The sequence below is a fragment of the Rhipicephalus microplus genome, chromosome 3 (assembly GCF_043290135.1).
Source record: "Rhipicephalus microplus isolate Deutch F79 chromosome 3, USDA_Rmic, whole genome shotgun sequence".
NCBI lineage: Eukaryota > Metazoa > Arthropoda > Arachnida > Ixodida > Ixodidae > Rhipicephalus > Rhipicephalus microplus.
In genome coordinates, this window is record NC_134702.1 from 161,174,117 (window position 1) to 161,318,295 (window position 144,179).

A 144,179-nucleotide genomic window follows, 5' to 3' on the forward strand; every position below is an offset into this window, starting at 1 on the left:
GGGATTCGACAAGGCACAATATGTCATCATCGGCATGAAGACCCAGCGCTTGCCGAAGCTCTTAGTGCAGATAAGGCAGGCGTCAAAAAAAAAAAAAACTGTGCTACGATTTACTGCTAAGCTATCAGTATTATCGCTATCACATATTATACTGTGTTGGGAGAGGCAGCGTAGCGAAAATGGGAGAAATTCTTGACCTAATGTAGCCGAAGTCTCGAAGAGCGAATACGTGTGTATGCCCAAGTGTAGCAATTTCGATTTCTTATTTTATTTGCGCGCGCCATTTGACATTCCGCGTCAATAATGCTTTTAAACGCGAAGTGATTCTTAGCGAACTTCGGTGACTTTGAGCGTATCTATCTATCTATCTATCTATCTATCTATCTATCTATCTATCTATCTATCTATCTATCTATCTATCTATCTATCTATCTATCTATCTATCTATCTATCTATCTATCTATCTATCTATCTATCTATCTATCTATCTATCTATCTATCTATCTATCTATCTATCTATCTATCTATCTATCTATCTATCTATCTATCTATCTATCTATCTATCTATCTATCTATCTATCTATCTATCTATCTATCTATCTATCTATCTATCTATCTATCTATCTATCTATCTATCCACTTAAGACTTTTAGCTCTCCTGGCCGTTTCGAGGAAGGTATCGATACCAAACTTGGTATGTCATAACATGACTGTATCTAGAACATATTTGACTAGTCATAACATGAAAATCATGATGTGTATGTCAATAATCTCATGATTTACATTTCATGGTTCTGCAGCTCTTGCGGTGGTTTTGTTCACATGGCATGTTACAAAACTGGTATGGTATGACATTATTGCATGACGAATGCAAGCGACCAACCCTAACATGAAAATCATGACATGAGTGTCATGTAACAACATGACTAAATGCCACGCTCATAATGCGCTGATGACCGCTCGCTAGCTTCACTTACAAAAAATTTAGTATTACGGGACGAGAATGAATAACGAAGGTATGATACTGGTGAAAACATGATAATCATGACATGCGTGTTATGTAACAACATGACTACATGCCACACTCATGATGCGCTCTCGGCCGTTTCGCTAGGTTTACATAAGCCCAATTCAGTATTACGTGACGCCAATGGATGACGAAGGCATGTGACTGGTGCAAACATGATTATTATGAATTGCGTGTCTTGCAAGAACATGACTACGTGCCACAGTCAAGGCACAGAATACTTAGAAGTGTGACAGCTTGGGCTAGTTGGTATAGCATGACGATAGTTATAGTGCGAGAACAAAACGACGACACAGAGACAAGAAGGACCAGAAAGACACGAGCGCTAACTTCCAACTGAGTTTATTGCGCAGAGCACGAAAATATATAGAGGAGACAGTAACCATGTGATAAAAACCATATGGCACAACGAACATGAGTAAGAGGAAAACAGAGGCAAAAAACACAAAAACAAAATCACAGAAAAACGGCAAAGAAAAAATCTATAAGAAAATGAAACAGAAAGGTAAAGATTATATAACTGCCTACGCGCACCGAAACCTTCAAGGAATCCGAGATCCTTCTCGGACAAAGCCACGGAGGGCTTGCTAATACAAGGCACTTGTTTGCGTGCCATCTTTATGCCCCCCTTCCCATTCACCCAACGTAGGGTAGCAAACTGAGCATGTGCCTAGTTGACCTTCGACCTTCCCTCTTGTTCATTCCCTTCTCTGGAAAGCGCACACCAGCGGCGGCCGAGTGCGAGGGAGGTGCCGGCTCCGGTACATGACACCACTGATCGTCTGCGCAGCGAACCGAAAGGCGCGCACACCGGCGGCGAACCGCGCGCTGCGGCGGCGGAGTATCATTGCGCATGCGCAGACCAGTGCCCGGCGAAATTGGCTCAGCGAGGCAAGTGTAGGTAACGCTACAATAAAGCTCCTCAGAGTAATTCTGTACAGGTCACTTCGACCGTCAACTTGCCGCAGATGCATGATTGCCACCAGCCGGCTTTCGGCCGCAAAGACGTTTCTCGTCGAGCCTTGCGGAAGATGCGATAAGGAGGCCGGCGTCAGTCGATATATTTGTTCACGCAGCTTCCCTTCGATTTTTCCACCTGTCCACTCGAAGAGCAAATCAAAGAGGAACATTTTTTTTGTCTCTCTAGTTATCACCTCTTGACACGGTTGCACAGCACGTGAGCAACACCTCATAGCAAAAAAACTTTTTTTTTTCCGCCTTAGGGGTGGATAGCGAAACACGCACTGCTGTAAGTTGTAGGCATACAGAACAGTATAAATTAGACCCATACTTTTATATAAAGTTAGATCTGTTAGGAGTCAGCGAATGCGTAGAAAAATGGCACCATGTTGCGCCTCCGAAAGCTTCGCAAACTTTTTGATTTTCGTTTCTACAGACAATTAGGTTCGCCTGTTATGCATTCACAAGCAAAAAAAAAAACAAAAAACAAACATGACGCATCATTGTATTTGCAGTTTTTCGGATTTACGGATATATTTATGAGAGTTACCTAATTAGAGGATCACAATATACACTTATGCTCGCGAAATAAATAGACAGAAATACGTCTACATAAAACACAATACATAGACAGCGTTTTTACGAAAACTGCCCCTTAAGAACAACAATATATAGTTTATTCACATTTAGAGTCATCTCATAACTATCAACACGTCAATATGTATGCATATCTGATAATACTAGCCCTTTCCTTTAATTGTCTTGGGTACAAGCTGAGCTCCTTGATTGTTTGTTTCAGTGCATGTTCAGGGCTTCAATCTGTCAAACGTTTCTGTCTCTTAGGAGCCCTTTCCTCAACCGGCGTTGTCATGTCTCTTGCGGTATGTCGCCAATAATTGCACAAAAATGCAGCCTTGGCCACACCTCAGAGAACAGAATACTTTGAAGCCAGTGTGAACGTTTCAGTTTCACTGTTCACTAGATGTACGGCTTTAATTTTGTACAAGCAGCTGTTGGAAAACGTGCACGACCAAAACAATACTGCGTGCTCCCATTTATGCATTTATGGAACACTAGAGTAAATGGTGACGTGTACGCTCAATTTAGTCTTATATTACACGACAAAAGCAGCAGCTACAGCAAACACCCTTGCCTTATCACAGATGAATATTACTCGCGGCTGAACGACATAGTTAAGATTGGGATGATGGATGTAATCCCGGTGGTTCAGATGATCACGACGACATATTGAAGGACTGGACTGCTTGCTGACTTCATGGCAAACTTCGGTTTATTTACACACTGACACCCATTTACAAACAAATGCCGGGGTGGCCACTAAACCAACCGCACAGTAAGCACTGGCCTGTATTAATATCAACGTCAGCGTTACTTGCCGAGACCTTCTTATACTCCACACATACACACCAACTTCTCGATGCAGTATTAACCTTGTATGAGAGTCTGCGCTAAGCACGACCTCTGTTTCCGCTTCCCGAACTCGTTCTCCCGCACAAAACCCTCTTCTTTTCATTTCTCTTCATTAGATACCTCCCGTCTCATCTGAGACAGCCTTGTGGAACGAACCCCTACTCGATGCTCCACCAATGCAGCAAACAACTGCCCTTTCCTCAGAGATGGGTCTCCGCCTCTGCATTCCCACACTTTGCTATCCTCCGAGCATCGGCTAAGAAGAACTCCGTCATTTCAACGACGTACAGCTTAAATGATACTTTTGTGTGACAACAAGCCTGTCTGGACGGCCATTAGGCGGTCTGGCGTTAGTAGACACGGTTCTGCTGCATATCCACAAGTATTCTTACACCATGGCGCCAGATTATCTTGTTGGGCGCCGTGTTGCGACGGCGACCACTTATTTCTCAGTCTGGCTCACTGTGAGAGCACTACCGCCGTGCGGGTGATTCGCCAGCACCAGGTGCGGTGAACAAAGGCTCACGGGGTTCGACGACAAAGACGCGTTCCGAGGAGAACGGCTTAGTCCGCGTCTGGGCAGCCTCTTTTATTAATTACCTTTTTGTCGGGTGCTGTCTAACGACTGGCCATCTTTCGCGTGCCCCAAACATAACTGACATCTTTACGCTCACTTTTAATAGTTTTTAAGCACACGATTTTTTCGCAATGGTAAAAACCTATAATTAAATATAGAGAAGTATCAACAATGCGTTTTTTACTTCGGAGTGCATTCAAGAAACGGAAAGCAGGCTGCAATCGAAGCGACTATTTTCGAATTGGTATAGTACAGTATACCTAATGGGTTTAGTACACTACCTAGATATATTTATGTTACACTAACTAGTACACTACCTAGAAGTATTCATGGCACACTACTGACTTTTGAAAAAGAAAATGCTTATACGCAATAGTGACACGAAAAGGTACGCTTCTTGCACTGAAAATTTACGGACTGTGCAACACTTCTACATGAGAACAATGTATGAACAAAACTGGATAGCTGCTTGAGGCGTTGGGGAACCAGTCAAAGTTATGACAAATTTCACTCGTCGAGCGGGAGCAAGTTTTTTTTTTTTGGTCAAGATTCTGCATTCCACTGGCCGATTCGGAGCAAGTTCGCGTGTTCCCAGGCAGATTAAGAGCAACTAACTCTGTGACGGAGCGTTGCGCGTGCTCTGTCTTGCAGAGACGAATTTCGCCGGAACTCTGAGAATGCGCTGCTGTCATTTCCGGCGCACTAGGGTAGCGCTGCTGCCTGCTGCTGCCTCGAGCGTTTTCTTTTCTTTTTCGAGGTGGTGCTCTCTGCACGGGTTTACATTTCTAAATTGGCATTGTTTGATGCTGTTGGACGTGCTGCTGCTGGTTTGCTTCTTGCTTTGAGCGACAGCGAGGGCACTACTAGCAGCAGCAAGGACGAGCCACACGTGCCTTCTCGCCGTGTGCATGGCCGAAGTCTCGACGGAAGACAATCGGCTATGTCGAGGAAGATTTCAGGACTGGTTACTGACGTATGTGTAAACAATTTCCGGCGCGATCTCAGACGCGGCATTCACGTGTTCCACTCGCAGATCTGGCTTGGCGCAATCCGAATGCTCGCTCCAAGATTTCGGCGGTCGCTCCGGATCTACCAGTGGAATTCGCCATTACATATATGTCACCATCCCTCTAGGTAACCACAGCCGCCGCTTGCGGTATGTACTAGCACTGATCTGCTGTTTTCGTCACAGTTATCTTCAACTCTGTTAGCCAGAGCCATGACAATTGATGAGCAAAATGCTGAAGACGAACTCTTCATATTCCTCGTTATTTATTTGTAGTTATCCCTTGTTAAGAAAGCATCAGAATGTTCTTCCAAGCGGGTAGATTTAGGTAAAATTTTTCACAGAAAAATTGAAAAACTGGCGACCAAAAAAAAAAAGGCCTGTCAAAAAGATCCAGTGTCTCCCATGCAGTTGACCGCATGCTTGAATGTGTTCGAACGACTACTCTGGGAACAAATTCTATAAAAACTTAGAGATGAGATTTAAGATGTGCTGAATGATAACAGCAGTAAGTGATAGGAAGAGATCAATGTCTCAGAGAACGAGCGAGAGTGGCTGATACGTTTGTCGAAAGGGTACATCAATGGTTCATGTCATGCAGATGGCAAGAAGTGGACAGTGAGCTAGGACGTAGAAATAAATACCAAGCGTTAGGACGTGCTGTTGAGGCTTGCAAAACATAGCTGAGATTGTGGGAAAAATTTGCAGAAAGAAAGTGCGATCCGCTCGTTCAGGACCTGGTAAACCATATATCATTAGAAGATGTTTAGGCTTTTATTTAAAGAAAAACGTTCTGGTGGTTATGATAACAATGACGCAGAAAGAAACTTTGATAGCGGTACTGAAAAGACTAAAGCTTTAGGCACTGAGCTTGAACAACAAATTGCGTGTGCTCCTAAGCCATTTATATAATTGTACAACTTTGCCTCTTGAGATGACACTCACAGACAGTCTTTGGCTGGAATGGCGCCAGTTTCAGACCCCGTAACTGTAAATGCATCCGAAACAGTACTCTTGCGAATATTCCCAGTGACATTAGACGGTCACTCGCAAACTTTGAAAGCCAAGTACCCGAAGCATCGTCATCGTCACGTGTGCCTCCTGCAAAGGTAAACGTTCGTAAATTAAAAAGAAAACATGTTACGTTTACAGCAAGGCAACTTTATAGACCTATTTTTTATTTATTTCTGAACAATATAAGTTTGAGAGGTACTGAGGGGGTTCAAAATACATTTAAAGTTACAGGCATGAATAATACAGCAATGTAATTCGCATGAATTGCGTAGAGCAACGAAAGACCACACACACAAAAACATCCAATAGTGAATTCATAGTAATCCGGATGTTTTATAGCTAGACAGACTACTTGCGAAAAGACATTCATGCGAAGCTATTGCCGGCACACTCTGCTAGCGTAAACTCATCTCGAGTAACGGCATGGACATCATAACCAACACCACTGTACTGGGAAGACAAAGACAGTATATGTAAAATATAACAGTCTAAGTATTACATCACTTGTAGAAATAGAACACTGAATAAATTATTGAGAAAGAAACATTCACTTGTGTCTACCTGCAAAACTTGAGGAAGTAACACTGTTTGGAGCACTGCAAGCTTAATTGTAACATCAGAATGTACTTCCAAGCGGGCGGAATAAGGTACAGTTTTTTACAAAGAAAGCCGAAAACGGCGGTCAAAAAAGAGGCCTGTCAGGAAGATTCAGTAACTCCAACGTTGTTTATCGTATGCTTATATGTATTTAAACGACTACACTTGCAACAAATGAAAATAAAGATTTTCAGATGACATTTCAGACGTGCTGAAAAATAGCAACAGTAAGAGATAAAAAGAGAGTGATGCATCAGAAAACGAGCAAGAATGTCTGTTACGTCTGTCGATGGTAAACAAATGAAAGTGTGCATAAACTGTTAATGTCATGAAGAGGTGAAGAAGCGAAGAATCAGCTAGGACATAAAAGCCAATACCAAGCATTAGGGTGTGCCATTTATACTTGGTAAATATAGCTGGCATGGTGAACACAAAAATTCACAAAAATAAAGTGGAATCGGCTCGTTTAGGACCGAGAAAATCATATAACACTGGGAGAAGTTTAAGGTCTTTACTTGAAAAAAAAAAGAAAAAAAACTCTTGGCGGCTATGATAAAATGACGCAAAAAAAAAACTTTGCTATCTGTACCGACGAGACTAAAGCCCTAAGCACTGAGCTCGAAGCAAATTTTGCATGGGCTCCTAAGCAATTTTTATTATCGCACAGCTTCGGCACTTCAATTGACACCCACAGAAACAGCCTTTTTCTGGTGCAGATGACTGAGGCGCAAAAAACATTTCGTGAAACAGGAGGAGCAGGAGAGAAGAAATAACAGCGCCAGCTTCTGCTCCTCCTGTTTCACGAAATGTTTTTTTTTTCGCTTCAGTCATCTGCACCAAGAATGCAGCAACTTGCCCAGAACTAATCCTTTTGGAAAGCGTTTGGCTGGAATGGCGCTAGTTTCACAGGCCATAACTGTAACTGAAGCCGAAACAGTACTAATGCAAGTATTCCCTGTGATATTCGATAGTCAGTCGCAAGCTTTCAAAGTTGAGTAGCTGTAACACCAGCTTCGTCGCACGTGCCTTTTGCAAAGAGATACGTTTGAAAACAAAAACACTTCATGCTTACAGCAACGACAAAATTTACACATTGATTTTTTTCTGAATAATATATATTTTCACGTGGACTTATTGGATAGGTGCGGGGGGTTTAAAATAGATTCAAAATTGCAATCATGAATAATACAGCAAAGTAATTGACATGGATTGCATACAGCAACGATACAAGATAACACCCAATAGTGAATTCATAGTCATTCTCATGTTTTGCCACTAGACATACTATATGTGAGAAGACATTCTTATGAAGCTGTTGCCGGCCAACTCTGCCAGCGTAAACCATCTCGAGTAACGTCATGAACACCACTGTACTGGGAAGACAACTACACTTCATGTAAAAAATAACAGTCTAAGTATTACATCACTTGTAGAAGTAGAACGTAGCATGAATTAATGAAAATAAAACATTCAGGTGTGCCCACCTGGACAATTTGAGGAATCATCATTGCTTGTTGAACAGGAAGCTTAATTCTAAAAAGTTTCTAGTGTGACGTGCATTGAGTTAAACGGGTGAAACGCAACCCCTTCTCTCAGGACTGAGGCAAATATAAAAAATGCGTTTTTTACCATTGTAACTTTGAGGGCGGGTGCAGGGGAAAGGTATCATTTAGGCAGTTGTCTCCACATGGCAAAAGTTAAACTCAACTTCTCTTAACGATAAATGGGCATCATTTGAACAAACTACATGTCACAGGAACACAAGCATTGCAAAGCAAACAAAAAGTTGTCAGTTGCTACGTGCAAACACAAAGCGAAACACGAAGAGTTCCAGCCACCCAGAGTCCTTCACTGCGCAGAATCGTCTCTGGAATAAAACCAGTGAGGCGGCAAATCGTTTGACTAAGATCACTCGTTAGAGAATTCCTCTCCTCGTGCAAAACCGGCACAATGTAGACCTTGCTTTTGGCTGAACACGTAGGGTGGTGGATGGTGAACTTCAGTGTGCCACGAAAAGGACGCGAAACACCTCTGTTCTTCATACCAACGCACACTTGAGCACAAAACGAGAGCACAGAACAACCACCCTTAGTTGCGCATCGTGCGTACAGCCTCACCTGATATCCCGCTATCTGAGACACGGGACTGAACACTTCTTCGTCGTGTCCGCGCTCGAAGGCTCGGCTGGCCAGAAGGGCAAGGCTGTTAGGCGTCCAAGTGATTGAACGAGAATCGGCTGCAGTCGAATCATGCAAATGTCCCTCGTGAACACCTTGGTGACGCCTGCTTCGTGGCTCATGCAAATTTGAATTATACATGGCAGATAGACTGCCTGTACTTGGTTGACAAAATGTGCTTTCACCCCTGGGTGGTGCTTGTTCACCTCGATGATCGGGGACGCGCGGAGGTCCTTGCTTGTATTTCCTTTCAGGTGGTGCTTGGGAACGAAAATCGCGGTGACAAGGACACCGGCAACAATTTGGATTTACGCTTTTTATAGTGTTTGTGCCGAGAAGAGCTTCTGACCGTTCACACATGTCGTCATCATTTGAGGCCACTTGATATACAGATGACTGGGACTGTGCAGCAAATGAACTTGCCGGGCCACTTTCGGTGGAGGGGCACGTACCTGGTGACCTAATGCTTGGCGAAGGCACACCGACTCTGGTAGATAATGCTTCAATGGCTGCCTCAAGTGAAGCGATGCGTCGCTCCAACACAAACAAGCACAGCAATACCAGGGCTACAGGACCTTCCATTCTGGGGAAGAGTGCCGTCATAGACTCAGGAGCTTGACCGCCGGGACTTGCGTATTGCTGCTCGTTAACGTCAGCTTCCCTCTCCAGTGATCCGGGAGCATCGCTGCCGCTTTCCTCAGATACCGCAGAAGGGGGGAACGGAACGGCGTAAACGGCAACCTGCTGAAATTGAAAGGCACCAGCTTTTACCGCTTGAAGGTCTCTTTCTCCGCGATGCTGCGAGGACAGTGTAGCACGAAGGTTTGCAGTGGAGGTATCCACGACATAGTTGATAGGGCCTTCTTCAGAGCAGCTGACACCCGAATCTATCGATGGGACTGTGCTCTCCCCCATCGCGGCCTTCACTGCAATAACTGCTCAACGCTGTAGCTAGGCCTCGGTCGCGTCAAAAGGAGTCGCTGAAACCTGCCTTCATCGGCAAGCGTGGCGACGGTCTGAGACTCGACTTCCTGAACTGGCGATATGCGTTCCAGCCACTGCGTTCAACGAGATGCGGAGTCCGCAGGAGATAAGCGTGCGGCGACTGCGAAACCCACTTAGGCCGCTGAAGCAGGACTCAGATTCTCCTTCGGCCTCTGCAGTGCTCAATACGCTACCGCGATGCACACCGGTTTATCTCAAACCGAATCCCTGTGCCTGTGCGAGCTTTATCAAACGTTTGTTGGGAAACTGCCACACGTTATCACCGGTCCGGAAAAGTATTTCAGAGCGTCGCATTATCGGGGGCGGTAGATTTTCATAGCGGCGTTGCTTCTCTGATTGCCTTGCACTCACGCTAGCAAAGGGAGTCTTCGAGCTATTGTTGGCTGTATTTAATTTAAACACTGCACTACTGTTACGGGAAGAAAGAAAGTTATATAGCGTGCGCCTTACAAAGTGTAGCCCACAAGCGCATATCGTTTTCTCTAAATGCGCGATGTCGTGTAACCGTGTAGGGCAGTGTTTTAATCTTGATATGACGGTATTACTTGGCTATATAAGAAATGAAGCGTGACGAGCATTTTTCTGCACGGACTTGTTTATCTGCCTCATCGCCTAAACACTGGGAAGTTTCCAGTTTGGCGGGCGCTGATTTTCTTCCGAATATTGATCAGTTTAGCCGTACGCAGGATTTTTCAGAAAACTTTCCCGAAAGTCCTTGAAAATAACATCAATAAAATATTTGCTCGCTGCTTTCAGAAGTACTTTTTCTGTGGCTGCTGACACTTGTCTGAATATATATATATATATATATATATATATATATATATATATATATATATATATATATATATATATATATATATATATATATATATATATTTATATATAGGGCGTGAAGGTTAGAGCATCGAGAAGGGCGCGCCGACTGTGTTATCGCGTATCCTGTAAAGCCATGTGGCCTTCGTCGGAGTAATGTGACATTACTCGGACGAAGGCTGGTCCACCTGCTGAAAACTTTAGGTAAAGACGAATCTAATATATATAAATATATATATAAATATATATATATATATATATATATATATATATATATATATATATATATATATATATATATATATATATATATATATATATATATATATATATATATATATATATATAACTATGAGATCTAATAATAATGAGATCCTGCTCACGGCTGGTTATATTTTCATCCACATTTCTTTTTTCTCATTTACATTCCATTGCTTCTATTAACTTCCCCTGTACATTCCTTGGCAATACTGTCTGTTAGATCTCATTAATATTGTGTTAAAACACGGGAAAACGAGCCCTTAGGTATACACTTCTATCCCTTATATATATATATTGTTAAGACGTTTATTGGCGGACACTTGTTGATGATCCACGACAGCGACAGTCAATGCGGGGACCGACTCTCTGCACGAGCTGCTGTTCTTCTTACGAAAAGGGCGACCCACTAGAAGGCACTGGAAAGGACGATCCACTGTTCGAAGGCTTTGCCACAAATACCCCGGGTACGAAAAGGAAGCCGCCTGGCGCCCTAACAGGTGGTTAGAATGAGCGGGTCATGGTAGGCCTTGAGGCGCTCCACGTTAACAATGTCGCGTTCTCTACGGCGCAAGTCTGAAAATGGTTCGATTGGTTCAATCAAGTAGTTTACAGGGGAAGTGCATTTTACGACACGGTAGGGGCCTTCGTATTTTGGCAATAGTTTTGGAGATAGGCCAGTTGCAGTGGTAGGGATCGAGAGCCAGACGAGTGCTCCAGGAAAAAACGTGGGCGCAGTAGTGCTGGCGTCAGTGCGAATTCTGTTTTGTCGCTCTTCATCGTGCGCAGTAAAGGTCTTTGCAAGCTCTCGACACTCTTCAGCAAGCTTGGCTGTAGCAGAAATAGGCGTCCACTCAGACGGATCTGGTTTGTACGGAAGTATCGTGTCGATGGTGTACGACGGGTGCCTTCCATATAATAAAAAGAAAGTTGAAAAGCCAGTGGTGCTCTGAGGGACGGTATTATATGCCTAGGTGACGAAGGGTAGAATGGAATCCCATTTTTTGTGATCGGCGGCGACGTACTTGGAGAACATGTCGCCGAGCGTACGGTTGAAGCGTTCGGTGAGGCCATTCGTTTGTGGGTGGTAAGCAGCAGTTTTTCGGTGAACAACGTTGTACTCCTTAAGAATGGCTTCAACGACTTCAGACAGGAAGACGCGGCCTCGGTCACTGAGCAGTTCCTGGGGTGGACCGTGTCGCAAAATGAATCGGGGGAGCAGGAGGGAGGCCACATCGCTCGCTGTAACCGCGGGGAGAGCGGCCGTTTCGGCGTATCGCGTGAGGTGGTTCACAGCGACAATGGCCCAGTGGTTACCAGCCGACGTCAGTGGAAGTGGCCCATACATATCGATGCCAACGCGCCAAAATGGCCTGGCAGGGCAAGGTAGAGATTGCAGACCTACCGGTGACAGGTGGATTGAAGCTTTTCGGCGCTGACAATGTATGCAGGAACAAACAAATTACTGTACGTAGTGGTACATGCTGCGCCAAAAGTACCGTTGGCGAATGCGGTGGTAAGTCTTCGATACCCAGGAGTGCGCACAATGCGGATAGGTATGAAAGAACTCGCATATGTCAGAGCGCATACTGCGAGGTATGACTAGTAGCCACTGGCGGCCGTCACCGTTGTAATTGCGCCTGTGAAGGAGGTCGTTGCGAACGGCGAAATGGTGGGCTTGACGACGCAACGTGGGTGGATGGAGTAGATGGATCAGCCAGCAAGTCTATCAGTGAGGCGATCCATTGATCCTTGCGCTGTTCAGTAGCAATAGTATGAATTCTAATGGAAGAAATGGCAAGGTAAAACGCTGAGTTGTGGGCATTGCGTCAGGCAAGGGAGAGCGTGACAGGGCGTCGGCGTCAGCATGTTGCCTTCCATTGCGGTACAGCCCGCAGATGTCGTAGTCTTGCAGGCGGAGTGCCCACCGGGCGAGACGGCCTGAGGGTTCTTTCAATGACGACTACCAGCATAGTGCGTGATGGTCGGTGACATCAAATGGGCGACCATACAAATGAGGTCGGAATTTTGTAAGGTCCCAGACGATTGCAAAACATTCCTTCTCGGTGACGGTGTAATTAGTCTCGGACTTAGTAAGCGTACGGCTTGCATACGCCACGACATATTCCGGGAACCCTGGTTTGTGCTGCGCAAGGACAGCGCCAAGGCCGACACCACTGGCATCCGTGTGTACCTCTGTAGGGGCCGTAAGGTCGTAGTGGCGGAGTATGGGAGGTGACTTCAACAAACGACAGAGCGTTGTGAAAGCGTCGTCGCACTGTGATGACCACGAATGGAGAGGCCCATTACTTCTGAGGAGCTTCGTCAGCGGCGATATGATAGTCGCAAAGTTTCGAATGAAGCGCCGAAAGTAGGAACACAGCCCTACAAAACTGCGCAGTTCCTTGACGGATGTCGGCTTGGGGAACTCAGCCACGGCCCGAAGTTTAGCTGGATCAGGAAGAATTCCGTCCTTGGACACGACGTAGCCAAGTATTGTCAGTTGCCGAGCTGCAAATTGGCACTTCTTTAGGTTCAGTTGCAGACTGGTGTCACTCAGACGCGTTAAAACATGCCGTAGGCGTTGAAGATGCGTCGAGATGTCCGGAGCGAAAACGACGACGTCATCGAGATAGCACAAACACGTGTGCCATTTCAGGTCACGCAAAACAGTATCCATCATGCGCTCAAAGGTGGTGGGCGCATTGCACAGCCCAAACGGCACGACGTTGAATTCGTACAAGGCATCGGGGGTGACAAAAGCGGTCTTCAGTCGAGCGTCCTCAGCCATAGGTACTTGCCAGTACCTATGCCAGTACCTGAGCGCAAATCGAGGGATGAAAAGAATTCTGCTCCTTGCAGGCTGTCAATCGCGTCATCTACCCGCGGTAGTAGGTACACGTCCTTACGAGTGATCTTGTTGAGGCGTCGGTAGTCCGCACAGAACCGCCCTTCTTCGTGACGAGAACGACAGCAGACGCCAAGGGGCTGCTAGAGGGTCGAATAACATCACGGCGAAGCATGTCGTCGACATGCTCGTTGATTACATGGCGTTCTGTGGGAGATACGCGATATGGGCGTTGCCGCAGTGGTGGCTGTGTGCCTGTGTCGATGCGATGCCAAACGGTGGATGTGCGGCTGAGAGAAGGTTGGGCGACATCAAAAGAAGACCGGAATTCTTCCAACAGGCCCAGAAGCTGGGAACGCCGGCCTGGCGTAAGGTTGTCGGGAATGGAGGGACCGAATACATCATCGGATGATGAAGCAGATGTCGAAACTGCACTGAGCGTACGGGAATTTGAGCATTGCATGTCATCAGGTTGATCCATAACTTGTTCGTCTTTGATGTGTTCCACGCTACCGAGACATTCCCCTCGCAGCAATGTAACGCTGTACGGGGATGAGTTCACAACAAAAATGGTGGTACTGCCGTGAGTGAGTTGCACGGTCACGAAAGGAACCAGCAAGCCTTTTCTGAGGAAAACACGATGAGATGGCGAGAGGAGAGCAGCGGTGTCGGAAAGACTTGCGCAGTAGACCGGCACCGCCATGGACGAGTTTGCAGGCACTTGCGTGTCGTCCCTGACGAGTAACTTGCTTGCAGCAGATGGAGTGTCGGCCGGCATCAAAGAAGATAATTGTGTGAGTTCTATTTCAGCTGGTGCGCAATGAATGACGGCGTCATGGCGGGAGCGAAAATCCCATCCTAGGATGACGTCGTGGGAGCATGAAGGAATTATGATGAATTCGACCACATACATCACGTCCTGAATCTTAAGGCGGGCTGTGCACATCGCCGTAGGGTGAATGCTTTGGGTGCTGGCTGTACGGAGGGAGAGCGTGGAGAGTGGCGTGGTCACTTTGCGCAGTAATCGGCTAAGTTTTGCGTCCATGACTGATACGACAGCTCCAGTATCTACAAGGGCAGATGCACGAACGCCATCCACAATTACGTCTATCACGTTCGATGGGCTTTCCTGAGGGCTTCCGCAGTTCGACAGCGTCGCAGCTCTTGCCTCGTGGACTGCGACGACTAGTTTTCCTGGTCGCCCTCGAGTGGACGTGGCCGTATAGGCGACAGTGAGCGACGTCGCGGAGATGGTGAACGGCGGGTAGACGGAGCGGGGCGGGACGACGGAGACATAGGCGGCGGTTGGTCACAAGAGCGGTTTGATTGGCTTGGAAAGTTCGAGGCGACCTGTGGTTGCTGGACACGATTGCAATAGCTTGCTACGTGGCCGACGCGACCACAAGCAAAGCAGATGGGGCGATTGTCAGCAGTGCGCCATCTGTTCGCGGGTCCCATCCATGTCGTAGAACGCGATGGGCGAGCCGGCTGCTGATATGAGTGCATGGTGAGCGGCACTCGGGGCACGTGGGTGACGTCGACGTATGTAGGCGACACAGTTTCTCCGAATGCCTGGGGCCTCGCGGTGGTTTCGGTGTAACTTAGAGGGCAAGCCACCGATATCGGTGGGGGTGGCCTGGCTACAACTTGGGCGTAGCTGAGTGGCGCAGATACAGGAGGCGGCTGGTGGTATTCAGGAACGACCTCCGCGATTTCCTGCTGAACGGCTCGGTGGAGCGGAGGTAGAAGTGTACTTGATGGCTGCTGAGCATGTTGCGGCGGAGCAAAAGCTAGTAAAGAGACCTGGCGGGCAACTTCCTCACGCACGAATGACTTGATTTCGGCGAGCAAGGTTGTGTGGTCAGGAACTGCTGACAAAGCCGAGGGACCAGCATCACGTAGCGGCGGTCGACGGGTCATCAAGCGCTGCCGCCGAAGCTCGTCGTAACTTTGGCATAATGTAATGACTTCTGCCACAGTGTGAGGGTTCTTGGCCAGGAGCATGGTGAAGGCATCGTCGGCGATGCCTTTCAGAACATGCGTGATTTTGTCAGCCTCTGACATGTACAGGTCGACCTTCTTGCACAAGTCAAGGATGTCCTCGATGTAACTTGTGAAGGACTCGCCGGTCTGCTGTGCTCGTTCACGTAAACACTGTTCGGCTTGTAGTTTACGAACGGCAGGACGGCCGAACACGTCGACGACAGCGGTCTTAAAAGCGGACCAAGTTGGGAAATCAGATGCGTGGTTGTTGTACCACATTCCGGCCACACCCGCGAGGTAGAAAAACAGGTTACCGAGTTTAGCTACCTCGTCCCAATGATTGGGGACGCTCACGCGTTCGTACATGACGAGCCAGTTCTCGACGTCGGTGCCATCCGCGCCGGTGAAGACAGGAAGGTCGCGGATGCGCGGGACACCGGGACATGGCGTCGGCTTAGGAGGGAGCGTTTGCTGAGCGGCGTCCTTGTGCATGGTAAAAGGCATGGTACGGGATCGAAGCTCCAAGGGCATCGAATGCGAACCGAAGATGTTTGAAGGGCACAGCACTCTCAGCACTCTCCATCAAACTATTAAGACGTTTATTGGCCGACACTCGTTGATGATTCACGACAGGAATAGTCAATGCGGGGACCAACTTTCTGCACGAGCTGCTCTTCTTCTTATGAAAAGGGCGACCCACTAGAAGGCACTGGACAGGACGACCCACTGTTCGAAGGCTTTGCCACATTATATATATATATATATATATATATATATATATATATATATATATATATCAGATTTTTCGAACGTTATTCAAGCTGGACCCGACGTATTGTATGCAAGAAAGAGACGGCGAAACTTTCCCGGAAGCATCTTTACTTAACGTTTTCAGCTGGTGGACCAGCCTTCGTCAGAGTAATGTCACATTACTCCGACGAAAGCCACATGGCCCTACAGGATACGCGATAACGAAGTCGGCACCCATCTCGATGCTCTGAACTTCCCAACCTTTGTCTTTCATCTTATCTCTCGTCATGCCAGATGATATTTTGCTATCTCTATCTCCGTTCTCTCCCTGTCATGACAGTGGTATTGCAGGCGCTGTACTCTAGGTACTGCTTTTGTTTTTGGGCTGCGGAGCCAAACAAGCAGCCCTGTCAGCCCTAGAATACACGAAAAAATAAAGACAAGTTTAGGCGAAATGGAAGTTTGAAGTGAAAGGCCACCCATTATTCAAGCATTTTTATTGTAGTGCCAGAAACACACACCGATCGAATCTCTGAAGCAAAATTCATTGGGGCCAAGCGAAGTATGTAGAGAAAGCCGTCGTTTGTGCCCACGGAAGGATTGCATCAAGAAACGTACATGTACCCATCGTAAGCGGCGATTGAAGTTGCATCATAAACGATGCCACAGGGTACTATCGGCAGTTGCTACAATAAATGTTGCAAGAAAACTAGTAATGTCCGGCTGCCTTAGCACATTTAATAGAATAATTTGAAATGTGAACTAAACGCACACGACGCATTATTGTGTTTGGAATCTCGGTCGCATTCTACATTTTTAATGGTTGTTGCGCAGCGGAAATATCTCCCAACTTAGGGCACAATCAAGAAAGAATGTACACAATTTTCATGAGTCGCAATGGTTTGCAACGAAAATTGACAGCACCAAAATATCACCATAAACGTCGCAATATATAAGCAAGTGTACATGCACATTACGGTCACCTAACTGTTTGGGCTGATGTCAAGAAGGATTCCATCACTGCAGCGAACAAATTTGGATGTAGATTACGAGGATGCACCTGTTTCTTTCACTGAAAAAAAATTTAACCTGCCGGGTTTTCGTTTATCCCACATGATATGATATTAAAATAGATAAATAGATAGATAAATAAATAGATAGGTCCTTAGAAATTTTGACCAGCTGGGGTTCATTAATCCTCACCCAAATCTGAGCACACGTGCCTACAGCTGTTCCGCTTCCATCGGAGATGCAGCCGCCACAACCGGCATTCGAGCCCGTGACCTGCGGGTCAGCAGCCGAGTACTTTAGGATTTATGAATTTATAAATGAAAGAATAAATTTATGAACAAAAATAGTTTTCAAACCTCCCTTTCGTAGGACGATTGAAAACCTGATTCGAGTAGTGTGGCAATCAGGTGTCAAAAGAAGGGCCAGGGGTACAACATGCTTGCACAGAGGAAGGCTATGGCAAGCGCAAAACATGCGCCTCATGATTATTAAAGCGCAATCAAAAAGGTGTTTCCTTTCGACCAATGCACTGAAAGTTGCACGATGTATAATGCAGCAAGTAAAAACATAGCTCGTGTCTAAGTCAAAACGGCATTTTATCATTAGAGTAACGTTTGACGCAACGCTCCCAATACTTTGCGTAGTGGTCATGGTGAAGCACACTGTTCAACAAGTCTTGTTGCACGGATGACAACCACATGGACAGGCGTTGTTATTTTAAATGTCGTCAGTACGTTCCGTACGTCCCTAAAACCCTCAAGTCACTATTCGAGAAGTTTCTGAAAAGATGAATACATTGCTTTAGTATGCTTTATTCCTTTTAATGAATGACGTTAACATTTAGAATCAACGCAGAATATTGGGTATGTTGGTTTCGTTTTGGTAAGTTTTCATTGCGCAATTTGTTCACCCGGTTCCTGAAGTCCTCTGCTGTGCATCGTATTGGTGCACAAGATTGCGTCGTTCACCATATATAAGCGGTTATCTATGTGGATTGATGGTTTAACGTCTCAAATGTCAGGTTTAATGCCTCAAAACTACCATATGATTATGAGAGACGCTGTAGTGGAGGGCTCCTGAAATTTTGACCACCTAGGGTTCTTTAACCCTCACCCAAATCTGAGCACACAGACCTACAGCCGTTCTGCTTCCGTTAAAGACGCAGCCGCCGCAGCCGGGATTTGATCTCGCGACCTGCGAGTCAGCAGCCGAGTACCTTAGCCATTAGACCACCGCGGCGTGGCGTATATCTACGTACAGACTGGGCATCGAAAAGGTAATCGCAGTTTTTTTTAGCCAAGTGTGAATTTCCATAGCACAGCCTTTTCATATAATGGGCTTGGCTGTAGAGCAATTGATCTCACAATGCTGAACATTGCTGATTTTAAAATAAATATATTGGTGAAAGTTGGTTGGTTGTCTGTATACGTTTGCCGCTATTTTCAGCTACACAGCGGTGCTGTGAAATTCTCTAAAAATATACATTTCATCCAGTACAATTGTGAGAAGAAAAATATTACATGAACTTTGTTGAAATCTTCAATAAAAGTCAGAAGTACCACTTTGCCATTGTGCCGGATAAGGAAAACGTTGTGTATAAAACGTTTTTAATAGTAGGGTAGTGGCTCCCACAATGGAATAAAAACGAGACTTCATTTCAAACTTGAACATATTCACGTAATTTGCACCAATATTTGTGCCTATGTAAGGGCCTTTCACTTTTACGCAATGTACACATACTGTCGAGCTCAGTAAATATGGGCGCACACACTGTCGCGCTCATATTTCTTGAGCTCGACGAAGAGACGTAATACTGTGTCTGAGGAGTTATGAAGCGATTTGTGAAACGACGAGTCAGCGTAGGCATCTAGTACTATAAGAATGCCGTCGGCATGGGGAATATTTGTGTTAAGAAAGGCAACATCTTATAAGAGCAGCAAATAATCACTAGGCACGTTTAGATTGATGACTTCGGCCAGAAAATGAGAAGCATCATTAAAATGAGATAAAAAAGTGGGAACAAGCATAGTAATCTGGAGATTGGCATAACTTCAAAGCAGTTAGGTGACAGTACCAATGCCTGACAAAGTAGGGCGATCGCGGCTATTTTGCGTATGTATTTTAGGTAATAAGTACAACGTTATTAGAACAGGGCAGAAAGGTCTAGTGGATGCTTTGAAGTTTGTCACCCAATAATAAGCATCGGATGTGTCAGTAACGATCACATTACGCATATCGGTCGCATTGTCGCCGAGTCACTCGTAAAATGTTTCCTCATTCAGTTGGCTCTGAACCACACAAGTGGAGCCAGTGGTGCTCATTATCACTGCTGTACCTCCTTTATCGGCAAGATTGATTACAATCTCTGAGCGCTCTTGTAAGCTGTTAACTGCATTTCGTTTTTTAAGGGTCAAGTATCTTTGACGGAAGTGTGGTTCCTTAAGTTCAGTAATATCTCACACTGAATTGCAGAAATGTACATATTGTTACGGGGTCTCCCAGAATCAATATCCACGACGATTCTACGAAGCGGGCGTGCCTTGGCTGCCTTTACGATCGCTGATCACGACGAGGATTCGTCAGTACCTTCCCCAAGCGTGCCTCGTTAGACCGCGCAGCGTCCAACAGCGTCGCATCGAGCCGTCACGAACCGCACTGTCGTTCTGACGACTCCACATGACCTAGGCACTTTTTTCTGCAATGACGACAAGGATGTAGAAAAATGGCTTCAGCTATACGAACGGGTCATTGCACTATATAACTGGGACCCGACGCTTATGTTGGCCAATTATTATTATAATTTACCTTGAGGGCACGGCCAAAGTCTGTTTTCCAACCATGAGGAAGAAATTTCGAGTTGAGATATTTGCAAACACAAACTCATGGACCTCTTTGGCAGGCCCATCGGACTTCATCGTTCAGCGCAGAAAGAACTCGCGTGCCGACTGCAGTCCTGAAGCAAGTCATACGTGACATACATTCAGGATGTGCTCACCCTCTGAAGCATGGTAGACGACAAAATGGCGGAATCCGAAAAGGTCACGCACACCCTCAAAGGAATCGTGGATGATGCCTTCACTCTCCTTGTGTTCCGCAACTCTTCGACAGTGGATGACGCCATTAACGAATGCCGACGCTTTGAAGAAGCGAAAAGTCGTCGTATTACTCCCAAGTTTTCGCGTCTTCTCCACACGGCTGCCACGTCTACCTGCGAAGACCCCCGTCTCCCTTCAGCCGCTGCTACTACCGACAATATTGTGCGCATCGTCCACCCTGAAATCGAGGCCACTTCTTCTATTGTTGATCGTGCCCGTGCCACTGACGATTATCGTGCAACAATTTCTTTAATACAGACCGTTGGCCGCCAGGAACTGGCCAACGCTGGGCTACAGACGCCCTGCCCAGTTAACAGACCTGACCAACTACCTAGTGTACCCGATATACCCCGCACCTCCACCAAAATGTTACGGCGAAAAGGCGTCGGAGTAATATGTTTACTATCGAGAGAACAAGCAGGCATACAAGATGGAACCTAGCCTGCACGAGAGCTCGCACTACACTTCGTCCTCTTTCATATTATGTTCATTTGTGGCGCGCAGTAGCAATATTGAGGAGTATATTGCGAGATGTTCTCAGCGTTAGGTATTCACGAGAACACATGTTGCTATTCGACGGCGAGCGTTGATAGAAATATTTGCTCAATTTCACACTTCGTAGATATTTATCAATGTTTTTACCAAGTCAAGCTCATTACAACCACCAATAGCGGGGCTGTAACTTAAGCTTAGAAATTCAAAATTCAGGTAAGGAAAACAGTTATTTTATGCCTTAATAACTATTTTCTGTCTTTCCGCAGGCATCTTAGGATAGCTAGACATAATTTGGGAGAGTAACTAAAAAATATTCTAAGTAACGTTTTCATCAGTGAAGTTAGGTGGTTGTGTCTAACGGAAGTAACAAGTATTTTATGTGAAGGACCCACAGCTGCTCAACAGTTTCCAAAATGGCTGGTAGGAATAATAGTGAAATAATGTTTTTCACCAAAGTTTCATGGTGAAATCGAAACCAAAGAACAAGTGCATGACAGACACCTTCTTCTAAGACGTCCAGAATAAACGGGGCTTTTCTGTTCTGCACTTCTAACAACCCACCGGCAGCGTGCTCCTATTTCTCGGGCTGCTCCGCCCAGCTCGTCAGAGACTTGCGGTAGCGTTCTTTTTTTTTTCAGGTAGAATGGTTTTGATCCGGCTAGTGCCCAGAAACTTTAGAGACAAATTTTACATGGAAGCTCTGTAAAAGGTTTCGGGCAACGGGACGACGCAGAAAGAGACGATGTCCGTTTCCCGCCATCTTTGTGAGGACTCAATGGATTGCGATTCAAGCTATGACATCATATATGGGTTTACTACATTGCAACCTCGCGCTCCCTCTTTCTATCCTCTTTACAATAGCTTTTCCTTTATGCCGCCTTCGTGTACCTTGCTATCATTCAAATGGTTTTACCAGCCTTACGCCATACATCATAATGCTATGCTTTACCCCCTTCCTTCTTTCCGTGCTTCTCATGCTCACGTCCCTGCTCCTCACCATCCCTTTGATCTCCGGCCCGATTGCTACACATGTTTCTGTCACAGATTGCTTTGTGAGTGTGACGCCAAGTGATGGGATAAGATGGCAGCATGAAATAACAGCATAGTCACATCCCGCAACCCCTCCCTCATTATTTTCTATACTCATCTCTGTACGCTAAGATATAAATTACGGCGCTGCACATGGCGTTGCCTGGCTTACGCCAAGCTATGTGACGTGACGGCGACAGCAAACGATGACAGAATTGATTGAGAGCGTACGACATACCTTGTTCACAAAGCGATCAGCAGTAAAACCTCATCATAAATTGAGAGGTCGGCTATTCATCAACACAGGGGGCGCTGATTGTTTTATTTTTTTAGCACTGCAACCCCCAATACCAAATTTAGTTACTCGCGTGTAGATACTCGTGCACGTGCGCGCTTATAACAGCGGAAATGTAGCGTTGCAGTTGCTGACCGCATGAAGGTCACATTGCTCACTGCACTGCTCCAGATAGCAAAAAGAGCGCGCTTGTGAAGCGCAGCGAGGTAACAATTGTTGCACTTGTTCGCGCTTGTCCTGTCTGTGGCTGTGAGCGTGTTTCATCCTCCGTTTTTTGTCTGGAGAAGCGCGTTAACTGTCGAGTTGTGAACGTTGTTAGTTCGCTCTCGTCCTGTGTGTGTTCTTTTTGTGCACTAATCCTGCGTGAGCAGCATTCTGCAAGTTTCTATCTGCTGGGCATTTTTCGCGTGACATTTGCAATTCGTTGCCATTGCATTCATCGATTCGCCGTTGTTGTGAAACTGTTGCGAAACTGCGACATTTTCTGCTGAGTTGGTGTATTCATTATGCACCACCTCTAGGGTTACCAGCAAATCAATAAAGAAGGCTGGCACGGGCGCCCGTCAATCAGTGACTACAGTTCTATTCTGCTGGCCCGAATATCCAGGTTTTGACCCAACCGTGGAGGTTGCATTGAAGAGGAGGTAAAATGGCTGCAAGCCACATGCTGTTTAATGCCAGTTCTTGTAAAAGAATACCAGATTTTCCGAATTTACAGAGCCCATTTTTACGCGCCTCTCTTATCTACATCGTTGTTTTGAGACGTAGAACCCGATATATTAATAATACGTTGGGATGGGGAACAGTAACGTAGTGAGCCTGGAAAATCACTTTTCAACATTGAGGTATCTTTCAGGAAAATTTATCGTTTTTCATAGTTGCGGCCTCCGGAAGCACTTGAGTGGTCTACGTGCTTTTCGCAGCACTCCCTCTTGCTGACTAATGCACTCGGAAAGGTTATTCCATTTTACGCGGAAGCTTAGCTGTAGTGGCTGATGCTTATCACCCACCGCTAGCTACGACAACACTGCTTTGCGCGTGTGATTTGTATATCTGTCGTTCTCCTTAGTGTGAGTCGTTAGGCGTGCATTGGATCACTAAAATTTTAACTGAATGTTCTGGGGCCGATCCGGGACATGTGGATGTCCCGACAAGAGTGGCGCGAAACTCGGGATGGCGCATGAGTCAAATCAGTGCCGCAAAATACAGCATAGTAGGTGACCTAACTGCTACTCTCCGGAAATAGTCAGCACCTAACCTAGTTTTGCACGCCCTTCAGAAACTGAGCCATGTCACCTAGTTTTTCACCATCTTTGTGATCAACCTACCTGAATAAGTTCAAATTTCATCAGGTGACAGCATGCACTTACGTTACACAAATTTTCGTAATCTATGACGTCGTGATGACGCCATACGGTAGCGTCATCGCGTGATGATTTTTGGCACCACACGCGTTCTTCCCGGCGTCGCTGTATAGCGACGCCATTGACGTGGCGCGCCGATGTTTACTTCCAAATTTGATAGACATTTTAGTATTTCACCTGTTTGCATTCTTTCCAAAGTTTTTCTCACTTTTTCCATTATTACTGATGGGATGCTATCTAGAATTCTGCTAGATATAATATTAAGGTCGTGGTTGTGCCGGCTACTGCACAGCTTTTCGTGAAACTTCTCTCCTATTTTAACTATCCAATCTATATTGGTAGAGGCTTTGCTATCCTTGTCTTTTAGTGCCTACATCTGGTGCTGCCTACCTAAAATTCTTTCTCCACTGCTATGACGCTTCCTCCGTTCTTCACAGCATGTTCCTTTTTCTCCATGTTATAACTGCTTACATCGGATACCTTACGTTTAATATTACAATTAGTAAGCTCTGCCAGGTCCCTTTTGTCTGTTGTAATTGAGGGTTTTATGCTTTCGCGCTTCTTAATGAGGTTCTTCGTCTCCTGAGACAGCTTACCTGTATCCTGTTTAAGTACCATACCTCCAACTTCGTCTTCATACTCCGTAAGGATAATCATCCGATTATCATTCATTGCATCAGCGCTAAGGCTGGACCAGGCAACATCAAATCTGCTGAAAGACGGAGGGCAGATTGTGCTGAAAAAAGTAGCCACCCTGTTTATGAAGTGTCCCCTGACGGGAGGAGTTCCAGAATCCTGGTAGAATGCTAACATAATTTTAATACATAAGAAAAGAGATGACAAAGACTTGAAGATTTACAGACCGATCTGCTTGCTCTCCATCGTATATAAGCAATTTACAAAGATAATCGCTAACAGCATTAAGACAACAATAGAATTCATTCAACCAAAGGAACAAGGAGGATTTCGAACAGGCCACTCAACAAGCGACCTCATTTATACTATCAACCAGGTAATAGAAAAATGCTCAGAATACAAACAACCACTATACATAGTTTCCATAGATTAAGAGAAGGTGTTTGATTTAGTAGCAATATCAGCAGTCATGCAGAAACTGCGGAATCAGAGCGTCGATGAAAGATCTAACACATCCTGAAAGAAATCTATAGAGGATAACGGCCACCGTAGTGCTCCATGAAGAAAGCAACAGACTAAAAATCAAGAAGGGTGTAAAGCAGGGAGGTACAGAGTCATCACCAATGCTATATACCACGTGCTTACAGCAGGTTTTCAGAGGCCTGGAGTGGGAAAAGTTAGAGATAAGAGGTAATGGAGGGAGAGCGCCTTAGTAACCTACGTTTTGCCGATGACATTGCATTGCTGAGAAACTCAGGGGACGAATTGCAACTCATCGTTACGCAGTTAGACAAAGAGGATTGGAAAGTAGACCTTAAAATTACACTGAAAAAAAAACGAAAGCAATGATGATGATGTTGATGATGATGATAATGGTATATTTTAGTGGCGCAAGGGCAACTCAGGCCAAAGAGCACCAAACAAAAGTTCTTTGTTTGGTTTGATTATATAAAAAGTCTAATCAGGGTGGCAAGAGTAAAATAGTTGGCCATAGAGCTTAAACGTAAGTGTAGTGAGTACTAATAATTATGTGTGCTGAGTTTAAAATTGGCTAAATATATGGGTTTTACAAATTCACGTAGAGTCGGCCACAGTCCTTGTCGAAAACGAAAGTAATGTACAACAACCTCGGAAGAAAACAGCACTTCAAGATAGTTAATAGTCCACTTGAATTTGTAAAAGACTACGTCTACTTAGGACAGGTAATAATCGCAGAGCAGAACCACGAGATTGAAGTAACTAGAAGAATAAGAATGGGGTGAAGCCCATTTGGCAAGCACTCTCAAGTCATGACTGGTAGATTTCCACTATCTCTCAAGAGGAAGATATATGTCACAAACGTCTGCAATCCTCCTTTCGCCGGCACGCCCCATCGTCCAAGGAAGGGCGCTTTTGTGTTGGGAAGATGACACCCGGCGACTGGTGACGCAGCGGCGGTGCCGCCGCGTCTTCCCTACACCTGTACTAAAAAGAGAAACATGCGTCGAGGAAAAATATATGACCTCGAGAGGGGACGGATCGTCCTTAGAGAGTTTCGACTGCTTGGAATGTGGCAGTTGACGTGCAGCCAGCAATAAGTGCGGTCGTCGGTGTCGCGAGTCTCGCGTAGGCGGCGATCATGAAGTGATCCGCGCAACGTATTGCGACGGCTGCAATACCGGGAACCCTCGTCGCCTACTAAGCTGGCGAGATCTTCAGTGACACCTCGTCAACTCGCCTACGTGAACCAAGAGCTGGCCTGGTCCATATGGAACTTTTTAATTGCGAAGCATTTCTTAGTGAACTTCACTGACTTGAAGCGTATTTATCTATCTAGCCACCTATGTTTAGGTGCTCTCATGGTCACCCCTTTAACTTGGTGTGAACCAAAATTAGCATGGAAGGGTAAGATGGTTTGACAATTATGACGCGTTGGTCAAGGCATCAGTAATATCACAATCCCGCCGCGTACGTCGTCAAACACTTCCCGCCAGATATTCACACATACACACGGACGGGTATGTGCCGCTGGTATGTGGTAAGTGTCCCAGCTGATTGACACTTGGTATCTATCCAAGAACGACAAGAACACACATGGGCAATTTTAACACGTGAGTGTAAAGCAATACCTGACCTCGGCACCATCGACCCAAAGAAGACATAGTGTAAGGTCAGGGTTGCAACTCGAATCCAAACAAACATTTCTGCGTGGCAATGAACCATTCTACCACAGAGCTACGCCAGGTCTCGGAACTAATTTTCAAATAGGCGCTAATCTTCGTAAAACGTCAATGGTGGTTGCAGTGCTGCCTACTTAATTTTATAAAGAATACATGTGTACTCCTTTGATACACCTGTCACGCCAGGTTAACGTGAATTGAGGTAAGGTACCTTGCGCTGAAAATTATGTAGCAGATTACAGGACCAGGATCTTCGAGAGCATCAGCGCTTCATGTCAGGTTCTGGTGTTGGTAATACGCATGTTCCAATTGGCGTCGTCGCACAAGTGAAAAGAGCTGGTTCAATCAGCATTTGCAACTTTTCAACATATATCTATTCATGCAACATTTTTACGTGTATTTAGTGTCACTTCATGGCATGTCACTCAAAAAAAAGTACAACATGGTCACCGTTTCTTCGCACGCTTCGCGTCACGTCGATTTCCAAGTACGTGGGATCTGCCAATTTTTTATTGTGACTTTTCTTAACTGTTATTTCATTATTACCAGCTTTTATTAATTGTGATTATGTGTGCTGCACTACACGAAGATTTTCGGAAGCGTGAGAATTACCTTTGCTTCGTAATTATTTCGGTATCTCCTACAATTTTGATCATGTTGTCATTTTGTAACATTCCGCATATTTTTCTTTTGTCTGTACCACTTGTAGTGTTCTTTTAGAGCATAGTTTACTTTGTTGTTCTTTTCATCGCGTGTTAGTGTTTTTCCTCTGTTATTATTTTTTAATCTCCTTGCCATTGTTGAAAGAAGAAAAATCCGAAGTGTGCGAACGCTTCCACTACGGCTCCTGCTTTTTTCAAAGTTTTTGTGACGCCACTTTGTGATTTCAACGTCATATTAGTGCAACAACTTCCAGAAGACACAAGGACTCTGCCGACACAATTTGGGCGCAGTGAGTGCTTGCTTCTTGCATTTTATTTCGCCTCCGCCATCGTCGCTCGCCCACCGACAGCTAGCCCTGTCGAGTGTCTAGTTGTTGTTGTTCTCCTATCGTTAGTGGCGCATACCCACTGTGGGGGATTGGCCAAGAATCGAGTGGCTTTAAAATTTACTGTTCAGATTTAGAATGATGGAGGTATAACAGAAAGATTACCGATAGCCTATAGGCAAGTGTGGTGCTTAATGTAATGCATAGAAATATTTACATCAACAAATTTATTCTTAGAATAGAGCATTAGTCTGATTTTATACGTATATAATTAGGTGAACATGTTAAGATAATGAAACTGGTTAATTAGTCAACCTATTAGTTTCATCAATATAGTCCCGGACGGCCGCGCATACTGTGCCATTACAGAAACCAGAAATGGAAGCTCCAAAAGACAGAATGACAGGCAGAGATAAGTCCATACCAATGCCACGCAAAGGTATTTCTAATAGGGTTTTTCGTAATGTATTAAACCGCCTGCAGGTCAAAAAGAAATGGTCTATTGTTTCCAGTTCATCACAGAATGCACACAGTGGCGAAGGTGCCTGAGCAGACCAGTGTTTATAGAAATTTAGATTTGGTACCCGGCAACGCAGCCTTGTGATAGCTACTTCTTGTTTTCGAGTGCGGCAAAAGTCTCTTCGCCAGGGATATAATAAATGGCGATATTCTGTAGAGTTTGTTAGTGCTGGACCTTTAAAGACTTGCATAAGCGTACGTCTGCGGAATCGAGCAGCAGTCACATAAGCGGATGATGGACAGAGCGGTAGAATTGGTTCGCTGATTGACGACTTAGCTAAGGAATCTGCTATTTCATTAAGAAACAAACCTTTATGTCCAGGCACCCAAACTAGTCGCACTTTTCTTAAATGCGCAGGTACTAATGCACGGAACGCCTTTGTTACGTGATTATCAGCACCAACAGAAAGTGCCGCACAAAGAGATAGGGAATCTGTTATTATGACAGCTGATGTAATTGCTGTATCTAACTTGCGTAAGGCGAGCACTACTGCCAGAAACTCAGCCACAAAAACGGGTATAAAATCGGGTAGTCGAAGGGAATAAATCCAATTTAAAATAGGGCTGAAAATACCAACCCCTGACTTTTCGTCGTATTGCGATGCGTCTGTAGCAATAATAACGTTGGTTGTAATACGGCGCAGGTGATCTTGGAGTAAACCATCCAAAATATTATGGGGAAGTAATTTGGGATTATTAGGAAAAAATGTCGTCGAATTGAATTTCTACCGGGGCTGAATTATAACGACTCGGCATGACGTCGCATATACGTACGTTTAGAGGCTCCAGTAAATTTTGCACAAATATAATTTGTGGCGTGTGAAATCGCGGCCATCTGGCAGCAAAAAATGATTCCGGGGTGGAAATAAAGGCTGTTTCTGAATGTCGTAATGGTGATTCATAAATTCTTAAGAATGTCTGAACAGTCAGAAGGCGAATTCGACAAGAAAGCGGAGGGACCCTCGATTCGAGATATAACACATTGTTGGCGACTGTTTTGGGAAGGCCAAGGCATAAGCGTAAAGCTTCTCTTTCCAGAAGAATTAGAGGCCGCAACTTGTAAGCTGGAACTCCAGAGAAAAGCACACAACCAAATTCCAAAATGGGACGAACATACATGCGATATATCATTAATAATGTGTCTCTTCTCATACCTATGCGGTAGTTACTTAGCCTACGTAATATGCCAATGGCCCGCACACCTTTTCCGGCGATATATTCGATATGAGATCGCCAGTTGAGCGATGTGTGATAAATTACTCCAAGGTATTTAACAGATTCCACCTGTGGTATATCCTCATGATGGTAAGACAGAGAGATGTTCACAGGGTATTGCAGCGGGAAAACAAGGAGGGCACATTTACTTGGATTAAGTAAAAAGCTGTTGCCATCGAGCCAGCTCTCCAATATATTAAGGTAAGTCTGCAGCCGTTCATATAAGGTCTGAATGTTATCTGCCATTGCAAAAAATGCGATATCGTCTGCATAAACATAAGTTGTTATATCCTGTTTACGTGGGATGGTGCTCATTAGTAAATTAAATAGCACCGGGGAAAGCACCGAGCCTTGCGGTACTCCCCTCGTTTGGGTATGAGTAGATGATGAAAACCCATCTTTAAAACAATAAAATTTCCTGTCTGCGAGAAAATTGTGAACCCACGCTACTATGTATGATGGAAAATCAAGGTATTCTAATCAATCTATCAAAATACAGTGCTCCACGGTATCATATGCTTTAGCGATGTCTAAGGTAACTAAAGCAGCATATTTTTTATGTAGCCGAGCTAATTGAAGCCTACTTTCTAAGTCAACGTGGGCATCCCAAACTGAACAACCAGCCCTGAACCCAATTTGACAGGGACTTAGAATAGACCTCATGGTAATAAGTTCATTAATTCGTATATTGATGATTCTCTCAACCAATTTCACTAAGTTTGATGTCAGTGCGATCGGCCTTATGTTATCCAACGTGTATGCATCATTTTCATTTTTTAGCAACAATACAATTTTGGCAAGTTTCCATTCTGGAGGTATCCATGCATTCCCCAAAGAGTAATTCACTAGTTCTAGCAAAAGATCAGGCGATTCCTGGAGTAAACATTTCAACATAGAGTTCGTAATCCCATCTGGTCCGGGAGCCGTCCTCGGTAAGCATAATACTGTCCGATTCAATTCAGCTAAAGAAACTTCTGGAAATTCATGCAAGTTTACCAGAACGGACTGAATAGCCGAAAAATTCGCCGTGAAGCGGCGTTCTAAACCTTGCGCTATGTCTTCTAGAGAAGTGTTTATTTCTACCGGCGTCAAGACACATGACTGCAACGTTAAAGGTGCTGGTAGTACTTTTCTTGTCCGAAGATAAGCGAACAAAGCACGCTTATTCTTTGATTTAGAAAGGTAATCAAAATGTCTACTCTTGTATTCTTCTTTCGCGCGGTTCACTGTACGCTTAAATACGCCAGCAAGGAATTGATAGTCTTTCCAGTTTGTTGGGCTCTGATTAAGAAGAAGTTTTTTCCAAGCGGCTTTCCGTCTTCTATAATCGCGCGTACACTCATCGTTCCACCAACGAGAGGAGGATCGTTTATTGGATGGAATAGAAAATTCAGAATTTTTTCTAGATCCCTCCAGCATTGAACCTATCGTAGATGCAATCTCCTTAGTACTGGCATTTCCAAGCTTGGAAATGGCAGAACGGAGGCAGGCTTGAAATTTGCTTTGGTTGATGTATGTGCGTTTTGGCTGATCTAAAGTTATTGTTGGACAAGTAATGTCAAAAACTACAGGAAGATGGTCACTGTTAGTTGCCGAATCCAGAACAGCCCATGACAAAATCTTGATTGCATTGGAGCAAAACGTTAAATCCAATACTAAGCTAGTTTGTCCTCGGACAAATGTTACATGACCTTTATTCAGACAGGAGAGGTTGTGATCAATAGTCCATTCCCACAGTCGCCTACCACAAGAATCTGTCCTTATACCCCAAGACAAATGGTGTGAATTAAAGTCTCCTGTGAGTACAATTTCCTTTCTACATGCTACCAAAACGCTGTCAAGATAACGCGTGCTTTGCACACCGGAGGGGAAGTAGCAATTTACGATTGAAAAAGGGTGGTATCCGGGGAGACACATGTCTAATGCTAATAATTCGCAGTCGAAGTCTAACATTCTGAAAGAAATTTTCGCTTTATGGCATAATTTACTTGATACAAGGATCATTAAACCACCACCACGTGATGGGCGATCTAATCGAAAAGAACGAAAACCTGCAAGATGGAAATTTTTATCTGGTGTAAGCCAAGTTTCTTGGAGAATTATAATATCAAGATTAAAATTATTGCAAAAGTAATGTAAGTCGGTTGAGGCTGAGAATATAGAACGGCAGTTCCACTGCAGTACCCTCAACTGACCTATGGTGTTGAGCGCACCGCAGAGGCGCATGTCGCACCCTTGTTAGCATCTTCACGCGAAATAGCTGATTCATTCCGTTTAAATTTGGACTTGAGATCGGTGAAGATAGGGGATCTGGTACGTTTATTAGTTCGTATATCGAGTTCCATATCTGTATCAGTACGAGGCAGACCGCCTCGTGTCGCCGAGCAAAAAATGAAGGCTCCAAACGTGTGGCGTCATATAGCGCTTTGAAACGCAACGAGCACAAACGCCGCAACAGAGAAAATGTGAAGAACAAGATTATTCGAGCAAGCCGAATGCCTCACCGACCAAAGAACGACATCCGCATTATGATTATGCCCAGAGGGGGTCTTAACATCGCTAGGGTTGGCCCAACGACAATCGCTGCAGCCATTTCGACTTCGGCAGGTATCAGCCCATCGGAACAGCAAGCAGACACGCTCTGCCCCAACATTAAACAGAATATCTTAGTAGCAAGCACGCCGAAGAGAGAAAATGCTAATCGCTACGTGCGCGTTAAAGAAATCCGCATCGCTGACAAGACCAATGAAGTTATTGCCTACGAAGCGGCACCACATTCTACAAGCAAAGGTGTCATTCGAGGGATTCCCGTGCAAGACGGTTCGGCGGACATTGATGCAAAGATTGTCAACGACCGCAATCCACCAGCTTTGGCTGCCAAGCACATCGGAAGTACCACTGCAGTGATCGTGGCCTTCGATGAACATCGTGTGCCCAATTTTGTGCGATACGGATCGGTGCTACTTCAATGTACACTATACCGTAGACAGATAGATATTTGCTGCGCCTGCGGTCGGCTCGGCCATCGAGCGGACGTGTGCCCGAACCCTGGAGACGTTATCTGCAGAGGCTGCAGCATGCCGAACCCCGAAAAAAAACACCACTGCACACCAACATGCAAGCTTTGCGGAGGAGCCCACCTCACTGCCGACAGGGAATGTAAAGAACGCTACCACATCCCATATGTAGTGCGCCGACGACGATGGGAGCGAGCACACTCGACGCAACACAACAGTTACGAAACAATGAATGAGTTCCACGCAACCACTGACGACGACCACGCCTTGAAGCCTTCTACAGATGGTCGATCCGATGGAGGCCGATCCCGGTCCCAATCCCGGAGTCGTCCAAGGAACCGCATCATGCGTGTATCGAGGTCCCGGAGCCACCCTCCCGCAGCGCGCGAAGTGGGACCCCAACCAGATCTATATCGCGAGGCTACTCCAGGTCTCGTTCTGGTTCACGTCATGGTTCCCGTTCAGGTTCCCGGCCCGGGTCACGCTCCGGCTCCCACTCTGGTTGCGGGTCTCATGCCGGTTCCAGGCCTCACCCCAGTCTCACCGGGGTCTCGCGTCAACGATCGCCTAGTCCATCGTCACCACCATCGCCAGGCAACGCCAACAAGAATAAGCGGGAACCTCTCACTTGGGCGGACACCGTCCGGAGAAAAGGAAACGCTACATCACAGGTAAGGTCGGGTTCACTCCCAGAGCATGATACACACACCACATCTGAGATAGCGATCTTAAAGCATGAAAATGCGATGATGAAAGGAACAATACGCAAACTCACAGTCGCAATTGCCGAACTAAAAACTGACAGAAACGCACGCGCTGCTACGCCCACAACCGACCACGACGACAATGCAGTCACTCCGTTGCAGCCGCAACCCGTAGGCCCCGGTACAGACGACGGCGAGAGCGCAACCAAGAAACGCGCGGTCGCCCACGACCAGCCAGCTTTAAAGGAAGAGTTAGACGACATTAAGAGCATGCTATCGGCGATTAAGGAAAGCCTTCGCTTTCTTAGCGAAAGCATGGCTCTCATGCAGTCTACTCTCGCGGTACACGGTAATCGTTTGGGCCAAGTGGAGCAATATCTTGATCACGTCGTCGCCCCTGCCGTTGCCGCGGGTAAGCCATTGTCGCAACGTACAGCCGTGCCCACTCCACCGCACCACGCGGCCCTTATGCACCCGCCGGGTGCTCAGGCCGACTCCTTAATGCTTCAAGATGGCCAGGCCAATTGACGAGTTGCGAATCTGGCAATGGAACTGCAGGAGCTTCACCCACAAGAAAGCTTTCCTGCAGCAATACCTCCGTAGCCACGAAGCTAAACCTAACATCATGCTATTACAAGAGACTGTAGTACCAACCGCCACGTTTTCCGGATACCAGTGGTTGCCCGGCCCCTCGGGAGGACGCGGTATCGCCACCCTGGTCGCTAACAAGATTACCTGCACAGCTCACAGTCTCAATGTGCCCGAAATTGAGCACGTTATGGTCAAAATTCTCCCTGGCAACATATCAAAACAAAGCGTACACATGCTGAATATATACAGTAGTCCCAGCCACCATAGACAAAGATTCACACGCTTGTTCCAGAAAGCTGTCCCTCTCGAGGGGCCTAACCCGCTAGTGATTGCAGGCGATTTTAACGCTGCGCATAGCGCCTGGGGCTACACGTACGACACACCAAAAGGTAACGAGCTTTGGAAAAGTGCGAATGACATGGGCCTTATTCTCATTACGGACAAGGCCTTTCCCACTCGCACTGGTACGTCCACCCAAAGAGATGCTACGCCAAATCTATGCTTCGTCAAGAATATCTCTGACGCCAGCTGGTCCAACCTCGCGGTAGATCTCGGTAGCGACCACTTCGTATTGGCTGTACACCTCCCCACAGTAACCAGGAAGACCATGTCGTACACGTGGGTCGACTGAGACCTCCTTCGTAAGACCCGCGCAGAACGACCTCCTCCCAATACCCCACCGAGCCTCGAGACGTGGACGGCCCAGCTCAAAGCTGATATAAACAAGGCAACCAAAACTATCAGCACAGACCTTTCAACCGAAAAGATGGACAGTCGTCTCGCCCACCTACTAGAGGCCAAACAGTCTCTATTGGCCCGGTGGAAGAGCCAGCGCCTTAATCGGAAGCTACGCAAACGCATATCTCAGCTGAACAAGACCATGATGGATCACTGCCGCATCCTTTCAAAACAGCAGTGGGACGAAATTTGTAATTCGATTGATGGTCAAGTTCGAAATGGCAAAACGTGGAACTTAAACACCTCCTCAATGAAACCAACACCCGTACAAATCAGCGTCATTCGATCGTGAAGATACTTCATCAGGCTAAACGGACAGTGTCACCGGAAGATGTTGTCAAGAACCTCGTGCAAAAATATCTCCCACTTTCCACGGGCCCTGTGACCCCTCTCCCTGATTACTCTGGCAGTGACAACACTAATTTAGACGCTGACTTCTCTATTGAAGATGTGCGCCGAGCTCTCCATGAGCTCAATGGCCACTCAGCCCCTGGTCCCGATGGCATCACCAAGATCCTACGCAACCTGGACGATTCCTCCGTCACTTACCTCACTGACACTATCAACGAGATATGGAAAAAGGGTGAGATACCCGATGCTTGGAAACTAGCTCACACGGTTCTCATACCCAAACCAGAAAAGGCGCCGAGCCTAGATAACCTACGCCCCATATCCCTCACGTCGTGCGTGGGCAAAGTGGCTGAGCACGTCGTCCTCAACAGGGTTGGTCGATACCTCGAAGATAATGACTGCATCCCGCACCAAATGATTGGCTTCCGACCAGGATTATCTACTCAAGACGCCATGTTACTCCTAAAGCATCAAATTCCAGATGGCGGAAACACTCGGAACATTCGTGCAATACTCGGTCTCGATTTAGAAAAGACCTTCGATACAATAATGCACTCGTCAATCTTGAAAGCGATCGCAGCCCTCGGCCTAGGTCATCGATTTTACTACTTTATCCGCTCTTTTCTCACTCGACGCAGAGCCGTCCTCCGCGTAGGAGACCTCGTGTCGGAAGAAGTGGAGCTCGGACAGCGGGGCACTCCTCAGGGATCCGTCCTCTCACCCACGCTCTTCAACCTCGTGATGATCGGGCTTTCCGAACGACCTTCAAAAAGAGACGGGCTAAATCACACTATCTATGCGGATGATGTAACCATATGGTGCTCCACAGGGTCAAATGGCTTCATTTAGTCCTCCCTGCAAGAGGCTATCGACACCACCGAGTCTTACCTCGACCACACCGGTCTCAGGTGCTCACCTGCGAAGTCGGAGCTGTTGATATATTTGCCCAAACGCCGGGGTGCCAAGCCCAAAGGGTGGAAACCTCCGGCGGAACGCAATATCACCCTCCACACCAGAGATGGTCGTACAGTACCCAGGGGAGACACCACCAAGGTCTTCGGCATCATTATCGAGTCCCGCTGAACCAACACCCAAACAGTACACAAGCTCAGGACTAAGACTTAGAATGCCATACGACTCATACGTAGAGTAGCCAACAGGCACCATGGCCTCAAAGAAGACAACCTGATGCGTCTCGTACACGCGTTTGTTTTCTGCCATTTTACCTACCTTGCCGCTATACACAAGTGGCTACGTGCTGAGTGCGATAAACTCAATGCGCTTATTCGCAAGGTAGTCAAACGAGCCCTTGGCCTCCCTATCACCACTCCAACGAACAAACTCCTCGAGCTTGGCGTACATAACACGCTAGAAGAGATCGCCGAAGCTCAGGAACGCGTCCAATTGACCCGACTCACTACCACCAAGGCGGGCCGCCATATTCTGCGCGAGCTCGGCTTCTTCTCCTCGAGGGCCAGGGACCCCCCAGAGTTGACTCTAATTCCCCGTGAAATCCACGACATTATCACGATCGCTCCCATACCACGAAATGTACACCCCGAATACAACAGAGGCAGGCGCCTTGCGCGGACGACCGCCATTCTCAAGCGCATAGACATGGAAGCGGACAACGTCTCGCTCGTGGACGCCACTGCCTATCGCAACAATCAAGCCTTCGCCGCGGTCGCGGTATCATCCGCGCAGCAGACTCTTAACTCAGTCACAATCCTCACCCGAAACCCCGAAGTAGCGGAGCAAGTAGCTATAGCTATAGCTATGCTCGACAGCAAACGGGAATTCATCTACAGCGACTCCAGGCCGGCCATTAAAGCCTTCGAACGGGGAGTCATCTCCGACCAGGCGTTACGTATCCTGCGCAATGCGGACCCGAGTGCCCTGAAGCACCACACTGTCATCTGGTTCCCCGCCCATCTCGGCTAGGTGCCGGGTGCCCTATCCAACCTCAACGAGATCGCCCATGATGCAGCGCACGCACTTACCGACCGCACTGCCACAGGGCAACCTTATCTTGCTGGGTTAGATACCAATCGGGATGCACCAATTACGTACAATGAAATTACACAGCACATTTACCTGGAACGCCGCATTTTTCTACCCCCCACATCCGAAACTTAACCGACCGCAGGCATTAACCCTACGCCTATTACAGACACACACGTACCCAAACCTTGCCACGCTTCATGTTTATTATCCCGATGCATACCCCAGCGACACATGCCCATCATGTGGACGCACAGCGACACTCGCACACATGCTCTGGGAGTGTAGAACAACTTCTCCCGACTCTACCTCAAGCAAGTGGGAGAGGTCCCTCAAGAGCTCACTTCTCGCCGACCAGCAATGGGCCGTCCGTCCAGCAGGCCCACGAAGCGGCCGCCAGGTACTCCCTGTCGGTCCCTACGTGGGAGACGCCCGCTACGCGCTAAGCGCGTCCTGCAGGACTGAAATAAAGTTTTTTCCTCCATTCCATTCCTTGCCATTGCCATGTTCTAATTAAATGCTTGTTTGTGTTTAATCAAATATTTGTGTCCGCTTTATGAGTGCGTCGGTCAGGCTCATCACCCCACGTGCAACCGCGCGCGGGTCGGCGATCCTGCTGATAAATTTGAAATTTATCACTTCGAAGCCTTTGAGGCGTTGCAGGCCGAAGCGTAAAAGGGAAGCCTGCGAGTCGGCCGCACGTCAATGTTGAATCAGCGGGGCCTTACCTGAAGTGTGTAACATTATCTGGCGTCCACGACAAGACTGGTCGACCGGGTGTTGATGTTTGGGAGACTGAGGCAACTCTGAGTGTTCTGTATGTAGTCATTCTATTATTGTTTTGTTGGTAGAGAACTGTTTGTAACAATGAACGGCACGGAGTTTGATAAGCTGATTGAACGGGGCAAAGCCTTTAGTTTTGTAGGCAATGAGTTGTTCAATTTCGTCGAAAAAAATAGAAGGAAAGGGGAACGCAATGCTGAACGAAAGTGGAACATGCAAATTACTCAAGTCGAGATGAAACGAGAGAAAGAGCAGTCCAGACTCAGAAGACAAGAATCGAAAACGCGCTTGAAATTAGGTCAGTTCTCTACACAGTCGGACCCCTGCTAAGGCTCTATAATTTCCAATAGTGCTACCGTCCATACCCTGAACAAGTTGGTGAAGTCGTACCATGAGTACGTTGACAAACTGCGCCTGAAGATTCAAAGCAGGCGGCGCGAGTTTGAGGCTGTAGATGCTATATGCACGAATGGTGCAAAGAGCACGTAGGCTTCTAACCAGCAAGAGCCGGACAAAATGATAGGAAGGACGTGGGGTGCAAACAACCAGTTCATGTCAGAACTAAGTGTGTTAGCTGCTGAAAGCTCCTTGACGGCCACAGAGGCCACTGAATGTTGCAATAATGGCGGCGAGGGGCTCTGTCAGCAGGGTCCTGTTAATACAGAAAGGCCATCTGTAATTGACCTGGCACAGTCACCGTGTATGTTCACCGCCATGGCAGCAAACTGTGATGTTCACAGTACAACTGGCCCGGCAGACGAGAACCACTGTGCAGACAGCGGGACAGAGGCGTGTGCTGACGCAAACTGTGAGCTGGGCAATGTTGGGGCAAGTAGTTCTTCCAGGTGCGAGCGGCGTAGCCCTGAGGAAGACGCTTGCATTGCTCAGCATTCAGCCAAGTTTTTCGTAAGTCAAGGTGTCCGCAAGTTAGAGAAAGACCGCGGCTGTATAGACAGCACAGCAGATGAGACAGACGAGACACGTTCTGCTTTGCAAATGATGCAAGCGGACTTCTCCAAAGCGATCACGGGACAACGGGCAAAGAGAAAAAGACTCCAAAAATGCAGAAGGAAAACGAAGAATCCAAAGCAACCCGGAAAATCGCGAATCGCCAAACTGCAATCAACGCAACGAAAGCTTCGTTTGTGTTTTGTGGCATTCGCCAGTCGAGTGGGTCCCCAAGCTCTTAACCAACCAATGGATTGAAGGGTGAGGCAGGCATTTGTTCGTGGAGCTCGGAAAAGCCAACTGCCTTCGCTCCATTGTCCTGCTCGAAGCGCGGGGCGCATCGTGAAGCAACGCCTTTGTGCCGAGTGCCACGACGTGGTTCGGAAACCAGTTTCCGTAGAACGCGGTGTCGACGATGGCTTGCAAACACGGGGCAAACTCGCGGGAAACAGGCGTCCTGGTAGCGGCCGTCAACTGTTTTGTCTGCCCTGGTTGCTTCAAACGGCTCCTCCAAGAGCGCGGCCACCTCGACCGCGGATAAAAGTTGCGTACATCGAAACGCCAACGTAACTTTAAGGCAAATGACTCATTTTTTGAAACAAGGTTCATTTATGTTTTTCAATTTCGGAGCATTTTATACATGAGGGGACTAATGGTTTAGTAAATTCATTTGGTTTTCTTGTGTAGTCTGTGTGTTTGTAGACAATGTTTTGTTGTTTCAACTTATTACCCGTTCAGTTGGCAAGCCTTGTTTTAGAGATCTAGTTAATTTAATTTGTTGGAATTTTTTTAAGAGACTGGTTGGTCATATAATCAAAGTCTAATGCGGTAAGCTTGTGTGATAAACATGCCGCTATGTTCTTGAAAGCTTTCTTTTTTATTGTTATTATTTTGATGTCAAGCGTTTTAGAGTGTAGAAAGTTCAGGGACTGTGTACAGGCGATCATGCGGATTTCTTTCTCATTCATCTTTTTTGAAAACTGCGTGTCAATAGGTGACTTTTGTATACCGCTTACAACGTGTATTTTTCAACATGTGCCATCACAGAATGCTTACGGGCCTTACCTCTGAAGTGTGCAGTATTTTGGTCATTTTCTTTTCGTATGTGTGTGGCCATCGCCTAGTGCGTGCAATATGACTTTCGGCCTAGAGCGACGGTGGAATGCGTCATGTATTTACTGCTATGTCATCTACGTCAGTCAAACAGTGCGCGACACGGAAAAAGCAGCGGTGGACGACCAGAATAGCGAGAGCTCTCGAACAGTGCGCGTTTGCAATTTTTTCGAATATTACGCAGCAATATTCTTAAGGAGGGGGCTGTATCACAAACGTCTGCAATCCTCCGTTCACCTGCACGCCCCATCATCCAAGGAAGGGCGCTTTTGTGTTGAGAAGATGACATCCGGCGACAGGCGACGCAGCGGTGGCGCCTCCGTGTCTTCTCACACCTTTACCGAAAAGAGAAACATGTGTCGAGGAAAACGAAATGACCTTGAGAGGGGACGGGACGTCCAAAAAATGTTTCAACTGCTTGGAATTCGGCACTCGACGTGCAGTCAGCAAGAAGCGCGATCGTCGGTGTCACGAGTCTCGCGTAGGCGGCGAGCATGGAGTGACCCGCGTAACGTATTGAGACGGCTGCAATACCGGGCACCCTCATCGTTTACTAAGCTAGCGAGATCTTCAGCGACACCCCGTCAACTCCCCTACGTGTACCAAGGGCTGGCCTGGTCTGTAACGAACTGTTTATTGTGACTTATTTAAAACTGTGATTTTATAATAACCAGCTTTTAATTAATTATAGTTGTGTGCGCTGCGCCACATGTAGACAATCGCAAAACGCGAGAATGACCTTTGCTTCGTAAATATTTCTGTATCTCCTTCAATTTTGATCATGTTGTCATTTTAATCATTTTCCGCATATATTTGTTGTGTCTGTACCCTTGAAGTGTTCTTTTAGAGCGTAGTTTGCTTTCTTGTTCTTTTCATCGCGTATTAGTGTTTTTACTCTGTTATTATTTTTGTAGTCTACTTGCCATTGCCTTCTTCTAATTAAATTCTTGTTTGTGTTTAATCAAATCTGTGTCTGCTCTATGAGTGCGTTGGTCAGGCTCATACATCACCACATGTGCAACCCCGGACGGGTCAGCCGACCTGCCAATAAATTTGAAATTTACCACCTCGAGGCCTCTCAGGCGTCGCAAGCCCAAGCGTAAAGGGGAAGCCTGCGAGTCTGTCGCACGTCGATGTTGAATCGGCGGGGCCTCACCCGAAGTGTGTGACAATATATAGTATCTGCATCATGCCCGTACTTAGCTATTGCGTAGAATCACGGAGCCTTACAAAGACAGTTCAGCTTAAATTGGGGACGACGCAGCGAGCGATGCAACGGAATATGATAGGTGTAATCTTAAGAGACAAGAAGAGAGCACAGTTGATCAGGAAACAAACCGGCCTTAATGATATCAGTGTTGAAATCAAGAAGAAGAAATGAACATGCGTAGGCATGTAGTGCGTAGGCGGGTAACCACTGGTCATTAGGGGTAACTAATTGGATTTACAGGCAACGCAAGCGGGTGAGGGGGAGACAGAAGGTTAGGTGGGCAGATGACATTAAGAAGTTTGCGGGTATAAATTGGCAGCAGCAAGCACAGGACCGGGTTAAGTGGCGGAACATGGGAGAAGCCTTTGTACTGCAGTGGACGTATACTCAGGATGATAATGATGATGAAGTATTGAGCCTGCAACAAACACCGCTAAGTTGCAAAGGCAGTGTTGCTACTCTAGCCTAGATAAGCAGCTGGCGTGACAGCAGTGTACCGGTGAGCATTGCATACTAATGACCGACGGAACGAATTTCGCAATAAGTGCGTGGGTTACGCTTTTAAATTTGTGGTTGGCAGGGTAGTCTTTTATGGTTTGGTATTGCACTTTCTCTCAATGTTGATCATGCTTTCGATGTGGCATTGCCCTGAGTCCCAAAGGCTGCATCTGATCGCCAGCTCGCAATACGTGGTGCAATGCGGGTACCCTGAAGCGTCTCGTCTGTTCCCTTCCTGCTCTTCCACTAGTGCACTGAATGGTGCCCTTCACGTACTACGAGAGCCTAAAGAGACGCTCTTCTCAATACGCTCCCGCGGTTGCTGGCGCGCCCTCACCGTCCAGTGTTAAACACTTTTCTGGACTATGTGGTCATAGCCCGAGTTTTGGACCACAGATTAATATCAACCCTCTACGGGCCTTTTCAGATATTATTGACATCCTGCTCTTCTAGTCACATGCGTTTTCGTCACATATTTTTCGTCCCAACGATGCTGTGTGGTGGTTAAGGTATGTGTCACTTATTCATCTCAACCATTTGTGCATACTGAAAGTCAAGCGCACACACGCGATTACATATATGATACGGACACAGGAAGCAGCGCAGTCCGCATTGCTTCATTTGTGCATCTTTATTGGTCTAGAGAACATAGTGGTGCGCCAAGTGGAGTGATATTACAGAGACAAAAATACTTATGACGGCTCTACTACAGTGAAACTTGTGGAAATACGTGGCGTGGGCACCCAGCTATTCCCACTTGTCGAAATACCCTCACTTCGCTTACCAAGGCGTCGATGACGACAATGTTCGAGGTAATAATGTACGGTGTTCGCGGCACGATTACATTCTTCTTACAGAGATTAGCAAACTCGGTATGCGACATGTGCCCCACTTCTTACTGTGATTTGTCGACTTCCTGTTAGCTCGCTTCAGTTAGGCATCGTCTGGAGTGAGCTGTTTGAGGCTTTCTTCCCCATCAGGTCTAGTGACTCCTCGCCATCGATGCGTAGGGGAAGGGGCATGTACTCGCTCGAAGAGGGGACAAAGTTTGCACCTTTTCTTGCTTGACCACTGTGATATGTCTGCTAATTGCAATATTTTAGTATTTGTTCGTTCATATAACGCAGTTTGGCGCATCACTAGCCTCGGTGTGGCTCGCATCGGGGGCTTCCTCTGAGCGACACACGGGGTGGATGAGCGACAAGCGGAGCTCCCAAAGGGCTCTCCACTTAATCAACATCATGCACCGCGCCGGCTGTGACGTGTTCATCTGAGCCAATGGTTCCGAGCTTTCATTCATGGCTGTTTTCAACTTTCCAGCATTTCATGTTCGTGCAATTGCTGCAAATTCAGCTGAGGTATTCAGTGAGTGGTGGGCCCTATCGCTGCGTCATCCACTCTATTTGGAGGGAGTGCATACGCCACTGTGCACCATGGACTTTAAAAGGCCATTCGCGTGGATAGTGGGCTATTATGCCACTTACGTAGTAGGCTAATAATGTAAGTACTTGGACACCTCATGAAAATTTATGTTACTAAAACGATCGTGAGTGCACACACTTTCATTGGGACTTTGCGCGGATTCTGAGCGGCTGAGATGGAATTTCAATTCAAGTCGACATGGGTGCATCAATCACGGCATTGGTCCATTCTATTTTGACTGCATAATTAAACGGACAATGTATCCTTTTGATGGTAATCATCAGGCTCACGTCAACTTTTATAAAAATAGCAATATTCACTGCTGCTTTCCCCAAAAACAGTACTGCTCGTGGCCCCACGTTAGGATGAAGGTTCACATTTTTTTTCGACGCGTCTACGCCTTCACTGCGTGCACTTGGTATATCCTGAACGATGTCATGTCCCGCAAGCATGCAACAGCACTGCTCTGTTTGCATCGCAGGCCGAACCATCGGCAAGCAAAACCATGTTGTTTTCTTGCTGGTTGGTTGACGTGTATCTAGCGTCAATCTAATCTTAAGCATCATCTGCGGTATTCAACAAAAAGAGAGGCAGTGTACAAATGAACTTTACGTTTATGTGTGCAGTGTCAAGAGACTGTATCACGACAAGTCTACTATAGCAGCCCTTTTTCTGCAAAAAGCATTGATAAACCCTGCACCCCACAAGATTGAGTTCGTGATCAATGATAAAGACGCTGAGACGGCATCGTGCACCTTTTTAATTTTCGAGGAACACAAAGAAAGGTTCCGCAACGACACTGTCTTGAAAACCAGGCACCATTTTCTCCTGCATCGGGAGGAAAAAAAAGTCGTCAGTACCTATGTGGAGCAGCCGGAGATGTTCCACGCCATACTCATAGAACATTTTCAACAGAAAAGCCGTACACATAATCATCCCGGAAGCGTGTGTTCTACAACCCATAACATTGGGCTGTTTTCCCATTCGTAGCTCCCTTGCCCAAGCATCTGGCCACCACGACATTTGGCAGGCACTACATCTAGTATAAAAATTCCTGAAAGCAAGAATCCATAAGCTAATTCAGGCGTTTATTAATTAGAGTGTAAAATTTCAACTGCGCCAAACTTTTTCTACCTCGATGTAGAAGTCGTGGTCAAAAGCAACAGGGGTGGTATCGCCACAGTATATTTTGTTGAAAAACTTTATAGCCTAAAAAATGCTTTACACAACCGCATTTCAAATAAAGTTTATTCGTTCGTTATTATTATTTTTGACCGTTTCTTCCTGTCTTTCGGTGCGTTGTAAGATGCATTCGTAGCAATGTTATTTAAGACACAAGGGGAAGAGATGAATGAAAATGCATTAAGACATACAGGCTGTGTTAATAGTCATCGGTTCGTCGAAAAGGCTAGAAAGTATCCAAACAGCTGGAATTTCGTCTTCATTATTGGTGTCTGACGACAATTCGTTTTGTAAATTTTTAAAGGCTTTCAAAATAAGTACGCCAAACATGATCAAGTCTGTTTCAAAGATGGTCACCTGTCGAAACCTCTCCCAGCATGCATAATGAATTGACTTCATTTGGTCTTAAAGTATACCCATAGCAAGTACGTTTCAAGATTTATTTGATCTCAAGTCACGTTCAGATGGTCACCGGTGGTTTGAACAGCTTAATCAACAAAGCCCAAACAGCGCTCCATGATTGCTGCTCACAAGTCTTATGAAAAATGCTTTCGCATATGTTGTCGCAATTTATTCTGCGGAAGAACGCAAAGGAGCCCCTAGAACTCTCTTGTTTTTCTTACCTACATTTCTTCATCCAGTATGTCCGTAGAGGAATAATAATTTGGGTTTTCTAGGTAGGACAATTCAGAATGAAAGCTGTATTGCGAGTGGTAACTTCCTTGTTTAGGTATAACCCCTTTACTCCTTCTCAGATGTTTCCAGTTATCTGAAATGTACAATCAACCTGCATTATTGACGAGACTTTACGTTGCAAAACAATAATTTTATTGTGATCATTACCATTGTAGAGGGCTCAGAAAACTCCACCCACTCTTGTTTTTTTATCACAAAAAAACATATACAAGGGTCTCTAACATCTTGATTCCACCTAAATTCAGCCGCATTGGGAGGGATACGGCTCCTCACCTTACTGGCCAGCAGTTGTGCTCATCGGTGTGCGCACGTAAGTGTGAGGCAGTGACCTTGAAGGGGTGTTGTGAATTCTGCACTATATATAGGTATATAAGTGTGTGGTAGAAGGAGGGGGAGGGCTTGGCAATTAACCCAAGTAAAATAGCGCACAAACACACAAATTCAGTGAGAAGATGGCACGGGCGATAAGTTTCATCTGACGTATATTTTTTCGGAAAGAGAACATACAATCATGAAAACAACTAGTCTCCTTTCTCACTATATAGCAATACTGTGATAGTGAGGCCTGGGCTAATCCTCCTGTTTCCCTACATTGTTTCTTCCGTCTACACCCTAGAACTTCTCCTTCTCACCCTCACTTCCTAGTTATAGCCCTTGCGAGACATACGGAATGAAAGATAAATCCCAACTAAGCGCATAATTATACCATCTGGTATCTACAAACTCTATGAATCAGTCGAAATTGGCTACTGTAACCTTCGTGTGGGACCTTATGTATACCTGATCCTTGCCGTTGCTTCAAATGCAGCGCTTCGGACATGGTTCGCAAAGCTGCAGAGGGCCCACCACAAGTGCCAAATGTGCATCTAAAGAACACTTGTGAGATAACTGTGCCCCTGAAGCCGTTTGTGCGAACTGTGAAAGGGACTACACCAACTACTCAGAACCAAGCCACTTGTGAAAAACAAAAACAAATAGTAGAACTGAAAATCAAATTGAACTTGCCTTTCTAAGAGGCATGCAAACGTTTTTTTTTTCTGCACAACCCATCTTATCCCTGTATCACCAATTTGAAGCGACGGCGCTCCACGTCAAACCTTTCCGGGCCCGCAACTGTCACACAGAGTGTCACTGTGGTCGCGCCATCAGTGCCTCCGGCTGGAGCAGCCTGTAGTGCTCCGCCACCTGACAAACAGGGCCGGCAGACTCCCGCGTCTGCCGGACCCTAGGCCCCTGCAAGAGCCATCAGGCCCTAAACAACTGTGAACGGGCCTGCTGAGCAGGCGCCCTTCGCCCCTTACAAGGAGTGATGTGTACAAGTCCCACTCCTACAGTGTTTTAGACGCCGAAGCAAAGGCGCAGGTATTACAAGTGTGCTAAAAAAACTAGTAATTACAGGGCCCGCAAAAGCCCCTGTAACCAAAGGCAACACTTTTTGTACATACACTACAGCACAACTTTCAAATGACACAAATACTACAGTGGAACATCAGAGGATGGCTGAGATACCTCCATTATATGCAGAAACTTTTACACAAACACTCACGAAAATTGATGTGTGTGAAAGACATACATCAAAACACGCCAACTTCCTACACAGTTGCACTATTTTTCGAAAGGACCGGGATGATGCTGTCATGCCTTCCATTGGTGTTGACCATTGGAGTTGATAAAGCAACAACCTGCACACATTAACCGCTCCGGACACCCCTTCAGGGAATAGCCGTCTGAGCCGCACTCTTCAACAAACTCGTCCCGATTTACTCTATTCACATAACTCTACACAAACAACTCAGTATAAACATCAACTCCAGTCATTAATAGATGAACTTCCAGAACCGTATCGTCTCCTTGGAGACTTGAACGCACATATCAGTTGACGGGGTGACTTTCGCTCTGATGCGCGAGCCTGCCTACTATAGCAGTTCTTTTTGAACTACGCTGCATGTTTACCGAATCGCAAAGAGCCAACATCTCATAGTCTCGTTAGCAATACCTACTCACCCATAGATCTCAGCATTACATCTTCCTCACTTTCAGCGCTACTTGAATGGAAGGTCACAAATGTTCCTTACGGAAGTTACCATTTCTCGGTTATTCTGAGATCACCGAAACATAATGAAGGTCCCCCACCTGTTTACAGATGGAAGATAGAAAAAGCTGATTTGAAACAGCTTGGAAAAGATGCCCACTCAAGTTGGTTTTATATGTGTGGCCTAAGCATAGATGCAGCTGCAGACTACTTTACAGCTCTTCTTTTCGATGGTGCTATCAAATCGATTCCCCAATCTGGACGGTTCACCAAATGGCGCGTTGAATGCCGAGTGTCAAAATGCACGTAAATGGAAGAACAAGGCGTGAAGGTTCCTTCGGAACTTACCAACCGACGAAAATCCAAATAACTTCAAAACCATTAGGTCTCAACGAATAAAAGTGTGCTGACAGGCCATACGGGAGAGCTGGTAAAGGTTTTTAACAGGCATTACCACTTATACAGATGAAGTGAACGTTTGGAGCATTTTTCGCTAAGGTAGCAGGGCGACAAACACATTCACACCCACGTGTAGACGCACAGGGCGACAGCTTGAAAGAGGACGCGAACGCCATCGCCGCACAGCTTGAAAAGGCCTCCAGCTTGTCGCACACTCTTCGCGACTACTAAAAATCCTTCATCTTGATCAAGAGGCTCAGCGACTACATGCAAGCGCTCGCCACCTAGCAACCGCGCCTGGAAACTTCACTATAGGACTAACTTTGAAAAGAGGTATGTTCTCACTTTGTGCTCGCTGACAATTGGCCGCATAAATACTTCTTCGCGCCTTGCTGCATGCGTGGTCAAGAAAAAGAAGAAAGCGATGTCTAAGGATAATTAAAGAGTGTCGTAATGCGTGGCATTGCGGTGGAACGATTGCCACAGATTGTTATATTACTTCCCGAAAGATGCAGAGGACGCGCGACGGAGAACGGCGCATAGCAGAAACTCACTCATCAGAAAGAAGGCGACGGACACTAGAGTAGTTTGTTCTAATCAGTTCGCTCACGACGACATGGTTCTCCTCGGTGAGTACAGCATTATTTAGAGTTAGTGAATTCTTATCAATATCCGGGCTTCCCTATGCACGGATTATATACTTTTGTTGATATGAAGAAGCGCTTTAGGAAATCTGTTCCGTTACATGTGTTAATATTTTTCGCATATGCTTCGTTTTTCTGGAAGTCGCAGTGCTACCCAGTCTCAACATAAGCTGCTGTGATCCTTACACTCTAATAATTCTTTTTATTTTCAATGTGTGTATATACACAGGTTGTTACAGTTAAAAAACACCAAGCAATAAAAAATTAGGAATGAGTGCTACGGGTTTCCAGCTAGCGCATTGTTCTTAGCTGTACGTAGCACGTCAGAATGTTCTCTTGATCCACCAAGCACGCTAATAAAGAATGATTGCTTAATGAACCTCATAATTACTGACTCTAGAGAAAAAAATTTAATACAAGACTTCCAGCTCTTATCCAGAAATAACATAATTTTCAAGCCACGGTAACATAACAACGCTGGTAAATTTTTTTCCGGGGTTTGTTTAAAGTGCACGAAAATCAAAATGTAAAGAAGAAAGATTGAAATGTAAGTTGAACGAATTAGCGAAGGCTTCTCACGCACGAAGGTCTGTTGAACAGACTATCGCTGACTACGATGAACATTAAGTGACGGTCGGGGCGGTTCCATTAGAAAAAAAAGGGGGGGGGGGGCACAGGAAAGAAACAAGGACGATAAACTTCGACGAAAAAGCTGCTTCCACATGCATTGCGATAGGAGACTGGAGGCAGCATTTGGCGCAGTGCAGACGTTTTTCTTTTTCTTTTCGGGCCAACTTCAAACATTATGGTGGGGGAGAGAATGACATTTCTATAACGGAATGATATAAAAACTTCAGCAGTGATGATTCGGGAAGTTTTTTTTTGTTACATTTGCACTGATTACGTGATCTACTGGATACCTGCAAAGAAAACGGCACGATTGGGTTTGGGTTCAAAAGTTTATTGCTCGTACTTCGTCTCCATTTCCCGTCTCCATTTCGTCTCCATTTCCCGTCTCCGTTTCCCGTTAGTTACCGTCTGTTAGAGCGCAGTGCGTATGAATAAACAGAACGAATAAAAAAAGTCTTTTGTGCTCTTATGGGTAATTATTAAATATTTGAAAAGCTAGGTGTTGGAAAGAGATCAGCGTCATTGCAAAGTCCAAACCGCTCTTATTGAGACGTCATGGCCAGGTAAATAGCGTGGTAAAACAACCCTCCATCAGCCCCGACACACCATCTACATAGAGTCAGCACAGTTTCTGCCGCGTATCGTAGCATTCGTGCAGTAATAGAGCGGAACCTATCTGCCATTTCAGGCTTCAGTCTTTTGGTCATTGTCGCCGATGTAGACGTGGTCTTTTTTGTATCGACATAAAAAAATCTAGCGGAGCTAAATTTGGGGATCTTGCAGGCCAAAACGGCCGATCTAATTCTCAGGAAATTCTTGATCAAGCCAGACAGCCGTGCGGACTCAAGTCCGCACGGCTGTCCATGATTTAGCCTCAATTCTAGATACACTGGCCCAGGCACAGTTATTTTTTGTAACTAAATGCGTCCAAAGCAAGCGTGTTCAACTTGTGATAGTATAACGGAACTAATTGGGGTACAAGCAATTGACAACAGCCGCAGCTTTGTTACCTGAAAACTGTTTAAGTCTTGCAAGTAGTAGTGTAACGGATATATAGCCCATCTTTCTATCCTGTTGCATCGTAGCTACGCAGCTCACAAGTAGTCGAACCTTTCAGGGAGGTCTGACGAGCAGTTGCCTGCTACAACCTCGGATTCGCTAACAATTTCTTAAACTTCAATAAAACCTAATGCGGTTTGCCGAAGGGACTCGACGTTGGCGTGTACAGCGCAACAATTCTTTGCCCAGCCGTGGTTGTTTAGTGGCTAAGGTACTCGGCTGCTGAACCGCAGGTCGCGGGATCGATTCCCGGCTGCGGTGGCTGCATTTTCAATGGAGGCGTAAATGCTGTGGGCCCGTGTGCTCATATTTGAGCGCACCACCAGGGCGCAATCCTAGGTGGTAAAAATTTCTGGAGCCCTCCACGATGGCGTCTCTCATAAGGATATGGTAGTTTTGGGACGTTAAAGCTAACATATCAATCATCAAATCAGCGCAACGCTTTCCGCTCTTCCGCCAGTAAAACCCTTTATGCCGATGAGAATGAGGCTGTTCGCGGCCACCTATACCCTTCGCCTTCAAGAAGCAAATGTGAGTACTAAATGTTAGCCCCTTGAGCAGGTTTGTTGGGACTAACTGTTAGACCTGGTGCCGTTAGTGACTAAAAAGATTATTGGTTGTGGAAGCTCCCTTAGTCCCCCAAAAGGACGGACCACACACCCTTTTAACACCCTTTTGCCTTAGAGTGTAGTGTAAACAACTAATGTCTCACTGTTCTGCACCTTCGTTTTTAAAGTGGATTCATACTGTCTGTAGCTTAGTTAACTTTTAACAGCAACGATTACAATTTCTTTGAACCTTTGGGGACTTACAACTCAAAATTGAGAAGAAATCACCACTGTATCGCTGAACGGCAGGTACGCGGCGGGCTTGGAAACAAAAGTGACGGTCGGCACGCGTCGGCAGCTGAGCAGGATAGTCCTTGCCATGACGTCATTTTGCCGCGACTGCAGCGACGTAAGTGTTCATTCGTGAGGCTAATAGACCTCACATTCACACAGGATATGGCGTAGCGTCTAGTTGCAACCACGGACATTGCAGAGAACACTGTAGGCTATTCCAAAGCGAATTATCATGATATATTGTGTTTCTTTGTACAAAGGTCATGTGATGGCCGAAAAGCGCCAATACATAAGACAAAAGAGTGTGGTGACTAGCAGTGTACGTGCCTGAAATCCGTCACACCAAAAGCAGGCAAGACATTGATATTAAAACTATGACAGTGAACTGAAATTTGTACAGTGAAATTTAGTGGCAAATGGTGGTGATAAGACACTGCAGCACTCACATCCTTTCAGAGGTATTTTTGCAGATTACCAGGGTATATCACGTGATAACTACAAAGTTAATTGAGAAATGCGAAAAACGATTGATGTTTAAAGAGTGGATTCGTACTGGTGAACATCGATGGAAGAAGTGGTACTTTTATTTTGGTAGAACAGTGAGAAGGGCTCCTTTCTTAGAGTTGGTAATTCCTGGCACTGAATTAAATCGTGAAGAACGGTGACTGGTTCTGCACGTTTGTCGCGCATGGGTGGATCCCGCCGGACAGAAGGCATGAATGTTTACTGTGTATTCTGCTCTCAGCCTGGAAGTGTGACTTCTGTGTAGTGTGACTTGGATACAGGCGGCCAATTTCCAAAGTGCGCCTTGACGACGCGTAGATTATTTCTCATGTCAATATCTCATGTGCTCTGCCAATGAACTCTCAGCTGTCATTTAAGTAAATATTTCAGGTCAAGCGCAGGGATGGCTATATTTGTAATCGCAGTGTTTTCGTGGACGAATCTCAGAAGCTGTTACACCATGACGTTACCTTGGACCTTGTGAGGCCCTGGCAAACCTCCACACTACTACACGCTGTTAGGAACTCTATACTGTGCAAGTAACTGCCTTTTGTGCAATGTGTTTAACTACTGCAAGTATCGCTACAGCTTCTGCAATAAAGATGTTTGTGTCCGGATGTGAAACGGTAGCCACCGAGATGCATTGACTGACAGCTGCGTGCGACACAGCGGTGTAAGACTTCGAGACATCTGTAAGAAACTTAAGACATGTGTTTTTGTGTTGTAGCTCCAGGAAGTTTGTGTGCATGTGTGCAATGAGCGCGTGCTTTGTAACATTTAGAAAAGACACACCGCAGTTGGTAGTCTGCCGATTCCATGACGGCAGGTATTATGGAGGAGCCTCAAACAGTGTTCAAGTGGGACCACCATTTCCTCGGCTAGACCCCTGACACGACGCCAGTAAGGCTGTCGAAACAAAGTATTGTGTTCAAACGGCACAGAACTTGACATGAAACTGATTGGGGAGTATGATGGGTGTTCCTTGCTCGTGTTCACCTTCAGATAGTATTCAAAACACATGCAACATCACTGCATATGGTGCGCCCACTTGTTCCATTCTACGTAGATGCTTTATACGAGGCTAGTGCGAAAAGCACCCGTAGAGAGACGAATGCCGAAATTGTGGACAGAGTCAAGTATTTGCAAGTTTTTTGGTTCTGCCGATTGATAGATGATTACTCCGAAATTTAGACGCCAGCGTATAAGGCTTTCATGATACATCATACATTGCCTGTCACTTCCCCACGTAATGCGCGACAACACTTTCTGAATGCTCACGATTTCTAAACACTTGTTTTTGAGATTTTTGATGTAAGGTACAAATGTTAGTTTCGTGCCTCAAATATAGCTAGACGTTTGTGGTGAGTTTTCACTGCCGACTGCTCACTTTGCAGGTCATTGTCTAGATCTGGTTCAACACCCCTCTTCATTGAGGCTACAGAACATGTGCTTTCTTGCGAATTAAGGGTGAAAGCGTTCTCGTCTCCTTATTTGTTTACCAAATTCAAAGTGATTTGAACTTGCCGCTCCTACATTGCGATGTTGCAAGATTTGAACCCTATCTGCACATCGTCAACTTGTGTGCAACAAAACATATTGCGTGGAATGTAGGAATGAAATGAACTCATTTTTAGATTAAAAAAGTGAGTAAACACAAGACACTACAACGAAGCGGACCTGTGTTCGAATGTCATAGCCTTCGTGTTTTTGATAATTACTGAGCACTGCAGGCTGCTGAAAAAAGTTCAAGACAAGACATTTCCAACCCGGACATGGTAAGTGCGATGATTCAACAAATGACTTTAAATAATGGTCAGCGTATTTCCTCGGACACCCAAGTGTGAGACTTGTCGCAAGATGCCAAAGTGCAATTTGGCGTCGTACGCCTTTGCATACTGACGAGTGCTGATAGAAAAAATGTGTATGATCGATAGCGTCGCGAACTTGTGCGTCGATGTATAACAGGTGATCAGTGGTGGATCCACAATAGTACAGGTCCAGTAGGTTTCGTTCCGAAAATATTTTAGTCGGTGCTTACTCATCTTTTCGAAAAACTTAAAGACGCAACTAGCTATTGCTATCGGCCTGTAACTCGCCACAGATGAGGAATCCTTGCCGTGTTTCAAAAATAGAATGCCATAGCCCCTTTCCGAGAAGTAGGCATCTCACCAGAAAACCATACGGTATTGCACAGAAAAAGTACGGTTTATCCTTTCGACAGGTATGTTTTTCAACATTTCATACTCCTTGGAATCAGAGCCTGGACAGAATTAATAAAGCTATTTAGCAATGTCTGTAGCTAAAAAATGTGAAACTTTGGTGGTATGATTGATAGTTTGCACACTTGAATTCTCGTTTCTGCTATTCTATTTTCATTTTATAGTGTTGGAAAGCCTCCGTGTAGTGTGACGAGCTGGAGACGCGCTACAAGTATAGTCCCCTGGGTAATATACTTGGTCTTTTAAGCTGTTTACTTGAGTGTTTTCAAGCGGGATTGAATGCACTTGTCTTCCTAGTACTTAACTGACCCTCTTCCAGACTTTACACTCTTGTAAATATGAGGTAATGCATGATGAAAATTGAGGGAACTTCTGCTGCTTGCGTGCCGGCGCATCCCCCTCCCTTGAAACTTTATTTTTCTAACATTTGTAAAGCGCTCCGCTGTCAGAGAGTCTCGAAAATATTTTCACGCTTTATTTAGCTTCCTGCGTGCAATTTCGCACTCTTTGTTTTACCATGGGACACGTCGTTTGTTGTAAAGTCCAGATGTTTGCGGGACGCAATGAATTACAGCGTATGTGAAAAAGGCTGTAGACTACACTACGTCTTGATTTACGCTTAAACATGATATGCCAGTCCCACTAAGCGAGTAGCCATATGAAACTATTTGGAATCGGCTTTGTCTCCGAGCCATGTGGGCACCCGTAGAAAAAATTTGTTGCATTCTGGCGTTCTCAAAACTACCGAAAAGTGGTCTTTTCCTAAACAATTATTTATGTTTTTTCATTGGAATAGGAGAAAAAAAAATGCCATGCTTCCGCGAACCGTGCCACAGAGCGAAAGCGAGAAGAGCGGCCTTTCGGAGACGTTGACGAGATAGCGTTAAAACGCTCGTTTCGAAGAAATTCCGGCGTCGCTGTCGGTGTCGTTGGTTGTGAGTGAAAAATCATCATCTTATGCGTGCCTCAAAGTTGAGAATGATGCAAATAAAGTGGTATTAATAAATGCTAAAATATCCTGCAGCAGAGTGGGGGCCGAACCAAGCGGGGATAAACCTGGGGCAGTTGCGTTGAAAGTGGATGTTCTACCACGCGGCCACGCCTCTGCCTGTGAAAGCAGAGAATAGAATTGCCTCTGTTTAGACATACAGTGAAAGCAGTTTTGATGCTTCAAAAAACATGCGTTCTGTATGCATGCTTCACAATGCAACATGACACATTGCAGTAATAATGCGTAGTACAAGCGTCCAATGCCTACGGCCGTCAGAATATGCGATTATCATAATGGCTCCTTAGTAGAAAGCCGGCCTTCCAATACTAAGGTACACACGTTACTGAACCTATTTTCTTAGGGCCACGTAGTGGGTGCATAGCAAATTTGAAAAAGTTTCATGTTCATGCACTAAGTTTTTTAAGTGCGCACTTGGTACAGGATGTCGGTAGCGCGTACAATTTCTAAAGGTGAAGCTTTCCGGTTCCCTAACTTTTCTGAACACTCTTTGAGTAAATGCTACAAGCGCACTTGCTAGGTACCCACTACGCCATAAATAATCATAATTTTTTGTGATTCACTATGCACACAATACATTCACTGTGCCACCCTTCGTCATTCTTCGGAGAAATGTGTTATCCGCTACACATTTGCTAAGAATTTTGTGCATTATTAAATGCAGTGGCTGATGACAATGAAAAAGTGGGCCTAAACTGGCCTGACGCCACAGTTATTAGGTGATCGAAAATAAATTTTCTAGTGGGTTGGAGCATTAGACGACCCGGTCATTACGCAATTTCTATTGTGTGACGCACGGTTGTTCTTTTGATGTTTTGAAACGCTTTAGTACTTGTAATAAAGCGATTCCTTTCCCGACTCGAAGGCTACCTAGGATCAGTTTAGCAGGGAGTTCCAAGCACCGACGTGGCTCAGTGGCGAATGCTGAGCTAGCACGCAGCGGACCCGGGTTCGAATGTCATGGTCTTCGTGTTTTTGATATTTATGATTTTGGTTTCCTAATTCTTCCGATAATTGTTAGAGACGCCGGCGGCAGTAGTGGTATGCGTGAGCCATGTTCTGATCACACAACAGCCTTTGCTGTAAAATTATAAAGTTGAAACGATGACATGACGAGTAAATATTGTTAGCGAGGTATGTTATGTTGGCTCTCTTTGAATCAACAGACAGGCACCAGTTGAATAGAAGTAGTATTTAATGAAACGACGTCTTGCATCACCGCGAGAGTCACCCAAAAGACCACTAAGGGCAACCATGTTTCCAAGGACCAGGTATGGTCCTGTTAGTTCACCCACTAAGGATTCAAATTCATGCTTTTTATTATGGTTTTGCAGACGTACGAATTGAAAGCAAATGGTGACGAGATTATTCAAAATAACTGCTCGAACAGCCCCTTCCTCTAGAGGTGTTTGTAGTGGCAGGAGTGTACATGCTACTCCTTGATTAACAATTATGGCTACAGTAACAAATGATTCCAGAGCACCATCTCTGTCGATTAGGAATATACCGCTAAACGCACAAAAAGTCACAACATATTCATGGAGTGAATGATGATTGATGGGTCAAAGCGTTCGTCCGTCCATTCATTCTTGCTTCCGTCCGTCCATGCATTCGTCACTACGTCCGTACGTCCGTTTGTTCGTTCGTCTGTCTGTCTGTTCGTCCGCCCGTGCGTCAGTTTGTGCAGCCGTTCTTCTGTCTGGCGGCCCATCCGTTCATCCACCCCTCTGTCTGCCTGGCCGTCTGTGCATCCATCAGTCCGTCCGTCCATCTGTCTGTCCATGAGTCCCTCGGTCTATCTAGTGAACACTCCAAGTACCGCAATGTCACATCTTTTCATCATGTATTCATCATATAAGGTACCGTCATCCAGTGGGCATTCTCAGGACCACTCTCTCGGGTATGTCCACCCATCTGTCCGTCCGCTGGTCTATGTAGTTAACACTCCAAGCACCTCTATCTCACATCTTTTTATCATGTGTTCATTATATACAAGTACCACCATCCAGCAGACATTTTAAGGACTGCTCTCTCAGGTATGTGCCACCGGTGGTTACATACGACAACGGGACGCACAAGCCATCCCATAAAGAGCTTCACCTCTGAAACATGGTATTCTTAGCATAATGTTTCCTGAAATTATTTAGCATAAGGGGGGGGGGGGAGCAATCTGGCGCTGCGCTCGTTCAGCGACCATGAGAATTATGGGTATGACAAAGATTTGCCTAGTGTTCTTGCTTGCGGACGGCGAACGCACTTTGACTTCTATTATTTGCTGTGTTTTGGTTTTGTTTCAAAAAAAAGAAGAAACGGTTTTTCTACTTCGTGACCCGATTTGAAGTTGTAAACATGTAATATTAGGGTGGTCAAGCCTAACTGCCGAACATTTGCGATTGTTGTTTCGTGACAAAGCAGCTTCATGCCACGCGCAGCCAGAACGAACGTAAAATACGAAGACTAGGCAAATGCGTGTGATACACATAATTCTCATGCTCGCTGAAGCGCTATGCCTTGCAGCTCCCATAGACACTAGCGCTTGAGTTTCCTTTAGTGCATATTTAGAAAACGCTGTGATTCTTGAATTTTAGGTGTCTTTCCTCGGCACACAGCACTTATGAAGAATGTTTGTGCAGAAGTTCTCGGACATGGTCGAGGCTTCGAAGCAGTCCTCTGAAGTTGCATTACATATTTTTTCTCTCCATATTGAGAGTGAAGAAGCACTTTGTGTACGAAATGGGAGTAACTGGTGTCTGAAAAAAGAAAAGTGACATTTTTGAGAGCCTTTAGGAGGCCCTGTTATTAGCGTTTTGTCACCTTTGAAGTAGTCGAAAAACTCTCATTGATCCTTCAGCGCCCGCTTTATGTGCCGGTGAATCGGCGGTGTTCATCGCCTCTGGAGTGGCGGGTGAGACGCTCGTGTACGTGGGTTCAGATTCCCCACGGTGTAAACGGAAGGAGCCTTTGGCCCCATCAGCGAGTGGTCGATGGGACCTATTCAGCTACTGTGTTGTCCTGGCTGCTTCCTGGTCTTGTATGGGACCAGGGATTAGCGTGACAGCAGGTGCGTGCGTCATGCAACTAGTGCTGCCCCATTTATTCCGTCCGTCACATTTATAATACACTCTGGGCAACGCCCCTTTGATCAACACGCGATAGCATCAAAATCGGGCGAAGCCCCTTGAGCTTATTGTGCGTAGCGCAAGAGTGAGGCATGATACGAAACATCCTTTTTTCCTTAGGAAAACAAAGAAACTGTGCAGTTATTTACATATGCGGAAAACACGATAGCTGGAGGTGGCTGTGTGGACGGTTGAGACTGACAATGCTTGACGTCTCAGTGGGAAGGGCCACACTGGTAGTCGGGTAGCTGCGTCCCCAGCCGGCGGCCCTGGAGGATCTCTGCAGGTGTCAGTCCACATTCCAAAGGAGAGGTCCTGTAGGCCAAAAGAGCCAACCAAAAATCCTGTTTAGCCTCGGTAGCCTTTTTAAGAAGTCTCTTCACTGCCTGCACCCTCTTTTCAGATAGTCCATTAGAACGCGGGAACCCTGGACTTGAGGTTATGTGCTTGAAGTTGTAAGTGCGCGCAAATTAAGCGAATTCACTGCTCGAAAATTGAGGGCCATTGTCTGATAGCACCTCCATAGGTATGCCATAACGTGCAAAAATAGCACTAGTGGCGTTGACGACGGTCCTCTCAGTAGTGCCTCGGAGGGATTTGACTTCCGGGAAGTTTGATAATGCGTCGTAGACACACAGGTAGGACTTCCCGCCATAGCAAAAGAGGTCTATGCCTACGCGATACCACGGACCACATCACGGACCGCATCAGAAGTGGTCGCTTCGGCTGGCTGTACGCGTATTTTTTACATGTTGCACACCTCTCGGCGAATGCTTTAATTTCAGAGTTCATGCCAGGCCAGAAAACGAGACGACGAGCCCTAGCTTTACATTTGGCGATTCCCAAGTGCCCTTCATGGATCCTATGCAACGTCTCACTTTTCATGCTGATCGGAATTACGACCTTGAGCCCCTTAAACAAGACTCCTTTAATGGAAGAGAGCTCGGGTTGAAAAGGCTTCAGCGAGCCCTCTATTGATTCACCCGTGGTCAACTTCTTCAGCACTACTTTCAGATAGCCGTCTTTGGCAGTTTCCTCGGCCAGACGCTTCCACGTTCCCTCGCTGATAAATGAGGATGCCGTACTTACGACATGCACTTCTGCATCATCCGTGCTGACGTCATCCCTGCCTTCACTGCTGGGTGCTCTGAACAGCATATCTCCGAGCATGAGCTGCTTCCCTGGAACTAAATGCAGTTCAAAGTTATATCTAAGCAATCGCATGAAAAAACGTTGCAATCTGGGTGGCATGTCGCCGATCGCGTTCTTTGATATGGCAATCAAAGGGTGGTGGTCCGTTTCAATGATGAACGTTCGGCCGTACACAAAATGGTTGAACTTCTCGCAACCGTATGCAATGGCAAGAGCTTCTTTTTCTATTTGGGAATAGCGTGTTTCTGCTTCGGACAGCGTTCTTATCCCGTATTAGCTCCGTCCTCTCAGCTAATGTGGGAATAAATTTGCCGAAGTAGTTCACAATGCCTAGCATTCATTGTGCTGCTTGCTTGTCGCGTGGCTCAGGAATTTGCAGCATTGCCTCAATGAGTAAAGGATTCGGCCTGATGCTTTCCGCAGAAATTACATCGCCTAGGAAGCTTATCCGATTGACGCCAACGATGCATTTAGCTGGGTTAAACGTTATTCCTGCTTTTTCTGCCGCCTTCAGCACCTGCCTCAGTCGTTGGTCATGCTCTTGCCTTGATGATCCCCAGATAAGTATGCCATTGACATAGACTTTAGTTCCAGGCCAAGCCTCAAAGATGTCGATAAGGGCTTTTTGAAAGACCTCAGAGGCTGTTGATATGCCAAAAGGCAATCGCAAAAAACGGTAACGACCGAAAGACGTCGCGACAGTGCAGATTTTCAACGTTTTGTCATGCAGTGGAATTTGGTAGAATCCTGAATTGGCGTCTAGTCGCGTGAACACCTTAGCCCCTGCGAGCTCCGATTCGATATTTTCTCTCTTTGGCATTTCGAAGTGTTCCCGCTTTATGGCCTGGTTAATTTTACGCGGATCCAATCAAACGCGCAGTTTCCCGTCCTTCTTGCGCACTATGACGAGAGGGCTCACCCATTCTGTAGGTTCCGTGACCTTGACAATTATGCCTTCCCGCTCCATGCGATCCAGCTCCTTTCGAAGCGTCTCCCTCAAGGCCAGTGGTACTCGGTGGGCTGTCTGGACGACTGGGAGCGCTCCTTCGCGTAGGACCATGCGGTAGTAGCGTTGGAGACAACTTGTGCCAGAAAAAAAGATGGCAAAAGTCTTTCACTACTGCTTCGGAACTGGTTCGCGAAACGGTGTCCACCTGTCGCGCGATTATTCCGAGCGTCTCGCATGCCTGCAGACCGAGAATCGCTTGATTCCCTTGTGGGCAACGAAGAAGTCCTGAACGGAAGTACGGTCATTCAATGTCACTTCTTGCCTCACGATAACCATACGTTTGATCTCGTTTCCACCGTAGAAGCGTAAGACGGCACTGCTGGACTTTAACAGTGGCTTGGGGTTCATGCTTGCGTACAACGCAGCTGGGAGCAAATTAGCCTGAGACCCTGTGTTCACTTTGAAAGCAATAAGCTTTCCTTCCACTTTTGCCGCGACTATTCAGTATGATCGACTGCTCTTACTACCAATCGCAAGAATTTCAAAATCATCATCGCTTCCTTGCAGTTCACCTACTTGCGGCTTTGTTTTGCAGCATACGGCAAAGTCAATTTTCTTATGACATGCGCGGCATGTCTGTCCATACGCTGGGCATTTGTGCGATGCGTGCGCCCGACCACACTTTCGGCATTTACCGCTCTTCTTCTGCTTAGCCTGTGAACTGCCACTTGTCTTGTGCACGGTATCTACTGGTTTCTGCTCTCGCGTCCAGATTTCTTGGTTTGCTGCCGCTATCTCAGCTGTCTTGCATACTTCTTCGGCCTTTTGTAAGGTTAACTTGTCGGACAAAAGCTTCTCTCGAGTCTTAGCTTCGTTTGTACCAAAAAACAATTTGGTCTCTTATCATTGAATCTGCTCTCCGAAATTGCACGCTCCTGCCTTCGTTTTCAAGTCTCGTAAAAAATGTTCAAAAGGCTCACCTGGTTCTTGCTTTCGAGTACGGAACAGATAACGCTGATGTACCTCATTGACTTGAGACGCACAATAGTCGTTGAACTTTTTGATTACCACGTCGTAGTCATTCTTGTCCTGGTCTTCAGTGAAACTGAAGGTGTTGTACACCTCTATGGCTTCTTCTCTAGCGATGCTCAACAGCAGCGCAGTTTTCGTAGAAGCACGTCGTGCTTTTGTAGGCTCTGTCGCTGTCAAAAAGAGCTCGAAGCGTTGCTTGAAAAGTACCCATCGCTTGCCTATATCACCTTCCAACCACAGCGGCTCTGGAGGCTTCACTAATCCTATGCTGGCAATCCTCGGGTGGGCGGCTGGGGTTACGGCCTAGATGCTTCTGAGACCATGTATAGGACCAGGGATCAGCGTGACAGCAGGTGCGTGCGTCAGGCAGCTAGTGCTGCCCCGTTTATTCAGTCCGTCACATTTAAATACACTCTGGGCAACGCCCCTTTGATCAACACGCGATAGCATCAAGATCGGGCGAAGCCCCTTGAGTTTATCGTGCGTAGCGCACGAGTGAGGCGCGATATGATACAGGGCTCACAAGGGCCTTCGGTGGGGCAGAGTGTAAGGGCATCTGAGGCTGCTCCCCGTAAAGGGGATGGCGGTGTTTGAAATTGAAATTGACAATGAAATTGAAATTTTACTCCGGAACAAAGACATGTTGCGAGGAGGGCAGGTGAGAGCTGTGAAAACAGCTTGGGTAGCTCTGGCCCACCAGTACACAAGGTAGCCGAGAAGACGTGCTGCTAAAGACAAACAAAATAAAATTGTTTCGCAATGTGCATCAAAAAATAAATAATGAAAGATTACAATACAGAAATGAAACATGGGGTCACCAGATCTCCTCATTATGCAAACATTATTTGCAACTGTTTTAGTGGTATTCTAGATATGTTATTGTTATTTTTCCTGAGAAGGCAGTTTAGAAGTCAAGGCAGCTGAAACTTTGACATTTGATTTTCGTATTTTGTTGTACATTTTGATATATACCACACTCCAGGATGACGTGCAATATAAGCCGGACAATTTTTCTTCAGCCTAGCTATTGTAGCAGTCATATCTGTATTTTTAAATAAAGCGAATTTATATAAACGACTTAGTTTGTAATCATATATTGATTCAACCTGAATGGTGAAGCTATTTTTAAACGATTCTGCTATGTGGAAGCGATGTGGTACTTTAACGGCAAGACGCAGAGCTTCCTTTTGCAAAATAGTAAGGTTGCCAACGTTTGCATTTGTCGTGACGAACCATAACGAAAAGACCTAATTCAATAAAGAAGGAAACGAGTTATATATGAGCATGTTTGCAGAAACAAGAAAATAGTAGCAATGGTGGCGCATAACACCAATCATCTGAGATAGTTTAGTAATATATTAGGATTCACGTGATCATACCATGTCATGTATATTGAAAAATACACTCCTAATGATTTAAAACTTATGATTACTTCGGTTTCTATGTTATCTGTGCCTTGGTACTCTAGGCGTGTCCAGGGCACCGTCGAAGGCCGTAGTGGTGCTGACCCCCTCGCACCACTTCGGCATGGGACGAAGTTGTGCGAGGGGGTGTGCTGCCTCGACCGAGTCCTTTAAAGGTCTAATCACCCGGCATTGGCTCAACCCTGCGGGAACCACGCGTACCGGTTATCATGCGATAGCACCACGCGTTGCGCAGAAGGGGCGGGCGTGGCCCATTGGCGCTCCTCAAAAGGGCCTGCGTGATGGCCGGGTGAGAGACGCCTTGGCTGCCACGAAGACTTGAAACTTTCACCCACACTGCCTGAATGCTGCTTCACAGAATAATGATCGCTGCATAGATGTCTCGCCCCTGAGCCGGCCGTGCCGTTTACCTGGTGGAGTAATTAGGTGTTGATATATGTTTCCACATGAAGCCTCCGGCGTGCTTGCTTTGCCCACAGGCAAGACGCAGCAAGCCCGATACTCACCGTTGGCACCCATCGTGGTTTTTGCATTGGCCGTGGGAATGGCATAGTGGACGTGGGCCAGGACTTCTGTTTAGTTGCCGAGCTGTCGACTACAGGACCTTTTTTGTGCATGTTTTTTGTGTGGCGTTTTTCCTCCACAGGGCACAGGCAGACGAAAATCAGCTCTGTTCAAGGACGATCTTGCCCACCGGCGACAAGAAGAATTCATCTCTCCAGCTGGCGAAACTGCTGCAGGCACATCCATTGAACATATTTCAGCGTGTCGCTGAGTTATGCAACATGGGCATAGACCACGTGAGCAGTCTGGCCGTGGAGCTACAAAGAGTACGTGAGCCACATCTCGGACCACAGGCCGAGCCACCCACGTGTACAGGCTGACTTTCTAGACGAAATAGAAAGCTATGATATTGCTGCGGCAGCCTAAGAAGCGTACGGGATAGCTCGAATACTGCCGCCGGCTTTACGCGATGCCAAAGGACAGTGGTGGTGGCTACAATCGCCTTTCACCACACGGGCACTTTCTGAAGGCATTCCGGCAAGCTGATGGCAGGGAGGACGAGAAAAATGTCTGACGTGCGTTCACAGCACTTCCCCATATTATAAGTCTGCATTGAATGGCCGCAAGCACAGAGGAGTGCACAGAGGAATTTCAACCACACGAACGTGTACGAAGCGTTAAGCTGCCAACTCCTTTCACACTTCACATTGTGCAATCAGGATCTTCTGCCACGTGACACCGTGTCCCCTAAGAGGCTCTAAACCACCTCTGATATTTTGTTCAAACATTTTGAGTGAACATTGTGTGCAGAATGCCGTCTTGATCACTGATGCCACTCGAGGCAGTGCTAAAGACTTGGCGTCTCAACAGAGGTGCGAACACCTGTGAGACTTCGCTGCTAACAATCGTAGTGGATGCGCACATACATTTAATCAAATGAGAACCTGAAATCATGTTCTCAGTGTTACTTGAATACTTACTTGTTTGACCGTCCCATTGCAGGATTTCGGCACTTTCAGCATTTCTGAGGCTCTCGTAACTTTCAGACCTTTCGGAGATTCCGAATACAGAACCGTGTGGCGCTTCAACGTCAAGATCATCACTTCTGACTGTGGGTCCATCACTATCCAAGGCATCGGGAGGGTTGTCTGAAACATTTAGTGAAGAAACAAGGAGGAATATATTGGCCCTTTGTGCATTATCTAAGAAGTATTGAAGGTAAAAATCATCTCAGTTCAGCTCTCTCTAGCTGTAGGTAAATTGTGGTAAAATACCGCTAATCTTTGTACTAACCGCCACTATGACACATAGTCTCCATTATTGCCTCTTCGCCCCTCCTCTACGCTTTTCAGAGGCAACCGTTAGTCTCCTTTCAGGGTGCTCTCAAAAACACACAGCTGGAATTTTTCTTTGTCTGTGGGTTGTTGATGTTTTTTGTGCTCTTGGTTTCTAGCCGGGGCACCACGTACTAATAGTGGTGCGCGCTTTGATTTATGTGGTGTGAGCGCTGCACCGTGCTATGACTGGAGCAACGAGTGCGAAAATGGTTCTCCGATTTTAATAATACCTCATTGTATATGCTAAAATATGCGCTAAAAGCAGTGGCTACACAATGTTACACGAAAAAAGGTTTGATCTGATAAGGAAGCCCGCAGAAAACTGGCGGCTCACTACCACTGAACATACGTATTCACAAGCAAGTGTTTGGTGATTGGCCTCGCCATGGACCCGAGCCAACGAGGGGGTTTTCGACCTCCGCTTACGTGTCGCCGTGCGTGGCTTCGACGTGTTTAGAGAAAGGGGGACCCTGGGGGTTGAGCCAACGCCGCGTGAGGGCATTTTTAGGGTCCTCCGGCTGAAGCAACGCACCTCTTTGGCCCCGGGCTTCAAGTAAACAGTGCCCCTGGGGCGACCCACCCAGGGGAACCGTCAGTTACCTTTTCTTTTCTCTTTCTCTCTCCCTACAATTTTGTTTTTCTCTGTATTTTACTCTTTTCTGACTTCTACTTTTGTCAATTACTTCTACTTTTTCATTACTTCTAGTGTTGCTCAACCTAGGGCAGTTACAATATATTAGAGCGGTGATGCATACTTGGTGACACTAAGAGTTTGTTATTCAACCTTTTAGCGTTCCCTTGTTGGGCTCTATGCTAGGAAGCCACCATCGCACCGAACTTTACAGTCTTTATATGGCAAATGATTTCCTTTGTCTCCTGATTGCTCCCCGAAAAGGTGACGCATCGAAGACACGTTTATGCTAAACAGTTCTTACCAGATCCAACCAAAGGATCAAACTGTTTATTTATTTGGCTGAACCACTCAATGAATAGTCCGAGTACAGCAGCACATTCTGGCACTAATATATATATATATATATATATTTATACATACTTATATATATATATATATTTATATATATATCTATATATATGAATATATATATATTTATATATATATCTATATATATGAATATATATATATATATATATATATATATATATATATATAAAGGAACGTGTTCTTGGGGGGCCTCGATCATTGACATATATAAGTACGTGATTTCTATGCTCTGTATTCCCAGCGAAGGCCGGTCCCCCGTCCGAAACGTGAAACTAAACCGTGCTAAAACGGTCGTTTTGGGTGAATTACGCTTCTTTCTACACTATCAGAGCCCGCGTGATAGTCATTATAGTCCTTCTACTTACCCACAACGGCTCTTGTCACGAAAACGTCAGAGTACATCATTTTAAACTATCCCCAAGAAGAAATTTCTACGGTCACCATTGCTGATTCTTAGTCCAGTACGTCCGCCAGCAATTCGACCCATGTTCAAGAGGGACTCCCACTTCATCTCTCAAGTGGGTGCGCACAACTCCGGCGTGCGGTCTTTAGTTGACCTTGTGCCAGAAACCGCGACCGCCCTCGTTCTCCACGTTGGTAAGAACGACATCGCTTCAACAAGTGCTTCTGTAGCATTCGGAAGATACCGATCCTTGCTGGCGCTCGTCATGAACTCCAAGCCTCACATTTCAAGGATTTACGCTACACTCGTTCTTCCACGCTGTCTTAACCATCGTAATAGGAACCGAAACCTTGCTTTTGTTTACTGGTGTAATATGACTGCCATGAACTTCAATCGACTGCTATGCAGCTACAGCAGGCGCTCCAGGAAAGCTTTTTTCGTCGATTATGGTCTCCACTGGCTGCTGCTGACATGTGTGTTGGAAGCTGAGTGTCTTTATCTGTGCTTAGAAGGTGTTGCCATCATCGCCAGCAACATTCGCGAGCTCTGCTGCAAACGTTTTCAAGGAACTACTTTATCATAGCACGACTGCCCACCGTGTGAACCCCCACAACGCTCCACACAGACATCTCCCGGTAGACGCAAACAGACATCCCGTTTGGGTGCTACACACAACTCCACTTCTTCAAGTCAAGACACAACCCGGCGAAACCGAACTGAGGCTCCCGCCACCGTGCCTCATCGCTACCCTACCCGCCGAAACGCCAGTCGAGGGAGTGCGACCGACTGACGGCAGGCGCCTGCGTTTAAAAGCACTGTATCAAGTCTTCCTTCGCGAGAGTTCTCAAAAGCTATGAAAATTGCAAAGTTCGTTCTGAGCTACACGTATCCTCACTTACGAGCTACTTGAATGCTACGGTAGTCCCGAAAGGTTAACGAATAAGATTCAAACCAACTCTTTTCGAACTTTCGGCCTCTAACAAAGCAAAATGGCAAGAAGTGTTAAGTAAAGCGTCTTTAGATCTCATACACATTATTATTAACCTTTATTAGTCTTGCAAGCAAAACATTAGGCATAGAAAAGCTCGCCTGTTAAATAAGCTAGGACAGCATGAGTATGAACGTATCATTGCCCATGAAGAACGTAAGCTTACACGTTAAACACAACTAAACACAAGAAGTTTCTAGGTGATGGTTTAAGTACGCACAAGCGCGAATTTGAGGCGACCAAACGCGCTTCAATACATTTTATTGGTATGATAGATCAGTCTTCTCAAATCGATAGCAACGTTGTAAACTTTTCGAAAATAGTTCTATCGAACGAACAAGTGGGCGCTCTGTCAAGGGGCCTCAACTTTTGCCTCCCTTCAGGTGGCTTCAATGAGTTTCAACTTCTGAAGGATCTACACAATTTTCTCATAATTTGCGCCTCAGAGAATACTATCATGACCGCTGAAGCCTGAACAAAACCCGACCTGCACTACCGACATACAAACAATGTACACCTCCTTCACACCATGACATTTGCCTAGACATGTACATAAACGCTGTACAACTGGACGTTTTGGCTGCCTATAAGAAAACGATGCCTTACCGCCACGTTTTGTCTAAAAAGACAAAGTTGCTCTCAAAGAATTGTCGACAAATTGTGACATCGTCATTAAACCAGCCGATAAAGGGAAGGGGGCTATTGTGATTCTCAACACGGTTGATTATATAAATGATGCCGAAAGGCAACTTTCAGACCACACCTTTTACAAAGCTTTACCCTCCGATCCTACCAGCGAATTTAAATCGAATCTTAAGGAAGAACTTACATCTCTACTATAACATGTTAAATTGGGCGAAAAGACAGTCCGCTCTTTGGTACCACTCAGTCCCGTAACGGGAAGATTTTACATGCTTCCTAGAATTCACAAGCATAACAATCCGGTTGCCCCAGCATTTCTGGAATCGGCACTGTCACCGACAATTTATGTCGCTACGTTGACTCCCTCGTAAACAAGATTCCAGCCACATTTCCGTCATTCATCAAAGACACCAATCATTTCCTTCAAGAAATTGTAGATCTTCACGTTCCACCTGGTACAATGTTAGTAACGCTGGACGTGACATCACTATACACCAACATATCACATAAAGGTAATATTTCTGCAGTAATAAAACCCTATGAAAGTTCCCCTTTTGATAAACCTAGTGAGAAAGTAGCGCTTGGTGCTTTTTTGAAACTGATCCTTGCATTAAACAATTTTGAGTTTAACAACATTAACTGCGTACAAGTTAACGGCACCTCAATGGGTACGAAAGTAGGCCCTAACTACGCCAACATTTTGATGGGCATTCTGGAAGGCGAATATTTCGGTAAAACCATTCAACCTCATTATTATAGGCGCTTCATTCATGATATTTTTCTTGTATGGACGCATGACGAAGCAAGTCTGCTTGGTTTCATTCAAAAGTTTAATTCTTTCCATTCGTCTATTAAGTTCTCGCAGCAATTTTCGTGCACTTCTGAAAACTTTCTCGATGTCATAGTTACTATTTTAAAGGAAACTTGCCACAAAGATGTTCTGCCAGCCCACTGACTGGCATCACCTGCTACATTCTTAGAGCGGCCACCCCCGGCATTGCGAAACAGGAATATCCTATAGCCAGGCTCACCGTTTTAAACGATTGTGCTCTGACCGTACAGATTACATTGGAAGTTGTACTAGGCTGAAATGTTCTCTAGTAAAAAGAAAGTACCCAAAAAACTAATAAACGATGCCATAACTCAAGCCGACTAATTGAACTGCACCGAGATTCTGAAAGGAAGTGACGGGAACGATAGCTCTAATCAAACTAATCTTGTTCTAACATTTTCATCGTCAGCTCCGAAGGTCTCGCTATATTGAAACGGCACCACAACATCTTGACACAAAGTAATAATTTTAAAAGAAATCTTTTCTGGGCCACCTCGTGTTATTTACCAATGGCCAAAAAACCTTCACGACATGTTAACGTCATCTAAGATTGGTGCCCGTAAAGAGTGTGGCTGCGCCGCTTAGAACAAACCGCAGTGCAAAGTATGTGTGCACATGCAAACCACGCAAAACTTCCCGAGCACGTCTTCGTATTTTAATTAAAGATTCATGATATATTTGACTGTGACACTAATAAAGCCGTGTACTTGTTGGAATGGTGTGCCTGTTTACATTACATTGGTCCCAATAACTTCCCCTATACATTCCTTGGCATTATTGTCTGTTAGATCTCATCATTATTGTGCCAAAGCATGGAAAAACGAGCCCTTAGGATACACTTCAAACTATTATTCATTAACGAGGGTCTTGTACTCACAGACTTGGTGCCGCTAGGTTGCATACGAGGGACTATTGGTCTGCTGCCAGCTCGTAATAAGTTCACGTGCTACGTGACGACACACAAACTCTTAAAAAGAGTGTTCCACACTCGCCACTATGACTACACTCTCACGTTAAAATTCAGGTATAAACCCAATAAAGTGGCTGGGTAAGTAGCCGCCGTGATAGCTCAGTAGTAGAGCATCGAGCGCGTAATTCCAAGGCTTTAAATTCGATTCCTGCTCACGGCAAGTTTTTTTCACCTAATTTTCCTTCTTCTTATTTTTAATACATTGGTTCTAACATCCTTATCGGTGGAATCGACAATGTCTTAATCATCAAAGCACAGTCTTTTGAAGCGAAGTGCTTGACTGTATGGTACACTCGTCTTACAATGTTTAGCGTGTGTACTTTTGAAATACACGTTCCTTCACTGCTGTGATTACATTTCGGTAATATCGGCCACAGCAGTTAGGTAGTTGTCCCGAACGCATGCACACATTGTTGCCACAATGTGACATCAATGAAGATATGCTCGTGCATACTTCAATAAAAACAAACGTGCCTTGGCACTGTATAGCTTTTTTCATTGTTTTATTTGTTCCCAAACGTTCCCAAATGATAAGTGTCCTACATAATATTTGTAGGTTATGTTGTCACGTCACCTTGCCTTCCCGTATACTCTATTGCGCACTCCTGCTCTGCTATCTATACTATCACCATACTAAATGCTGCGCATCTCTGAATATCTGTTTGTTAACATGTACAATTATGAAAATATGTTAAGAGTGATTATTCACAATAGGGGGCCCCTATGTCATGTCCTTAAGAAGTGCGTATTACTGTCAAATGCATGCATGCCCTGACGAAGGCAGGTTCCCGGCTGTAACGTTGGCAATAAAGTGTTTTTTGTTTGCTCGTCCGCTTCATTTGATGACCTATAACACGACCGAATATATATATATATATATATATATATATATATATATATATATATATATATATATATATATATATATATATATATATATATATATATATATATATATATATATATATATATATATATTGCTACGGTATGAGCCGCGCTGCAGTAAGTGCCGGGTAGGTAGAAGAGAAAGGCGACGTTGTCTGGTGCGGCCTGAGGACTCCATCTTTACCGCGACTGCCGAATTTTATCCTCACCCTGTAAATAAATCCATCCATCCTTCATTTCAACCGTAACAGTTTTGTGTTGGAGGCACCGGGTAATCAACCAAGCAACACGACGCTTCAAGCGCTTGAGCTACGATGAAGCCGCTGCCTTTCTGGACTGCCCCCGTTACCACTGGCAGCTGAGATGTCTTACGGCGAACAAGGAAACCAGATCCCCGCAGCTTCAGATTTTCTTCCATTCCCAGCAGCACCGCTAGTACCAGGTTCGCGTACGGCTGGTCCCTGGTTGCGTCAGGATCTGATAGTGCCTCGCACATTCGGTGGCGAATCTGGCGAGGACGTGGATGCCTGGCTCACACACTACAAGCGGTTGAGCAAATACTACCAGTGGGGCGCGGCGACCCAGCTGACCAATGTAGTATTTTTCTTAACGGACACAGCACTCATGTGGTACGAGAACCACGAAGATGCCCTCACGTCATGAGATCGCTTCGTTTCCGAAATAAGAGCGTGCTTCGGAGACTCCGTAGCTAAAAGGAAGCACGTGAAACAAACGTTACTGCAGACAGCTCAGATCTCTGGAGAGACGTGCACGACCTATGTCGAGGCAATCTTGAAGCTCTGCAAGATTGTCATTCCTTCTATGTCAGAGGAAGACAAAGTTGGCCACCTGTTCAAGGGCATTGCCGAAGACGTGTATCAGTTCCTCATCAGCAAAGACAGCCTTGCTACGGTAACCGACGTCATAAGCCACTGTCGCACATTCGAGACCCTGAAGATGCGACGTATCACCCCCAAGTTCGGTCGCCTACCGAAAATAACCACCGTGGCAAGTGTTGACAAATACACGCCGCCTGATATTGCGTCGACAATACGCCAGATCGTTCGAGAAGACCTCACTCGACACGCTCGCCCGACGCCGTACGAAGCTGCACCCGCGCCGCCTCCTTCTCGCCCTTCCGTGTCAATTGCCGCAGCAGGCAACGATGACTGCAACTACAGGCCACTCTCACACCGAGGTCACAGCGCAATAACTACCCGCTGCCGAGGTACGAAGACCGCTTCAGTAACCCCCCTCAGCCAGCCAACCCCATTACGACCCGAACGAAGATGTACCCGCACCACCACCACGTCAGCGCAATGCCTTCCAGGAGTACAATGCATACCGCCAAGCCCCCGTGTGCTACCGTTGCGGTATCAATGGGCATGTAGCTCGGTTCTGTCGTCGACAGAGAGAGCCGACATCCCAATATCGTTCCCCATCAGAGTTTCCGCCAGCGGGCACTGGTCACAACAACGGTCATTGGCCCGCCTATTCCAGGAGTACCTCACGGCGGGGAAATCACCGTGGCAGTTCTCCCGCTTCTGACCGTAGTTTGACGCCTCCATCTGGCCGACTGCATCGTTCCCCTTCGCCGGGACGACGCCGGTCATCACCGCCGCCACCGGGAAACTAACCAGCTCGACTGATGGAGGTGAGGTCGCACAACAGGATTTGCCTCAGATGCCACCGCCAGTTATATAGTCCAAGAACAAGATACGTGTGGAAATATATGGTTTTGTACAAGTTCTTTGGTGGACACTGGTGCTACGATATCAATTATGAGTCTTTCTTTCAAAAGTCGCATTGGCCGCAAAGTTATGTTTTCTTGGGGCGAATCAACAAGGTTTCGTGGTGTTGGTGGAGAACTACTTCATCCTGTCGGAGTTTGTGCCGTCAGTGTCTCATTGGCAGAAAAGGTGTTCCCAACAGAGTTTCTTGTGCTGCAACGGTGTACCCACGATGTGATTCTCGGTCTTGACTTTCTCCAAGGATGTGGCGCTTTCTTCGACTGTAAAAGCGGTCAACTTCCCGTCAGCGGTGACATTGTTCCCGCCCTCGTCAATGAGGCGCCGCAGGCCGCGAAGGACGTTCTGATTGTTTCCGATGAGCTGACAGTGCCGCCATGGTCAATGAGGTCAGTTGTGGTATTCGCCCCAGAATCTGCCACTTCTTTTGACGCCATCGTTGAACCTGCCATCGTTCAATGTGCTAAGAAAGGCATACTCGTGCCTCGTTGTTTGGTATCTGTTGATGAAAGAGCAACCTTTCTGTGGGCACTGAACTGTTCGCCAATGCAGGTTGTGCTCCCTCGAGGAATGAAGCTTAGCGTCTTCGATGATACCACTGAAGGTTCTGTAGCGGTCGTAAACAACGATGAAAGCGAGAAAGGTACAGTCTCTGGCAAGCGCAGTTGCTCTTACGAGTTGCACATCCTAGACATGATTAAAACCACTTTGCGGTCACGCGAGCAGCAGACGTTACGTCATCTGTTGAGGCGACATGCTTCTGTGTTCGACTTTTGCCAAGAGGACAAGCCACTAGATTTACCATGTTCTCGTGCTCACCACAGGATTGACACCAGCATTGCCCATTCGATCCGACAAAAGCCTTACCGAGTGTCGTCATCAGAACGAAAAGTTATTGCTGACCAGGTTCAGGAAATGCTGAAGAAGGGTGTTATTGAAGAGTCGTGTAGCCCATGGGCAGCACCGGTCATCTTGGTTAAGAAGAAAGGTGGTGCCTGGCAGTTCTGCGTTGATTACAGAAGACTCAACGCCGTGACTAAAAAAATGTATATCCGCTGCCTAGGATTGACGGCGTTATTGACTGCTTACACTCTGCTTCATACTTTTCTTCAAAAGACCTACAATCAGGATATTGGCAGATACCTATGCACCCTTCAGACAAGGAGAAGACCGCATTCGTGTCGCCTGATGAACTGTACCAATTCAATGTGATGCCGTATGGGCTTTGCATTGCCCCCGCCATTTTTGAAAGGTTTATGGACTCTGTCCTTCGTAGTCCTGAATGGGAGGTGTGCTTATGCTACCTGGATGACGTCGTCATTTTTGGGCGTACTTTTGAAGAGCACAACGTCCGTTTAGGTCTTGTTTTAGACTGTGTCGGAAAGGCTGGCTTGATTTTGAACTGCCGGTTTCGTGAACGACAAGCTTTAGGCCTCGGTCACCTAGTTGATAAAGATGGTGTCAGGCCGGATCCCCGCAAAATCAAAGCAGTCGGCACATTCAAACCACCCCAGACACTGAAGGAACTTCGCAGCTTCTTGGGCCTATGTTCCTACTTTCGCCGCTTTGTGCCCCGATTCGCAGACGTAGTACACCCACTGACGAGCTTGTTGCGAAAAGACAGCCCATTCGAATGGACACCTGATTGTGATGCTGCATTTTCTGAACTGAAATTTCTAATAACATCTGAGCCTATTCTTCGTCATTTCGATCCTTCTGCTCCTACAGAAGTGCACAGTGATGCAATTGGAATTGGCATCGGAGGTGTGCTTGTTCAGCGCCATGATAATGCAGAGCATGTTGTTGCTTTTACGAGTCGATCTTTAAGCAAGGCTGAAATGAATTATATGGTGACCAAGCAAGAATGTTTAGCGGCTGTATTCGCCATTCAGAAGTTTCGATGTTACATCTACGGTCGTTCATTCACGATTGTGACAGACCATCATTCATTATGTTGGATTGTTACCCTCCGAGAGCCTTCTGGCCGCTTTGCTCGATGGGCTTTACGCCTTCAAGAATTTGACTTCAGCATTTTGTGCAGAAGTGGACGACGTCATTCGGACGCTGATTGCCTTTTTCGCCTACCTATGACCATGACGGAGGACAGCGCAGATACCCTTGACATCTGTTTTGCTGCGGTCTCTCACACGTTTCCTGACGCCAATATCTTCAAACGAGAAAAATTGAGTGATTTATCTTTAGGCCCTTTGTTCGTTGACACTCGGAATTTCAAAGGCAGTGGTCGCTTTCGCATTTGTGATGGACTGTTGTGCAAAACGAATTACTCAGCAACCGGCGCACGTTATTTACTCGTTGTACCTCAAAGTCTTCGATGCGACGTTCTCCGTACTATGCACGATGATCCAATGTCAGGACAGCTTGGGTTCATTCACACCCTGCATCGAGTGCAGCAGCGTTTTTTACTGGCTCCGAATGCGAGATTTCACGAAACAATACGTCTCGAGCTGCGAGAATGGCCAGCGCCACAAACGACCTACCAGTGCACCGCACGGCCTTCTTCATCCCGTAGAACCGCCTACTACGCCTTTCGAGCAGGTGGCCATAGACTTACTGGGCCCGTTTCCGCGATCTTAGAACAACAATCGCTGGAAAATAGTGCGCGTCGACCATGTACCAGATACACCGAAACCGCTGCGATACCATCTTCTACAGCTGATGGCGTTGCTGCCTTTTTGTTACGCTCCGTTGTTCTTCGTCATGGTCCACCTCAAGTAATCATCAGTGACCCTGGTCGCCAATTCATCGCGGATGCTGTGGAAGAATTGCTTCGCCTCACAGTTCAGACATTCGACGCCATACCATCCCCAGACAAATGGTCTTCTAAAACGTACCAATCGAACTTTTACTAACATGCTCGCAATGTACGTCGCGTCCAATCACAACAACTGGGATGAGATCTTACCATTTCTTACTTATGCATACAATACAGCGAAGCACGAGACCACGGACTTCACGCCCTTCTACCTCCTCTACGCTCAATCACCACGCAGCTCCCCTGATACAATCCTTCCATTTAAGCTCCATACCAATGAGTCCGTGGCCGAAAGATTGTGCTTGGCTGAAGAAGCCCGCCAAATTGCTCGCTTGCGCACACTGGCATCACAAGATCGCTCCAAGCAACGATACGACCAACGCCATGATGCCATTTCATTCCGCAAAGGTGAATTCGTGTGGTTGTGGACCCCCCAACGAAAACCTGGTTTATGTCAGAAGCTATTACCGCAGTACACAGGCCCCTACGTCATTGTAGATCGCTTGACTGACTTGACGTACGATGTGGCACGCTCGACGACACCTTCTCGTCGGTCAAATCGAACGCAGTTGGTGCACGTGGCTCGCCTCAAGAAGTTTCATCCCCGCAGTAGCATAAACTCGTCCAGCGGGCTTCATCTGTTAACCGGGGATTGCTACGGTATGAGCCGCACTGTGTTATGTGCCGGGTAGGTAGAAGAGAAAGACGACGTTGTCTGCTGCGGCCTGAGGACTCCATCTTCACCGCGACTGCCGAACTTCATCCTCACCCCTGACCTTGTAAATAAATCCACCTATTCTTTATTTCAACCGTAACAATGTATATATATATATATATATATATATATATATATATATATATATATATATATATATATATATATATATATATATATATATATATATATATATATATATATATATATATATATATATATATATATATATATATATATATATTTATATATATATATATATTTATATATTGTGATGACGTTTATTCGAGCAGAGAAGTCGCAACACGGTCGCGACGGAAAACGCGCGTGTGGCAAGTGTGCTCTGCTTGCGTGAGAGCTTGTGCTGCCTTTGCAGCACAAGCTCTCACGCAAGCAGAGCACGGGGCTTTTCGTTATCTTCCGAAGGTGCATACGCGTTGGTGCGTATGCTCCACTACAATACCCCCGGGGTGAAGGGTAGCCATTCTGGCGACTCAGGGAATAGGCAAAATGAGGGGGTCGTAGTAGAGCTTGAGACGGTCGAGGTGTATGGTCTCGCGTCCTCACCAGCGCAAATCTGGTGATTGTGTTAGTGGCTCGATGATGTAATTCACCGGGGAGGTCGCGTCAATGACACGGTACGGACCATGGTACCAGGCCAGAAATTTAGAAGACAGGCCATGAACGTGCGGGGGCACCCAAAGCCACACAAGGGAGCCAGCACGAAACGTAGGAGCTATGTGGTGAGCGTCGTCGTGTCGAGTCTTTTGTAGACCTTGAGCCTCACTTCTCTGAGACCGAGCCACCTGACGGCAGTCTTCAGCGTATCTGGCGACTTTCAAAAGCGGGAAGCACTCAGATGCATCGGGGCGGTACGGGACTATAGGGTCGAGTGGGTGGGAAGGTTCGCGGCCGTACAATAGAAAGAACGGGGAAAATCGGTAGTCGCTTGCGTCGCGGTGTTATAAGCGAAGGTAACAAAAGGCAATACAGCGTCCCAGTTAGTGTGGTCGGAAGAGGTGTACATCCTCAGCATGTCGCCAAGTGTGTGGTTGAACCACACCATTTGTCTTCGGATGGTATGCGGTAGATTTCCTGTCGATGATGTTACATTGAGTGAGGATAGCTTGGATGACCTGCGACAGGAATACTCGACCCCTGTCACTGAGTAATTCCCGCGGAGCACCATGGCGTAAAATGAAGCTGCGGAAAATGAAGAGTGCAACTTCATGGGCGGTCGCTGCCGGTAGAGCTGCAGTCTCACCGTAGCGTGTCAGAAGATTGACTCCGACAATAATCCACCGGTTTCCATAGCTACTATATGGGAGGGGGCCATAGAGGTCAATCCACACGCGGTCGAATGGGCGAGCCGGACACGGAAGCGGCTGTAACATGCCAGTAAGGTGCCGCGGAGGTGTCTTGTTCTGTTGGCAAGTGGTGAAAGACTGAACGTATTTCTGCACAAAGCGATACATTCCTCGCCAGTAATATTGTTGGCACAGCCTTTCGTAGGTTTTCAGAACACCTGCGTGAGCACTTTGTGGATCTGCATGGAAATTCATGCAGATGTCAGAGCGCATATGAGTTGGGACAGCAAGGAGGCATTTCCGACAACCAGGCATGTAGTTGCGGCGGTACAGAATGTTGTCTCGTGAGGAAAAGTGGGCTGCTTGCTGGCGTAGCGCACTCGTGGAAGGGACAGCAAACAGATCGGCAAGGTAGTCGACTAACAAGGCAAGGTATGGGTCTTTTCGCTGCTTCGAAAGCATGTCAGTGGTGTCGAGTCGTGACAAGGTGGTAAAAGGGGGTGACAAAGAAGCCACATCTGGTGTTATTGGCAATCGGGAAAGTGCATCGGCGTCCGCATGCTTGCGACCAGAATGATATACGACACGGATGCCGTATTCCTGCAATTGAAGTGCCCAACGCCCCAGACGTCCGGACGGGTCTTTAAAGGTGGACAGCCAACATAGAGCGTGGTGGTCTGTGACCACGTTGAAAGGACGGCCGTGAAGGTATGGGCGATACTTTGTGAGCACCCAGATTATGGCCAAACACTCTTTCTCTGTCACGGAATAATTCAATTCAGCCTTCTTGAGAGCGCGACTTGCTTAAGCGACTACGTAGTCGATTTGGGTGCCTTTCCCTTGTGCCCAAGCTGCACCAAGACCAACGCCACTTGCACCAGTGTGAATTTCTCTGTTGCAGCAGTGGGGTCGTAGTAACGAAGAATAGGTGGTGAGGTCAGCAGGCGGCGCAGCTGGCGAAAGGCGTCGTCACATGCAGGTGACCATGCAGATATACCTTTGCTGTTGGAAAGCAGACTAGTCAGAGGTGCGATGATGGACGCGAAGTTGCGCAGGAAGCGACGAAAGTAAGAGCAAAGACCAAAGAAACTTCATAGGGTTTCAGTGATGTTGGCATTGGGAAGTCAGCGACAGCTCGAAGCTTATCGGGACCCGGAAGAACACCGTCTCTTGTGATGACGTGTCCCAAGATGGTTTGTTTTCAGGCTGCGAAGTGGCACTTCTTGGTGTTCAGTTGTAGGCCTGCAGAAGTTACACACGTCAGAATCTCATGGAGACGACGAAGATGTGTCGGGAAATCAGCTGAAAAGACTACGATGTCATTTAGGTAACACAAGCAAGTTTTCCACTTGTGGGCACGCAATATGGTATCTATCATAAGCTCAACCGTCACAGGCACGTTGCAGAGCCCAAATGGCATCACTTTTAACTCATATAGGCCATCCGGCGTTGCAAAGGCTGTTTTAGGGCGATCACATTCAGCCATTGGCACCTGCCAATACCCAGAGCGCAGATTCAAGGATGTAAAGTACTCGGTGCCTTGTAAACAGTCAAGAACATCGTCTATTCGTTGTAGCGGGTAGACGTCTTTCTTTGTAATCTTGTTTAAGCAGCGATAGTCCACGCAAAATCGAACGGTGCCATCTAGTTTCTTTACCAGAACCACGGGTGACAACCAAGCGCTTTGAGAAACCTGTATGACACCACGTTTAAGCATGCCTTCTACTTGCTCCGTAATGACGCGGCGCTGTTCGGCAGAAACGTGGTAAGGACGTTGTCACAGAGGCGAATGTGAGCCGTTGTCAATAGTATGAGTGACAGTCGTGGTGTGGCCCAAAGCAGGTTTCTGAAAGTAGAAAGAAGAGCGAAACTTGTTAAGGAGAGCAACAAGTTGGCTGCGATGCGAGGGGGGAAGGTCTGCGTCAATTGCATTGTCGAACGCTGGTGAGCTTGACGGCTCCGATGCATGAGTAATTGCGGCAATCTCACATGGGGTTTTGTCGGGAAGAATAATATCGATAAGGTCGACAGGTTGTACATAACCTAAGGTTTCACCACGGAGTAAGCCAATGGGGTAGTTGCAGTGGTTGGTAACCAGCATTACGGTTAAACCAGACGTAATTGTAAGAACGGCAAATGGGAGCACGATGCCTTTGCATTCAGTAAAAACAGGAGATGGCGTAAACACCACCATGGCGTCAGGTTGCACCACACATGAAAGGCTAATAGGGACTGAAGCTTCCGGAGGCAAGGTGATGTCGTCGTTAGCGATGAGTTCGCAGAGCAGAGGTGAATGGTCGGGCGATGGAAATTCACGAATTGGCACTAGGGACACTTCCGCACGGCAACAATTGATGATAGCTTCATGACGTGATAAGAAATCCCAATCCAGGATGAGGTCATGAGAGCAAGATGGTAGTACAAAAGTTGGACGATGTACAAAACGTCTTGGATGATGACGCGCGCCGTAATCATAGACGAGGGATGAATCCGTTGGGCGCTAGCCGTGGACAGCACCATGCCACAAATAGATGTGGTCGCTTTCTTAAGTTTGCGACGAAGTTTCGCGTTAATCACAGAAACGGCGGCCCGAGTATCAATTAACGGTTGTGTGGCGATTCCCTCAACACTGACATCAACAACATTTTGCGGTGAAAATGGAGGCCTTGATAATTCAGCAGAAGTTGCAGTTCTTGCCTCTGGAACTGCACTGATTAGTTTCCCTCCTCAGGAGGTGGTCTACGACGCATAGGAGACGGCGATCGGCGACGAGGAGATGGGAACCGAGAAGTTGATGGGTTAAGATTTGACTCAGAGTGACTCTGTTCGTATGCAGACGTGGTGGCCTGCTGCGACGCATAGGTAAGATTTCCAAAGGAGGCGTACGCAGGTGTGGGGTGGCGGCGGCAGTAGCGTGCATTGTGGCCAGAGATGCCACACGCGAAGCAGATAGGACGGTAGTCATGGGTGCGCCGCTCATTAGATGGACGGAAAAAGCGAGGTGAGGGCCTGTACACTAGAGGCGCTGCCGGAGGAGGGGGAGCCGATAAGGATACTGGATGCGGTGGGGGCCGCGCAACTACAGCTGCGTAGCTGAGAGGTGAAGATGGCGCAGGTGGTGCGTACCTGACAGCTGAGAGATTAGATGCTGCTGAAGTGCATGCGTAAGGGGCCTGCACTGTAGGTAGGACGTCGCAATTTTGAGTGCGTATGGCCTGCTGCAGTGTCGAAGGCATACTTGCGGTGGGCGCGTCGCTATGCGGCAGCAGGGAGAGCTGTCGGGTGACTCTCCCCGATGAAGTTTTTGATCTGGTTGGACAGACTTTCTTGGTGAACGTAGGCATTTGTGAGTGCGCCAGCCGAGATCGAATCTGGTGGTGAGACACTCTGTCGGGCAATAAAACGCTGATGGCGTAATTCATCGAAGCTCTGGCACAGTCTTACGAGGATTGCCACCGAGGTCGGGCTTCTTGCTAGCAACATCTGGAATGCACCATTCTCAATGCCCTTGAGAATCTGCCGAATTATCTCTTCTTCAGGCATAGATGAATCAACAAGCCTGCAGAGGTCGTGCACATCCTTAATATAACTAGTAAACGTCTCGCCGAGCTGCTGGGCTTGGTGGTGTAGACGCTGGTCAGCGCGGAGCTTGCGTACCCCTGGTCGGCCGAACGCTTCGGTCACGAGGGTCTTAAAGGAGGACCAGTTGGCGATGGCGGTTTCGCGGTTGGTAGACCAAAGCTTAGCTACGTCTGCCAAGTAAAAGATAACGTAGGCGAGCTTAGAGTCGTCGTCCCACTTGTTGCTGGCGCTTACGCGTTCGTATAAGGAGAGCCAGTCTTCGACGTCTTGCTCACCACTGCCGCTGAAGATTGGTGGGTCCTGTTGGCGAGTAGCGCCGGGGCAAGTAGACGGGGCAGCCGATGGTGCTGGCTGGGCTGGGACGGACTGGTTGGCGACTGCGTCAGTCATGTTTCGCGGTAGTCTCTCGGGTAACTTGCGAAAGCGGAGCTCCAGGTCTGCCTTGGGATCTCAGCAGCCTCCACCAAATGTGATGACGTTTATTCGAGCAGAAAAGCCGCAACGAGGTCGCGACGGAAAATGGGCGTACGGCAAGTCTGACAAAGGCGGCACAAGCTCTCGCACAAGCAGAGCACGGGGCTTTTCGTTATCTTCCGAAGGCGCATACACGTTGGTGCGTATGCTCCCCTACTATATATATATATATATATATATATGTGTGTGTGTGTGTGTGTGTGTGTGTGTGTGTGGTGTGTGTGTGACGCTATGATGACTGGGCGACGTGGCCTCGCTCATACGCCATGTTTATTCTATCTCACTTCTTCCTCCTCTGCTTCTACACACCATCCATACCATCATATGTCACATGATTTCCCCTCCCCCCAAAAGAAAACATGAGTTACAACTTACAAACTAGAAAAAAGTAAACAAGGAATGGCTTAGAAGTCACTAAGTCAAAATAAAGAGGTAGTTTCACAAGTTTTAAAATGTAAGCGTTGTCTTCTTCGTGGCTAAGACTTGAGGGGAGAGTGCAGCAGTCCGATGATAAGAAATCTGGCAGGCGAGGGTGATGGTTGCGTCCTGGATAACACAAGAACGCTTTGCACGTGAAAATAGCGGAAATCGCAGCCGGGATTCTTGTGAAGAGCGAACGAGGTTCGAACATCCTGCATTATCGACCGTTCCGATATTGTAGGCACCAAATTCATCATCGTGGGTGATACACAGACCATACAGGCAGCTTGCGTGTGCGCTGATTGAGGTTGATTGGGCGCTGCCTGTGTTCCTGTCAAGTACAAGGGGTGCTTCTGTGGCTTTTGGAGATTTTTCTATAGCAATGCCGCAGATGTTTTAATCGAAGGCGAATTTTCAATCTCTGGTGGAGAATGTATCCACGACGATGGGCCTTTTGGCAATGTTCTTTGAGCCTTAAGAGTGATTTCGATGGAGTTTTCTTTCGTCGTTGAAAATGTTGAAGTATATGTGGACGTTGTAGTTTCTTGATTTAGTCGACTTGCTTGTGGTGTGACATTGATCGTGGCGTGCCACGATTCTTAGCAAGTCCTCCGCAGGCTTCTACGACGCCAACCAACGCAGCTGTTTCTGGTGCAAGAACATGTGGGGGGTTTCGCGCACTTGAATCTTCTGTATTCTTAAACCGCTCATCGTTTCCATGGTGGTTGCCTGAAGAGTACTTGTGTCGTCCGAAGTAGCCCCGGGGCTTTTGTTTTCATTTTTGGCAGTGAGGTTGTACACTAGATTCACGTCGCTTTGATCTTTTGATCGATGAATACCACACGCTTCTGCCGAAGACTTTTCTTCACAAGATGCTGATTGTTAATTCTTTTGTCTTTGTTGAGCTGCTGAGCTGAATACTTTGAGCGAATGAGATTTCTGTGAACATTCGTTGTCTGGTTTGGTTTCATGCGGATTTACTAACTCGTCATGCGTAAATGCCGTCATGCGTCTGAAGCCGTGTGGGTCATGTGTGCGACACGAAGCATCAAGTGATTCGGGTTGTTCAGTAACACCTGGAGTGTTACGGTGCCGTAAACACATTGTACACGGCGATTTGATCGCCCGTGAAAAATCTAACTGTAAGTTCAGTCTTTCGGCAAAATGGTGTACATTCCTATCGGCATACGGTGGCATTACCTTCTCTGCTGCGACGTGCAAGTCCCTAGTTGGTGCTGTAATGCGTGAAGTGTATTCGGACGAGTCATATGATGGTATAATCGTGGAATATTTACTCTCAAGTCTTGTTTAGAAAATACGCTTACTCTGGGAAGACTTCGCGGAACTGTGATGATTGAGTTGAAAAGCCTTCATCTGATTAGGTATAGACAGGTCTTCATCGTATTCTTTGAAACGGCTGATCATTTCTTTTTTGATCTTTCTCATAAACTCAACGTTCTCGAAAATGTGGGTGAGGTAAAACTTGAATGCCTCACCTGAGATGTAGTCAGTGAAGTTCATGATCATCTCCCGTTCCGACCATGGTGCATTGGCGGCATGGAGCTCGAACAGGTTGAACCAGTCCTGTACGGGTCCTTCATTCGCTGATTCGGTTTACTTAGGGATGTGGAGGTCGTCTGATGCTGCTGTCATGATGCTTGGTGGTTTTGGTGGTCCGCGTTCTTCTGTGGTCCGCGTTCGGTGACTGTGTCTCGCTGAGGTCTTCGATGATGATGGCTGGGCGATGAAGTGGTTGCGAGGTCTTCATCCTGTCGACTCGTGTGACGCTATGATGACTGGGCGACGTGGCCTGGCCCATACGCCATGCTTATTCTATCTCACTTCTTCCTCCTCTGCTTCTACAAACTATCAATACCATCATTTATATATATATATATACTGGGAAGTAAGAGACAATGCCTGTAGGCGTGGACGGCTCTTATTCGGTTCTGAGTCAGTCGTCATCCAAAAACCAAAACCCAGTTCTGCTTTTTCGTCTTGGGTCCTCACCTTCAGCCACACCTCGTCCATGCGGTTAAACAAAATGAACACACAAAGCGCAACCTAACAGTTCTGCCGAAGCTCTCTCTTCTTCAGACTAGAGACGTGCACAGAAAAAATGTTCTTCCTGTGTTTGTCCGCACCGGTTTTACATGCAAGATAACCTACCTGCCACGTGATTTCACCAAATCTTTCAGTGATGATGAAAGGCTCTTCTTACTTTCGGTGAAGCTTTTTTCTTGAGGATTGGGTGCATCGTCAGACCCATACGCCATCTCCGACTTTGTATGGTGGTGCTGGTCGGTGACGGCGGTCATAATAGAGTTTCTGGGCCACTTGCGCATTTGTAACTGATATGCTCGCCTCATCTCGAATGAGGCGGCAGCTGTTTTGTTGTGAAACTGGGGCTTCCACATTCAAAGGAGTGCTCAAATACTGGATGGCAGTGAGTTTAGGAATTTCCTGTAACGACTTCTTTAGGTGAAGTTCCTATAGAAACCTTCAATGCTGTATTAATCGTGTATGCGTTTGCTTGCAGGTGATCATCCCAGCCTACTTCATTTGGTTTGTCGTTTTTGAAGTAAGGAGTGAGTGGCGCAGTAAACGTGGTTGTACCTATAGGTTAGGCCATTTGTTGGGGATGGTATGTCGAGATGAAATGATGTTCGACACCAGCCTCCCGGAGATATGATCGGAGTCCACGACTTCGTTACGTAGTTGCTCTGTCCGAAATGATCTTTTTCGGTAGGCCGTGCTTCAATTCAAAATAGCCCTGAAAATGATTGATCACGAAGCCGGCTGCGAGAAACGACACCGCAGCATCTATCATAAACTTTACAAGGGGTTCAATGCAAATACGATATACCGGTTCCCTGCGGCTGTAGTTGGCAATGAATCGACGTGATCAATCTCTGTGGTGTGGAAAATACTTTCATCGAGTGGAATAGGCACGAGTTAATTTGGCAGAAAACCTTTGCGACGCTTATTTTTTTTACAGAACTCGCTGCTTGCGACGTACATTGAACGCTTTTCTCCATTCGCGGTCACCAAAAACGTTGCTGGAGCTTACGAAGAGTAGCCCACTGGTTTATGCAACCACCTGCGGGGCCATCATGAATCGCATGCAAGACTTCAGAACCAATAGTGCATGGAACCACTGAAAAATGGCGTTCTTCTTTGTTACTGTTCCAAAGGCGTCATTACATTCTTTTTTCACCGACGACACAATTATAGCCACTCTGCGTGTTTTCTTCGAGGGACGTTATTATTTCTACCAAGTTTCTATCGTAACGCTAAGAGTTCGAAACATCGTGCTGAAAAATTATATCCTGCCTTCTTTGACTTGGGGTGAGCTTTCCTCGCATGAGTTACGTAACAGTGCGTCGGCAACCTGATTTAGCGCTTCTGCCCGATGCTTCACGTGATAGGTGTAGTCTTGCAGTCGGATGATCCAGTGAACGAACTCGTTCTCAAGGTGTTGCTTGGCAAATATCCATGCACGTAATCGCGGTGTTGTTCGTCACCACCATGACCTTGCGGCCGAACAAGTCGTCACGAAAATTCTCGTCCATGCTCCAGACATGAGCCAGGCACTCCAATTTGTTCGAGTGGTAATGACGTTGTGTGTCAGATAGCTTGCGGCTGGCGTAAGCTATGACATGATCTAGTCCGTCTAGGTCACGCTAAACGAAGACCGCCCTTAGACCAACCTGACTAGCGTCTGTGTGAAACTCGGTGTCTCACGTATCCTGAAAGTGACTGAAGACAGGACACTGCGTCAAACGGTGCTTTAGAGCTTGAAAGGTGGTATCCTGTGAAGGGCGCCATGCAAAAATCGAAGCTTTCTTGAGCGTATTCGTGAGTGGAGCTGATGTCATTGTGAAGTTTGGAACAAACTTACACAGATACGACGCAAGACCTAAAACTGCCTGCAGCTTTTTCAAACTTGTTAGCGTAAGAAAGTCTGCCACTGCTGCTACACTTTCAGGCTAAGATTGAACACCGTCTGCCGAAATTGCATGTCCCATGTGAGAGATTGCGTCCGAGAGATATTGGCATTTTATTCAATTCGGTTGAAATCCTACATCAAATAGCTTTTAGAGACCTTCATCCAAGTTCCGAAGATGTTGTTCCTGTGTTGTGCCCATGGTCAACATGTCATCCAGATAACCGACGCAAGCGTGATCTTTCAATGTGCCGAGGGGAACAATCAAGGCACGCTCAAATGTACTTGGCACTGTTCGCAGTCCAAAAGGCATGCAGTTTAACTCGTAGAGCCCGGAAGGTGTTCGGAACGCTGTTTTACACTTGTTTTCCTTAGCTACGTTAATTTGCAATATCCTGAACGAATATCAAGTGATGAAAAACAATCTAGAATGCCGTACTGTGCTGATGGAGTTGTTGATGCGTAGTAGCGGGTATGAATCGGGAACGGTGTGCTTGTTTAATTGCCGATAATTGAGACAAAACCCAAATCCGCCATTCTTCTTCTACACTAGAATGACGGGTGCAGACCAGGGACTAGAAGATGGTTGAATCACGCCAGTGGCCAGCATTTTCTGCATTTATTTGGCAAGGAAAGGTCATTCGTGTTCGGCGTAACGTCGAACGGGTATAGAAATTGGCGCATGACTATCTATTGGTATGCTACATGCAAGTAGGCCAGTCCTGGGTAGCTGGGATGTACTTTCCGCAAAATTTGTTTTGCGCCGTTCGAGCACTGAGGTGAGAGTCGTGGGCACATCAGGGTCACCGTGACTGCTGTTACTGCAGTTGAACTTGAGGCCGACGGGGGAAGATGAACTCCGCCACCATTGATGACAATCAGTACGTCGCCAGAGAGGTGATGGTCCGCTCCAAAGAACTCACCGGTAGGCAAGTGCTCGATTATGGGAACAGCCGCAAGGCATTCGCCCACAGCTTCAGTTTAGAGCTGAATGTCCAATGCACCGACAGGGAATACGCTGCCGCCAAGGCCGCTAACGGGGGCCTCTGTCCTAGGCTGATTAGAGACTGGGGCATGACGTGGAAGAAGCGTCATACGTTGCACTCCAGTATCCACTAGAGCCGTCAGCTCCCCGATGCCGTCAACGTCGATGCGAACTATTGGTAGTGGCCGCGTTTAGTACTGGATTGCTTTATGTGGAGCTTGTCCGCAGCTTTGATGTTCACCCCTGCAGTGACTGCAAGGATGGCCATCACGTGCCGTTAATGCCGGTGTTCGCGTGGAGGCCGTAGGTGCACGTCATTCATTAGTATCCTGGATTTCTGCCACCCTTTGTACGAAAGTGTAGAAGCCATTTTGTGCTGTGTGCACAGACAGTATGGCCACATACGTCGAGTCATAAGTGCCATCGACGATGTACTGTCGGGCTGCTGGAGCGAGCCTTGCTATATCACATGGTTTTAGGAGGCGTACTTTATCGTAAAGGTAGATGGCAACATCTTTTTTTTTTCATCCTTACCGGCCTGACCGCATAACCATGAAGCGAGTGTCGTAGATGCCTAGCAGAGGTGTGAACGTAGTCGTCAGGGCAGTGCTCCACGTTGACTAGAAGGCATGCGCTTTTACTTCAAAACGATGTAAAGCTTGGGCAGCGCCACGGAGACGTCCTTCTGGGACGAATTTTTCGGCCGCCTCTGGCCAACAATATTTGAGCGCCACAGTGTCGACCACGTCAATCCAGATGGGGTCGGCTCATACCCATGGAACTCCAGAACTTGCGTCTCGGAGAGTAGGGTAAAAGCAGCACTCCAAATGCCGGAAGTATACAGCTTGCCATTTTGTTGAGCTGCTGTGGCAGCATAGACAAGGGCCAGTCAATGACGGTGTCGCAGTATTGTCGTGAACGTGAATTCATCATAAAAGCTGGAACACCATCCTGAGACACCGGGAGTACTCGGCTTCGAAGGGCGGTGGGCGGAAGTCTGTCAACGTACTGCGACGGCTGTCAGTTTCGCGACTGCGCCATCGTAATATGGAGAAGCAAGATACAACGCCCGTACGCGCGGCTGGCTGTTCTTAGTCTGTCATGAGCCGGTCGTCAGCCCACAACCAACCATTCAGTTCTGCCACTTCGTCTTTAGTCGTCAATATATATATATATATATATATATATATTGATGCAGTTTTTGCGTAGAAGTGTGAATATCAGCCTCACGTGCCAAAGTTCTATGGTTCGAACACCAGTGTTACGTTAATATCCACGAAATTTTATAAAAAAGTGAACCGTGTGAGGACAGATTTGCACTAATAAGCCTGGAGTGCAGCCTCACCGGTGACCAACGCCCGTGGCGCAATCCCTCACAAGAGAAGGGATTTCCACCCTGGTAACAATATCTGGCCACAACCCCAGACATGAATACGCTAATGAACCTTCAGCCCTCAGTGCTCAGCTGCGAAGCAACTGACTACGGCGACAATCATATCTGTGACGCAGAAGAAGGTGCTAAGAATTTCTGGGCCCGTAAAGGCCGCCATCGGAACCTGAAGTTAGCAACGTTTAACGCTAGGGCCTTATTTTGTGAGGCAAGTCTAGCTGTGCTGTTCGAAGAGATCGAGGGTGTTAATAGGGACGTAACAGGGCTCAGTGAGGTTAGGAGGACAGATGAGGCTTCTGCAGTGTTTAAGAATGGGCACGTCTTTTGCTAACGTGTGTTGACTGACTGAAGAGAACTGGAGGTTCAGTTCCTTATGAATGCAAATATAGCTGGTACCAAATTGGAATACTATGGCAATGTAGAAAGAGTGGTAGGTATCGCAATGAACTTAATAGGAGATACAATATGACCATGCTGCGGGCATAGCACACACATCCAGCTATGATGACGTATGAGTTGAGAGCTTCGATGAAGACGTGGAATTGGAAATGCGTAAGGTAAAAACACAGTATAATATACTAATGGTCGATTTCAATGCCAAGGTAGGAAAGAAAGAGGCTGGAGACGAGGCAGTAGGAGATCATGGTATAAGTGGTGATATATTAGATCATGGTATAAGAGGTGATATATTAGTAAACCGCGCAGAACGCGAATATTTACGAATCTTGAATACCTTCTACCAAAAATGAGTGAACCGTAAGTGGATATGATGGAGCCTTAAAGGTGAAAGTAAAAACGAAATAGACTTTATGCTAAGTGCACTGAGTGCATGTGGAAGTGCTCGGTAAGCCACAATGCAATGACCATAAAACGATAAGGTTTCAAATTTACTTTGATTAACGGAAATAACAAGAGAAACTTATGCGCATGAAACGACGCAATACTAGGCGCTTGTCGAGGGAGCCGGCCTTAGCGTTAACGGAATGAATGATACCTTGACGGGTATCATTTTGGAGAGTGCAGTGGAAGTTGTATATGCTGTAGGTAGACAGGACACAAGCAAGCTGTCCCAGGTGACAAAGAACCTTATTAAGAAACGTCAAAGCATTAAAGCCTCACACACAACAGACAAATTAAAACTGTCAGAGCTTTGGAAGTGGAATAATAAGCGCAAGGTATCTTACGTAAGCAGGTATATCATGAAGAGAATTGAACACGCTGTAAATAATAGAGGGAGCGGTAAAGAGTTGAAGAGGAAACGCTCTAAAGAACGGAGGAAGCGTCAAAGCAGTGGTGAAGAAGCTTGAGATAGACAAAAAGCAAACGTATGTACCAAGGAACAAGGAAGACAAAGTACTTGCCAATGTGGATAGGACAGTTGAAGTAGTGGAGGAGTTTTACAGACATATGTACAGTAGCTCGGGCAAACCACAACCATAAAGTAAGAGCTGACTGTAATTTCGATGATATTTCACCAGCACTGATAGAAGTCAGAAAAACTTCGAGAAAATGCAAAGAGGCAAAGCTTCTGGTGATGACAAAGTAGCAGCATATGAGGTGAAAGATGAAGCACAGATCGTGGTATAAAAACTAGCCACTCTGATAACAATGAGTCTCCTGACGGGAAGAGTACCAGAATCTTGGAAGAGTGCTAACATAATCCTAATGCATAAGAAAGAAGACGACAAGGTCGACTATTTCCAGGCTGATCAGTTTGCTATCTGGCGTATACAAGCTATATAAAAAGAAAATTGCTAACAAATTTGAAAACACAATAGCATTCAGTCAACCAAAACAATAAGTAAGATTTCCAAGAGGCTACTTAACATTTGACCACAACCATACTCTCAATGAAGCGATAGAGAAATGATCATAATGCATCCAACCACTATACGCAGCTTTCATAGATTACGAGAAGGCATGTGATTCAGGGGAGATATCAGCAGTCATGCAGACACTACGGAATCGAGGTGTAAACGAAACATATTAAATCCTGGAAGTAAGCTACAGAGGATCAACTGCCACCATAGGGCTCAATAAAGAAAGGAACAGAATCCCAATAGACATGTGGTGTGTAACGTCCCATACCATCATTGGATTATGAGAGATGCTGTTGTGGTGAGGTCCGAAAATATCGACCACCAAGGATTATTTAACCTGCACCGGATTCTGAGTAAACCGGCCTACAACATTTCCACCTCCATCGGAAATGCAGCCGCGACAGCCGGGATTCGATTCCGCGACTTGCGGGTCCGCAGCATAGTACCTTAGCTTCTATACCACGGTGGCGGGGCGACAGAATACCAATAAAGAAGCGTGTACGACAGGGAATCCAATCACCCCAATGCTATTTAACACGTGCTTAGAGGATGCTTTCAGATGCCCAAAATCAGAATAGTAAGGGGTACGAGTTAAAGAAGAGTACCTTAGCAACGTGCACTTCGCTGATGACATTATATTGCTCAGTAATTCAGCGGACGAATTGCAATTCAAAATTACTGAATAAGACAAGGAGAGCAGAAATGTATGCTTAATAATTATTCTGAAGAAAATGAAAATAGAGTGCAATGACTTTTGAAGTGAGTAGCGTTTTGAGATAAGTAGCAGTGCACTTGAAGTTGTAAAAGAGTACGTCTATTTAGGACAGGTATCAATCACAGATCTGAACCAGGAGACTGAAGTAAATAAAACAATAAAAATAGGGTAGAGAACAATCGGCAAGCATTCTCGAATGATGATTGTTAGGTGGCTGCTTCACCTCAAGAGGTAGGTTTATAGCAGCTGCATCTTACTGGTACATACCTACGGAGCAGAAACCTGGAGGCTAACAAAGAGGGTTCATCTTAATTGGATGACAACGCCGCGCGCAATAGCTAAAAATTATGTGATAGGTGTAACCTTAAAAGACACAAAGAGAACAGGGTCGGTGAGGGAACAAACCAGGGTTAATGATGTCACAACTAAAATAAAAAAGAAGAAATGGACTGGCCCGGGTACCTAAGGCGTACGCAGAGTAACCGCTTGTGATTAAGGGTAATTGACTGACTTCCCTGAGGAGGCAAGAGGGGATGTGCAGACAGAAAGTTAGGTGGGCCGATAAAATGAAAAATTTGTGGGTATAAAGTGCCTGCAGCAAGCACAGGACCAAGTTGACTGGTGGAGATAGGGAGTGTTATTTGTCCTGCAGTGGGCGTAGTCAGGCTGAAGATTTATATAAATATCTTTTTAACGTTTACACCTACAATACACCTTTTCATCATCATGCAGAGTAGGGCTAAAATATCACGCATCGACTCATTCAAAAAACATAAAAAAGTCTTGAGTAAATACACCTTAATTATGGTGTTATTGATATTACACTTATGTGCGTTATTGAACAAAAGGCTCAAACAGCACCCCCAAACTCTGTCTTGCGGGCCATCGACTGCATTATAAATATCTGGGCACTTAAAAGCGGTTGAATAGAATGTTCCTTTCAATGCTCCAAGGGGGATGATACATTTCATAAAATATTACCCATTGCCTTTTAATATTATATACAATATTATTCTAATACAAGCAACTATAAGCTGTATATCATGTATTATTCGCTGCCTAAGAGCCCCCCCCCCCCCCCCCTGGAATTTCGCACTGATGAACTATGCAGTGAAGGCGAGGCAAAGGCAAGCTTTTCAATACCTTGAAGCTAAACAGCTGGCAAACTTTTCTCCCATAAAGTAATCGTGTGCGCTACAAACTCACTGTATTTCTTACCAAGAAAGTATACAATCTAACCTTCTGTAAGCCACATTTTTACTTAAACTACTAGGTTGCAGAAACTAAGCTGATATATGAGCCGAAATTCCAATTTTTTTATCTTCGTCACAAATGGCTGGCTATCTTTTTGTTTTATTGACTACCGAAGTACTTTCATCATTTAGCATACGAACCTATGAAACAAAAATTTCAATAAGATTACTGATAAAAAAGTGCATGCTTCTTTATAAAAAACGCTAAACATTCTGCATGTCGTCACTTTTTTCCATGGCGAACAATAAAGGACGTTGAAGCAAAAATGATTAAGAAATCTGACAAGTGATTAGTGCCTTGATATTAGGAAAATATTTTATTGTAGTAATATGTCCTACCAGAAATGGGATATAAAATATTTAGTGCAATGCAGTTTCACTTTAGATCCTAGAGGGAGCTTCAAAGTATGAAGTGCCCTCTAGGCACATTTTTGTGCAATATAACAACTCACTAACTGTCACATTCACGTACACCTGCACAAATTTTTCAAAACAACGTCTCGTCTACAGTACCAGCGAAAGCCGTCAGATTTTTCCTGCAATGAGGAGACCTTTCATTCTTAGTAGAAATGGAACTTTCGCTGCTCTACCATATAGAACAAGAAATGATTATTCCTTCTCTTCTTGATCAGACACACTTGACATAGAATGACAATCACACACACACACACACACACACACACAGATATATATATATATATATATATATATATATATATATATATATATATATATATATATATATATATATATATATATATATATATATATATATATATATATATATATATATATATATATATATAAATATATATACAAATGAATATATATATATATATACATATATATATATATATATATATATATACATACACACATATATATATATATATATATATATATATATATATATATATATATATATATATATACATATGCGCGTGTGTGCGTGTGCGTTTGTGCGTGTGTGTGTGTGTGCGTGCATACAGAATGGCGATGGCAACGGTAGAAACCCACCGACAGTGCGGATATAAATGTTGTCACAGTGATTAGTGAATAACTATTATTTTGTTGACACAATTTATTATGCAACAAGTTTGTCAAAGCTATCCGCGTATATAAGCTTGCAGCTACATTTTTTATATAGTACTGTAGCTATATAACTCACTCAACTTCTACGATAAATACTTATTTCTACTCTTGCCTCAGCAACTGGCACAGTAGACCCAGTGAGTTCAATTGGGCGTGCACTTGGGCCGCCATTTCAACTGGCCGCCTCATATGACACTTACTGTGACTGCCGGTGCAAGACGTTTCGATGACGTGGCAGCTAGCACGCCCATTTTCAAAGTACCGGAAACGTATTGTGAAGGAATTGAAACGTGCTGCGTTCCGTTATGTCACTAACACGTCTGATGCAATCAGGTGACAGATATTTGAAAATTCCAGAAGTGGTCTCGCCTACAAGGCCAATAATGGTCTTGTAGGCAAGCTGTAGATTTAGTACGCTGTGGTAACTTCGAGTGAGCAGCTAATAGGTGCTTTAAGCTAGTACGTATATTTTTTTTACTTTAGCGTGTTACCGGATACCAGATAGAATCTGCCTATGCGCGGGTCTTTACAGAACGTAAATCGTAACGTAACGTTAATTACAAGCCGGATGAGCTTCCCGTTTGCGGCCCGATCTCGCAAATCCACCTTCATTCGTTGGAACTCACGGTATCCGCATAGTGGAGATTCCAGCCATCGAGTCAAAATAAGCCGAAGTTCCAGCTGCAATAGCGATTACGTTGTTTCAGCTGAATTACCACAGCTAAAATGACTTGGAACATCGAAGCCGTAAATGTGTGAGTCTCTGACAAGCTTGATAGGTGGCGCCATCTATCGTGACCAAAATGAACCAGGCAATTACAAAATTGTTATTGTCGAAACATCGTGCATTGTACGCCTGGCGTAAGAACCTTGCAGCAGCATTATCACAAATGAGTTATCTTCGTGAATATTTACACCTCCCTAACATTACGCGTAAGCCAACGTGTTCCTGACTGTGGTTGCACGAAGTGGCGCAAGATGTCGATGCCACCATTGCAGTAATATTGTGTTTCTTCACCTTTTTGATTGTACGATGATATTGTACGTACAAGATAAAACAACGTCTTCGCAATTTTGCTGCAGTGGTGATTCAGGCCTAAGTTAAATAAAGTCTATTTGCAGTTAGCACCACCATTTATGGTTTGTGAAAACGTAAAAATATATGTTTACGTACGTGTGTACCTGTTTACGTATGGGGAGCTACAACGTTGAAAAACATGCGTTCTGGTTAGACTGTAAACGCAAAATTAAACAGTTATATTATACAGGGCTTAATGGAATACCAGACGTACCGTGATACTGGAATTGAAGTGCGCATAAGCAGATACGTACGGTACCCGTACCGCTTACCGTACGCGCTGTATTTATCAGATTTAACGTTACCGCGGTAGCGTCGGTGTACGTAGTATACGCAATATGGTGGCGCTCTCGGACGCCCGCTTCGAAATAATTTTGGCGTAGTATTGAAAGATTCACCTTGTTCGCAGCAAACGACTGTTTAATGTGGCATCTCTTGCCTTCAGTTAACTTCAATGACCAAGCATTCCGGATATGTTGGCATAGCTTTTGAGATAGCTTTTCATTTCGAATGCGCCTAGGTATAACTACAAGATCAATGTAAACATATCGGCAACATTTTTTTTCGGCGTTTGGTGCGTGATAATAGATATTTACTTTTTTTATTAGTGAAATAAGCTTGTGACAATGCTTCGTGCGGTCGCATAGGCAATTATTCTCGTTTTATTTTTATTTTCACTGTGTTCACGTTATTAACCATCCGATAAATGGCGCCACCGTCTCAGCTGGAGCACGTAAATCACGTAAACGCTATCCCGCTAAACTATAAGACGCTGTCCACAACGAACGTTTGCTGCACAGTAACGCCATTTCCTTAACCTCCACTATCACGTTAACTGTATACTATAACTGTCTATTGTATTCAGTAACACGTTAACGCAAAGAAGTTTATATACAAGCTAAAAGCCCCTAATAGCTGCAACAGGCACTCCCGCTCTGCCCGATACAGACGTCAGCCGACCCGACTTCGAGTTAACAGCCGCGTCAAATCGTTTTAGTGGGCGGAGCTCCTAAAGGCGCGGGTCTGTGCATACCTTGTATGTATGTACGAGACCGACTATAGTTCAGCCTCTGCTGAGTGCCCACTACTTCGTCCTTGCAAACATCCCACTACGCTCCATCACCGATCCACCACTTCACCGACCACAAAAGCTTGATAATACAGAGTTTGTTTGAGAATTGGGGCCTCAGGAAGCTTGGGAACCCAAGAGGCGAAAAAAATCTTGGGCTCTTGCGTTCGTGCTGACCCAACACCCAAAACCTTTTGGTTCAGCTCTACCAAAGATACGGGGGTGTAGGAAAGCCACACAGTTGGGCCGAAAAACATAGTCCCAGATGTAAATGTCTTAAAAGAGACCGGGTTGATATATTGGCGTTTGTGTGCTGTATGTTATACGTTACATCTTTGTGTGATACGTTGTTAGCGCTATGTTCATACGCATGTAGTTACTTTTGTCTCTAAACCCCGGTAACTGCGTTTCAAAGTCAACATGGCAGCATTCATGCAGAAGCGATCGCCCGCTTTGATCCGAACTTGCTCTTGCTAAACGCCCACTGCAATAGCAGCAACAAATGAAAGGTGAAACCTGCCATCGACTTGTTTCATCTTACTGTGTTGTTAAAACATCAGGTACGTGCTGTCGCTATAAGCGAGATGTAAGGTCTAGGGTCGCAGGCCAGGGAAGTGAGTCTTTCTTGTCGCCAAAGGGCGCGCTTCCCAAAGAGCCGACTCTCGGGAGACGAAAATCTGGGCGTAAGCGCGCCCGTTCTGGCAAGAAGACCGTGGTCGGTCGCCGCTTTTAACAACCAGCTAAGGGGTCCCTCACCAGCGGATTGCCGGCGGGCGACGTGAGGACAGTGTGTAGACACCCACATATCAGGATTGGAGTCCGCGGGATGGCTGTTACGCTGGACAGGGTAGTAGTCTCGCGGTAATGGCAGGAGGCCCGCAGCCCAATGGTACCACCATTGTGTTCGTTCGCGCAGTTCGCGGAACGTAGTGTGCAGGCCGGTCCTTTCGTCTCTCTCTTTCCGACCGAGAGGTCAAGTGCTTGAAGCAAAGAGTGAGAGGAGAGGACGGCAACAAGCGTTTTAGTCTGTCCAATAAACGGACTAAATCGTTTTGGTTGGCCGTGAGGAGAATTGGGAGGGGCAACCGAGGGGTTCAAACATGGCTCCCGGTTCCTCATGGTCGTTCTGGTCGCAGCAAGGAGTGCTCTTCACTATCGGCTCTGCTGAGCCAACATGCGACGGTTGCAATGGTGAAAGTGTCTTGTAAATATGTACATACGTTTCTGTACATAAAGTAGAGTTGTTGAACGTATCGAGAGGCGCTGGTCCCCATGCTTTACAAGCAGCAGCCACGACTAGACAAGATGGACACCAAGTAACCAACCTTCCACTCCCTTCTTCAGCAATAGCCGCCGCTACGCAACTGAGAGAGCTTTGCTCAAGGGAACAGAGGGAGTGGGCAGAAGGTTTGAATTTTACTCGAGATGTACTGCTTGCGTAGCCACACGTGCTAGAACTATCGCGCCGAGGCAGGGACTGGGCTGAGTCACCAGACCAAGAACGCTTGATCTTCAAACATCGGACATGCAACATAGCACAGCGTTTCGTGCGCGTCGGATCCTTCTTTAATAAACAAAAAAAGATGGAAAACAAACATTGCCGCGAGAGATGCGAAGGAATGCCTCGACGGAGAAGCAGCTATACGGGAGCCACGAGTGACGATAAATCAACATTTATTTAGCCAAACATTGTTGGTAGTGCGCACAGGCACCAGATTGGGCGGTTTCCTGGTTGCGGGACCCGTATGTATCCAGCAGATACTGGCCCCTGTCCGTAAGCTAGTGCACGCTGAGTCGGTAGAGCGGGGCTGTATAGCAAGGTTTCCCATCGCTCGAGGGGTTGAGGATTCGGGGTGTCGGGGTGAAGGGACGGTCGGGGGTTTTTAACTTCTGTGCACTGTGCTTTGATGTGGGACAGCGTGCCGTTTTTGATTTTACAAAACGACACGCTCTGTCTGTTTTTTGAAAATGAGACTCGATAAGCGTTGGAGAAAAACGGGCACAAAGTGAAGTTATCCGCCGGTATGAGCGCCTGACAATCTTTGGCATGCAGAGCAACAAATCCACGCTTCAAGTTTCTGGCGTAACTGTTTGTTTCACAGTTTTACTGTATTTTGTCTTATGTGCAATGAGTGTGTATAGACTATTCGACGAGCACTGCAGATACCGTAAACACGACGAGCCGATGGCATGGTGCAGATGAATACATGTGGATGAGCTATTCACCACTTTCTACTGGTTTTGGCAGAGTTTCCTGAAATTTACTAGAGGAGACTGGCGCTGCGATCATTCAGCGGCCATGGGAATGATGTGCAGTACACAAATTTGCCTATTCTTCGTACTTGCGGGAGGCGAATCACACTTGTAGCTTCGGTTATTGCTGTGTTTCGGTTTTTCGTTTCGAAGTGCCGTGTGTTGCAGCTTCCATAAACACTATAGTGTCAGAGTTCCTGCCAGTGTATATTAGGAAACTCTATGGCCTCATGGGCTCTGTAGCCGCCATTGTGCTGAAGAGTTGGGAGCCAAGTCATCTTGGATCCCCAGCACGACGAAGCAGACGCAGCACGAGCTTTTCGAGTGATTAAAAGTTTTATGGGATTATTTGCAATGTGCCCTCACTCATGGCTTCAGCACCATGAATAAAAAAACTCGGGTGGCCTTGAACTGGTCAGCTTGTTACTGCTGGGCAGGGAATGGCTATCGTGCGCAAGGCAGCACATCATAGGTTCAGCCTGGCTCTGATGAGTGTATCTTGAAGTATCCAGTTGGTAGTCCCTTCCAAATCTTGCTGTAGCTGAGGCAAGGTACGTTGGGCTTTTTTCATAAAAGCAGCTCGGCTTGATTCGTAAACGGGGCATACCCAGAGGATATGCCCCGTCGTTGCTGGTTTGTGGCAGTAGTCGCAGTTGAGGTTGGAGTATTTTTTCGGGTTATCTTGTAAAAGAGCGGGATTGTCGTGAAACTTCGTGTTTGCGATCTTCTGAGGGTGACCTCATAGGGGTGGGTGGATCTTGGGGGCGGGGCATCGTATGTTATAACTTCTTTTAATTTGGCCCCTAATTGCTGCCAACGTTCAACTTTCTCTCGATAGTTGCCTTCATGGGTCTCATTTTTGGTCATCGTGTCGGCGTGTTTCGAGCTCGCCTCCCCGCGTCGTTCCTTACTATGATGCTGCAAGGCTGGTTGATAAACTGGCTCGTGTCTTGGTATATTTAAGTGTCCAGGAATCCAATGAACTCGTACCTGGACTGATCGTTCTTGAAGTTGGGCAGCACTGTGCAGGATGTGCCTGCCGTACGGTGGTAGCTTTCTTCTAGTTTGGAGTGTAAAATGCACTTGCTGTGAATCCGCGAAGATGTGAATAGCGTTTCGCGATGATCTTGTTTGATTGCAATGGGTAGAGCTTCCGAAATAGCGTACCTTTCAGCTGCTTCAGCCAGTAGGCAGGATTAAGTAATAAAGAATGAGAATGCTTCCCTGTTTTCAGGTTGAAAAATGCGCCTGTGCTGGAGCCTTTTAGAGTGCATGAGGCATCCACGTAGATTATATCTTCTTCGTTAGGTATACTTTTCAGGTGTTCAATATGCCGCAGAGCGTAGCATGCCCCTCGCTGATTGTACGAGGCTTGGCTCATATGTTTTGTAAGTGGCCGATTGTCTGTCACGGTAATATCTTCCCATTACGGAATGACGGGTAGAAGTTGAGGCAGGTCATGGTTGCTTAAACCTAGCTTGTTTTTGATGGCTCTTCCAGGGCAGGTTAGCTTGATGTATGCTTGTGTTGCTTAGAGTAAGTTGGATTTTATCTTTAATAAATTGCTGCTTGCAGTGGTTTTTGTAGGTTTCAGATTGACAATAAGTTCTGTCTTTTCTGTTGAAACCTGGAGATCTTGCCTGTCATAGAAAGTGGTGATAACATCAGTTGCCTTCTGGAGTTGCTGCTGTTGCATAGAGATGTCTCGAGCGTTATACCAAATCGTAACGTCGTCGGCATATATTCCCGCCGAGATGGACAAGATGTCTTCCCACTACGGAATGGCGGGTAGAAGTTGAGGCAGGTCTTGGTTGCTTAGACCTAGCTCGTTTCTGAAGGCTCTTCCCGGGCGGGTCAGCTTGAAGCGCTCATTTAGAGCTTGCAGTACAGGCTCTACATAGTCACCTAATAGAATAAGTACACCTGTTCTATACAGGTTTTTGACTTTGGTGTATTTCAGTAGCCCTGTGGCGATGCGAATGCATGTTTTGTTGATACAATCAAGTTTTAAATGCGAAGCACTTCTTAGCGAACTTCGGTGAGTTTGAGCGTATCTATCAGATAGATCTATCTATCTATCTATCTATCTATCTATCTCTCTATCTATCTATCTATCTATCTATCTATCTATCTATCTATCTATCTATCTATCTATCTATCTATCTATCTATCTATCTATCTATCTATCTATCTGTCTGTCTGTCTGTCTGTCTGTCTGTCTGTCTCTCTGTCCGTCCGTCCGTCCGTCCGTCTATCTATCTATCTATCTATCTATCTATCTATCTATCTATCTATCTATCTATCTATCTATCTATCTATCTATCTATCTATCTATCTATCTATCTATCTATCTATCTATCTATCTATCTATCTATCTATCTATCTATCTATCTATCTATCTATCTATCTATCTATCCGCCTACGACCTTTAGCTCTCCTGCCCGTTCGGATAATGGTATCGATACCAAACTTAGTGTGGCATAACATGACAGTATGAAGAACGTATTTGACTAGTCATAACTTGAAACTTATGATGTGTGTGTCATGAATGTCATGATTTACATATCATGGTTCTGCAGCTCTTGCGGTGGTTTCGTTCACATGGTACGCTGCAAAACTGGTAGGGTATGACATGATTGCATAGGGATCACGAGTGGCACACCCTGACATGAAAATCATGACATGCGTGTCATATAACAACATGACTACATGCAACGCTCATGATGCGCTCGCGGCCGTTTCGCTCGCGTTTAATATACGAAACGAGATATTACAGTACGTGAATGGATGACGAAGGTATGTGACCGGTGCGAACATGATAATCATGAGATGCGTGTCATGTCACAACATGACTGCATGCCCCGCTCATGATGCGCTGGCGGCCGTTTCGGTAGCTTTACTTTTACCAAATTTTGTATTACGGGACGTGAATGGGTGACGCAGGTATGATACCGGTGCAAACATACATGATATGTGTGTTATGTAACAACATGACTACATGCTACGCTCATGAAGCGCTCGCGGTCGTTTCGCTAGTTTCACATGCACCATACTCGGTTTTACGCGATGCGAACGGACGATATAGATGAAGACGATATACAAACTAGATAATCACGACATGCGTGTCATGTAACAACATGACTACACGCCACTCTTATGACGCGCTCGCGGCCGTTTTGCTAGCTTCACATATGCCAAATTAGGTATTACGTGACGCCAATGGAGGACAAAGGTATGTGACTGGTGCCAACACGATAATAATGAGACGCGTGTCACGTGAAGACATGACTACATGCCACAGTCAAGACACCAATACATTTCGACATGACGCCATGCGCGTCCTCGCTGGCTTTCATTCGGTTTCGTCATGCCGGCGTTGCCACGCCAGTGGCATTCTTCCGGCATCCCTCCGTCACGAAAAGAGGGAGACGCAAGGTTGTCTGGGTAACGCATCGGTGCCAAATGCAGCATGTCGCATTTTGCACCGGTTGCCGTTGGGCCGCGCCTACGGACACTGGTCACGCCTGGCGTCACACTATAGAGTACCTGCGTTTTGCTAACGTAGCGTTGGTGTGCCCAGTGCGCCCGGGCGTCAACGCTACATTGGAGTATATTGGGCCCTTCATGATGCGCTCGCGGCCGTTTTGCTAGCTCCACATATACCACGTTTGGTGTTAGGTGACGTCAATGGATGACAATATATATGACAGGTGCAAACATGATAATTCTGATACGCGTGTCATCTAAGAACATAACAACATATCTACCACGCTCATAGTGGGCTCGCGGCCGTTTCGCTAGCTCGTCATATACTAAATTTGGTATCACGTGACGTCAGTAGATGACGATTGTAAACGACACATCCAAACATGATTATCATGACGCGGAAGTCTTGTACGGCATTATTTACCTCCACCTCGTAACTTTGTGCCAATTTTAAAGTGACACATCAATATTTCTCTTTCGTGCTTCGCATATCATCGATTCCCACTGTACGTGAAAACTGCCAAGTTTTTCAAGCTCGGTCGGCGTCATTGGCAGAAAGAGTTTATGTAGGACCACTGAGTGGACGATGGTTTGTGCGAGCCTTTTAATTTGAACCTTCGGATAGGCACCCAGCACAATTTGTCAACTTTTGCAGCACTATTGTTGTCTGTTTTGTAGTGCACAGAATTTTTTTTACCCATTGAGTGGGCTTGGCGTTTTGTTGATATATTATGCCTAGTACCATAATGTGCTCTTTGCGCTGTATGCTTGTGTTGGGTAGAGTAAGTTGGATTTTATCTCCATTCAATTGCTGCTTGGCGTGGTTTTTGTAGGTTTCAGAAGAACTATAAATTCTGTCTTTTCTGGTGAAACCTGGAGACCTTGCCTGTCAAGGAAAGTGGTGATAACATCAATTGCCTTCTGGAGTTGTTGCTGTTGCGTAGAGATGTCTCGAGCGTTATAAAAAATTGCAACTTCGTCGGCATAGATTCCCACCGAGATGAACTGGACTTCACCTAAAAGAAAGGCAAGTGGGCGCATTGTTATGTTAAACAGTGCTGAAGAGATAACGGCTCCCTGCGGAACTCTGATTTTGTTGGAGCATGATTGACTGGTGGAAGAGCCAAGTTTTATTGAAAAGGTCATGTCCTGGAGAAAACTACGGACATAAATATACAGCCGTCTACCAACAGACAGTTCTGACAACTCTCGTAGTATAGTATCATGGGGCACCGAATTGAAAGCTTTCTTGACGTCAATACCTACAATAGTGCTCGGCCAGTAAGGTGAGGGGTTCTTTAGTACGCCCTCGTATAGGCGCCAGAGTGTGTCTTGAGTAGACAGGTGGGCTCTAAAGCCTGTTTTATCCGGTGGTAGTGTTCCCCATTTTTTCGCATCCATGTGAGGCACTTGTTTACTATTCGCTTTATCACCTTTCCGATTACTTAAGTTAACGAAATTGAGCGATGGTTACTCGCAGTCATCAAAAGTTTGTTCGATTGAGGCAGTGGTATAACAACTGAATGTTTCAATTCTTTAGGGAGATTTTCATCTTGCCATACTTGATTGATGATGGAAAGAAGAAAGGTTAGTTGGTTCTCTGTCTGTTGCTGTATTTGTTTTTAGGTAATCATACCAGGCCCGAAGCTGTTTTACAGTTACACTCCTTCAGTGCTATTATAAGTTCTTGAATTGTGAAGGGAGCATCCATTATGTCGTTGCTTTCTTTTCCCTCTGGCCACTTTGAATACTCCGGATGCCTTGCCGGTGTGGGAAAAATGTGTTGGCGCACTTATCAGCAGTGGCTGTGTGGTGGTTCTTGGGCCCTCAGACGCAGAAACCCAAGACAAGGACAAGAGAAACATTTATTGACTTCATACACAAAACGATCACAACACTGTGGCTATCTGCACAACACACTGGCTCCATAATTCAGTCATACAGTCCTTATGTCTACGCGCCCGCGAGTAACCCACGCGTCCTCACTACTCGGAAGTCTAATTCCGTCGGGTGCCACTCACGCTCCCGCTGAAGACGATGGCGTCGACGACGCAACCTCGCCACGGGAAGGTTGCCAAGTGCACGGGAGCTCACGAGCAGACCATCAGCTGCTCGTGCTGGACCAGGCGGCCCCACGCTGCGGCCGACGCAACACCGAGGTCTCACCTTCAATTGGCGGTTGTGCCGGACCGGCTCCGACGTGGCACCGTGGCCATGATCTCGGTGACTGGTTGTGCCGGACCCGAGTCTGGACAGGATCAGCCACTTGCCCTGGCCCACACGCTCGTCCGCCACAGGAACAGCATGTCAGGCCCGGCCCGGAACCACCACTCGCCTCAAGAACATGCCACGCTCGTCCCGGTTGGGTTGGTGACACCCGCTCATTGGTTCGGTCCCCTGAGGCCCAACGCCTAGCGCTCTTGCTAGCTGGCCGCGTTCTTCCTCTTCCCGTCGCTGTTCCGAAGCTGACGCGCTCACGTTCGTCTGACCCCGTGCACACTTTCGTCTTCGTCGGTTATTTTCCGCTGTCGGTTTCACGTCCAGTTTCGATTTTGGTTGTGAGAAGAGCTCTTACCACACTCCCCCCAACTTCCAGTACGTTGTACACAGGTAACACACAGTTCCCGAATATAACAAAGGTTCCGCACACTTTAAATGTCACAGTTTAGATGTAAAAAAAACCAATTGCACTATGATGACGACATGATAAAAAAAATGTGTACAACGGCAATAAGTCACTGCTCGGTAAAAGCCGCATGACTCATATAGTCGGCACCAACGTTGTTCACACCACGAATGTGTTCCACGTGAAAGTCATATTCCATAAGAAGGAGACTACACCGCAGGACTCGATTATTTAGGTGCCTAGCTGACTGAATATAAGTCAATGGCTGGTGGTCACATTGCAATGTGAACGACTTGCCATAGAGAAAAATGTGGTACTTGCGAACAGCCCAGACTACGGCAAGGGCTTCTCTTTCAATTGTGGAGTAGGCTGCTTCGCGGGGTAGTAATTTACGGCTCGCGTAGGAAACTGGGTGCAGACGGCCTTGGTGTTTCTGGAGCAATACTGCTCCTAAGCTCCGCGAAGACGCATCCGTGCACAGAACAAAGGGCTTATGCAAGTCGGGTGACTTCAGCACAGGTTGCGTGGACAATAGATTCTGCATTTGTCGAAACGCTCTCTCATGTTCTTCACCCCATAATAACTTATTGGGGTGGCCTCTCTTTGTAAGTTCTGTGAGCGGAAATGTCAACTCAGCGTAATTGGGCAAAAAGTCGCGGTAATAACCTGATAGGCCGAGAAAGGCTTTCAATTCCTTCTTGGTGCTTGGCGGCACAGCTGCTTGTATCTTATCAGTAATGCTCTTACTCGTCTGCAGCATACCTTGCCCAACAGTGTGGCCCAAAAAAGTGGTAGTCGGGTTTTATAGTTAGACGAGCCACTCTGACGCGCTCAAACAATCTCTTTAAGGTTACCAAGTGTTCTTCCCAAGTTTCAGTAGCGACGAGCACATCGTCAAAGTAATATAACACATTGGGAATCCCCTCGGTGACGACTCGCATTAACCGATTAAATACTGCCGGCACAGTCTTGATGCCGAAGGGCATAAAGTTGAAGTGGTACAAGCCAGATTCACATGAGAAAGCCGTGAGCTCTCTCGACTGGCTGGCCATAGGTACCTGCCAGTATCCTTTAGTAAAATCAAAGCGCGAGAAGTAGTTGCATCCCGTAAGCTTAGCGAACATCGTATCTGTGCGAGGGATCGGCTCACAATCCGGGAGTATGACCTTGTTCAGTTGTCGGAAGTCAATACACAAACGCATGGTGCCATCTTTGTTCCTGACGACCGCTATGGGCGAGCGATAGGCTGACGTTGACCTTTCAATGACACCTAACTGCAGCATGTCCTTCACTTCCTCCTCGACGGCACCTTTGACAGTAAAAGGTAGCGGGTACTGTCGTACCTGTATGGGAGCCTCTGATGTAAGCTTCAACTCACAGTGAACAATGTCAGTCTTCCCAGGTACATCTGAGAAAACGTCTCTGAATTCTTTAAGAACCGCTGTGGCTTGCTGTCGTGCATCAGCGTTGAGCTCCGATGCTATGGTAACATTCGTCCAGTCCTGTGTCTGTTCTAGTGTGATATGGGGCACTTCGTCGGACTGAACCTCGTCTGTGTCACTTGGCAACGTCGTGGTAACGCCTGCAACCGTTCGTTGGCTTAGCGGCTTGCGCTCCTCATACTTCTTTAACATGTTGATATGAAAGAGCGTAACTTTGTGGCCCAGGTTTACTAGGTAATCCAGTTCACTGCGTTTCTCAATAACAGGGAAGGGGCCCTTCTAGGAAAGCACCAGCTTGTTAGCATCGGCTGGTAGCAACACCAGCACGTGGTCACCAGGGACAAGTTCGCGCTGTCTCGCTTTCTTATCGTAGTACCCTTTCTGCAGCTTCTTCGCCTTCATCAATTCTTCGTGTGAGAGCGCACAGGTGCGTTCTAAACGTTGCCGCAGCTCCATCATATGCGTGTATGTCGTCTTGGTCTCGTCATCGAGGCGAGGGTTCGTCCAGAGCTCCTTGAGAACAGCCATTGGCCCTCGCACGTATCTACCATATAATATTTCAAAAGGAGAGAATCCAGTGCTACATTGGGGAAGCTCTCGGTAGGCGAACAGTAACGGACCATTGTAACGGTCCCAGGTTTTCGGACGCTCTTGACACATTCGCCCTATCATGCGTTTTAATGTCCCATTAAAACGTTCAATCAAACCATTGGCCATCGGATGGTATGGCGTAGTAGGCAGTTGTTTGAATGAAAGCAGTCGGCTGAATTCCTTCATAGCTGCTGACATGAAAGACGTGCCGCGATCACTGATGATTTCTTTAGGCATGCTAACGCGAGAGAACATTTCCAGAAGACCTTCCGCAACCTGTCTCGATTCAATGGAGGGAAGTGCTACCGCGTCGGGGTATCGCGTCGCAAAATCTATCATTGTCAGTACGTAGCGATTGCCTTTTTCAGATGTTGGTGACAATGGGCCGATAATATCAATGCCAACTCTCGTAAACGGTGTCTCGATGATAGGCGTGGTGCCCAAGGGAGCGCGTCCCACCAGGTGGCGTGGCACCATCCGTTGACAGATGTCGCAAGATTTCACGAAGCGTTTTGTGTCGGATTGGACACCCGGCCAGTAGAACTCTCCAGTGACCCTGCTTACTGTCTTCGTGATACCTTGATGGCCGGCTAAGATGCCTTCGTGGGCTAGTTTCAGCACCACCTCATGCAACTGTCGTGGTACAACAAGTTGCTCCAAATTAGTTCCATCTGGCAAGTTGTGCTTGCGGAATAAGGTTCCGTCCCGAATGAAAAACACCGTTTCTCGATCGTTTGACATGATTTTCTTGCCAACCACCTCGAAACACTTTCGCAAAGTTTCGTCATCCACTTGATATTTTTTAAGCGCCTCACTTCCCACTTGTAAAACAGGCAGAGTCATCACAGGTAAAGAAGTGTGCTTCTTCGTTTCTCCTGCTTTTGCCATGAGGACTTCTTCAGGTAGTGGCCACTTTTCCATGGCTTCATGCGGTGGCTCATACGCTTCCTCCGCATTCGATCTTGGTTGGGTTGCGTGCAAGTTGCCAGATACATCCTGCTCACCATTGACAGCATTCCCTTTGCTAGAGTCTGTGCATGGTGCACGCCTTGTTTCCACATGGCCATGGTCATGCTGTGGTGCTGACTCACTCATAGGTGACGTATCCGGCAACGCCGCGCCCTTGATGTTGCCCAAATTTACATCGTATAATGGGTCCTACACTTAACGAGTACTCCCCCAGTAAACAATGTACATTGCAAAAGGACTTTTGCCTATGGGAGGTATCGCACAGTACGGTCCAGTAAGTACACTGGGCTCGTCGTTCCCGTGAACTTCTCCTTCGGAACCAAGGATTGCCGCACGACGACCGTGTTGCAGCCGGTGTCTCGAAGCACATGCACTGGTCTGTCCTCTAGGAACCCCTCCACAACAGGCATGTCAGCGACTCCAACGTTCGCGGATCGTCGACTCGATGTGGCATTGACGATGGGTATTGTTCCGCCGTCTTGGAGAACAATGTAGCCACTCTTATGGTGTTCAGGTGTCAAGTCTTCGCGTTTTTCCGATAGCATACATGATGCCTGGTCTTTGCCAAATTCTCTACCGGGGCATCTGTCACTGCTGTGTCCACTTTGTTTGCATACTCCGCATCGGCTGAAAGTATTCCCTTTCGTGCGGGACCAGCAGTCGGCTGCGCGATGGCCTGCGTTGTCACAAAGGAAACAGCGACTTTCAGGCTTCTCCGTCTTCTTCGCGGACTCCGGCTTGGACACCGAAGGTCCCGGATCCTTGAGAATCCGTTCTCTTCCTAAGTTTGTGAGCGCCTGTGCTTCCATGAAGTTATCGGCAGTCTCGCAAAGCGAACTCAGGGTTTTGCAACTTCTCTCCTTGAGAAAGATCTTGAGTGCCGGAGAACAACCCTTCATGAATTGCTCACTTATCATCAGATCTCGCAGGCTAGCAAAGCTTGTCTCTGTTTTTCCCACTTCAAGCCAACGGTCAAAGCAGCCGGAAAGTCTTGCAGCATACTGCAGACCAGTATCGTTTTCTTCGGGCTTCAATTTACGAAATTTTTCGCGGTAGCCTTCCGCAGTATAGCGGAACCTCTGAAGAAGCGCCGCTTTCAGCTGATCATAATTCAGCACAGCTGTTGGATCTAACCGGCCTATGACTGTTAGCGCTTCTCCTGTCATTCATGCATAGGCTAAGCGAAAGAGCCCACTTTTCACGCGGCCATCCTTGACACTTGGCGACCCGTTCAAATCGCTGCAGGTACGCGTCGAGGTCGTCCCGAGCCTCATTGAAGGGCGGAATCAGTTTATGAGGACTGAAGACCTCTTTTATTCCTCTGGCGCTCATGCTGGATCCTCCTTGTTCGTCAGCCACCATTGGCTGTACCCTGCTTGCGCTCTCCTGAAGTCGAAGCTTCAGTTCGAGGATCTTCAGCACTTGTTCCTGCACCTTCTGCTGCGGCTCTAACAGTTTCTGCTGCCTCTCAGCGTTTTGTATCGCAATTTCGTGCTCCCTAGCACGCTCATCTCGAGCTTCAACGCACTCTCGCTCAACCCACTCTCTGAGCTCCTCGTTCTCCAACCCTAGCTGTCGGCCAAGTGCAATAAATTTCTTCCTGTCCATGACAAAGGCTGCGTCTGAGTAATGGCTTTAGATTTTAATAAGCCATCCTGGCAGGCTCGCCAATGGTGGTGGTTCTTTGGCCCTCAGACGCAGAAACCCAAGACAAGGACAAGAGAAACATTTATTGACTTCACACACAAAACGATCACAACACTGTGGCTATCTGTACAACACACTGGCTCCATAATTCAGTCATACAGTCCTTATGTCTACGCGCCCGCGAGTAACCCACGCGTCCTCACTACTCGGAAGTCTAATTCCGTCAGGTGCCACTCACGCTCCCGCTGAAGACGATGGCGTCGACGACGCAACCTCGCCACGGGAAGGTTGCCAAGTGCACGGGAGCTCACGAGCAGACCATCAGCTGCTCATACTGGACCAGGCGGCCCCACGCTGCGGCCGACGCAACACCGAGGTCGCACCTTCAATTGGCGGTTGGGCCGGACCGGCTCCGACGTGGCACCGTGGCCACGATCTCGGTGACTGGACAGGATCAGCCGCTTGCCCTGGCCCGCACGCTCGTCCGCCACAGGAACAGCATGTCAGGCCCGGCCTGGAACCGCCACTCGCCTCAGAAACATGCCACGCTTGTCCCGGTTGGGTTGGTGACACCCGCTCGTCGGTTCGGTCCCCTGAGGCCCAACGCCTAGCGCTCTTGCTAGCTGGACGCGTTCTTCCTCTGCCCGTCGCTGTTCCGAAGCTCACGCGCTCACGTTCGTCTGACCCCGTGCACACTTTCGTCTTCGTCGGTTATTTTCCGCTGCCGGTTTCACACACAGTTTCAATTTTGGTTGTGAGAAGCACTCTTACCACAGGCTGGTGCTGATGAATGGGAAGCCAGAGTTTTTCAGCGGCTGTTCGAGTTTTGCCCCGGCTTTCCAATGATTTGACAATCTTCCATAGCCTTTGATTATTTATCCGACCATGTAGCTGGTTGCAGCATTCCTGCCACTGTGTCCTACATAGCTTGCATGCGTACTTTGATGCTTGTCTCCTAAGAAACTTAAGCTTCAGACGATTACGAGCTGATTTTTCAGTCCTGAATGCATGTAAAGCAGCTATGCGTGCCTCTAACAAATTAAAGGGGTATCTATCGAGCGCAGGCTTTTGAGAAATATTTTTCTAGGCGTTGCTTGACTTCCTTGTCGCTTCTCGTATATACTCTATCGATTCTTCAAGGGTGACTATTTTAGGGCATCTATTCATATAAGACCGATACTTGTCCCAGTCAATGAAGGAATACTTCTATGGCATAGTAAAAATTTTGCCCCAGGCAAGCAAAATTGGTAAGTGGTCGCTGACAATATTGTCTGGCCATATGTTCAAGTGCGTACTTTTTGGTAGGTGCCTAACCCAGGTGAGGTCTGGCGATGTAATATTCTGATTCGCGCCAAAACTCCTCGTGTATTGGCTTGGCGTGTTGAGGAGGTTAAAGCCAGCATCTTCCAAAGCTTTTTCGAGTTGCTTTCTTTTAGGAGAATCTTGTGAGTATCCCGAGAAGACGCGCGGTGCGTTAAAGTCTTCCAGAATTAAGGCTGGACTTTCAGTGTATATTTTACTAAGGGCTAGCTGCACATTACGTTATTTGGGAGGGCTGTAGCAGTTTAATACTTCATATGTCTTGCCGTGTATTTTGGTACGAGTCTGAATGCACGAGAATGAAAATGAAGGAAGGAGGTCGTGGACTGCCGGAAGGTTCTTCTTTGTATACGTAATACATCGACGAGGTGAAACGCCAGCATAGCCTCGAATAGGACAATATTTACCTAGCTCCTGCACGCAAATGATATCGGAAGTTTTTTTAGAGCATTTATGATGTAAAGGAAGTCATTAACCTTGTTGGGAAGGCTTCTCGAGTTCCACTGAATTATCAGAGGCATGATTCTGAATCTATGGTTTCTTCTTGATCTGCACTGGTAATAGGCCTGGTGCGTTTGTTACCGTCAACTGACGTTCTTGGTTTGATTGTCGCAGTAACGTGTCACATGTGCTGCAGCTGTGCAGCGAATTGCTCGAAGCGACGCTCGTATTGAGCATGCTGCGGGGGGGGGGGAGAGTTACCTTTGACTCAAGGTTAGAGTGTCTCTGGCAGTGTTTTGTTCTTTCGATTGGATAATAACAGTTTTAGGTTCATCAGTAGTTTTCTGTTGGTCAAAGATAACATGCAAACACTTCATCTGGGTGTTTCGTAGTTCCACTAGTTCTTGCAGAACGCTTGGATGCATCTGTGGTGCAGGTGAGGCATTAGGTGGATACTGCATGTTATGCACCTAAGCTGCATATGTGGCGGGCGACGTTAGCTGCATCGGAGGTTTGTTGCCAACTGCGGAGTGCGTCTGTGGTGTGAGTGTTAGTCGACTTATTGCAAAAGACGGAAAGTTCTGTTCCTCTGACTGTTGCGTCTTCTGGGTCTTTTTGCCTGATGCGCAGTGATTTGGTGAGGAATAGGGTGCCACTGGCTTCTGTCGTTTGTTCACTCGCTTACAAAGAGCAGCAGTAGCTGCTGCTACCTTTGCACAGCCGGGCGAGTGCGAGTCATGGAATCCACTGCAGTATTGCCTTTCGCATTACAGATAAAATTCAGCGCATGTTTTGTACGGCACTTTGTGCAAACTCCTGGGTACATTTTCGGGGATGTGCAAAAGTCAGCTTTGTGTCCTATGCCTAAGCAGTTCAAGCATGACGTTATGTTGGGTCTGTATTTGTGCACAGGGAAACGTACTGGTTGGAAAGACACGTATCCTGGCAGGTTTGAACCATTAAACGTGATTAGTGCTGTGTTAGACGACCCGAGGGGCCGTGCTGACTATATTTTGTGAGTTGAACGTGTCAGGCCTTGCCCTAACTGCTCTTCGGTTAATCCCTTGATTCTGTGAATGACGCCTCTTATGCACCCTTCACGGAGCGCAACATATGTCAATGATCAGGTGCTCCACCTTCAGCATTAGATGTGCAGCTCGCTCTGTGTAGCAAACAACTACTGCTAGGTTAGACTTGGTGAGGAGTCTAAAGTGAATGTATGGCCCCTTAGTTTGAGAAAGACTTAGACGGAGTCTATACGCAAATTGGTACGGGGAAATCAGGGTGATATTAAATGTTTTAGGCCTCAACATTATGGTCTCAAATAAGGTCTGTAGCTGTAGAGAGGTTGGCGGCCTGGGTCACGGGAGTTTACGGTTCTGGAATACAGTGCAGCTTTCCGGGACGTCCATAGCTATATGTTCGGATGCCGCCTGACGCTCAGCAAAAAAGATGCGGGATTACTTGGTTCCCTGTGGTGGCGGGGCTGTTTTGTGGTGTGTCGCTCGGTAGCCCTTACCGGGATGATCATTGGATGGTGGGGCCGCTGGCTGGCTGTCAGAAGTATTGTGCAGATGGCGGAGGGGTTCGAATCTTGACTGTGCGATCATCTCCTCTCTTAGGTGGGCTCCCCTACAAGGGAAGCTGCCTCGGTGATGAGCGGAACACGAGAACCGCTGACAGATGCCAGAAGCGTTCGTTGCAGCAGCCCGCTACGACAACCCTTCAGCTCGTTGGTCGAGAAGCGTCTCCCCACGCCGTGCAAGTGAAGCGCTTCTCGCATAATATTGAATTTGGCCACGGGTGGCACCGCGTGCGTTTCACCCATTGGAGCCTGCGTTTGACCCAGTTCTCAAACTCTTCTGATCCTGCAAATGCAAAAGCAACCTACACAATGTGGCTTGGGGACCCAGTGTTTCACTCGCTTGCTGGATTTCGTGCCGACCGGTTGTGCCTCCGCAATCTCCGACGACAGCGTAGCTCTGACCGACTGTGCTCGCCCTACGCCATGTTGTGACACCGATCTCCGACGACAGCGCAGCTCTGGCTGACTGGGCTCGCCCTACGCTACCTTCTGACGCCGTCAAAAGCTCTCGCCGGTGGTGCCCCGTCGTCGGACTCCTGCGACAGTGTCCATATTTCTTGTTTTCTCCTTCAATCGTTCGCTGTCCCGGTGCCTCGCTCTCTCCTTCCTCTCTCTCTCTATCTCTTTACCTTTAACTCTTTTCCTTTTAATCCCTTCTTTACCCCCAACCCTCATGAGCTACTTTTGAGGTGTCCTCCCCCTGAGAGACAGTTATGCGGCTCACTTTTCTCTTCTTTTCATGTAAAATGGATTGTATTTTCGATACCGCTCTTGTGTTGCTCCTGTAACCCGAGTATTCATGTTCCACGCAAACCTGTTATGTGGTGATTTTATTTCTGCGCCGTGAAGTGTAGTGTTATATGTGGCTGCAAGTATGAAAGTTTGTATCACTCCTGCCTTGGCCACCAAGAGGTGGCTGGCAGTATGCAATAAATAAAAATAAAATCCCTTCCCCCCTATTGTTATGGGTCCCCATTTCTGAAACTCTCTAATGAAGGGGGAACGGAAGCGACATATAACTGCCACTTACAAATAATAAAATTTCTTGTATAAATACATGCAGGGTTTTCAAGTCTTTTATGATGTAGTGGTGATGTTCGCAGATGGTTTACTGTTTAGCGATAAAACTCTCCAGGGCTTCCCATATCGTCAGGGAGTATTGACGCTGCAGTGCCTTTGCAAAGCAAAGCGGATAGACATTCACCCGAAGGGATTTCGCAAATGTGGGCTGGTGACATAGCACATGTACACACCAAATGGGATTAAGCACGGAATCACGCGAGCTTGTTCTAAACAAGACAGCTTCCATAGTCCAGAAGGTTTTGCACAGCCACAATGCAAGAAAAGTCCACCGTGAGGTGGTCCTTTGAAAAACAGGGTATCCCATTATGCCATTTCTTGGTCGTTGGCGCACAAGTGAGCACCATGTAAGCAGGAATTGCTAATGATGCACATATATATGTTCCCGCATCTTTCTTTACCAGCAAATAGAGCAGTGGTTGGGTGATGCCTTGAGTTTTATTCACTCATAGAAGGTGCATGAGCATACCATGCTTCTCAAATAGCCTATGAGTAAGCCACACTTTGTCGACGGTATTTAGCCACCAGTATGACTGAAAAGCTCGGGTGGTATCTATATCATGCCGACACTGCATATAAGGCATTATAGTTCAGCTCAACGTTGCCATGTGCCGCCACAACACCTGTCATTCTGGAGTGCTTTAGACATTAGACACTCAAATGTTCTCCACTTGCTTGATAATCGGCAAACACAATGAAGTGCGTGGGCCCAATAACTGAAAACGTAGTGTTTGCATTTTTAGGGGAGAAGATGCAGCTTCAAACACCTAAATATTGTGGTTAAGCGTTAAGCGAGAGCCCTATTGTTACTGTAAGGATGCGCTGAAGCGACTCTACTAGCCATTTGTCTTTTACGGGCTTACGATGTTCTTGCTTCAAACGTCTCCACTTACTAGATTTGCAGCTCAGAATGCAAAGAGTGTGCTACATAGATTTAAAAAAGAAAACTTAAAAAAAGCATTGTCGCGCAGCGTACTTAACAGTGAAGCATGTTGTAAGACTGCCAGACAATGCTATTTGTATGTCTCAAGCTGCCAAGTGCCAAATCTTTTAGGAATCGTGTTTTTGTAAGCTTCTTTTCCACTGCTATTGTGAAGTGTACCAGCTATAACACATAATGTTCCCAATGAAGTTGAAAAATTGCCAGTACGTCAAATACGATCGAACTTATGAGTCGACAGTGCTTCCAATAAACAGATAACCTACATGACGTCGCTCAGCCATTAAGCCTGGTGTCACGCAAAATGGCCTGGCAAGTCACTGCGGTCTACGTCATGCAGGAAAACTTGGCAACATTGTTCACTAGGGGTTCATAAATACGGCCTTCATTTTCCGATACTTTCATAGAAAGTTACAGAATAGGCGTTGGCTCTTTTTCCTATTCAATCAAAGCTCTTCTTAGTAATGAAAAAACGCTTCTTACCTGACAGTACTGCTGGATACATTGCCAGACAAATGAAGAAAAACACAGGCGTCATTGTTCGTTTGGTCTAACCTGCGGCGTTGAGACAAAGAATTGGTATTTACTTCTTCGCACACCGAGCTTGCTTAGGGTGTGTACCCTTTCTGCACATCCAAAGAGAAGTTTTCATAAGGGACAATAAAGAAGAATATTTTGTCTTACAGCAATAGAGCGAATTTCGTCTGCACTCCTGGCTTCGTGCATAAAGTGTTTCGCTACTCAACTCAATGACGTTGGTTTGAAACTCCGCCATGGCGGCCGCGTTTAGGCGGGATGACAATGAAACCATACTGCCATGGTGGACATCTATTATGTGAAGCATTCTGACTAAAACAGTAATCAAACTGCCTAAGAGATGAAGCATTGAGCGGCCAATCTATAGGCAATGGCCGTATTGCACAGAAGAAAAAGGTGTCCGCACCAGGGTGCAGCACGGGACGTCTTACTTAGCTCCCTATAGGATGTGCAAAAGTCAGCTCTGTGTCCTATGCCTAAGCAGTTCAAGCATGACGTTATCTTGGGTCTGTATTTGTGCACAGGGAAATGCACTGGTTCAAAAGACACGTATTCTGTCATGTTTGAACCGTTGAAAGTGATTACTGCTGTGTTAGACGACCCGAGGGGCCGTGCTGACATGATTTTGTGAGTTGAACGTGTCAGGCCTTGCACTAACTGCAAGCCGACTCGAGCAGCGTGGTATGTGTAAAAACCTCTCGCCATCTATTCATTCGTCGTGAGATCAGCTGGTGGCAGCCCAATAATATAGAAACTCTACACAAGTTCCCTTAAGTGCGTGAGTGTATGCTATCTTTAGAGCAGACATTGACATTGATTGTTTGTATCTAAAACTGCAAAGCTATATCAATTTGTTGGAGGGCTGGTTAGAGACAGTATGCATGTCGCTAAATGTAAACCAGGGTGCAATGTGTATATTTTCGTTCACAGAGCTTATCTCAATTACAATATGTTTTAAAGAAGAGCCTATTGCACAACTTGAGTCGCTTAAATATTTTGAAATAGTTTACACTGATAAATTAAACTTGACTTTTCACATAGAGAAAATGGCCCATAAGGCACAACGAGCTTCAGTCATGATTCGCAGAATGACCAGCAGACGCTATGGTTTACGTAGGGACACGCTGGTGATGATTAACAAAGTGTGCATGCGTCTCATACATGAATTTGGGTGTGTGTTCTTCTCATGTGGCCCTGCTTATAAACTTGAGCCTTTGATTGTCTCGGAGCGTGAAGCCCTGTGACTATGTTTAGGGCTTTTTAAGTTTGTTGCGAACAATATTTTGTATCAGGAGGCGCGCTTACCAAAATTGCCTTTTCGATTCCGTATCCTGATGGTTCAGATATATTTAAAAGTTTAAAGGGATTCGTTAATGCGACCAGAATATGCTTTTATGAATGGCCGAGACACTTTTTTGCTCATTTGTCACAGTTTCATACGACGCAAGTTACTTTTGTTTGGAAGTAACAAGACAGAATTAACGTGAAATTTTGAGATGTGCCAGAACAAATGTGTCAAATTTAAATCACAGTATGATGACATTTTTCCCTACAAGCCTAAAGTTTTATCACACAGGGTCCTAAATAGCCGCTTGGAAGGATATATTGCACATATGGAAACAAATATTATAGTAGCCACTGATGCTTCAGTAATACGTAAAATAACAGGAGTAGGTATTTACTCTCCTTCACTTGATGGGTCGTTTTCAAAAAAGCTACAAGACTTCACACCTATTCATCAAGCTGAACTCTTGGCCATTGTTCTAGCACTACGTAAACTGTGAACATCCTTACTTTTATTATAATTACACACTCCCTGTCTGTATTTACGTCACTTACAGCTTCTACTAAATCAGATGATCTAAAGCAATTCCTTCCGCTAGTTCCTCCACAGGATCCTAATATTATTATGAGTACCTAGACACTCCGGATTGGAGTTAAATGAAATGGCGGGTCGTTAGCTCGAGCAGCAATAAATGGACCAATACTTTCTGTCTTTTCTGTAGTGGCCAGTAGAACGGCGATAAGATATCGAAAAGTCGCACCTAGTGCTAATACCATAGAATCAGTCACATCATGGCATGAATTTAGACAATAAAGTATCAATGAAAAACCAACTGATGTCATACTAGACAAGTGGAAGTCATGCTAACTAGATTACAATGTCGTGTGCCCCCTTTAGGTCTAACTTCAATCAGAACCGGTATGATGATATCTCCCCTATGTAGCTTTTGTCCAGTTATTGAATCAATGAAAGATTATTTTTTGTGATGTCGCTGTTACAGATAATTATGAAAACATCTTGATAGCCTCTTCGCTAACCCCGGGCTGCCCTTCACCATCGACGGTATACTTTTCTTTTGTGCTTCGGTTCTCGGCTACAGCCACAGAAATGCCTTAGATGCCGTTTGCAGTTATGTTCATGAAACAAAACGAACGTGCCTCTAAATCCCTATTTGTAAAGTTGTTATTATACTATTATAGGCAACCTGAAAACAACAACTTCAAATGCGTTCGAAATTACTTTAATTTTAATTCCAAAAATTCACTACTCTCTCTCCCGTCAGAATAAAAAAGGAAGTGTGGCACTCCTTCTGTTTTTACGTTTGCTTCATCCTTCTCTTATCAAAATTATGTCTCACTTGAAAGGCCTAAAAATTTGTATCGCCAATGCCTCGCCGATCATCCCAAGTGGGCAAGAGCCATTGTCGAGGCACCCTTCTCCTCCCACTCTTTATTCGCTTGCGTTGACACCAGCAACACCGACGATCCTCCTTCACATTTCGTGGTTCGTCTCACGCTTTCGCTTTAAAAACGAAGTAAGTATTCGGGCACATGGCTATTCTGGTCCATTATCTCTTATTTTTTCACCGGTGTTCATTGCAACAATAGCGAGTACATTAGACGTTGATGAGCCATTTGTCAACAACGTGATGTCAATCATCGTCAAAATGTTTGTGTTCTTTTGAACGCAAGCATGGCTAAAAATTTGCGCAATTAAAATGTAGTGCCTTCCTTGAAAGACCAAAAACTAACTTTTATTTATGTAGTTGTACAGCCTCCACGGCTCAGTCACGTGTCATAGTACCACTTCCCTTTCAAGCACACAACGCATTTAGTTGGGGAGCTAAAAGGAACCTTACTGCCACGGTGGGAATTCGTAGCAATCGTACGAACATGGTAGGCATCAAATCTGCGAAGCATTTTTAATCAACAGCTAATCAATCGCCAGCGGACTTATAGTACAGAATAAGAAGCTCTTTGCGTCATGGGGCAGTGTGAGACGTCATACTTACTTCCCGTTGGAAAAAGCTGACTCGAACAGTGTGGTACTATCAGGATCTCTTGCAATTTATTCGTTCGGAAGATCAGCTGGTGGCAGTACAAAAAAAATATGCTCAACAAAACATTCCGTAAGAGCGCGAGAGAATAATTGCATCAACCAGGATGGAAGACATGTGGTAAATAAATGTCGTCGGGCAGAAACAGGCAATTGCATACTTTCATCGCACAAACTTACTGAGTGGGATTCCGCAACGAAGCGGTTAGCAAGCGAGATAACAAGCATGGCGCTTTCATCATATGGAATTTTGGGCATGCAAGCAAAATGTATGTAAAGTAAACCAGATAATGAAAATTCCCGTCTTTTATCAAGCCGCACCTGTAAACGAAACTGACAAACACGTTTAAATTTGTGGTGTTGTTGGAAAAGCGGCAGAACCACTAGTCATTGAAGCGCACGTGCGCTCTTGCGCTGACGATTATCTTTTAAGGGTCACGTCATGATGGCGCTGGCCTAGTTAAAGCATTTTTGTTGCTAAGTTTCGTTATTTTTTATTCTAACATTTGCCTGCTTATTTCCAAAGCTTTAAAGCCAGATGGGAAAGGAGGCTATGAAGAACAAAAGGAGATGTTCATGTGGATTGCACATGTGGTCACATGACAGTCGATTTCACTCAACGATTCTTCAACAAAGATACGTTAGACTCACAGGGTCTCTATGCATTTGAATTTTCGAACTTGGAGTTTGCTGAGCATTTCTTGCAGGTATCAAATTATAAATATTTTGTACAAATCATGGTCCCGTAGTGTAGCGACTGCCGGGAATAATAACTATAATGTCCAAAATACACTTCTGCTCAACAAGCAAAAAACAGCACGATGTTCAGTGTATAAAGTTAGAAATCAAAAGCGCAGGTGGTTGACATAACTAGGTACGTAATATTAGCGAGGAAAACATGCATGATAGCTGAAACAAGCTGTATCAAAATGCAAGCAAACAATAATGAAATAAACAGGGCTTAACTGATGCTTGAATGACGTTCAATAAGAGGTTCTATAGAAAAACCTAAAAACGCAAAGCTTACGTTTGAACCATGATAAAACGGTTAAGCAAAGTTTTATGAGGCCAAGAGTTCCAAAGTTTGCTTAGGCTTTTGAAAATAATATTTAGTTCAAAAGTAAAAGAAGTGTTATTTAAGGTAAAAAAAGTTTGGGTTGAGAACTGACTTCAGAAGTTTGCGGTCTGCACAAAAAAAGATAAGTAGGTTTCCAAAGCGAAAGCTCTCCCCTTCAATTTTCTTCTCAGTGGAAGCGTTGACTGATCCTTAGCCTCTTCCGAGCGATTTCCGCAGATGATCGAGGGTTATCGCGCTGGCACGGGAATCGAAGAAAAACTTAGCTTCTCTGCACTTTGATTGTTTCGCACTGCCACCCTAAGCAGTGATATCACGTGATAACGTCAACACCTAACCCCATGCGATATTAAAATTATTGGCGTGACCATGTCACCCAAGTGATTTCACCAGATTTATCGATTTGTCACGTTGTGATGGCGACGTGCGGTTGCCCTCTTTCACATTTCATGGGACATCTAAGGCTTTTGTTTCGAAATCAAAACGCTAATTCGGTTACAGTGTCGCCCTGTAGCCTACTATTCCCTATTCTTGCTCTGACAATCAGTGCAAAATTAGGAATACATTAAGCGATTACGAGTCCAATGTCGAGAACTTGGCGACCGTAATCGCCAGAATGGGCATGTTGCGCTTAACGCGAGTGCGGCTGGAAATCAGCACACTTACAAAACAGCATCGAGCCGCTATGTTTAGGTGGTGCATCTTAGTACCACTTCTCTTTCTTGCATACAACGCGATAAGATTTTGCTGTAAAAGATGGAAAAGGGTGTGTGACTACTGCTTGGTCACCATGAGGTCGCCAAATGTGAATAAACTTGATTATCATACATCGCTGTACCAAATGTACGACTTCAATCGTAAAGTAAGAGACTAAATAGTGGCTCTCAGCAGGAAACACTTGGTGCATATTGGAGCTCTAATTCATACAGCAGCCTGTCCGTCATACATAGAATTGAGAACAACGAAACCCGGAAACACATACAAATAAACTTTACTAAGATACATTTTTTTACTTGATTATCATACATTTTTTGTGGCTTCGTATTGAAAACGGGTAGTTGTCTTCTTTCTCTTGACCTTTCCGCCACCTCGCGGGTTTCCAAAGAACTCATTATGCAATAGCTGTGGCCAGGTGCTTCGAGTTGTCAATGAATTCACCCTCACGCTGTCAATTGCTAGCTACATGGTTAGCTTTGCAAATTGACCACTTGGTTAGGCGTGTGTCCCGGGTTTGAACCCCAAGCAAGGAGAAATTTTCAGGTAACTAAGAGGCTTTTTTTTTACGAAAAACCCGTCCGGATATCTTTGTGGCTTCGTGCTAAATGGGTGGTTGTCTTCTTTCTTTTTCTCGACACCCACCTGTTTCCTCATTCACTCTTCGGCTACCATTCTGGTACCTCTACACAGGACGTATTACTACAGCTTAAGGAGTTCGTGTTTCACAGCCGCACTTCAAGTCAAGTCCGGGTAATTCAGGCCCTGGATCTGAAGGGTGGTTTTCAGAACGTCTCTCACTGTTTATTTTTTACAATATAGCTTGTTTCCAGTGTGGCTCGCGTATTTACAATTATGTCAGGTCCTTTTTCCCTTACAACTCGGCCACCATGGGAATTGGAGGCCCCCGGTCACACGTAAGGAACAGCACAAGGCTCAGCACTTGCACCTATTTTCTTCCACGTGGCTATGGCTAAGCCTGCTTCCTTATTACAACAGATTCCCAACAGCCAGCATTCCGCCTATGCAGATGACATTAAATATGGCAACAAATTGATCAGACAGAACCATTCAGGACGCCTTCCAGGAAGCTGCATATGTTGCACAAGACCTTGCTGCTGTCAGCAACCTGACATATGTCACCAGTCCCGTTCTTTAGAGGGGTGATCGACGGCTAATTTCAAGGGCTAAAATATCGGACCTGAAGTGAACAACAAAAGCACGGACCGATGAGGTGTGGTCCTATTTGGCGCGCCATTGAATGCAAGCTGTGGTCCAAAGAACGAGTGATAGTCGAAGGTTGATAACCAAATACAATATATTCTAAAATACGGCAGATCGAACAACACATTAGTTTATACTCTCGGCAATAACCGAGTACAATTGGCCACCAATAACACACTCAAATCAATGGGCTACACAACACATCGAGATATTTTAGCGAAACTTCGGGGTTGTTTAAGCTATACACGTCTGAAGACAATCATGACAAAGAAGTGTGAGAGCGATTGTGCACAGGGAAGCTATGAAAACTTGACACGATGATTTCAGGGAGCACTCATTGGGGGTTTATTTATCTAATACAACTCAAATTTACTCAATGCACTAAGTCACATACATAGAAGACGAAAACTGATGGCATACCCCTCGGCTTGCATGACTGGACTCCGGTGGTGAGATGCGCCGTTGCCCCCGAGTCCACTCACTCCAAAAATGGCCCGAGTCGCTGCCTAAATAGGGTTTTCCAGCATCCATGGGTGCGCGGACCGCACGGAATATTTACTGTTTTACTCCAATTGAAAAACGGCTTATACGGACCATTCAGGCAAGCCAAGGATAACCAATACCAATACGAGTTTTCATTGGCACGTGAATCCTGCCTGGCAACAAAACTGTAGCAGCTTCTTGAACGGGCACATTCTCTAAAACAGCCTTGACGCGGAAACAAGTGCTCCAATTTTGGTCCCCGATTACCCTGGAGGACTCAAGCGGTGGCTCGCTCGTTTGGAGCGCGGTGCGCACAGTGACCGAACGGATGCAGCTTTTTCTCTTCAGACTCTCATTCTTTCTCGAGGCTCCCTCCTCGAGAAAGTCGTTCAATGGCGCCTCTAACAAGAGCATCTGGCAAAGAACAAACTCCAGCTGTAGCTGAAAAAGAAAAAAAAAGCTTTCCACGAGACATTGCTTTCATGACACCTCCCCCCTACGAAAACGAGTGACCCACTTGTCTAATCTGCAAAACGCGCAAACCAATAGACTAATAACACAAAAAGTGTTTGCATTCAACAAGTGTGTGAGGTGCTTATTTTAAAATGCCTATACACGTGTATAAAATGAGAAAAGGTTAAAACAAAAACATATTTAAAACAGCTAATAAAAAACAACCAAAACGAAGCATCAAGAAAGAGAAATATATAGAATTCACTCGTCGGAACTGTAAAATAAGTCAGTTTTCGTTCGTAAGCGTCAACATTCTGTTGTGTGTTCTTACCACTTGAAAATGTCTTCCAGTCGGTGTAAAGTTCAGTGTCAGTGTCGGACCCTTCGCGCCGTTGTACTGAAACACTGGTCTTTATCCCGCGCACACCATGTCGCACACGGAGTTCTTGACCCACTCGCGAACCGCACTCGCGCACAACACTCGTATGCAATCCCTGTTCATCAATGTTCGCACTGCACTCGCGCACGTGAACACTTTGACGTTGTTCGCTGATATCACTCTCTGCACCGCACTCGTGTACGTCACCACTTGGATAGCGCACCTCCTGATTACCACCAGATTCATCGTCTGCGTCGTCGGCATTAGAAGAGGATCAAACGTAGTAGGGCGTTGGATGCTTAACGTTAAAAATGTGGCGTTTATGCTCATCTTGGGGTAACACCTTCCAGATGTGTTCGCCTACGCGGCGCATAAGACGGTAAGGTCTGCTGTCGCTGCCATAAAGCATTATCTTTCTCCTTGCGCGTTGGGAGTCCACACGTAGAGCAAGTCCCCCTCATGGTAGAGGTCACTGGGTCGTTTGGTTTCGTAGGCCTTGTTTCTCGCTTGCTGGTTTTTTCCTTTTATCTTTTTGTGCCTTGGTGGGTGCGGCACTGTCTCATTCTCGCATCAAAAGTGGCGGCTTGCGTCAATGGGCAAAAGCAGTTTGCTGCCGTGCAAAGAGGAAAACGAAGGGACGCTGGGTGCAGGTTTTGTCATCTGGCACTCCGGGCAGGACGCTACGTGATTGTGTACATGCTCAAACATGTCCGGCCAAAAGTAGCGCCTTCCTACTTTCTCGAAAGTTCGCGGGAATCCGAGGTGACCTGTCGTTATGTCTTCATGACAATGTCTTATAACCTCGGTTCTCAAGCTGTTAGGAACAACGAGTGCCGCGCGATCCCGAAACCTCTGCATCCTTCGATGCAATACACCGTCGACCAGCCAAAAGCTCTGTGCCATTCTTGTAATTTTTCTGACAACAAGAGCGTCTGGCTGCTCGAGGTGTTGCATCGTGCCTCTCATCCACGAGTCCTCTCTCTGCTTTTTTCTGATATTTCCCTTATCCAGAACTAGCAACGGTAAGGGGGTTTCTTCGCTTGCGGGCGCGGCATCATGGGGAAGGCGGGAAAGCGTGATGGAATCAGCCCGCTCAAACTGACGCACAACTGGGGCATTGATAAGCTGACATTTAGACAATGCGGCAATGGGGCGGCCGGGCTATCCCCCTAGGCCAAGCCGTTCTCATTTCCCGAAGGGTTAGGCTGTCCATTCTGGTTGTCAACAGGCTTTTCGTGGTTGTTGCTGCAGCCTTCAAACCGGTGGCAGCATTGCAGCGCTACGTGGCCAATGCTGGAGCAAATCTGGCATTTGGGATGCCCTTCAATTGCGCGGGAAGCTTTAGGCGGCCAAGACATTTGGGGGCGACGCATGTCGTCCTCGATGCTTTTGAGCCGGTCAGACAGTGACGCAATGGAGTGAGCAATTGCCTTTAGGTCTCTTTCGCGGTCGAGAGCCTCCCGCGGTCAACGCACCTTGGCCGCGGCGTAGGTGGCGACACACGGAGGGGGCTGTATTGTTGCTGCGGCTTGTGCTATCCCAACAGGAGGCGCGATGTTTTGCGTCCATGACTACATGCCGGTAGAACAGTACGTGCCAATCGGCTGGGGTCCCAACTCACGGCTCATTAGGGCTGCTTGGTTAATGCACTGCGGAATCTGGAGAAATGCAGAGCAGCTTTCCGGCTTCGCAGTTATCATTTTCCTCTGAATATCCAGACGCAAGCCGCGCAAAAGGTGTCGCCCCTAGCGGGTTGACCCTAGCACAAAGTTGTGCGACGTGATAATAATACAGTTCGGTGGTTTCGGAAGGCAGCTTGGTCTGATTTTGCGGACGCAAAAGGGCGATCTCAATCGAGTGCAGACTTGTGAATGAAGATTCCAAGAGCGTCCCCACTGTTTCTATGAATTTGGGACACCCATCAGAATTTGTGCCGGTTGCCACTTTTTTGCGTCCTCATCAAGTGCCAAATATAAAAATATTACCTTTGTGGCTTGGTCTCGATTGTTCAATGACCCTACATGCTCGTAGCAAAGTAGCCTTTCAGAAAGAGCTTCCTCCGGCGCGCCTCTGAAGACTGGGGGTCTGACGAATAGTTTCATTTGGTTGGTAGACATAGCGGAGAAGAAGGTGGGGGGTTCCGACATGGTAGAGCTTGTGCACGTCGCGACATTGAGCCTAACTGCCTGACTCCAACACGTTTTCACACTTGGTCTATTTAGGTCGTTTCACTGCAGCTCCAACTGCAATGATCATTTTCTCGTTTGTCACGGTGACCTCATAACTGCTTTTTTTTGCACCCCGGCTTCATCTTGAGCTCGGGTGAAATTCGTTACGGGATGTTCCTTCACTGCACATCACGGTCCCTGTGTCGGCGAGGGCTCCAGCTTCAGGCCTTCCCCCAGACGCACTGGATCGTTCGGCCCTTGCGCTCCGTCGATGTTTCCAATGTTGAGGTCGTACAAGGGGTCGTCATACAAGGAGCAGTAACCTTTCCGCTGAAATAGGGTGTCTCGACGTCAATCTCAGGTCCAAGAGGCATTTCAATCGCACTGTCCATTATGCAAACTGGTTTCGTTTTGCCTGTTAGTTCGCTTTCTCGCACCACATTTCTCCGTACTATAAAAGTGGAGCTTCCGTATCTCTTAACACTGTAATACGCCTCCCCGCCATTTTTCCAGTCAACTCAGGTCAATGTTTCAACCAAAGTTTTTTTAGTGCGGAGCCACCACTGCAGTGACCACCGGAAGTTTCTTCCCGTTTTTGAGCTGCACAAATCTGTTGCTGATCTCTTCCCTTTCGTCCTTCGGTGGCGCATCCACACAGGCCACTTGGTCGGTTTCACCCGCTTTTTTACGACTTACGTCTGCCTTGTCTCCAGTCTGACCACATTTAAAACATTTCGTTACACTGGAACGCACAATGTTGGCTCGACAACTGTTACCGCGATGACTCACTCGGTTACACAGAAACCATTGCGTCACACTTTTCTGCGTATGCTTCTTTCCTTCAGGTGCCGGTTGCTCGAATCTTCAGGACATTCTTTCTTGACCTTGGACAAATACGTGCCACTTCGTACTTCCAGGAATCGGTCGGCTACTTTAAGTATGTCTTCAAGTGACTTAGCTCTCCTATCTTTCAAATACAGCGTCAGGCTCGGGTGGCAACTGGAGAGAAATCGCTCTCTAATAAGGAGCTTTCGAAGCTCATCGTACTGCTGTGCTGTCCCTGAAAGTTCGATCCATCTGTCAAAATGATGGATAAGTCGGGCGGCGTACAGCGTAGCCATCTCACTATCGGCCTGCTTTTCCTTCCATTATCTGTCTCGGCAGCCTTCCACAGTTGATCTGAATCGCTTCAGTGAAGGAGCTTTCACTTTTGTATAGTTGGCGGCATCAGTCAGCGTCAGCCTACCGTACGCACTGAGCGCATTGCCATTTATTCAAGTACTCAGAGCAGTTGCCCATTGCTGCTCCGGCCAGTTTTGGCTCCTTGCAATCATCTCAAATTTGTGAAGGTACCTGTCAAGGTCGTTCTTCCTCTCGTCAAACGCCACAAGCAGTTTGCTTGGGTTCTAGTGGAAGCCATTATCTTCCCTTTCGCTGCTTTCAGCTTTGACCTGGACCAGAGTTCCACTTCGCTGCTACAAACGGAGCTGTTCGAGTTCTATCTTATGCAGCTACAGCTTTTCTTTTTCGGCCATCTCATCTTCTCTATCTTCCCTCAACTGTTGCCCCTTCAACTCTCTATCTTCTTTCGCCCTCTCAGCTGCCAGTCTTTCTCTCTCTAGCTCAGCTGCTTTTTTAGATTTAGCTTTTTCAACCGCTGATCTTTCATTTCCATCTCAGCAGCCTTCTCTTCTTAGCCCATTTGTTTTCTTCTTTTTTATTTTGGATAACCGACTTCCGTAGCTCGGTGCCGCAAAGGGCCATCTTTGCACCAAGAGCTACCAACTTTTCCAAATACATAGTGCATCTCGAATAGATCCCTGCCACATGCACGGACATCTCTAAATTTTGGCTATCAAAAACTCTGCACGATCGTTAGCGAGAACGCCGTGTAACACACAAAAACTTGTTCCGATTGCACAACCAACGACTCGAGGCTCTTCCTCCCAACTTTGGATACCCATTGCACCAAAAAGGCCTTTGGCGCGGGTGATAACCTAATTGTCACTAGTGCCGTTAATCAGGGAGGCCATCGCTTGGATAATTTCAATGGCTGAAGTATTGGCCCCTCGAACTGCACCACGAAAGAATGGACAATTAAGATGTGGTCCTATTATGCGTGCCAGTGAACGCTGCCTGTGGTCTCAAAAGAGAGTCAGAGTCACGGTGTAAGAATAAGTTGGGTGCTGACACTCGCCACTCTGCGCAAGGAGAGGGCGCGGCCAGATAGTGTTCGCCGATGACCTTGAGCTCCGAGTAGTTGCCGTCGCGCGAGTTCAGATGGCGCTACTGTAAGACGTGCCGCGTATTCGCGCGGTTTTAATGCCGAAATTCATGCGCCAAAGAACATCTTCCTGGAACATTTGAGTGCATGGCATTTTGTGATTTAGAAGCATCTGTGAGCCCTGGTAGTGCCTTTTTCTATCTGATTCGCGCTTTGTGATTCAGCGCACGTATACCTCGACGCTGCATATGACTCCGAGTGCGTGGCGGCGGCTTTGTTGCTGGCTGCGCCTCTGAATGGACAAGTGGAGTTTTGTCCCAAATTTCAAGTCGGGGTGCAGAATTTCTACAGAGTGGTTGTCGCTTTTCAAGGCTCCGCGTGAACCAGAGTGCTTGGATAGGTGGCGATGGGCAATTTCGAAAGCTGACGGAGCTTTGCAGCCTACTGACTATATGGGCCCGAAACATGTCATGGAAGAAGTGATCTCTGCCACATATCGCGCAGAATACAAAGGAAGCGTCAAGTTACACGCACCGAAAAATCCTATGCTCACTTCGCATGTTGTGCCTGCCATCTTATCGGGGCTGTCAAACTACCTGACCATGCAGCAAAAAAAAAAAAACAGCAAAGTTCAGCGAAAATGGTAGGCTCTACTGCTGACTTCTTGGAGGTGACGCGGGCCAAAAGTTGCAATTGCACCTGAGGTGTCTGACCCGACCGCTGAAAGAGCGCCAAAATAACTGCGCTTAGAGACAGTTTTTCCGCAGCACGTTGATAGTCAATCAGCTGGCAGGCATGCAAAAGGTAGTGCGGCTCTAATTAGCAGCGACGGGCCTTTTTCACGTAAACAGGACGATTCTTCTCAACTTCTTAATACGACACTGATAGGGTGGGCCTATGCATTACCGACAAAATACTTCATCATGCCGGAAATCATTTCTTGTTTTAAATTGAGATGCCACATTTTTGAGCTGCCTCGTCTATGCCTATTGAAACCAATAAAAATAAAATATCGAGTAACCAGTGAACATAAATTATTGTAAATACTAATGCTGTGATGTAGCTGTCGTGATTACAAATAAATTGTCATGCTTGATTTGGTCAAGCTAGATTCTCTCATTCTTTATATGTCTGTAACGCCTCAGTACACCGTCTTGAAACATTGCAGACGCACTTCCGACTGCAGTACTTATAACACAACACCTTTTAATTATTAGGGCGAAGGCCTCAAATATTCTTAGATGCCTAATTAAACGCGCGATATGATTGTCAGCATCCACGTCAGTGGCGTAAGCGTCGAGCTAAACAAGATATACTGTTTTAGTTATTGCGCTCGTTTCCACTGTGTCATAAGCACTTCATTAAGCTGAACTCCACACGGCCAATAGTGCCATCTATGGCCAATGACACTGGTCCGACAATCCCGACATAGTTGTGGTGTGGGTTAACCCAGGGTCGACTTCTTATGCCCAATTAGGTTTTCCAACTAGGTCATGCTGCTCACACTGCCAGCGGCCCAACTCTGTATGAAGCTAACAGCAAGACTGCCAAGGGTTGCGCGTCGATTGAACTACTTAATATGATTGCGTGTAAGATCTCCTATACATTAGTTGTAAGTTTTCTGACGAAGATTTTTGTTCTATTTGCTGAGCAACAAAACGTGACTGTGATATCCGTACGCACGCACGCATGCTAGCACGCACACACACAGACTATCGCCTCCTTAATTGCTATCGCGCCTTAGCACTCAGGCTGTCAACCCTATTGCAAACACCTCAAAATTTCTTTCACGGACAATGCTGCTTTTTTCGTTGTGAACCAAAGATGCCGATGCCGACTCCGCCACCCACAGAATTTTAACAAAACGAAGTCTTTAGTGCTGTCACGTCAAAATGCAACTGCTTTCCGCAGACCAACGTTTGCTGCTGTTGGTGCTTTTCTATTACAAAAATACTGTTAGCCAATAGGCCGCACATGAAATTGTGAAATCAACTTTGTTGCAGCAGAGTCACAGCGTCATAATTTTTTGTCATAATGTGCATCTGTATATCCAGCGTAATATACCAGCCCCAGTGAGGCTGTGTAGCAATAACCGTTCGTGACAAGATGTTCAGTGGAGAATTTGGAATTGCTACTGGTATACAAGTGGCGCCAGAAAACTGATAATTCTCCTGAGATTTCGCAGTACCTTGATGGCATTCCTATTTCTAAGGAACCCCGACCCCGTATTTTAGGCCTTTACCTTCAGTCTGATGGCAACACCTCGCATGCTACATGCCATCTGACTCAAAAGATAACTCAAATATACACATCATCCACCGCATCACGAATCGCAGGAGAGGCCTCTCCGAGATCGATGTTCCTCACTTAGTAGCAGCACTCATAGCTCACCTAACACTTTTCATATCATATTTTCACACCTCCTCAAACCAAAATGATAGACATCCTTCTATGGACAGCTTTGAAGGTGGCCCTTGGCTTGCTTTCACACGCTTATACGCAAGGCCTCCTTTAACCCGGTTTTCACTACACCGTAATCGAACTGCTCATGGCCTACGACAATAGTCAGCTCCAATGGCTCAGGCAGACTCATCAAGGCTGCGTCATTCTGACTATTCGTGGCTACCCCGTTTCCCCAAAACCTACAAAAGTACCACAACATAAACTTGCCCCTGCTCTTCATGCTCTCATCAAGATGGCTTTATTTCCACAGAACACAGATTCTCACCACCACGCATCTCTGACAATCATATGGTGTTTTGAAACATTATTAACACCCCAAATATCAATTTCCACCACCACGCTAGTTGTCGACGTGCCTCAGTTCAAGCTATGACACGGCTCCTTGGGGATGGTACCGCAGATGTACAAGTCCTCTACACTAAAGCAGCATGCTACCCAGGAAATCCTGCCATGTGTACAGTCGTTATAAATAATACAGACGCCCACGTGGTGCCTGCCGCACTACGCACTGCGGACGGTAGTTCCGCAGAAGAGGGAGCACTAGCTCTGAGCATTGTTCACGCCACAACATTCTCACGTGGCTCCTCTGTCACCATAGTGACAGACTCACAAGTACCTTCTCATGCCTTCACTCAATGAGTTGTGGCTGCCCTTACTCACAGAATCAATTCTTCTGTCTATTCTTCCGCATTACGCCCGGTGCGTATCGTCTGGACTCCTCGACATGCCTCTCTTCATGGTAAGGAATGTGTTCATGCGGTTGCCCAAGGTCTGACTAGTTCGGCACAATTGGAAGAGCTGTCCAACCCAGACGATGCTCCAACAGAACCACGTAACTACAACGCGATGCTCGGTTACTACCCATGGAGCCGTTACCCATATCCTCCTCCTCATCCTTCACTTAACAAATCAGATGCTATCACTTCGCAGCAACTGCAGACCAACTTATATCCTTGCTTATACATGCTAAATCGTTCTCGTCTATGTATCCCTTCTAGAGCCTCTTCTGTGACTCTGTAGCGACAGTATACCACTCTACGTGGGAATGACCTGCTCCACTGGGTGTTCCTCCCATCCCCAACCACAACCCTTCTTCTTGGCACTGTGCACTACTCAGCTTACGCTGACAGGAACAGCAAAAGCTGGTCCAGCGGGCTCACGGGGTCACGCAAGCCAAAGGGATACGGAGCCCTGAACTGAGCGTCCCACCCAAAGAAGGCTCTCTGTAAATGCATTGGCAAAAAAGTTTATTCTCTCTCTCACTTCCCGCTGGTTTATCTGCAACTAAACTTACACGGAACCCAACGCGCATCCCATGTCTGCGTTTTGAACAATCGTTTACTCGAGGAAACACTCACGCCCCGCCGCGGTGGTCGAGTGGCTAAGGTACTCGGCTGCTGACCCACAGGTCGCGGGATCGAATCCTGGCTGCAGCGGCTGCATTTTCGATGGAGGCGGAAAGGTAGGCCCGTGTGCTCTGATTTAGGCGCACGTTAAAGAACCTTAGGTGGTCTAATTTTGCGGAGTCCTCCACTATGGCGTCTCTCATAATCGTATGGTGGTTTAGAGATGTTAAATCCCGCATGTCAATCAAAGTGTAATGAAAGAATGACAACACCAGGGAACAAAATGTATCATCGCTGAGGAAGGCACCACGAGATCGGCGCTCGAGCTCCATCATCTTCCTCGTCCTCTCACTATCTCGAATCTTGCTCCCGCCCGTTAGGTTCGCCAAATAAACCTCTTTACTTTTTTGGTGGAGGTGCTGAGTAACCACATCGCATACACCCTGGAACTCCGATCCCGCACCCTGCCGTCGACCATGCAAGTTGACGCCGCTCAACAAACAGTACCTCTTGCGGCCGCTACTTGCCCCGGCCCGGTTCACCAGTGAGACCCCCCGATCTTTGCGGGCCCCGAACACCAGGATGTCGAGGACTGGCTGGCGTCATACGAGAAAGTCAGTGGACCCAACAGGTGGGATGAGGCTGCTAAGTTGGGCACTGTCAGGTTTTATCTCACTAACGTGGTCAAGCTGCGGTATATGAACCACGAAACCGAGTTCGCAAACTGGTCCGCCTTCAAGAAGGCAATATGTGCTGTTTTGTGGTCGCCCTCCCCTACGGAAGCTACGCGCCGAACAACGTCTGCACACACGGGCACAGGATCCAGATGAAACTTTCACCTCGTATATAAAAAATGTGATCGACGTCTGCCGGCGCGTCGATGCTTCCTTGAGCGAGAGTGCAAAGATGCAGCACATTTTAAAGGGTGTCGACGATGATGTTTTCCAGATGCTTCTCGCGAAATCTTCTAGCAGTGTGGCTGAAGTATTGACTTTCTGTCAGAACTATGATGAATTGTGGAGGCAACAAGCTCAGACGTGACGCTCATTCCAGACAATCCAACCAGTGACTGCACTAGACGTCATGACTAATCAGACAAACCTTCTCGCACAAGTGAAAGACTTCGTGTGAGAGAAAGTGGCTCGGCAGCTTTTCTACTGCCTTTAGCTCAACACGAGGAGCTCTCGCAGTAACAGCCACTGTGACATCCACCACCATTCGCTCCCATGCTCCGACATGTGGTCCAGGAGCAGATTTCAGAGGCTATGCCGGTGCTATTGCAGCAGCTCCCCGTCACCGCGCCTCTTACTTATGCTGAGGCATTAAAGCGGCAGCAGCTACACCAGCCCCCGCCATTCCAGGGACTGCCACATACCTCAGCGCTGACTATGCCGTCCACCACCTAGGTCCCTCCCATTGCTACCACAACCTCAACTCACCCGTCCGCCGCATGGGCTACTCCGCTCGTGGCCAATACTTGGAGGACGCGCGATAACCGGCCCATCTGTTTTGCGAGCGGTGGTCCTGGTCATATCTTCGATACTGCCATCGTCGCGTGCCGCGATACACAGACACCCGGACACAGAATAGCTATATGGACCTTCCTCCACCTCGTCTGAAAAATGCGGATCATCAGTCAAGCTCGTCTTCACGGTAATGTCCCTGTACTATGTCTGGTCGCTCACTTTCGCCCCGCCATCGCTCCCTGTCACCCATGCGTCATCTGCCAGCTCCTGAACACGAGAATAACTAACCGCCGCCGTTCAAGAGGCAAGAACTGCGCTGACAAAATGCTCAAGCTCGCGGACATTGCCACCTATTATTGCCGAAGTTTTTGTAGCAGGTACACGAGCATATGCTCTAGTGGATGCTGGTGCTGCTGTTTTAGAATGTGATGACTTCGACGAGTGAGCCGTAGGGGCCGATTTATTTGTGATCGGTGTGCGGGGCCGATTTAGCATTGCAGGATGCGCGGGAATTACCATGATGGTGATAGCGGTGAAGTGAGGAAGCTCGCCTATGCGCGTGCTCGAGCGCGTACCTCGTGGAAAGCTCCCGAGCCACGGGGACAGCTCGGCTAACCTCAGAGAGAAGAGCCGAAGGACAAGTTCGAGGCCACGCCCGACTGCTCGTGCTTACCCTCCGTGTCCGGGCCTCGTCTCGGCATTAAGGTCCTCGGGTGCGTTTTGCATTGGGCATCGCCCCACCTTACCCCCGGGGTGCTCTGAAGCAACGTTCGTCACGGCTAGCCGCTGTTCTGGTCTCGGAGCGAACGTACGCAGCCGGCTTCGATGGTTGTCGGGGCTTTCGACCCCATGTCCTGGGTGCTCGCTTCTGTCGAGCGTGAGCTGGACGCCAACAAGACGTCATGGTGCGCGACAACGACTTAAGCTCGAGCCAGCAAGCTACACGAGAAGGCGTGTCTCACCATGGACGCTACTGCGATGGACACAACGGCACGTTGGCCGGTTCTGCGGTCACTGCAACTACGGCGTGCGTGAGTGTGGTTTTCTAGACTTGGTGTCATGGGATCGAAGCATGCTGACCGTAACACAGTGATAGACGCCAAACTTTGCCGCAAGCTCCGAAAAGTGACCACGGCTCTTGATATGATGTCCTTGCAAACAGCGAATGGGGACCCGGTTCAGCCTGTAGCCGCGTGTACTGTCCGAATGATCATCGCGAACGACCACTACGCTGTTGAGTCTATTGTCCTTTCGTCATAAACACATGAAATCATACTTGGATGGAATGTTTTATTGCGTAACCACGCCGTTATTGATTGTGCAAGATCGGAACTTCAACTCTTTCTGTTTTATGACCAACCAACAAACCGCATTCTACCCGCCGTACGCAAACTCGTCGACAAAGAAAACACTGAAATTCCTCCGACAGCAGCTGTGTTGCTCCCCGTGTTCTGTGACGGCATTAGGGACAAAGCTGCATTCTTTGAACCATCAAGCATCTTTCTTAGTCAAACATAACTTCTTGTGCCTTATCCAACCCTCTCCATTTCTGAAGAAAACAGTGCTCTTTTTGCCTCATCGGTCCCTTTCCGTATCCCGTCAAACTGCTTCAAGCTGAATTTCTCGGACACGTACATGCCATCAATAAGGAACATATTTTTACCATGCCACCAGATTCTCCGGTGGTACGCAATCAGTGTTTTCAACCCTTCCGGTGTACCACCTTCCGAGCTTTTCGATTCATCGATCGCTGACAGACTATCACCATATGAACGCTTTGAGCTTTTTCAGCTGCTCTTCCAGTACCAGTTCCACGAATCCTTTGACGTTGCTCAACCTACCCTTGGCCGAACTAGCAGTTTTTTTCACTGCATCGACAGAGGTTCCAGCATGCCAGTACGACAGCGACCATACCGTTTTTTTTTGCCGCGGAACGTCAGGTTATAACCGAAGAGGTTGACGATATGCTCAAGCGCGACGTTATTCGAGCTTCCGAAAATCTGTGGGCATCACCTGTCGTTCTTGTTAAGAGGAAGAATGGTACAATTCGCTTCTGCGATGATTACAGGCGCTTAAACAACATTACTCACAAAGACGTATACACTTTGCCGTGGATTGATGACACCCTTGATTGCTTACAAGGTGCCAAGTTTTTGAGCTTGGAAGCTGACCATTCTCGGTCACGTCGTATCAAAAATGGCGTTTTTACCGACCCGAAAAAACTACGTGCTTTTGATGAATACCCCAAACCAACGACTGTAAAACAGTTACGCAGCTTCGTAGGATTGTGCTCCTACTTCCGTCAGTTTGTGCGCAACTTTGCCTCCATATTTGCCCCTTCGATGCAACATTTAGGCAGTGCCGAAGACATCTCGTCATGCTCTGCCGAGTGTGATCACTAATTTACGACTCTTTGCGGTCTTCTGACATCACTTCCTATATTGCGCCACTATGATCCCACGGATGCAACTGAGATCCATACAAACGACAGCGGTGTTCGTCTTGGTGCACTTCTCGCTCAATGTAAGCCTGAATCCCCTGAGTATGTCGTCGCCTACGCCAGCAGAACAAGGCTGAGGTAAACTACAGTGTTACCGAAAAAGAGTGCTTAGCCCTACTTTGGGCGATTGCCAAGTTTTGCTCATACTTATAAGGCCGCACGTTTGCTGTAGTTACAGACAATCATGCCTTATATTGGTTGTCGTCGCTGAAGGCTCCATCAGGTTGCCTTGCTCGTTGGGCTCTGCGACTTCAAGAGTATGACATCCGCGTCGTGTTGCGTTCCGACCGCCAACATGCTGATGCTGATGCGCTCTCGCGATCACCACTGTCCACTGAGGCTGCCTCTATATCTTCTATAGAACACGAGCTGTCAGCTCTTGACATCGACACAATGTCCTCTGCACAGCACGACCATCCATGGATTGCTTCACTTCTGGACGTTTTATCTAGGGTTCCGACACGTCCACCCACTCGATGAATGCGACGCCAGGTTTCGCACTTCAACATTTGAGGTGACCTCTTGTATCAACGCAATTACTCACTAGCCGGCAGGAAGTGGCTGCTCGTTATTGCTCAAACGCTGCGCTCTACATTCTGTGCATCATTTCATTCCGACCCGCAATGCGCTCACGCCGGTGTCTTCAATTCTTAAGAACGTGTAAGGAAGCGGTACTACTGGTGAGGGATGTTTAATTTTGTTCGACAGTTTATTCGCGGTTGCCACGAGTGTCACCGACGGAAACATCCACCGAATCCAGGAGCAGCCCCACTACAGCCGCTTGCGTGCCCCGACCGCCATTCGATTGCGTTGGAATTGACCTTTATGGGCCACTGCCATTGAACACAGCAGGTAACCGGTGGGCTATCATTGCTGTAGATCACTTGACAAGGTACGCCGAAACCGCTGCTATTCCTACGGCGAGCGCTCAGGACTTCGCATCTTTCATCCTCCATCAGTTTGTGTTGCGTCACGGCCCTCTTCGCGAGCTCTTCTGTGACCGGGGCCGTGTATTTCTATCCGACGTAATTTAAGCACTTCTTCGTCAGTACCATATTGTACACCAGATGAGTGCTGCTTACCACCCTCAGACTAATAGCCTGATTGAGCAGTTTAATCTGACCCTGGGTGACATGCTCGCGACGCATGTGTCATCTGACCAAACGAACTGGGACCTGGTTCTTCCGTTCGCGACCTACGCGTACAACACCGCTACCCAAGCCACCACTGGCTTTTCCCCATTATTCCTTCTATACGGACATCAACCTTCGCACACAATTGACACTTTGCTGCCATACGCACCAGATGCGTCTGAGTGCACAACCGTGTGCGAAGCTGCCCGTCACGCAGAAGAATGCCGCCAATTAGCGAAGCAATTTACTACGGCTGACCAGCAACGCCAGAAAAATGCCCGCGAACACGACCATCCTCCTGCCGCAAAGTTCGCACCTGGAACCCTTGTATGGCTGTATGTACCAACCTGCGCACCTGGTTTGTCTACCAAGCTACTTTCAAGTTACAATTGTCCATACCGCGCGGTAGGGCGCCCATCGCCCGTCAATTACGCCATCGAACCGCTTACGCCATTCGGTGACGATTGTCAGCGTGGATACGTTATTGTTCACGTGGACCGCTTGAAGCCGCACTTTGACCCGCTCGTTCCCACCTGTTAGATCGCCAGGATGGCTTCATCTTTCTCGACGGGGGCAATTATAATGAAGGAATGATAACACCAGGGAACAACAAGCATAATCGCAGAGGAAGGCACCACAATATCGGTGCTCGAGCTCCACCATCTTCTTCGTCCTGTCACTCTCTCGAGTCTTGCACTTGCCCGTTAGGTTCGCCGAATAAACCTTTTTACAAAAGAAAGGCTCCACAGAGTTTCACTTCAAACTGTCCTTGCAGTACCCACGTCGTTGCCCATTTCAACGGAGTCAACGCCGTGCGCACCGCTGTGTCTTCGCATGCCATTGGGGTTCCCGTCGGGGACATGGTCCATATTTTTTAGGGCCCGAGCTGCTTAGGCCGTGGGTCGTTGTTTCCTCTATATGTAGTATGTAGCTAACTATAGATTCTACTTGCTCAATAGATGGCGTTGTGTCTATATGTTCTCGGGAATTATATAACAAGATGCCGTTAGTAGTTTTGACAGCTAATTCACGGATTGAATGATGATGAGTAAGGCGAAGCGTCCGTCCGTATGTTAACCATCCGCGCATCAACACGGACAGGCGGTCAGACGTTGGCACGGACGCACGGACTCATGAGCGGAGGCACGGACGGAAGCTTGGATGGACTGACAGACGCATAGGCGGAAGCATGGACGGACAGAAGAAGGGACGCACCCACGAAAGGACCCATGGACGGATTCACTGACGGACAGATGTATAGAGAGATGAAGCATAGACGGAAGCATGGACAGACAAAAAGAAGAATGGACGGAAACACATATGGACATAAAGAAGGGCCTACGCACGGACAGACAGATAGAAGAACGGACGGACGCGTGGATGGACAGGCAGACGGGTGGACAGAAGCAGGGACAGATGGGCGCACGAACGGACGAAAGTGTTAACAAACTGACGCGCGGACGAACAGAAGCACAGGCGGACACAAGCAGAGATGTATGGACGCGCGGATGGATAGACAAAAGGATGGAGGCATGCAAAGACACACAGACAAATGGACGCGCGGAAAGGCTAATCTTTTTCACTCCATGAGTATGCTGTGGCTTTTTTCTCTCTCAGAACAGACGTGTTAGTTGTAAGCTGCAAAGAAACAGTTATATCCTGTATTTCTTGTGATCTAAATGAAACCGGCAAGATTCCTGATCATTTTTTGCATCTCCATCAAGCTGCCGGTGTTTGATTACTGCATTACTATTGTGACTATTTAGGCACTGACTGCAAAGTGTGTCACCTATTGCAAGGCTTTCGACGCACTCATTACTACAGATCACAGTTTGCCGCCACACAAGGCTGCATGGATCCCTGTCTTTGGATGTCGAATTCTTTTGCGATGTGCATTTTACTACTGATCTGATTTAGGAAAAGAAGTTCAAGTTTAAACACCAGTTTTCTTTGTTACATACAAAATTATTGTGAGCTAATAGATGTGGTTAGCTTCTTAGTGATTGTAGCCGAGGTAAAGGCAGCAGTTTCGCCGCAAAGGTCTACAAATAGATGTATTAGGAACAAACTGGAATACATTGCGAAGAATGGTTAGTGGCTAACTTCTTTAGCCTCTGGCCTGACGTAACTCACACAAATTTTCACGTACGGACACACAATTGCTTCAGCGAGAAAGGCATCGTTTCTTCTGCTTATCGCAAAAAACACAGAGCGTTCTCCAAAGAGATAAGCCGTCTGTAAATTCCTCCAAACACTGGGTGCGTGCAACAGCGCTTGCTTGTGGGGCGTTTTCAGTTCGCGCATGATCCACCTGACACTTTATATGCATTTCACGTGACGAAAAATAACACTTGCGTCACCTGTCTGTTTGAGCAGCTATCAGTGGTTGTGCTTGTCCACTGTCATTTTTACTTCTAACCTTCTAACCCACGACGTGTGGGGCGATGTCTTCGCGTGTGGTTTCAATAAATAACACTACATGGTGATGTAAACAAAGAAATGGACCTGCAATGTCCATGTTATTGCTTTAAGTGAGAGTGACGGGTACATATGTGGTGTCACGTAGTTGCTCGTGCTCGGGAACCACGCCGGGAATACGCAGTGGTGCCTCAACGATATACGGCCTGCCCATGATAGAAAGAGTCGCTCCTTCCTAGCAGCTTAAGAATCCTCAGGGCACGAATCATCAGGATATAAAGACTAGTACAGTAGCTAGAGATTATACCCTTATGATTCGACAAAGAAGTGGACAATCAGGAGCACGGCTTGGTAGGAGGGCAAATTTTCGTAGTCGATACCCTAATTTGTCTTACTTTTTTTATTCAATTTTGCTTTGCTACGCGAACGACTCCTTTTAAGAAGACACGTTAAATATCTTTTCGATCACCTTGCTTTCCAATGATGGTACTGTAATTTATTATACCTCTACAAGAAAAAATTAAGCTAGACTTGCAGTAGGGGCGCCAAGCCTGTAGGAATTACGGGGAATGGCAGGCGATTTTGTGTCTTTTAAGGGCGAAGCTCCATAGGGGGGATTCATGTCCCCTGTCTATATTAACCTCTCTATCGGCGTGAGATGCTGTGAATATTCATATGACTACACATAAAGATTTGAATATCCATATGAATATTCAAAAGAATATCAATATAGATTCCCTAATCTATATATATAAGTATCCCAATCTATATGACTATTCCTATAGACTCCTGAACATCATATGCGCTGTATGATTAGTGAACAACTTTGTATAAACTGTATATGTGTTTTGTGACGTCTTTGCATGACAGAGTAGGTGATGTACGGGGGTTAATGATCCACTAGAGCTCCGCCCACTTGTCATCATTCACGTCGTGGATACGCTGTGATTTCCTAGATTCCTCTGTGTTTCTCTGCTTTTTCTCTTTCTCTGTTTATTATGTTTTTGTCGTTTATGTCTCTACACGTATCCAAGTGTAAATATAAATATATATATATATATATATATTTATATATATATATATATATATATATATATATATATATATATATATATATATATATATATATATATATATATATATATATATATATTTATAATAAAGGTGTTGTACGTCGAGAAAGGTTCAGACGCAGCTTGGCGAAATATGCTTTATCAGGCAGGTCTGGCTAATGGTGAGCGGCGTGCGCGAGCTACTACTACAGCCACCCATCATCATCGTCTTCTTCATTACCAGCTGAGCGTTCGTTATTCAGATTCATTACAATTACTCCCCGCGAAATAAGGAGCCATCCTGGCGACCCATGGACAAGTAAACACGGGAGGGCCGTAACAGGGCTTAAGTCTCGACAGGTGGACAATTTCCTGGCCACGACGACGTTGGTCAGAAGATGGTTCTAGTGGCTCGATGAGGTAATTCACCGGTGACGTTTTTTGTAGCACACGATATGGGCCTGGATACTTGGGGACCAACTTAATAGAAAGGCCACGTGTAGCAGAAGGGACATGCAGCCAGACGAGTGAACCTGTATCGTAGGAAGTATTGTTATCTGATGCGTCATGGTGGAGGTTTTGGCGTCCTTGGTCTTGGGTTGTGAATAATCTTGCCAGTTGGTGGCATTCTTCAGCCTATGCAGCGACTTGAGACAGAGTCGTGGACTCTGAGGAGTCTGGTTTGTACGAAATATTGGTGTCCATGGTACAAGAAGGTTCGCGTCCGTGAAGGATGAAAAAAAGGAGAGAACCCAGTAGTGCTTTGAATGGCGGTATTATAGGTAAACGTAATAAACGGGAGCACTCGCTCTCAACTTGAGTGGTCTGACAGATGTACATAGACTGCATGTCATCAAGGGTGCGGTTGAAACACTCTGTCATTCCATTGGTCAGGGGATGATAGGCGCTTGTACTGCAGTGAACGACGTGGCACTCACGCAGTGATGCTGTGATGACGTCTGACAAGAATACGCGACCACGATAACTCCGTAACTCTCGAGGTGATCCATGACGTAATACGATGTTGTGGAGAACGAAAGTCGCAACGTCTTTTGTTGTGGACGAGGGAAGGAATGAAGTTTCGGCATACCGCGTGAGGTAGTCGACGGCAACTATGATCCAACGGTTACCGTCTGCAGTTGTGGGAAGGGGACCATTGATATCGATGCCGACGCGGTCGAATGGTCGGGATGGGCATGGTAAGGGTAATAAGGTACCGCTGGTGAGATAAGGGGGAGTTTTTCATCTCTGGCACGTCGAGCAGGCCCGAACGTATTGTCGTATAAAAGAGTACATGCCACGCCAGTAATATCAAAGCCGTATGCGAGAATAAGTCTTCAGGAAACCTGTGTGACCGCATTGGGGGTCGTCTTGAAAGGTGGAACAAATTTCGGATCGAAGATGACGTGGAATCACGAGGAGTCACTAACGTCCACCGGGTGCGTAGTTGTGTCGGTACAGCACGTCGTCGCGAGTGGTGAAGTGCTCTACTTGCCGACGCAACGGGCGAGAAGGGGGGGGGGGAAGCCGTTCGCCCAGCCAGGATGTCTAGAATTGAAGTAACCCAAGGGTCAGATGGCATGTCGGCGATAGTGGCGGCAGTGGCATCACAGGTTAGACTTTCGCAGCAGGTCGTGTCAGGGGGTAGGGGCGAACGGGAGAGGGCTTCTGCGTCCGAATGTTTCCGGCCGAAGCGATAGACCAAGCGATTATTATATTCTTGGAGGCGTAACGCCTTTTGGGTGAGGCGACCTCTTGGATCCTTCAGTGACGACGACCAGCAGAGGGCGTGGTGGTCAGTCACGACGTCAAAAGTGCACCCGTACACGTAAGGTCGAAATTTCTCTATCGCCCAAACGATGGCAAGGCATTCTTTTTCAGTGCGGAATAGTTGATTTCGCCTTTGCTAAGAGTGCGGCTTGCGTAGGCAACCACGTACTCTTGGAAGCCATCTTTCTGCTGTGCAAGAATAGCGGCTAGCCCGACACCACTAGCGTCGGTGTGGATCTCTGTGGGTGCCGATGGGTTCTAGTGTCGCAGAATAGGCGGCGACGTGAGGAGGCGGCGCAGTTCATTGAAAGAATCGTCACAGGTGGCAGACCAGGCTGAAAGGTCTCTAAGCCGGCGAGGAGCTTGGTCAAAGGAGCGATGATTGTCGCGAAATTGCGGTCGAAGCGCCGCAAGTAAGAGCAAAAGCATATGAAGCTTCGAAGCTCTTTCATAGTGGTCGGTTTGAGAAACACTGAAACGGCTGTGAGTTGGGCGAGTCAAGAAGAATGCCGTCTTTTGAAACCACGTGGCCAAGGATCGTAAGCTTTTGAGCAGCGAAATGGCACTTTTTCAGATTCAATTGCAGCCCCGCGGCAGAAATACAAGCGAGGACTTTCTCGAGGCGGGTTAAATGGGTTGCAAAATCAGTTGAAGAGACGACAATGTTATCTAAATAACAAAGGCAAACGTTCAATTTGAGGCCTCGAAGGATAGAGTCCATCATTCGCTCGAAAGTAGCGGGCGCGTTGCAGAGGCCAAAGGGCATGACTGAATTCGTAAAGCCCGTTAGGTGTGATGAAAGCTGCTTTTTCGCGATCGGCCTCTGGCATGGATACCAGCCAGTATCCAGAGCGCAGTTCTAAAGAGAAAAATTCGGCTCCCTGTAGGCAGTCCAAGGCATCGTCAATGCATGGCAGCGGATAGACATCCTTGCACGTGATTTGGTTGAGACGTCGGTAGTCCACGCAAAGCCTGATGGATGCGTTCTTCTTCTTCACTAACACAACTGGAGATGCCCAGGGACTGCTTGACAGTTCAATTACACCACGCGCCAGCATATCGTCAACCTGTTCATTGATGGCATGGCGTTCGGTAGTTGGCACACGATATGGACGCTGTCGTAATGGCGTTTCTTGACCGGTATCTATACGGTGAACAACAGATGACGCTCGACATAAGGAAGGCTGATTGTGGTCAAACGAAGCTCGAAAACCCTTGAGGAGCTTGATCAGCTGTTTCTGCTGCCCAGGCGTGAGGTGGCAATCAATGAACTTGCGGAATATATCCATAGGGCCGTCGGAGTCAGTTACGGGTGTAATGGCACAAGTCGGTAGAAATGGCTTGCCTGGATATAGCGGGTCCGCGAAAATACAATTTAAGGTCTCGAGGCTTCCCAGGCACTCCCCGCATAGCAGGATGGACGGACAAGCAGACACTTTGCACGTATAAAGTACCGCCGAACCATTGGAAAAGTTGATGATGGCAAACAGGAGGACGTGGTTCGGTAGTGCACACTAGCTATAGTTGGTTGGAACAGGAGCGTCGAGTTAGTGGCAGCAGGAGAAAACACAGGCACTAGGACGGCAAACAACGGCGCGACGCGGATGTCAGCTGAGGCAAACACTTTCGAGGGACTGTGGTGGTCGATATAGAGGCACGGATTCGTCAACGTGAGTTCAGCACGGGCGCAGTCAATGATGGCCTGATAAGTAGAAAGGAAATCCCATCCTAGTATGACGTCGTAAAGTGAACGTGGAAGAACAACAAAGCTGACGGCGTACCAAACATCCTGAATAAGAACGCGTGCTGTGCACTGAGACGTCGGTGCGATGAAATGGGAGGTACGCAGAGCAAGATTCTTAAGTGGCGTTCTAACTTTTCTCAAATTGCAACACAGTTTTTCACTAAAAAAAGAAACGACGGCACCTGCGTCGACAAGTGCACGTACAGGAACACTTTCTACTAGCACATCAATTTCATTGGGCGGACAAACAGGAGGTCTCGGAGAGTTCGACGACGACGCAGTTCTTGCCTCCGGAACTGTGGCTGTCTGTTTTCCTCTCGAGGAAAACAGACAGCCACAGTTCTGTCCCCCCCCTCTCTATCTCTACACACACACACACACACACACACCCATATATATATATATATATATATATATATATATATATATATATATATATATATATATATATATATATATATATATATATATATATATATATATATATATATATATATATGTGTGTGTGTGTGTGTGTGTGTGTGTGTGTACATACATACGTATACAGGAAAACAAGAGTGATTACTACTAATTATTCTAGAAATGCAACATAGGCACAGGTTAGTGTATTTATTAAAGCAGAACTGTCTCATAGGGCTCGGAAACGGATGTTCACAAGTCATCTTCACGCAAACCGGCAGGCACGAAAGAGAAATTGTGCCGATCAAAGGCCGCGCAGTCCACGCGCTGTATTTGTTGCATGGAGTGGCGAGCCGCATCCAGCAGCAAAGAACGCCTGCGCTCCTTCTTCGTCATGCCTTGTGGTGTCACTAAAACTAAATTACGACGTTCGCTCAGGTAGGCCTTCACGTGTGACTTAAATTTCGAGAAGGCTTCTTCTATAGGGTTACAGAAAGGACTGTACGCTGGCAGGCGCTTAATAGAGTGCATGGAGTTAGCCAAAGCCACCTGTTCTGCTCGAGCGTGAGCAGGTGCATTATCAAAAAGGAATACAGCTTCGGTATTTGACTCATCACGTTCTACGCGGGCCGAAACATCACTGAGGAAGTCATTAAAAACAACCCAATGAACTTTGTCCACCACAGTCCAGTGAATAACTCCATTTGCGGACATGCATGCTATAATGTTCTAGTTCACTCCCTTTGGCGTTATGGTCATGTGCACAGCTGGTTGTCTTTTAGCTGCCCTGCCGAAGTTCCTGGAACATCAGATATTGAAGTTGGTCTCATCCAAATAGAATCGGCAAACACGCGGCCCATCAGACTGCAGCCATTGGGCGTACAGCATGCGGCTGTGCTTGATATCATCACGGTTGCGATCTGTGGGCCTCTGCGTCACTAGCTTCATTGAGTAGCAGTGGGCATCCAGCAAGCGGTCGACTGTGCTTGCACTGATTGTTACTTCTGGCATTTCTTTCTTCAGGGCCTCCTTTATTTGCTTCAATGTAAATGTACAGTTTTCGTCGACAATTCGTCTCAAAGTACTCACGACGTCATCTCCAAACTTTCTTTTTGAACCCCCACCATGCTTTCATGTTTTTCTGTCGGTAGCGGCAATCGATATTGCTGTTTTAATGTTGATGGCTAGAGCGTCAGCCAGTTGCTTTAAGTCACCGCCACGCCTGTAAACGTCCACAATCCTAGCCCTGTCGACCATCGATACTCTGCTGTTTTTTCGACGAGGTTCGTCGGGGTTCTTAAAGTGTGGTCCTCGTTTGCGTCCAGCCATGACTTCAAGCAAAGGTCTCTCTTCGTCTGCAAATGTTCCCGTATGAAAACACACGTTTCAAGTAAACACGCTTCAGCTACAATAAGCGTCGTCTGTTACATGACAACCGTAGTATCTACTTTGATGCTTTTATAACAACTTATTTCCACAAGAACCCGAATAAATGCAAGTTTGGTATTTTTAAGTGGTTATTTTTGATTTCAAGAACGAATGGACATCATCTGTCGGTCACTGTTCTCCCTGGGCTGAGCAGACGACTGCGGTAGCCTCAGCGCATAAGTAGCCAAATGCCGTCTGCTCAGCAGACGACACGAATCTATGCATATGCGATGGTGTAGATGGTTAACCGGAATGAAGCAGTAGTAATGCAATAAAGACTAACAGGGACTCTATGAGCAAATACATTTAGGTACCCATAAATGCAATTACTACTGACTGTTTTTTTTTATTTTGAAGCTATGACACCAAAATGTTGAGGGGAAGTCGCACTGCGCACTTCATTTCATAAGCGCTACCAAGTATAGCCGAAGGAAAAGTCCTTGCTGTGACGCCATGTTTACATTATTCTCACATTTATACTATATATAGTGGCTAACTGTGTGTTTCTAGCGCATGGATTAAACTGACTGGCACCTGAATTAAAGTCATTTGCAATTGGATTAAACACGGTGGCACTTGGATTAAACTCAATGGCACGCGGCCTGAGTGAGTTGGCGCTTGGATTAAATGTTTGGCACATGGATTAAATAGCACGGCGCTCAGATTGTTTCAATGGCGTGCAGATTATTTAGGCTTGCACTTGGATTAAAGTGAGCGGGAAAACCTGTAGTTTCTACATGTAAATTGGGTGAGGTAGACAAGTGCAGTTACTTCTAATTGCCCTATTGCGAGAAGCGGACTGAAGTGCCCGTCATGACACATTACTCGTGTGAACTGAAAGCATAGCGGAGCGATTGGCGGTATTCTATGCCTAGCTTACTCTGTCTCCAGTAACATCACCATCATGTTTTCATGCTTTGTCAGGTAATACATTACCGATAAAAGAAATGAACGAGAAACAGCACACCGATGTATCTCGTTTATTTTCCTGGTTCGTGCCTTACCTGGCAGCACACCACAACACGAAGAGATACCAAACGGTCATATTAACGTATATGTAGTCGTCCGCCATTATTTTTGGGTGGGCGAGTACTGCTTATAAATGGCGTTGGTATGTTCTATTTGCATATAATGCACAGGAAAGTAAGAACTCGAAAGCATCACCTATTGCTTGTGAGATAATTATATCATCAGAGCAGCGCCATTTATTTAGTCGTACGGCTGGTGGATGTGTTTTTTGGCCTAAGTAGAACCTAACTTTAAGCACGAAAGAAAAGCCTGTTTTTTTATCCTTTGATCATAGTTCTAATGTACGGCTTTTTCGATGTACATGCAATTTGCGTTACAAATATTGGAAAAAAAAAGAGAACGATGTGAATTGTACTGATTGAAAAACTTTACTCTTGATTTATGAACCAATTCTAGGTGAATTCTTGTACATACAATATACGTATATGAACCTTTCAAGAAAAACACCCCTTAAACAATATAAGAAACAACACAACTGTTACAAGAATAATTTTCTCATAGCAGTAGCTGAAGCGAATGATGGCCTGTGGTTATCGACGCTTCCAGTATTGTCAAATGTAACAATGGAACCTGGAAAAAAAACGAGTCAAGCATCGCTTTTTTTTTCTCATAGGGCTTCATGTGCAGGAAAATACTGCAGCAACAGCTGTTAGTAATTCAATCTAAAAATTTCCATCTCTAGCAAAAGCATTAATAACGAAACTGAGTTAGGTCAAAAAGCAGCTCTGCTGTTGGCTGCGGCCTTGTGCTACTAACTGCGCACTTCGTTTTGCGAACGTGTGCAGCTGTCATCTATGTATGCTTCCCCGAATATCAGCCACGTCGAAATATAAGCAGCTGTCTACACAAAATCCACATACGGCCGGAAACTCTCACCGAATAATTCCGTAAAAGCCGTATTTGGATTCGTTAGTCACTATGCAGGTGTCTGTGACCTTACTATTCTAATGTGAGTCAGAGCAACGCAGTCACCATGAGCGGTTGTCGCTATGCGCGTAAT

The 144,179-nt window shown here is 46.5% G+C and overlaps 1 protein-coding gene across 4 annotated transcripts; it reads right to left on the minus strand.

Annotated features, from left to right (window-relative positions):
* Window positions 1-1,353: 1,353 nt before the first annotated feature.
* On the minus strand, window positions 1,354-115,795 carry LOC119170425 (uncharacterized). Of its 4 annotated transcripts, XM_075890393.1 has the most exons (5): window positions 115,668-115,795; window positions 112,318-112,389; window positions 63,008-63,175; window positions 5,947-6,102; window positions 1,354-2,123 (listed from the first exon to the last, which is right to left on the minus strand). In XM_075890393.1, exons 2-5 carry the CDS (start codon window positions 112,370-112,372, stop codon window positions 1,726-1,728), a joined length of 777 nt encoding a protein of 258 aa, XP_075746508.1. In that variant the 5' UTR covers window positions 112,373-112,389; window positions 115,668-115,795; the 3' UTR covers window positions 1,354-1,725. The 4 variants fall into 4 exon arrangements, 2 of the variants coding, with proteins under 2 accessions (XP_075746508.1, XP_037277471.2); XR_005109693.2 differs by lacking the exons at window positions 1,354-2,123; window positions 5,947-6,102 and adding an exon at window positions 44,436-44,582; XR_012894397.1 differs by lacking the exons at window positions 63,008-63,175; window positions 112,318-112,389; window positions 115,668-115,795 and adding an exon at window positions 8,730-9,951.
* Window positions 115,796-144,179: the final 28,384 nt, after the last annotated feature.

Excerpts from the sequence above, each read along its gene's own strand:
- LOC119170425 (XM_037421574.2), bottom strand. The coding sequence starts at position 9,704 with ATGGGGGAGAGCACAGTCCCATCGATAGATTCGGGTGTCAGCTGCTCT. Across the intron at positions 6,103-8,729 it reads CTCAGATAGCGGGATATCAG|GAGGCACACGTGACGATGAC; the intron begins GTGAGGCTGTAC and ends TTACCTTTGCAG.